At 44.7% G+C, this 121,888-nt stretch overlaps 3 protein-coding genes and 1 long non-coding RNA gene across 4 annotated transcripts; 3 read left to right on the forward strand and 1 right to left on the reverse strand.

The window, feature by feature from the left end:
- The first annotated feature begins 15,387 nt into the window (after window positions 1–15,387).
- LOC118691253 (uncharacterized) lies at window positions 15,388–40,467 on the forward strand. The gene is made up of 3 exons (XR_004980985.1): window positions 15,388–15,434; window positions 24,601–24,682; window positions 39,821–40,467. It is a non-coding gene; the product is annotated as an uncharacterized LOC118691253 (long non-coding RNA).
- COTL1 (coactosin like F-actin binding protein 1) lies at window positions 20,882–41,048 on the reverse strand. Its single transcript, XM_036390376.2, has 4 exons — window positions 40,869–41,048; window positions 40,461–40,543; window positions 30,100–30,257; window positions 20,882–22,200 (listed from the first exon to the last, which is right to left on the reverse strand). The coding sequence occupies exons 1-4, from the start codon at window positions 40,943–40,945 to the stop codon at window positions 22,090–22,092; spliced, it is 429 nt and encodes a 142-aa protein (XP_036246269.1). The 5' UTR covers window positions 40,946–41,048; the 3' UTR covers window positions 20,882–22,089.
- Window positions 41,049–41,082: 34 nt separating this feature from the next.
- KLHL36 (kelch like family member 36) lies at window positions 41,083–61,834 on the forward strand. The gene is made up of 5 exons (XM_036390320.2): window positions 41,083–41,423; window positions 45,946–46,027; window positions 49,595–50,668; window positions 52,319–52,476; window positions 59,812–61,834. The coding sequence occupies exons 2-5, from the start codon at window positions 45,968–45,970 to the stop codon at window positions 60,365–60,367; spliced, it is 1,848 nt and encodes a 615-aa protein (XP_036246213.1). The 5' UTR covers window positions 41,083–41,423; window positions 45,946–45,967; the 3' UTR covers window positions 60,368–61,834.
- A 5,424-nt stretch (window positions 61,835–67,258) lies between these two features.
- On the forward strand, window positions 67,259–114,908 carry USP10 (ubiquitin specific peptidase 10). Its single transcript, XM_036390337.2, has 14 exons — window positions 67,259–67,378; window positions 86,634–86,702; window positions 89,718–89,763; window positions 94,264–95,289; window positions 100,775–100,866; window positions 102,389–102,498; window positions 102,944–102,999; window positions 104,175–104,278; window positions 104,987–105,086; window positions 106,963–107,143; window positions 109,558–109,723; window positions 111,365–111,509; window positions 112,549–112,614; window positions 113,795–114,908. Exons 1-14 carry the CDS (start codon window positions 67,358–67,360, stop codon window positions 113,980–113,982), a joined length of 2,370 nt encoding a protein of 789 aa, XP_036246230.1. The 5' UTR covers window positions 67,259–67,357; the 3' UTR covers window positions 113,983–114,908.
- Window positions 114,909–121,888: the final 6,980 nt, after the last annotated feature.

Below are 121,888 nucleotides of genomic sequence, written 5' to 3' on the forward strand. Positions count from 1 at the left end.
ACAGGCACAGTTGCTTTTTTAAGCAGTCAAACAAATTGAGATGCACAGAATGAGCCTGATTATTTCCCAATGCATTAAACATGGATGAACTTGACCTAGAATCTTTTAAAATTGCATTAACTTCCCTCTGTTGCTAGCAATAACGTGAGTTATAAATGCTAGAGCCAGCTGAGGCCACCAATTCCTCGAGAAAAGGACATTATACATGTAAAACTCTTTGTGATAAGCACAAGAATAATTGCAGTCTTCAGCTCAGGATCTTGAATAAAGCATTCCTGGGATTTCAGGGAGGACTTGGTGTTGCTGTGCTGTGTTGCTGCAGCCACTCTGTGTGTGCCTGAACTCAGGGCAGAGCCCACTGTGATACTTTCCAGAGATGTTACAAGAATTAAAAAGGGACTACAGCATCACTTTCAACTGGCTTCCCAAATGGTTTTATTAATGGTTTCAGGATGTGAGTAAATGAAGCAGATTAACTGGGTTTTTTTTATTTCCTTGTATTTCAATGGAAAGAAAAGTAGGAAGCCCCCTTGCAAATGAATCTGCCATGAACTCAGTGCTTTTTAGCCTAATCATTTTTTGCTCCTTTTCACCCTTGTTTTTGGGCTACTTTCATGTTTCAGTCTTGGGAAGTTATTAGAGCTGGAACACCCCTGACCTCCCAGGATTCTTGTTGGGCTGAGCTCCTTTTTCTGTGTAAGCAGAGAGTGGAAATGACTGGGGCAGCCTGGGATAGGAGCAGTTTCTGAGAGGAACTGGGAAAGAGGAGAGGCTCTGTCTCCAAGGGGAAGTGCAAACTGAAGCAAGTAACCAAAGCATGGTCAAAAGGGCAGTGTTGCAGCCACTGCTGAGTGTGGGATAGAAATTTTGTCCATCTGTGTTCACTGCTTTTAAGCTGTGATTTTGCCATCACCCTCTCCTTCCACCTCTGCACTGTGAAATGCATGTGAAATACCACTCTTGTGTCAGGAAAAAGAGCTGAAGTGCTGAGGAGCTGAAATATCTGCAGATCCAAAACTTTTCCTTGGGGCCAAATTTACAGAAGTCCAGATGAGTCCCACAAATTCCAAATAGATCCAGTGAAAACTCAAACATTAGTATGACCAGCTAGAGGCAAAGGCACTCTGGCTTTGGGTAATGCCCAGAAGAAATCATCATTCAGAGAAACAAAGTCTACACCTTCTCCTTAAACCCTTGCTTGAGACACAGTGGGCACAGGAAAGAGAAAGGAGACACAGCTCTAGTACATATTACCAAAAAAAAAAATCTTCCCCTGCCCACAAAAGACCTTTTCACTGGAGGGAATTTTTTTCTCCCATTCATTGTTTCCCCACTGATAAAAACCTGGTTAATTTTTAGGGGTTTTGGCAGTCTAGCTCCAAAACTGAAATCTGAAAGAAGACAATTCCCATTTTTATTATTTTTTTTTTGCACATCTTCTGCCCAGAAGTCAGTAAAGTCCACAGATGCTGGAGTTGACACAGCAGGTACAGATATTTATTTCCTGTGCAGTGCAAAAAGCAGTGAGCAGGTCCATGCAGTGAGAGCCCTGTTGCACAGTTACCATAGAGACAGGACACTCACAGAGCTGCTTTCCTTATTCCTACCAGTGCTGGAGAATTAGGCACAACACCTTTCCTGCTCTTTTCCCTTTTGGTGCACACAGACAAGGTGCTGAATTGCTGGTTCTGTCCTGGTGTTTGGCATCAATGAAAAGCCCCCTGTGTGCATTTTTCTCTGAGCTGTTGCAATGCAGACTCAGTGCCATCACCTCTGGGGTTTAGCAGAGTTCACACCTCAGCTCTCCCCACTTTGTTCCTCAAACCATGCTCACAATTTCCTGTTTAGAAGCAAAAAGGGGGCTAAAGAGCTCTTGGTGCTTCCTCTTGTAGCTCAGTGCAGTGGTTTCTTCCCAGAAGCAGCTGACAGTCAGGATATTTCTCTGATGGGCACTTGAGCTATTTTTTCCCATTCTCATCAGTTCAGATGGCTCTTTGTAAGAGCAGTTTCAAACCCTAATTCCAAGTGGCTGAAAAATAATGAGATAAAATAAGTTCTTGGAGTTGTAAAAGCATTAGCTGAGCAGGCTTGGCTCAGTGTCAGAGAAGCACAAAGCACAAGGGACAGAATTAATAGCCAAGAAAAGTTCTGTGGGCTCTGTAAAGAAGGTACAAGAAATCTGAATCACAGCTCTGCAGACATTGCTGTTCCTTTGCTGTATTCTCTGCACTTCTCTAAGATCTCAAAAAGGCTTCTGGTACTTATTAACTCCTTCCGTTTAAATTATGGAGTTCAGAGGTGGAAGCTTTGCAGATGAAACCCTTTGGTTTTTTGTTCCTCCTTTCTCTTTGGGGAAATTGAAGTGTCATGGTGACCAGGGTTAACAGATGCACCAAAAGGTCAGCAAGGCACGTCACATGTGAGCAATGAAAACCAAATCTGCCTCTGATGGGCTTGACTGAAGCCTTTCCAAGATGGCAAGACTGAAGAGAAGCTCTGGAGAAGCAGAGAGGGAGACTTCTGAGAAGAAAACAAGTTTTTAAAATACACAGGGAGGTCAGGTGCAGATGCAGGTGGTGGAGGATTCATATCACAGGAGCCCTCAAAGGCCTTGCTGCAAAAACTGCTGAGTGAAGGCAAAACCCCCATTTCAGAGTTCATTCCTTTCCCAGGATTGATTCTGTCCAGCAGATAAAGGGACCCAAACCAAGTGACATCGTGGTGCCACCTTCAATATCCCCTCCCTGACGTTAACATCTACCTGAACCCATTTCCTGCTCTGTATTATTTTGCCACTAATTGCACAATAATTCTTCAATTACTGTGGACTGCAGAACAGGGAAATCCATCTCTCAGTGCTCTGTGTCCTTAGGACTCTTCCTGCCCTGAATTTGGAAGGGCTGCACTTTGCACCTCCTTTCCATTCCCTCGGGGCATCCCCTGCCAGGCACTAAGAGATTAAATTGAAGCTCCAAGCCCTGCCCTGCCGAACTCCCAGCAATTCCTGGCCTGGCAGAAGGCACAGATGAGCCACATATGAGGCAGCCTCTGAATCAGGCTGTAATTTGTAGCCCAGGATGTTCAAGTTGTGAAACCAGAGCTGTCTGCCTACGTACACAAGGCCAGAAACTGGTGATGTAAAATTCCCTTTCTGCTCAGAGAAAAGCTTTGGATCCCAGGGGATTTCTTTAGGATGAAACTGGGAATTTAAATTAGATTCTGCTCCTTTTTTTTCCCTCACCTGGGCACTCAGTGGGATTTGGACAGTGGGATAAAGAGCAGCACATGATCCAGGGTCAGAAGGACTCAGCACCCAGCTGTGTTGATGAGTCAGGAGTGGTGTCTGGGATTTATTCCTTTTTAATATATATTTTTACCCTGTAAAATATGGGTATGATTTATGATTCTGTTGACTTTTCAAATACAGTAATAAGCACTTTAACATCTTCAAAGTGCTTACAGATACTATCTCACTTAATCTCCAAGGGAAGGAACATAAGAAAATAATTAGTAACAGATAAGAAAATGTTTTAATTTTGTAAAAGAACTTAAAGGTTATGACAAATGAAAGACCTGATGTTGAACTAAATCAAAGCAATGGAAATGAGCTGGAACTTGTATCCATCCAAGGTTTCTGGTATCCACTCTGTGGGTTTGGTCTGGGTGTGGAGTCCCTTGTCTGGTGAAGGGGCAGAAGAAAGAAAGACAGAGTTACACAAAGAGCTGAGCTGTTATCCCTGGGGGAAAGGGCTCAGGCTGCATTGCCAGCAGGATGCTGGCCTTGCAGGAGCAGAGAACTCCTCTCTCTCCAGCCCCTTGCAGTGGCCATTTGAGCCCTTCCAGCAGGGCAGGAGCTCGTGGCTCTCTTGGCACGTGCCCACGTTGCCCTGGCCAGAGCCTGCTGCAGCCCTTGCCAGTGTCACTGTGCTGGGAATAAATGTCACATGAAGGAAGAAATTACAGCTGGGAGTGCCCAAATCCCAGAGAACTGCCCAGTTTGCAAATTAACACAAAGATTCTGGCCTTATTTTGTTACAGGGGAAGCCAGCTGGATGAAAATACTTCTTTTTGGATAGTAGTTGTAGAAGAATGGGAGGACTGGGGTCATAGAAAGCCAAAATCTTTGCAAGTTCCAAGTGCTGGTTTGAATGCACCTCTTTTCTTTCAAGACCTTCAGCTGTTCCCTGCATGCTGAGAAACACTTTCTGAAGGGCCATTTTGAAGTAGTACAGCACAAAAAAAGCATTCCTCCTTCAGAGAGCACGGAATACTAATTTAGGGTTGGTAAGCTGTGGGGGAAAAAGGCTCCTCATGGTCCCCTTTCACCAGGATGTTTTTTCCCCATCCTTTTTGAATTTAATAATGTGTCAAATTAGGGTTAAAGTGCTCTGTTTCCTGTGCTCTGCTCTGACTTTGATGCTGTACAAGACCTCCCCAGTTCTGCTTTTCTCTGGCACTGCTCAGACATGAGAAAGTCCCAAAGGCATTGTGTGAAGCTGCTGGTTGAGCAAAGGAGAGCAGTGAGGGGAGCATGTAAACAAGGCAGGCAGCAGATCCACCCCAGCACCCTGCACTGCTCTGAGCACTGGCACCAGTTTGGCACCTGCTGGCTTTGGCTCTGCCTGGCCAGCACATCCCAGTTTGACACAGACTGGCATGGAAAACCCTTTTTGTCACCTGCTTTTGAATGGATTTTTAGTGAGTCCACTCTCTGAGATAAAACATCTGTTTGGGTGAGGGATGTCCCTGCTTTAGGTTACAGTGTTCAGAATTCTGCTCATGTTCAGAATTCCTTTGGAACAAGATGGATTTAAAAAAAAAAAATTAAAAAATAACAAATTTGCTGCACGGCTCCTCAAGCTTTCCACATCTAAAGTTCCCTCTGTCCTTGGGGACTGGTCAGGGTCCTTTTGAAAGCCTCAGTACCACTGCACCTGAGGCCCATAAAAACCCCCCTGGTGCAGAGCTCAGTCCTGCCCTTCCCCACAGAAATTTCCCCATATTGCCCCAAACCCATACCACATTACCTTGCCAATACAGACCCCTGGAAAGTCTAGACTCAAATTGGGAATATTTCTAAGCCAGGCTGGGTTTTATCTTGTAATGGTGGTTCACTAAATTACGCCCTTAATGACATCTATGAATCAGTTCATTCTGTCCAAAGAATTCATTATGAAGACATTCTTGATTTGTGGAGCTTAAGTAGGAAAGTGCATCTACAGGTGTCATCCAAAACCTGGGTTATAGGATTATATATTATCTTTTAGAGCCATGAAAACGTGGAAATTAGTGTTCAGGTTTTCTCCCTACCACATACAGGACAATCCAAATGTGTGAAATGCTTTGGAAGGGCTTTAACAGTGCTGTGTCTGTGATTGGGCCATAAACCACGTCCTGATTCACTGTATAAAACACATCCACTGCACTCCTGCACCTCCCTAAATCCCCAGATATTTACAGGAACAGTTTCCTTTCCTTACCTATGATCAAACAGTGCTTTAGAGCAGGGCTGGCTGCTCCCTGCCCTGTGCAAACCTTTCACACAGACAATAAAACTGATGTACTGTGAGAAGCAGGGTCTTAAATCCCTTTTTATGAGATACTGAAATGACTCTAAAGGGCTGTCATTGCCACAGTTGGTGTGACCCAGGGCTGAAGGTATATTCAAAAATCAATCAAACTAAACAAAGCTTTTGGAGGGAGATCAAATGTGAACTGGTGTTTGGTTCATGTGCTGTGCATTTTCCAGGTATGGGATAAAGAAAAGGTTGAATGAGGAATGATCAATAAGAGAGTCAATTGCAGATACCCAGCTAACTCACTAAATCCAAGGCTTTTGGTAACATCATTGTAACTCTGATGTTACAATCTTCTATCCTGCACAAGCAATGTCAGGAATGACAACCTGGTATTCATTATATTGATCTGAATTCATGCACCAAACATTTCAGATCCTGTAGGTTTGTGGAGATGGGTTGTACACTGAGATTAAAGAGAATGACCCTCAAAATTACTGGGCTCTTTGCAAGCCTGCACTGCACACATGGCTGGGGAAAAGTTACGTTGCATTTTTCATCTTTTCTTCTCTGGGGGAGTTCCATTTTCACACCTGGAAGTGTGTCAAGCCTGGAAATCAAGCCTGGAAGTCAATCCTGAAAATGTTTCCCAGTTCTGGATGGTCTCACACTGGAACATGCAGCTCTAATGTGCACCAAGACTTCCCTGATCTTATCAGAGAGCCTGAAGTGGGACCTGAAGGTCTTGTTCTGAAATTCAGCACAGCCTCTCCCTGGCCTTTGGCATGAGTCCCATGTTTATATTCATCACCATATGGAGTTATTACATGAATGATAAATTTATTTACATCATAATATCCACATATATAATCTGGAAGGAGTCACAGAGAGCAGAATTGTATCATTCCAGTGTTTAAAGCTGCCTTTTGAAATGACATGTTGTGCATGGAGATATCCTGAGCTGACAGCAAGGCTCAGCCTGGTGGGTCAGGCTGTGGCCTTGGCTTTGTCCTGCTCCCAAGGACAATTACAGGGAGTCTGTGCTCCATGGGGAGGAATTGTTTGGGTTAAGAACTTGCTTTTCTTGGTGAAAATCAGAGCCCTGCCCTGACGTAGTTACAGCAACTGCAGCAGAAATTCCCTTAACCCAGCAGAGTGCGGGTTCAGTCCTGCTCTCTTCCATCTTGCATCTCCCAGTGTTACCTCAGTTCCTTTGGGATCTTTTGAAAAAACAGAAAAAAACCCTCACTCTCTCCTTCAGCTTTTTTTTAGGTGTTTTTTCTTCTTTTTCTCCTAATGCTTTCTCAAACTCATTTTCTCTTTTCCTTCCTCATTTCATCTAGACTCTGTTTCATGTTGAATAAAGTACATCCCCTGTAACAGGCAATTTAATTCAAAAAGAGATAACACCTATTTCGTTTTTCCTTTTTGTAGCAGTCTCCTTCAAGTAGGCAAAGGTTCTCTGCACTATGTTCTGTAATTAACTTGTCTTTGAGTCAACCCATATGCTCAACTAATGCAAATTATTTTCTGGCTAAGATCATTCATTGCTCAAAAGAAAATTAATATTTTAATCAAAGTAACATTAAAAAGTAATTCAGCTGGTTGAGTGATTCTGAAAATTTGGTGAAAAAAATGAAAATTTTCAAAGGATGTCAATATTCAGGGAAGCTTTGATTGTGTCTGAATGGGGTTGTGTTCTGCATCCTGCAGTTTTATATAAGCCACATTATATTTCATCTTCCAAAATATTCCATACTGCAGTAGAAAGGATCTTGAGCTTTTCAAAATGTCTTGGAAAGGAATCTGGGGGAGAGATGGGAGAAGTGGCTTTTATCCAGCTCTGACTACTTAGTCACTGGCTGGAAGGACACCAATGGCAGCCACAGGAGGATTAAAGATCCCTTTCCAAAACAAGGATCATTTCAGTGTTTCCTGCCTCGTGCTTGAACCAGGGTGGACGTGGGAGCATCAGCTGCAGCTGTGGAGCAGAAACCCTGCAGAGTGGCTTTGGCAGAGAAGGGAGGAGGGAAAGCTGAGGATGCTCAGGGTCCTGCTGTGAGCCTGCTCCAGCCCCCGTCCCACAGAAGGTGGGATGGCCTCTCCATCATTCTGAGAGAAGGAATATCCTCTCCTTGAAGCCTCAGGCCAGAAATTCAAGCCACACCAAACCTGGTCCATATGTTCTCACAGAAAGTTCACCTTTCAGAGATCAAGTGGGTTTGTTCCAAAAAAGAATACAGAGATTTGCTGTTGACTTCAGCCTGACCCAGGTTCCACTTGTAAACTGCCTTAAAATCTCCAGCACTTGGCTGCAGTTCATTTCTCTCACAAATCCCTGAGGTCATGATTCAACAAAACAATAAATCCAGCTTAAGGGCTCCTTGTGCCAGCTCAGAAAAGTCATGACACAGAATCACATCACACTGATCCAGAGCAAGCAAACTTGCCTATTTGAATGTATTAAACAGTAATGAGAAGTCTCTGTCCTGATGAGGCATCTCCTGCAGCTACTGCTCCAGCATTTTTCCTCTATCAGAAATGGTCTGTCCTCTTCTAGGCAGGAAAAGTGAGAGTGAATTCTGTGTCCTGGACTCAGCATTTCACCAGAAGCACAATCCCAATGGCTGATCCTCATCCACTGGGTATTGCTGGCTCTGATTATTTCAGAGCTTGGCTATCAGTGATCCCAGAACCAGGGCCTTGCCCCAGCAGCCTGGAAAATGCTTGGGAAAAGCAGCAGTGCTTCATAGAGACACTCAGAGAACATCAGGGCACTCATTTCTCCTGCTCCTTCCAGCAGGGAAGTCAGCAAAGCTGCCAAGGGCAAATCACTGCAAAGAACTCTTCCTGAAGCTCAGAGAGACTCAGGAGCCCAGTGAGATATCACCAAAAGGGAGAGCAGCTGTGAAACATTCCAGCTGTGGTGGAGCAGGGAGCTTCCCTGAAGGTTCCCTCAGCTGGCCCTGCCAAACACACCCTGGCAGTCAATGCCTGAAGTCAGGCCTGAAATAGTTTGAATTCTTTGTCCCAGCAAGGAGAAGCTCAGCAAATCCTGGAGATTCATTGTTAGGAGTTCCAGACTGAGCTCCTTTTGGGAAACAGGATTGATCCCTGATAGCAGATTTGCTTGAGTTTTTGGATTTTTTTTTTTTTTTTTTTTGTGGCCTGAAGCCATCATACATTTGCCTTAACTATTCCAACACTTTTTCTCTGTGAGTTGTGTTCTTGTGTCATGAATTTTATTATCCATTTCCATCTGGGCACTGTGACTGATACAGGCACCAGGTGAACATTTCACACTAACTGGGAACATTCTTTGTTGGCCCCTGAACCGTGCTGCTAAATCCTCCCAGCTAGAGAAAGAACAACTGAGACATCTGAGGTCACATTCACAGAACAATCCCAGAAAACAAGGAATTGCAATAAACAAGGGAGAGGCTTCCCAGAAAGTCATTTCACAGTGAGCTCAGTCCATCCTGAGCCCAGGGAGCTGCAGCAGTTTGTGGCAGCCCTGGCAGCCATCCTGAGGGGGAGTGAGCAGGGAGCTTTGCAGATCTGAGCAGGGAGCTTTGCAGATCTGAAGGCTTTCAGTGACATTTTTAGGGCCAGAGTCCATTCTGAGCTCTGCTGTTATTCACCTACAGCTGTTTTGGCTTTATAGCTGTTAAATATAATCTGTGCTGAAAGGGAAAAAATGGAGATGAATTCATTAGTGCTAATGCTCATTGTTTTCTTGCACAGTTTGTGTGCACAGCACACAGCTCAGTGCAACCCCAAGACTTTGCCCACTGGAGAGGAGCTCCAGAGAGGAGCTTTCCCATGCCACAACACTGACCCCCTGCAGCACACAGGGGGTTTTGTTCTGCTCAAGCCAAGGTCAGCAGGCAGATTATCCTAAAACCTTTCCAAAAGCAAACAGAATTAAATTGTGTAATGAAAGACAGTAGTTTAATTTCTTAGAGTCAATCAAAACAGCAGAACTCCTGGAGTGGATGGATTCCTGGTAATAAAGCAAAATCAGAGAGGCAGAAAAAAAAAGAGAGAGAGTGACACTTGAGTATGTAAAATAATCACAATAAATATTTATTGGGAAGGGAAGGGGAAAGGGAATTACAGAAACATTGGGGTGGTCCAGATCTCATTGCAGTCTTCAGCTTCCTCCCAAAGGGAAGGGCAGACACTGATCTCTTCTCTCTGGACCTGTGCCAGGGCAGGTTTAGGGTGCATATCAGGAAAGGTTTTTCCCCCAGAGGGTGCTGGCACTGCCCAGGCTCCCCAGGGAATGGGAACATCCCCAAGGCTGCCAGAGCTCCAGGAGAGTTTGGACAGCACTCCAGGGATGCCCAGGGGGGATTTTGGGGGTGTCTGTGCAGGGCCAGGAGCTGCACTGGGTGATCCCTGTGGGTCCCTTCCAACTCAGGATATTCTGTGAATCTCTGAAATTTGCACCCAAGCTAATTGTGCTTCCTTTGGAACCCCTAGGTTACCCATATTAACCCCAAATTTTGGGGTGTGGAATGAATCTCTGATCAATAGTGCAAACATTAACCAGGGATAGGTATTTTAGAAATCTCCATGGAGATATTGTCATGGCAAATCAACAATGCCTAGTGTGTGACACACATTCATATTAATACCTCTAATTCATCCACAATGCCCTTTCTCCATTCTTGCAGCCTGCTAGAAAGAGCTGTCACATGTTGGATGGGATTCTAATTGCTAGCAGAATACTCAGCTGTTGACAGACACGGCTTCCTGTTGGAAATAAATGTAAACCAGAATAGGAAAGCTGACCTGATCCAACTGAGGACTTTTGGAGGTGAAAAACAGAACAATTACCGGATGCAGGTAGATAAAATTTTTCCCTATGGAACAAAAATTCTGTGGGATGTGCTGATTTTGCAGAACTAAAACCTTTCCTGGGAATACATCAATTCAGTTTATCAGGGAAGAAAAAAAAGATAAATTGAATAGTTTACATTTTTTAGAATACTTGTTATTATTAATCCTTGAAGAATTAGCAATGAAAGAAATGTCAGTGGTAAGACAAAATTTCTTATACATATTCAAGCAGTGTATCAAAATCAACACAAAATGGTTTGGTTGTGTAAAAAAATATTTTGCTTTGTTGTAAGCACCACGACTTCTTGTGGTTTTTTATTTTTCCTCTAACCAATGAGTATTTTCTAAAGTTTTGGATGTGTTTAAAAACTTTCATCATTGTAAATACTATCAAGATAGAATAGTCAATATAGAATGTATAGTCAGTATAGAATATATAGTCAATATAGAATATATAGTCAATATAGAATATATAGTCAATATAGAATATATAGTCAATATAGAATATATGTCTGTTGTCCTTTTATCTTGTGGGTGTATGGGGCAGAGAGAGCAGGACTGATGAATAAACTGAAAACATTTCCAGTTCCTGTTTCCTGGTACTTTGGGCTGCTGGACAGTACATGAGACCTTGAGCATTTTTCTCTTTGTTGATTTTCCTGCCCCTGAAGGGCCATGAAAGGCTGAAGATTTCCTGTCTGACCCAGGTTGCTCCTCTGATGGGGGCTGAGGTTTGAGCCCAGCTGGAGGGAGAGGAGCAGCAGAAGCAGCTCTCAGGGGAGCCCAGCAGCTCTGCTTTCCAGGAGCTGAGTGCTCAAAGCCCTCAAAGGACAGAAATAAACACCTGCTGAGGGAAAATGTCAAAATGTTCCTTCATGGCTCTTAAGAAAACAAATTCTGAAAGCTGGAGAGAACATGCCCAAAATCAACATGACAAATAAATTAACAGCTGAATTACCCAAGTGCCTTACATGAACAAGGACAGCTCTCCATGGCACAGAATGAAATGAAAGCCCCTACCAGAATGGGATTTTATGTTGCATTCAGGCCCACTCAAGAGAGGAGAATATTGAGACCCCAAGAGAGGATTTTCTGTTAAACTGGAGCAGACAAAGCAGGTTCCTCTGTTCCTTACCCTGTCAGTGCCTTCGAGAGGTGCAGGAGGGCAAGCAGAGGAGCTGTAGCGCAGGTTCCAGCTCTTGTTCAGGTCCTTTAGCAACCAAATTAAGTTGACAGCACCCTCAGACAGGTCAGAGCAGGTACAAGGACACTGCAGGGTCAGTGGGAATGGTGTGGAACAGAATAATGAAATTCAGGGGTCTCCAGATGAGCCTCAGTGATTGCCATAATCATAAATCACATAGGGATTGTGATTTATGGGATCATAGGGATCACACATCACAGATCTGTCACTGCTGTGTCCTGCAGGAAAGAGACAGGCACTGCAATGATCAAAAAGGGGTTTTCCACTGCAAAATTCTCTTGTTCTGCTTCCTTTGAAAAGGACTGTAGGTATAGCATTATTTCCACCTTTGCAGAAATATTTTATCTTAAAAAGAGTCTTATTAAATAGTCTCCAGCTGGGATTGGCTTACAGAGGGGCGTTATCTGAGCACTCCAGAGGGCTCTGAAAATAGAAGAAGGAAAATGCTTCAATGAGAGAGAAAATATATGTGTGCTCATAAAGGGTAATGTGAAATATCCCAGTGTGCTGGAGACACAGAGAATTGTGGCCATTGAATTCATTTTCTCACTAAAAATATTCCAGTCAACTCCAAATAATCTCCTCTCCTCACCTGTGTTTCCAAAAGCCTTCTAAAGATTTTATCTTTGAAACCAACTTTCTTTTCATCTTCTGCTTTATCATCTTTGCTTTTGGGGTCAGTTTTTCTTTCTTAGTTTCTTTCTTTGTCAGGCTGCCTGGAACCATTGCTGTGTGTTCCACTAAAACACACATTGCTTGTGGAGGCATCTCCAAGTATGAACCAGCTCCTGAATGAGGGGTTCATTTTGAGGAACTGTGTTGAGAACTTTTATTTTCATGTGTTTTTAGGCTTGGGGATCCCTAACTGATCCCTGATGATACCAGTGTCCAAAGAGACAAGCACAAGCACCCAGAGAAAAGTTAAATGCTAATTTAGAGGCTCTGATTGTGTCCTCTGAGTTCAGCTGCCTCTCCCCACTGCTCCAAGTGCGAGCCAAAGGGAATAAAAGCTGGGCAGGAAGGTGATCCAGCCTGTGCCATCATGTCCAGGTGTACAGAAAGTACAGGAACTCTGGATGTCCTTCCCTTTATCACTGGGCAGCCAGCAAATATAGAAAATACTGATTTCTTTAAAGCCTTTCTCAGGCAGAGATTGATGACTGAAGAAAACAAAACCCATCATCATTCTACATTCTTCAGTTAACCTCAAAAACCACTTCTGATGTAGGATTCTGCTCCAGGAGCTGCATCAAAGAGGAGATTGCAGCTACAGAGCAATCCCACCAGTGGGGCTGGCCCTTTGGCAGCCTGAGCCTGGAGTTCATCTACAACTGTCCCACAGAAAAGAGGGTGAAAAACGCAACCACACTGCAGTGATGAAGCTGCCAATGCCAGAGCAGCATACATCCCTTCTAGGGATCATTTTTAGGGATCATTTCTTCCCTTTTAGGGGTCATTTCTTCCCTTCTAGGGATCATTTCTTCCTGAGCTCACCACCTTGGACATCCTGGCCTGGTGCCCTCGCAGAGAAACACCATTTCCACTGAACAGATCCTCACATTCTGCACTCACTGCTTGAAAACCTGTTCAGGACCCCTGACCTGTGCTCCACATTAACCAGAGCCTGTTTTTAGCCAGAGTATCAGGGGAGCTCCATGGCACTGCCATGGATCTTTGATGCTCTGGGCTTTTATTAATGCTGGTGACACCAAAATGCACCTTCTGGTGTGAGGGGAGCTGCAGGAAAGATAATGTTATTTCTGAATCAAATTATCCTTCCTCTTTATACTTAATTAAGAACACAATCTTGCTGGAGGCTGAAAAGCTTTGGCTTCAGTTTGCACAGACACATCATATGTGTCTGCCTGTCCAAATATTTTACCCTTACATTTTACAGCAATATCAGGGCCTATAAAAATGATGGCAAAAAGCCTATTGATTTCATCTGAACAGGAGCCAGCAGAAGCTGATTTTACCTGGATAGTGTTCTCTAACAGATGTAGCTCAGTAATAATTCATGTTCTTGAATCCAACATAAAGCTATGAATGCACAATAAAAAAAAAAAATCACAGTTCTGAGTCTGTTACTTTCCTCTCTGCTTAATCAACAGGAACAGAGAGAAGGAGCAGATGACCTGTAATAAAAGATTTTTACCATTTCTTCTGCACCTCTTTGCTGAAAGGAAGTAATCTTTCACTCTGGATGAGTGAGAGGGTAACACAGCACCCTGTTACTATTTATGAGACATTTTCTTTGGTGATGCTTTCACCACACCACATTTGTAACTGCTGAAAAATAACCTGGACAGGAAAGCCTGGAGAAGTAAAAAGGTTCTTGTTCTGTAGGAAAGGAGAGTGAGGTACAATTTCAGAGCTTATCTCAGATGATGCCAGCAGAGGAGATGTGGCTGTAATTTCCTTGCATGAGGTAATTTGCAGAGGCACATTAATTAGTGTGTCCCTGTGAGTGTCTGAGGAGACAGACAAGAGCTCTCCAGTTCTGCCCTGGAAAACACCAGAGGTCCCTGGGAGGATCTGGAGGAGAATTTTCAGGGTTCCATGGAAGTTTACCCCAAATCCATCTCAGGCCCCAATCAGCACCACACTGGGAGCTCTCTGTCCCCTCAGTGTTCAGTGAACACAAACTGGGGATGTTTTCTCCTCCTTTCCCCTGGAACAGAGTGGAAGGGCAGATCTGCCTGGGGGTTTCAAATCCTGAATTTCAGTATTTGATTTGTATGATTTGTCTGTCTATAATTTGTATTGGTCTGTCATGCTTAGAACATGAAAAGTGCTCTGTTTAATGAGAGAGTGGACTCTCTATTCCAGCTCCCAAAGCCCTGATTCCATCTAGACCCCATTTCCCTCACAAAGAACCTTTCAAAGGCAAAGAATTTCAAAAATCACTGCTATGAGTGGTTCAAGAATCTACACAGTAACGAAGTCCCAAAATGATCTGTCCTCATTGCAGATTTTTTGTTCGCTTGAATTTCTTGCTCCAGAAATGGGTCAATATTCACACACATACAAAAAGATCTTTTGTTTTCCCAAGTATGTGTGAATTTTGTGGAATTCTTTTAGGATACAGAAAAGCTTATCTTTATTTTCAACATCTAACATGCCAGAACCAGTTGCTTTGAAAACATCCTCTCCTCTAACGTGGTTTTCATTAGGAGAATGCACTCCCAAACTGAAACCAGTGCCAGTTTTCAGAAAGCAATCCAGTGTGTTCTTGCCTTGACATCTGTTGGTATAAATAATGTAGTAAAATGGGAATTTGGAAGAATTATTTGTGTATATTTGAGAAGATTTGTAACTGGGGGGTGATTCTGACAACCTGCTCGTACAAGCAGAGCTGCACTCAGTTCAGATATTGAAGCCAGCAAAAAGGAACACTGTGATTATTGCTGGATCACTCTTGCAGCTCAGATTTACAAGTTGCAAGCAAATAAAAAAAAGAAATGTCAGACTAGCATGGAAGTGTCACCAGGAGCAACCTTGGGAACAGCTAAGCCTGGAAGGGAAGTTTACAGTGAAAGCTCTGTTGTTTCTTGTTGGGATTTACATTTCCAATCAAAAATCCAGGAGGATTTTGGCCTGTGTGGGGTGTTTGCAAGCTGGTGAAAGCAGAATGGGGACTTACTCCTCTAAGCAGATTTTAAATTCACCAAAAAATATCCTTGTGGAATGGAAAGCTGAGAGCTGTGCACTGGTATTAGGGATATTTGCATTACCAGGGCAATATTTAATTGGCAGTTGCCCTAACTGGACCCTTCTGAGCTTAGTTTGACATTTATTCATTTTCATTTTGTACAGGATTTGCCATGCAGAGTAACCAGTGAGCACCTGCTGTGCTGCCCAGGGGATGGGTAAGTAACTCTCATTCTTTCTGCACATTTCAGCTTCCTGGGAGCACTTAAAAGCCTTGAATGGAAAAGTCAGAAAATTTAGCAAACATTTCACTGCTTTTACTCAGTTTTTGAGCACTGTGCCCTCCTGCCTTGTCCTGGTTGTGCTGTCTGCAGCAGGAGTGTAGCAAGAACCCCTCACCAGCTCTACAGACCCTGGAGTGGCTGCTCTGCTTTGTGCCTCTGTTAAATGAAGGATTTGTTCTTTCTTGCTGTTTATCCTGTTCAGAGACTCTCAGTTTCTATTCCTGTGCTGAGAGGAGCACTCAGTGATGTTCAGGCAGGTTCTGAGCTGTTTGTCTGGGCTGCCAGGAGGGCAGAGCTGGGGCCACTGACCAGTTTCCTGCCTTGTTTTAATCTGTCACAGCTCTTTCCCAGCACATCTTGCAGACTCTTTTCTACATTTTGGTCCAACATGCACTAAAATCAAACTTTCTTGGTTTACATTTAAGGGGATGAGCTTGTGCTGGTTTACTTTAATACAACATCAGTTCTAAAATACTTTTTCCACTGGAAGACTCCAGCTTTTCTGGCTGTGCTGAAAGTAGCATTTGGTATAAGCCATAAACCCTGCTGCAAACAACTTAATCTATTCAAAATGAGGCTGGAAAGGAAAAAGAGCACTACAGCAAACAAAGGCTTGTGTGTCCTTGTTTAAGGCTGAGAATCCCATGGCTCTGAGAGATGAGTTTTGCCCTTGGAGCCCTCTAACAATTTAAGACATTTTTATTCCAGCTGTTTGCCCAGTCTGGAGCAGAGCTGCCTCACTTTTGCCTTGCTACTGAAAATTCATCTGAGCTCTGTGAAAATGCACTTTGAGTCATCTCTTGTGTTATTGTACCTGAGACAGGGAAGATGCTTAAAGTTCATAAGGGAGCTGAGATCAAATTTAATCATCTGTGCACTGCAGATAATTGTATTTCCCATTTGCTAAATCCAATTGTTGGTGTTTCATTCAAGCATCCACTGAAGAGAGTTCTTGCTTTGCCTTGCAGTGAAAAGGTGAATCAGTCAATTGTTTTGTTTCTTCCAGAGGTTAATCACCTTTCTTTATAAAATGTTTGTGTCCAGTTTGATGTTTCAGTCAATCTGTCTTCAGCCTTTTGCCACTGGTTCTTGGTTTGTCCTGCTGTGCTCAGCTGCAGGACACCGGTTCAGCCCCCAGTAAAATTCATCTTCTCTCCTCTCCCCCAGCCTGGGTCCCAGTTACAGCCTGGTGTCCCACCCCAGCAGGGTTCAATTGGGTAAAATTGTAAGTTGAATCTCCTCTACGTCCCAGGTCAGTGATTCTCAGAATATTCCACCCCATTCACTGCAATTAAATCAGCAGCCAGGGCAAAAAGTGCTCAATTTATGCCTGACTCCTCTGTGCACCCGTGTGATAATCCTCAGCTAAACTGATCATGAGATTGTGCTGCTTAAAGCCAGTGTTTATCTTTCCAAGCACTTAAGGCATTAAGTGTCAGTATGAGAGGAAAATGAAACATTGGCAGAGAGTTTTTAGAAACAAACATCAACTGGAATATTAAGAGGCTTGATGCAAAGAGCAGATTTATGGTTTCATCTGACAGGTTTGAGCTCTTAAATAAGGGAGATAAAGATAATAAATGTTGTAGCATATTTGATTTACAGCTCTGATGTGAGATAAGTTGGCTGCTCTGTACAGATCACAACTGAGATTCCCTATCAAATCACTCCATAGCTATATCCACATTAACAAATAGAATATTCTCACATTAAGTGAAAATCCAGAAGTGGGATTGTCCAGAAACTTTGTGTTTTAGAAGGGAGATACAGCCAGATGCAAGATGCTTCCTGGAAAACAGCTTAAAAGAGGAGGAAAGTGCTGATTTCTGATTTAAAAACTAGTTTTGTGATTCAGCCCAAAAGCTTTTCATCAACCCTGTCATTCCAACTGAATTAAAAGTGTTAGGGGGAAAAAAAGGCAAATAATTCTCCAACAGAATATGGTATCTGGTGACAGCCAGCACATGGATATGGAAAACAGCTGCTTGTCTGGGTAGTGCAGGGAATATTGTACATAGATATGGGCTCTGCAAAACAGACAAGAGTCACTTTGCATCTAGCAAAGGGAACAGTGCTTCTCTTACTCTTACCAGGTGTTCCTAATAGCACACAGAATAATTTGTGACTTTGTAATAAGAATCTGTTTTAGGACCAAGAGTTATGGTTCTTGTCTGAAAAAATACTGGGAATTTTTGCATGAAACTTTAGGGACTTTTGCAGGATTCTTGCTCTCAAGAATTGTAACAGCTTTTAGTTTTATCTTGGTTTGGAGCTCAGCAAAATTGAAACGCTGACATTTGAGGTTAAATACACTTCTGATGCTCTTTGTTATGGTAACACCCCTTTCACTGCTACGTTCAAGAAGAGAGCTGAAAATTCACACTTTGCCACAGCACATTTTCAATCTTGTGTGAGCCCCGTATTCTGTAGCCAGATTTCATTGAGCTTTCCTCACATGGAACTTTTCTTGGCTCGTAGTAACGCAGAAATCCCGGTGAGGAGTTCACACCTTTGCTCAGGGCTGATCTCACCACAGCTCCTTTGCTCTCACAGTCTCACCCTGCTGAGGACACCCCTGAGAGCTCCTGGAGTCCTGATTTTGGCAAAACACTTCTTCCCACGAAAACCGACATCATTCTCCAGTGGGACAAGATTCAACTCTTATTATTTTTAAATCATGTCACTAATCTACTTATTGGAGCCTTGCCCTGGTGTAATAAAAACAAGTTTAAATTGCTGAAGGGCTCAGCTGCTGCCTCCAACAGCTGCCTGGCTGTAATTTGCCAATAGGATGTATTACATCCTGATTACAGTTTCTTTTGAGTGATAGGCCAAAATTACAAGGCCGAAATGTGGCTAATCATGATAAAGGAGATAAGTCTATTCATCTCCTGCCTGCATTTAATATTTGCACAGCAGATGCTGTTTGTTCCCTTCAGCTTCATTTTCATAGAAATTTGCTCTCATTCTGAAGAAGTCGTAAGGTTAATGAAAAACTTTATTGGACATTTTGATGGTGGAGAGAGGGAGGAAGGTGGAATATCTTGGAAGGTTTCTCTTTGTTTCCCAGCCCAGATCAACTTACACAAATCAACCAGCCCTTGAAAGACAAGCAAAGTGAGCTGCTCCAGGCCAGAAACGATTTTTTCACTGAAAGGATTGTCAGGCATTGGAAGTGGTGGAGTCACCATGCCTGGGATTGTTCAGTAAACAACTGGAGATGGCTCTCAGTGCTCTGGTTTAGGTGACATGGTATTGTTGGGCCAAAGGATGGACCTGATGATCTTGGAAGTCTTTTCCAACCTTAATGATTCTGTGATTCCAATCTTCCTAAAACACTCTGGGAACTCCTGATGAGCAGCGTTGCAGCAAAAATAGGCATTATTAATTCCTTCTCTGTCTCCACCACTGTGGGTGAAAATACAACCCACAGCAGAGTCCCTGATGCATCAGATCAGAGCAGCCACTCACAGACACTCAGCTCCCCTGGGGTCTCAGAACAGAGACAAATTCCAATTTATTTTGTGTTCTTGTGATATGCCAGGCATGAGACCCCAAACACAGCACAAATAATTGATCTCAAGCTTTTGCTCTTCACGTCCCAGCCTTTCTGCTGCTCCAGTTTTGCCAATTGTTCCTTGCATTATTGACTGTAAGCACAGAAGGAGAATGCCTGCAAGCACTGTGGGGTAAATACTTTTCCAGCCAAGTGGGTGCAGACCCCAGAGATGTGTTTTAGGCTGCAGGACAGATTGTGAGTTAGGCCAGGCTTGTGCAGCCCCTGGACCAGCTGAGCGGCTCCTATCACTAGTGTAAGGGTTTGACATAACACCAGTTAAGTCACTCTCCTGAGGGAAATGAAAACCATTCCTACACTGAAATATAATCAACATTCTAGAAACAAAGCCATTTAATGGCTAATTCAGATTACTCCTCAGGAATGAGAAGTAAAGAGAAAATGAAACATTTAATTCTGGAAACACATTTTGCTCCAGACTCTCCCAGGCATCCCCCTGGGATGTGCATTCATCAGCTTGGGCTGGGTGTGTTTCCAGGACATCCTTTGTGACCAAGACAATCTCCTGTTCCACTGAGGCTTTGACAGGCAGGGACTTTAGTGACTTGGCTGTTGCAGTGCTGCCAGAGGGACAGGACTGTACAAACAGGAGCTCCCTGGTGGTTTGCAGCGCTGGCCCAGCGAGGCCAGGGGCAGAGCAGCAGCAATGCTCCCCTGCACTCACCCCAGCTTCTCCCCACTGAGTTCTTCATAACATCACCAGCGTGGTATCCCTACACAGCCTGCTCTAAAAGATGAAACTGAGGTTGGAAAAAACCCAACCCCACTGGTTCTCTGCTATTACTCTCATTCATTAAGCTACTTTTTTCCTTTTTCTTCCCATAAGGATTTATCCTCATATTACAAATCAGTAATTCCTTCTCATTTTTCTCATGTGTTACCATGCAATGCCTGCAAACTTGATATTCCTATGCTCAGCAGCAGAGTCCATGTGCCAGTACACCACAGAAGTTATTCAAAGAGGGAATGTGGGATTTTCCATGCACTGAGGACTGGATTAAGGATAGCAAAGCAACCACAGCCAGGGTGATGCCTCCTCTGCCTCCATCCCTGGACCCAGCTTGTCAAAGGCACCACAAGTGCTCCATTTGTCTTGCTGAGATGCCTCTGAAGGCTCAAAAAGCTAATTTGCCCCTTTTTTGAGCCCCCACCACAGCTGGTGCTGATGAATTTCTTGTGATGGTGCTGCCAGGCTTCACAAGCAGGCAGAGATTTGTGCCACAGGCTATCAAATTCAAGTTTATCATGGCCACTGAACCAGTAAGGCAAAGCCTCGGAGCATCACAAGCTCTCTGCAAAGCTCCTTCCCATTAGTGATGCCTGTCCCTGCTGTCAGTCCTGTAAAAAACAACCATTTTCCTTCTTTCAGGGCAAGGTTTAGGAAGTCCTATCCAGAACTGTAATGCCCCATGTAACCCTGTGCAGGAAGCTGCAAAACTTGTCTGAAAGTGTTGTTCTTGTTCCCAAATCTATTGCTGACCTCTCTACATTTATTTTCCGTGGCTGTGAAATTCTCTTTGACCTAATTACAATTCCCACTTGGTGTTTTGGCACTGGAAATGGAGAAGCAGAGCTGCTGAACAAAAAGTGTGTCAGGTGCACTGTGGTCACCTCTGCCTTTTGGGGCAGAGAGGAGCAGACAAGGGCTGCAGGCACTGGGATCATTTTACACCTAAGCCAGTGTTTAATTCTCCTAATAGCCCCAAGATTGCAGGAGCTCAAAGCTTCCCACCAAGGATTAAGAAACCTCCTAAACATGGGTTTGTTGCAGGGATGGTAAAAGAACAACAGAGTCACTGAGAACTGTTCTTGAAAAACATTTATTCTGTCATGGATTTACAGCGCTGACTCCCAAGCCCCACGGCCTCTCCCAACAGGTCATTCTGGGCACAGTTACCTTGGATGGAAAAACAAAAGCCATACAAAGGAGCCCCCCCCCAAACAAACAGTTTGGTACCAAAGTGAGCCCAGGTTTTCTCTGGGCCTCTGCTGTTGGATATTTAACCCCAGCTGGGATGGAGCTGCCCTGCCCCATCCCTTGGTTCCCTGCCAAAGGCCCCAAGGAACTGAAGATGTTGTGTTTAACTGCAGAATAACCAGGGGGGACAGGGGTAGGGAAGGATTCAGCAGCTGCTATTTTTTTCAGACATCATTGAAAAAGGACATCTATGCATTTCAGTTTCACCTCCTGAGCCCCAGCATTAGCAAAGTCAGATACAAACCCAGAGACCAACGTACACAAAATAGTGACCGAGATCCAGACATTTCTAAGCCCCTCAGTTTACTGTGCTGTGACACCTCCAAAAAAGCAAAAAAACCCACTTGAGGATTGTGGTGGATCTTATTTTTAAGAGGGAGGGACAGAGATGCAGCACAGAGCATAGCAACTGTCAAGCAATGTTTAAGGCAAATTTATTCCCATTTATCAGGAGTCAAAGAAATGGTTTTGTTTGTTGGCTTTGTTGTTTAAGCTGTTAGATAACATCTCAGCTGGACATTTCTGCTTAGATGATTTAATCAAAGTTTGAGGGAAGTCATCTCAAGCTGATCTGAGCCTAGAACAGCAAATAATGTTATTCCCAAGAATATCAGTCAGAACAAATTTTTCAAAAATTAAAGTAATTGATGTTCAGAACTCCCCCAAAACTTTCTTCCCTCAGAGACCAGGTTGAGCCCAAGTAAAACACACAGACATGAAGAAGGACACAGTGGCAAGCCTCTACAAACACAGGGCTGAGTAGGACCAAAGCAGAGCCAAACCTAAATTCCACAGGTGTGAAACAGAGTTATGAGTAAAAAAAGGGGGAAAAAAGAAAAACAGAGCCCCAGAGAGGAATGTTTCATGAGAGAGAATGGAAAATAAAAGTCCTCTGAATGCAAAAAAAAGGGAGTTCTTAGGTGCAGCCACAGAAAGCTGGGGAGTTCAGTTGCCTCATCTCTCAGGTGTGTTAGTTTGTTGTGCCTTTGCCCTCCCTTGCAGATGCAGGTGATGGTGCCAGGAGGTTCCTGCCTTTACTCAGTCTGTGCATCATAATTAGCCCCCCCTGCTTTCTTCAGCTCATTCTTGATGTAATCCTCATCCAGCTCTTTGTGGTCACTGATCACAAATTCTTTGGCAAAGTTCTGCAAGAGACAAAGAAAAGGCCTGTTAACAAAGGGGGATATTTTTCATTAGCTGATTGAAGGTGGGTCATCCAGCTTCCCTGGGTGTCTGAGCTGCGTACCCTGATCTCCCATGGCTGGGATGACAAATAGCAAGCTGTGGATGAGACAGAGGGCTGGTGAAGGCAAAACCCAACACTTCACCTGGAAAAATGTTATGTATTCCACAGTCACTGGCTGCAGACCCAATGCAGGGGTGCAGCAGCTCTTCCTGGAGATGCACAGGCCAGGTTAGGTCAAGTTCCTTAAGCAGTATGTGAACTGAAACACTCCAAATTATTGACCTCCTGACCAGCACTGACCCTCAGCATAATCTTGGCCAAGTCACTAATCCTCTCTGTGCCCTTTTTAGGGCCCCTTCTCCTAAAAAAAGAACAGCACCACACCAGAGTCCACTACAGTGTCACAGCTGTGAAGGACTGAGCAGCACAGGGATGCTCCCAGGGGCAAACACAGCTCCCTCAGTGGATTTAGTGCCTCCTCCCCTCATCTCCACACTGTGGCCAAAGCCAGACACTGCCCCAGACAGGCTGTGCACAGGCTCTGCCCTGTGCCTTGTGTCCCAGGTGAGCTCCTGGATGGATGCACTCGTGTGCTGCAGGGCAGCTTCCTCCCTCTGGAGAGCTCTGCAGCTCCTGGAGCTGGGCAGAGCTGGGATGTGAGGCTGGGACACAGAAAAGCTGGCTGGGAGCACAGTGGGATCCACAGCGCCTTCAGGGCTCCTGTCAGAGCAGTGGCAGCTCAGGGATTTTTTCCCTTGCTGGGGCCTGTCCTTCCTGCCTCCCAGCAGGGCTGGCATGGCATCCATGTGTGTGCACAGCCATCTCAGCAAACAGCCTGCTTGCTGCTTGCTCTAGCATTTTCCTCCCCTTCCTAACCACAACTGAGAGCACTGCATGAGCCTCCCTTCCCCCACGCCACAGACATGACAAACACAAGCATCCACTGCACTCCACCAAAAAACATGAGTTAAAATCCCAACAGCTTTGCTGAGACATCTCAGGGAATCTGCAATGCCCCAATCCCTGGGCAGTGAGTTCCCCAAAAGGTGATGGAGAAGGAGGGAACGCTTTGGGAGGGCAGCAGGAATCTTGTGTGGGTCTCCCTGGCACTGGCACAGCCCTGGCACAACAGGAAGGGGGGCTTCTAATTGGTTTCAGCCTCTAAGCCATGGGAGAGCTCTTGATTTGGCAGCATCCCAAGGGTCTCCGTTTGGGATCAGAGTCGGATAAAAGGGGGGGTGGAGGAGGATGCAGCTTGAAAGAGCCTCAGCACCTCTTTCATGCGGTGGGAGAGATGGAAAGGAGAGGAGAACAGCTCCCTCCTCCCCGCTCTGGGCTGTGCCTGATCCTGTTTCACACCGCAGGAAATCCTCGGAGCAGCTCGGGAGCCTTGGCTGCTCTGCTGTGCCTGGGGGCAGCTACAGAGTGCCCAGCAATGACAGCCCTGCTTTCCTGGCCGTGGGGACAGCACAGGCACTCATCCACGGCTTGGCAGAGGCCAGGGAAAATGGGAAAGACGTTGCTTTTTAGAGGAAAACAAAGCCTTTTCTTTTTCTTTTTTTCCTAAGATAGAAATAAAGAGGCAAACTGCCCAAACCATCAGATTTAGTCATGCTCACAAGTGTCCTACTTCCAGGTCTCCAGGGTGACATCTCTGCAAAGCTCAGCCCTTGCTAAGACCCACCCCAGGATTTTCAGCTGTTTGATGCTCCTATGTGAGTTTGGAGCTGAGCCTTTTCAATTCCTTTTCTATGGTACCAGGTTTAACACATTTTCTTCACCTTGGGAGCAGATTATCGAAGACTACATGATTCCAGGGTGAGTCTTTGCCCTGCTTTAGTGAGAACTGAGGCAGTTCAATAAAACCATTACTGAGAGGGATTCCACGAAAAGTGTATTTTATAAGTGTGAGGAGGATTTTCTTCAATGCAAAAGTGTATTTTATAATGAAAAGTGTATTTTGTAAGTGTGGGGAGGGTTTTCTTCAATGCCCACTCTGCAGAATCCAGCTGATTCTGAAATTGAAACTGCAAGTGCCCTCATGCCCAAACAGAGGAGAATTCATCACATGTGCCACAAAGTAAATATAATTACTCAGATGCCTTCTCAAGTAGACACTTATCCAGATGACTCCTGGGTGATGATCTGTGGGCATCAGCCACCATTTCACATCAGCACCACCAAAACACTTTGCAAGGAATGAACAGGGTCCCCCTAGCAGTGGCCAGATGGGTTCTGCTCCCAGCCACTCTTAAATATCCTCTTAGCTGACTGGGCCACCTCTTGTGCCAGATTTGTACCCTCAGAGTGCAATCTGGGTCACTGCTATTAATAACTCTGCTTTATTCCATTCTCTCAGGGTGCTCCTTGGTTCCTCACACCAGCTCTGACCCACCACGGTGTCTCCTCCAGCCTGGTCCCAAGGAGGGAAGATGCTTTTGGTGAGTTTGGTGCCTGGAATTTCTGATTTTAACACCCTGCTTGACCTTCTCCAGCCACAGCCTCCCTCATCACCCTGAATTTACTGTCTGAGCTCTCTGGGGCTGAGCTTTAGTTCAGGCTGCAAATCCTAAGGTACAGGGCATAACTCTGATGCTTGGGCCCCTGATTTGCTGACATGTGTCTTCATCTTACATCCTCCACTTCCTTTTCCCTTCTCCTCCCCCAACCCCAGGCTTTCTACAACCACAGCAAGCCCTGCCAGTGAATTCTGGCCTTTGTCTTCACCCCAGTCAGCAGCAGCCTCCAGATAACAAAAACAATGCTGCCATTTATCTTTATCACTCTCACAACACAACAGTGGCCACAGCCTCTTTGCTTTGCCTCTCAAATCAGTGAACAGCACACAGAAATACTGAGGTTCACTCCTGGTTCTCCAGTGCTCCTGTCTGGCTCCAGCTCCTCTTTGTGCCTGGGGGTCACAATTTTGGAATCTCATCCCCTGTGCCAGCCACACCAGGCACAGACTGAGAGGGCTCCAACCATGCAGGAGCAAAAAAGGTGCCTGCAACCTCCCTGGGAAACATGAAATTTGTGCAGAAAGCCCAACCCTTCTCTTCCAGCCAACTTAAAGGGGGAAAAAAAAGGTGGAGTAGATTTTCTTCCTCTCTTCCAAGCCCTGAATGTTTAGCATATGGGCCATAAAATTTCCTTAAATTGCCCAAGGGAAAATCCGTATGGTGCAGATATTGTACCAAACCAGGTCTGCAGAGGTCCTTATAAATCCCAGCCTGGGAAGCCTGAAACCAGGAGTAAAATCCTTGTATAGTCCACAGACACTTCCCAGCACCTACAGATGGGTGCCAGGTAGCTGAGCAGCTTCTTGCCATTTTTTATTTATTTTATTTTTACTGGGGCTTCCAGCAGCTTCTGCTGATGTTCAGAACTCTCAGTTCTACTGTGCTTATTGTCACCATTCCCATGTACTGGTCACCTCATCCTCAGTGCAGAGGAGGTGACATCTCCCAGGTTTCATTTCCAGCATGGTCCGAGTCCCAGTCCCACAGCAAACCTGCTCCTGCACTCAGCTGTCAGACTCCAAGCTCAGCAAAAACCCTCTCTTCAAATCTACTCCCTGCCAATTTTACATGGACCAGTTCCAGACTCTGAGAGAAGCCAGTCCAAACCTCTGGCAAACACTTGTCTCAGCAATGGGAGCTGCATTTCAGCTGCTCTGCAAATTCTCCCTGCTGTGCTTCATCCCACTGGAAGAGTCACAAGTCTGTGTGTCAGACACAGGGAGATGAGAAGCTGCTGATTCTGACCCTCTTCTCTAGACTTGGAGTTCTTGTAAATCCATATCCATTTGGTATGGCCATTGCAGTAAACCAGAAGAGGAAAAACAACCAAAAAGGAGAATAATTTAGTTTGCCTTCCCAGCAGGATCTCACTCACCCTCATGAGTAACTCTCAAAGCCACTGTGACATGGTTGTTCCCTGTGAGTTTGATTTCCTGCCTCCAACAAAGCGATTAAACCTTCTGCTTTAATTCAGCTATTTCATCTTCTGCTCAGGACTCTGTACTGATAAGAGAAAACCAAAGCACATACAGGGAATTCTGTGTGATCCCAAGATCAGGGACAGGGCCCCCATCAGTGGCAGCTCCCTCATGGGACACATCATCAGTGCAGTGAGAAATCCAGAGGGAAAGGTGAGCAAAAAAAATATCTGGGTGTGAGCTGCAAAACAGGAACCCAGCAGAGCTGTTGACATCATGAAAGCCAGATGAATTCCTCACCAAAAATAATGATGAATAAAATGCCTTGAATATTTGCTCTCAGAAACAGAGCTGTTTTACCCTGAATATGAATTAGGGAAATAACAGAGCACATGACTATGTGGGGGAAGGAGTGCTGATGAAAACAGAGTCAAAATCCATGGAAAATCTGACAAACTGGCAAAGATCGGGCAGTTCCTTTGCTGGGAGAGTCCTGCAGGACATGAATTCATCCCTGTCAGGAAAAAGACCCCAGTGCTGCCTAAGGAAGAGTTCAAATCCCCTGGTAGGAAATGCAGTCATGAAGGGACAGAGTTCACAGAGAGGAAGGAGCACTCAGAGGGAAACCAAGCCCTGGCTCCATTTCTTTGGTGTTTGCATCAGAACCACCCCATTGCAGCAGCACCAGGTGCCTCTCCCAGTGCCTGGGCTGGTCCTTGCTGTGGGCTCTGGTGACCAAAGTGCAGCTTGCAGGGGACACCAGTGCTGTGGGGTGGCTCTCTGAACACATCTGCCAGCTCACCCTGGCCACAGGGTGACACATGGCTCTGCCAAACAGATGCAGAAGTCACTGCTCCATGAAATTCCCAGTTGTTTACATTGTTCTAGGGGCAGGTTTTGACTCTGCCCCAGAAATTATCTCCCCAACATCTTAAGCAGCCACCTGCAGTGGGAAATTCTGTGCCATTCTTCCCCCATTAGATCTGTCCTTGGCATGGAGAGGAGCCCAGTGGGTAGGAGGTGGGATTGTGCATCTCCCTGTCTCCATTTCACAGCAGTCTCACACTGTAGGAGTTAGCTAGACCCATTTTTACAGATAAATACTTGTTCCCCATCCTGGCCTTACTTCCAATCTGCTCCCAGCTGAACTGCTTGGACCAGGCTGCAGGCTGGAGCCAACATTTCCAGCTGAGTTAAGGAGGAAAGGATGGAAAAATAAATGGCTGTGGGGGGAAAAAATAGCTCCTGATAGTTCCTTAAATGGATTTGTCTACAATCCAAAAGAAATACAATAAACTCAAAACTCATTTTCCAACAACATTAAAGAGCTAATGAGCATAGGTCCAAGTAGGGCCAGAAGACCTGGCTCTCATCTAGTACAGATCAGAAGAACTACAGCTATTTGTAGCAGATGAGATCCATCCCTGTCATTTTACAGTTATTACAGCTAAAAATCAATTGTTCTTTCTTCCTGAGAGGTTTTCTGGCAACCTCCTGCACTCACTATCAGCACTCCAGAGCCACCTCCCCATGGATTTCACAGCACCTGCTCCTCCTTCCCAGGGAGGAACACAAAAGCCAGGGCAGCCCAGTTCCTCCCTCTGCTCTGTAATGGTTCATCCCTTTGTTCACAGCCCATAACCCACTCCTCACCAGTTCATGTCCTTGTGGTTTCCTTTTTTCCACCTTGGCAGGTGCTTCTGGGAGCCCAATAACCATCCCTGGTGGGATCCTCTTTGTCCCAGGGCTGGGCTGTGCTGGCAGGAGGTGCCTGAGCTGACTGGCTTTCCCTTGGTCTCACAAGAACAGCAACATTTATTGGTGTTTGCTGAGCCCAGCTCACCCATCCAGCACAGGATATAAAACAGGAATCTCCTCGCACTTGGGTCTTAAATAAAGACCCACAGGAGCTTTGGCAAACAGTACAAGATTGTGAGAGCCCTTCAGGTTTTGCTGAGGGATTCTCAGACTGAAGAGCTGCTCTTCTGGAATCCCAAGCTGTCCCTTGTGCACATCAAAGCTGTACAAAATCCTCCTTGTGCCACCCTTCCACAGGGTGGGCCCAACTGCACCTGTTCAGGGTTTGCAGACCAAAAATCACCTACCTTAGGGTACTGGTTATTCCAAATGGTGAACCAACACTGGCTCAGATTTGGAGTTTATCATTACAGAAAAAAAAAAAAAAAAGTGTATTTTTCTATGTATAACTCACATCTCAAATAACCTCTGTAAAAAACAGAACACTGAGAATGTACCTGAAGGTCAAGGGAGCTGCTAAGAGTGAAATAGCTCTGGGATAAACACCCTCCATTACATTTCAGCTGGACTTTCTTATTTATTCTGACAGATTACCTGCAAGGTCACAGGCATAAAAAGCAGAAAATGGTTCTGCTTTATCTCACTGCACTCAGAGGGATTCAGTTGCATATCAAGAACTATTCAAAATACTTGTCAAGATAATTTCTTCTGGACAGGAGATCACCATTGCTCTGACATTCAGAAATGCTTTGCAAGCATTTATAGACAAGGTTGCTCAGTAAAAGTGTACCAAGCACCAGTTGTATTGTTTTTATATTTTAGTACAGACTAATTGGAATATGAAAGCTTTTAAGTAACAGCTAAGAATGGTTAATGCTCCACCAGATTATTAACTTGTACAGACTACTAATCAAAGATGAAACAAGTGAAATTGCAAATTATATGTAACAGACCTAGGGACAGCTCTGAGCACAGTGCTCAGGAATGCTATTCAACTCAACAGGAATACATTGTCTAAACAGATTTTAAAGAAAATCTTGGGCTTAGTGACTCATATAAGAGTCATTCATTAGTACTCTATAATTTCAACTTCAGCTACAATTACACAGTTTCAGCTGCTTCCCATGAGCAGAAACTTGCTTTCCTGTCTCAGGTGTCATTCTGGAAGTTTCTTTGGAGAACAGGCCCCTCTGAGTTGTCATTCTGAAACATTCAGCACCAGAGGTTATCATCTGGAAGGACAGGAATGTGTTATCTTCATTCTTCTTATCTAAATGTAATCTTCTGTATCATATAAACTACCAAAGAGTTGAGGGGGCTTCATTCTCACCCTTCCAGTGTCCTGCTGGGAGGTTTCTTTACACTGGCAAGAGCCCAGTTATTGAGGGGAGATTAATTTACTCATCAGCCCATTCTCCAAGAGCATAAACAAAACCATTTCTCATGCTCTGGTGAGCTGGTTCTATGTCTCAATGGAAGAGCTAATCTTGCTTTAGATTCTCCCCCAGAAGAAACATTCCAAACATCAGCATCCTCTCCATCACAGCCAGGTCTCAGCTGTGCCTCCCACAGTCACTTCTCTCCTGGCTGTTGTTTCTTCTCACTTGGACTGAGCACATTTCTCTTTCCCCTGCTACGCCCAAGGCCAAACAAAGCCTGTTCACATCTAGTTAGCCATTAAGAGCTGTTAGTTAATTGGTGCCACAGGGACTTCAGACTTTGGGTGATTAGCTCCACAAATCCACCCTGCAAAGGCAAAAGGCCTCTGGAGAAGTTTAAACAAGGGTGTGGGTTTTCCTGTTTAATTTTACCTGCTTAACTGAATACTGCTGATGATCATTCAATAGGGAATTATTTCCATAGCAAGGAAGGGGATGGGACACATCTCAGCGGTGACAAGGAGGGGAGTGCAGAAATTCCCTCCTCATGAAATAGCTAAGGCAGCCTTAAGCTCAAAAGATGCTTCTTTATGCCTGAGTGCTCAAAGGGCAGATGTTAAGCCTTGCTAGGAGGAAGACAGGCAATAGGAAACTGTCTTCTTTTTAAAGGATTAACTCCTAAGTTGGAGGATGAGCCAACCCTTCCCTCTCTCTCCCTCCTGCTGCAGTTGGTACAGAGAGCAGCGATGGGAGCTGGTGGTTAGGAGGAAAAGGAAGAGGTTACCTGTACTACTTCCTTGACCAGAGTCTTGTCAGTCCCAGTTTTGGCTCTCTGCAGGCCACTGACATCCTCTCCAATCCAGGTGATGAGGGCAAACTTGACTCTCTTGCTCATGGCATCGCCGGTGGTGAATCGGACAAAGCCGAACAATCGCACATCGTCTGCGGAGGCAAAAAAGGGACAAAAGGATTAAAACCAGCAACATCCCTGCCTTCCCCTCTCCAGGGTGAGCCTACTGCTCTCAAAAACCAAGGCAAGACACTGATCCTGTGTTCAGTGCCAGCATTTGGGAATCGGGGGGCAGGACAGGGCTCTGCTCATACGCCCTGTGCTTGCCCGTGTGGGCTCTGCCCCTTCTGGGTTCTCTGAGTTACTGGGAGGAAACTGGCTGTGCTGAACACCCCACACCACAGTGGAAATGGCTAAAATACAGTCAGCAGGCAGGTCAAGAGCACAGGGCTAACCCCAGTTACACATTCAGCCAAGTGATTCATCTGCAGGTCTGGTGAAGAAGGGAAGACAGCGATATCCTCATGTCTCTTTCTTACAGAATAGCAGGATTAGGTTCACACTTTATAACATTACCAGAAACCACTACCATATCCTCATGTCTCTTTCTTACAGAATAGCAGGATTAGGGTCACATTTTATAACATTACCAGAAACTGGCCATTGTGCAAGTCTGATCTCTCTCCCTCCTTCCATCCATTTCTGGCTCACTTGTAGTATAAGTTTACAAGAAGGAGGAGAGAGGAAGGAGGAAAAGAAAAATCTGCAATGACTTGCCCAGGTGTGTTTTTCTATTCTTTCCAAAGCCCTGGAGGGAAAAGTCCTGGACTTCAGAGCTGTGCTGATCCTTGTTTCACAACTGACTTGTGCTACATCACACCAGACTAATTTAGCCTGGCCATATGTGTGACAACCTTGCAGACTCTTATCTCAAAGAGCTCCTTCCTCCATCTCCTGTGACTCATGGAGCAGTTGGAAGCTTCCTGATCAGGAGCAAGCACCATCCCCCTGCATCCCCAGGCTCCAAGGGATGCTGGAACCTTCCACCAGGAGGGCAGAAAGCAGAGCAGATGGACACTTGTGCAATTGTGGAATATTTCTAATAATCAATATTTCAATCGTCATCTCTCAGAGGTCACTCGAGGCCTTTTAAAGGAGGTGACTCAAAGCAGAAGAACAAACCTGCTGTTAGAGAAGACTCCTGGTAATCCTGGCACACTTGTTGTGACCAGTTCAATGTGCCTTAGAGGGATTTGCTGGGTTGACTAATTGCCAGGTGAAAATGTAGGCTCCAGGTGTAGGAATGACTGCCAACATCCCCAGCAGACTCTGTGAGCAGCCAGGACAGCCCCAGGAGCTCTGGAGACAGGGGAGAAGCAGCTCTAAATTGCTCATCCCCTGAAAATAAGCTGCTAGAAATCAATGTTAAAAAAAAATTTGGGATATTCTCTGCAAGCTAACAGATCTCAGAGCTTCTTTAACACTTTGATTTGCCAAAGTGTGGACAAAGACAAATTCTCCTTGATAAAAGAGAAGACTTTTTTAAGTCTGAAAAAAAATCCACCTCTGCTCTCCCTGTTTTATTCTCTTTGTTCTTTTTTATTTTTTTGTTACTGACTGAGTAATACTGGGCAAACTGGAAAATGGATGTAGGGGGGTGTGTGAGCCAGTACAATGTTCAAAACAAACTCCTCTGAAGATTTCAAAATAGAAACAAAAAGAAAGATCTTATTCAGAGGAAAAATCCAGATGGATCTTTGGAAGGAGAGAAAGAGTCGTGTATCAACAATGCAGGCAAACAAAACTTCTCTCTCAGTTGCCCTGCTACTGGTGAGTGTAGGAAATGCACGTGGGGGCTGCTGGTTCTGACAGCAAATCCTATTCCCAAGATTGATTAGAGCCATAAATGAAGCGACAGCCAGGAAATACCCAAGGTGAAGAGAGACAGTAAATCCCCTAATGTTACAATTAACAGATCCAGGAGCCAGCCTTGCTTCCCCAGCTCTGACAGCAAAGGAGGCCACACTGCCCAGAACTGTTCTGTGGCCCCTCTGGGAACAGATCTGGAAGTCCCAGAGTGCTGGGAGCTCCTGCACTGCAATGGTGTCACTGCCCTTCCCATGGAGCCCTCAGTCCCCACCTTGAGCCTGGGGGTTTTCATCCCTGTCCCTTCTAACAGAGGCTGTCACAGAGCTTGAGCACTGCAATGTGCCCCTTTCTGATAAAGATAGTAGACAAAAGATAATGAGTGTGAAAACCCAGTGCTTTTTCATAGCAGCACAGAGAGGAAGCTCCAGGGATGCCCCATCCAAGTGTCCAAGGCCAGGCTGGATGGGGCTTGGAGCAACCTGGGATAGTGGAAAGTGTCCCTGCTTATGATGGGGCTGGAATGAAATGATCTTTAAGGCCCCTTCCAGCACTGGGATTCTATGAATTTGTCTGTCAGAATAACTTCCCTTTGACATTAACCCAAGCTCACTGGCAGCAGGATTTGCTTCTCAGCAGAACTTCCAGTGCTTGCCCATCCTGTTTGAAAGCAGCTCCGTGACACTGAAGAGAGCCAAATGCAGCAATTCCAGCTTTCATCCATGAGATCACCTGAGCATGAACAACCCTTACTTCACCATGTCCTGTAAGTTTCGTGAGCACCCTGAGGTTGGACTGGGGCTCTGAGTCACCTCTTGGGCAGATTTTCCTGGGGCTGCTTCACTTGTGGGGGCTTGAAGGGGGTCACACCCAAGTGGGTCCTGTCTCCTCCTGTCTCCCCATGGAGTTTAAACCCCACTGGAGGCAGAGCAGGCTCTTCAGCTGCCACAGGATATTTAGCACAAACGTGATGCCTTAGCTGCTGTGCTGGGTGTGAATCACGCTGCACACAAAGCCAGAGGGAATGTGAATTGGAGCCCTGAGCAATTAACATGTCTCAGTTCCTAAAAGGGCATCAGGGACGGATGGAGAGGTTTTTAGCACTAGCTCAGCCTGGCTATAAGCCTCTCCAAGCGCAGGTCAAAATCCCCGAGCAGAAGTGGCTGAGTTTCACAATTAGGCTGAAGCGTGTTCGGCGTGATAAGGGGATCAAAACGCGAGTCCGTCCCTACTCCCAGATTTCCTCTTTCACAGTTCATCAGTTCTACCCTGCCACATCAACTCCCCACGCTGGAAGTCATCAATGCCATCAGTGCCAATTCCCGGAGAAATCTCAAGGCATTAACATCCACCAGCCCCTGCTCACACAAAAGCACTCACGGTGGTTGTAGGAATTTGCTGGGAATGAGGGGAGCAGAACAAATCAGACAGAGACAGCACAGATTGCCCCTGAAGGAGGAAATCCTGCCCAGAGCTGTGCCACCCCCCCTTCCCAGCCACTGAGACATGAATTTCAGGGCAGAGAGAAGTGAATAACTGGTCTGGGGAGAACGGAAATAGCAGCTTTATTTGAGATCACGCAGGATCCAAACAGCAGAAATTAACAATGTTTATTCAATTAATAGCACGGCTCCCTTCACAATGGCTGGACAAACAATGAGCAGCACAATGAATGCCTTAACGAGCATCACTTGGTATTTCTCTCCAAACTCTTTATTTATCACTAAGACAGGATTTTCCAAATATTCTGATTAAGCCGCCCTTGGTTGTCAACAAAGCTTGATGCCAAACTACAGAGGTTTCCTTCATGGTATCCTTCCCTTTTTCTACATCCACTCAAGTGCTTTGGTTCAGCTGTACTGAAAAATTCCCCATTAGATTGAAATGCAGTGAGTCACCAGTAAAAGATAATAGCTGCAGGAAAGAAATGCACTGCCAAACCATCAGGGTTCTGAGGGCTCTGAGTGGCCAGGCCAGAGATGTGCCATGATAAAATCCCTGCTCCCAGCTTCACCTGCCTCCTGAATCAAGGTCACAGGCAGCCAGGCAGGTGATGGACTGACCTGCTTTTGTCTTCTGTCCAACATGAATTACTACAGCACATGACAGGTTCCATGAAGATTTAATTTGTTTGCTTCAATTGGATTAATTTTGGATTAATTTGTCAATTTTCCACCTCTTCAGTCAGCCTCATGGTCACGTGGCTGCAAGTGCAGACAGAAATGTTCCTTCCCTCTTCCTACACTGTTTTTTCCTCTTAAACCCTGCACTAAGCCCACAGCTCTTGTGCAGGGCTGCCTTGCTCCACCCCAAAGTGTTCATTTAATCATCTCAGACCCCACCACAGGGCTTTGCTGGGGCACCAAACCTTCTCCAGGTGACTCAGGGTGGCCCATGTGAGTGCAGGGACACAAATGCAGGGACAGTGACCCCACAGTGGCTTCTCTGCTCCAGGGGGGTGCTGCTACCCCAGTGACACTCATGGCTCCTCTCCTGACCTGGGTGATTACTGAAGGCACAGTGGGAGCAAAAGGGGACCCAGCTGTTCCCTGAAGGAAGGAATGGTTGGCCAGAAGGGCCAGGCAGGCCCCAAAACAAAGGGCAGGCAAAAGGTACAAAGCTCTTCTTTCCCTGCTCCTGAGCCCACCATGGGATGGCAAAAGCAGACCCACAGCCATTTTAATTGAATATCACAAAACCAAGAGCTACCATCAGTTACTATCAGAAAACCCAGAGTTACCATCAGTTACCATCACAAAACCAGAGTTACCAAGAGTTACCAAAAAAAAAACAAGAGTTACCATCACAAAACCAAAGAGTTACCAAGAGTTACCACAAAACCAAAGAATTACCATCAGTTACCATCACAAAACCAAAGAGAACCATCAGTTACCATCACAAAACCAAGAGTTACCATCAGTTACCACAAAACCAAGAGCTACCATCAGTTACCATCACAAAACCAAAGAGAACCATCAGTTACCATCACAAAACCAAAGTTACCAAGAGTAACCATCACAAAACCAAGAGTTACCAAGAGTTACCACAAAACCAAAGAATTACCAGCAGTTACCATCACAAAACCAAGAGTTACCAAGAGTTAATGCAAAACCAAGAGTTACCATCACTGCAGGCCCTGACCCAATAAGTTACTCCCACAAAAATCAGTGAGAATATTCCCTAAAGCCACACCCTGTCCACAGCAGGGCCAGGCTAAGCAGATCTCCAGCTGGCAGCCAGGAGATCTCTGTGGCCCTGCCAAGAGCACGTCCACACAGGCAGGGAGGGCACAGGGGCAGGGTGACAAACTCCATAAGCCACCCATGGCCCCAGGTCTTCCCTGAAATAGCCAGGAAGGGAAAGCAGGAGAGATGAACGGCTGAAGAGGAAAAACAAAAGCAGTAGGAGATTGATTTACAAGGCCCATTTTAGCAACTTAAGATGCAGCCAAATGCAGATAAGCACCTATCTCATTATATGTCCTCGTGTGTTTTTACAAATCTTTCCTACAACCTCAGGTGCCAACGTTACCTTGGTGATCTCTCAACTCACAGCTCCTACTTTTTAATGTGCAGCCCAGGCTTTCTGGGACAATTGATCTAAACCCCAAAAAACTTGTATTTTTATTAGGAGCCAATTCTATTTCTATTTTCTAATATTTTATGTCAACCCTAAATGATTTTATAGGGTATTTATTTTCTGTTCTTCTAAAGATTTTCTGTTCTTCCTGCTGCTGAATGCCCAGTGTGGTTTTGGGCTGATCTTTTCAGACACATGAATAACTATCCCATTTCATGCTGTCATTGCAATTATTTATCTGCACTGAGGCTTTCCAAATAAAAGGCTCATTATTTCTTTTGTCAGAGATGCATTGAAAACAGCTGTTCACATATGGCATGGGGAGGAGGTGGGGGGAAATCCAGCCTTCTGACCACTCCATTTTTTTCATGGCAAAATACACACTAAAAAAAATGAAATTAAACCACAGACAGAGCCAATGTGATGCTGTGCTGCTTCATAATAGAGACATTAAGGCAATGTCCAGGGCAGTCAGGTACAACAGACACACACAAAAGTTCCACAGGATGTCATTTCAGCAGTAACTCATTCTGCTCTTCTCAGCAACAGCATCACCAGCCCAGTTATAAGACTTTGAATTAAAAACATCAAAAAAAAAATCCTAAGAGCTGTCACATCCTTCCATACAATAACCTTCAACTCTTATCTCTTTCTGGCCTCAAATGCACCAGCTCAGCTGTTTTTGGTTTTTTTCAAAGCGAGCTGATGGCACGTAGTACTAACCACCAAATTAATGCTTCCTCTGGAGCCAGGCCATCTGCAGAGCAAGAGCTGGAGCTGGGAAGTAAAATGGATCAGAAGCCTTGAATCAAGTCCTTGTTTAATGCAGAGGGGGTAATCTGTGCTGCTAAACCCAACCGAAACAGTCTCAGCCAGAAGACACAGGGGGTGTCCACAGGGAGTGGTCAGTGACCCTGACACAGTGAATGCCCTCAGCTTTGGTCTCCAGACTCTGTGGGTCAGACCAGGGCCAGCACAGGCATTAGACAGGACACTGGCCATTAGGCAGGACACTGGCCATTAGACAGGACACTGGCCATTAGGCAGGACACTGGCCATTAGACAGGACTGCAAGAGGAAGAGCCCCCAGCAGCCACCAAGGATGTCCAGTGGCTTCAACCAACCTCCTTGGCCTAAACCAGCCTCCATGGCCTAAACTAACCTCCTTGGCCTAAACCAGCCTCCATGGCCTAAACCAACTTCCTTGGCTTAAACCAACCTCCATGGCTTAAACCAACTTCCTTGGCCCAAACCAACCTCCATGGCTCAATCCAACCTCCATGGCCTAAACCAGCCTCCATGGCTTAAACCAACCTCCATGGCCTAAACCAACCTCCGTGGCTTTGCTTTGGGATAGGCTGGAGGAGAGGTGTCACACACAGATGGATGCCAGGCTCTAAAGCAGGGTCTGCTGCCTCCCAGGCAGTGCTGGAGTTGTCTGAGACAAACAGACCTTGACAGCAGGAGTTCAGGGTCAGGCTGTATTTGCAGTATCACCCCAGGACCCTGAACAAGAGGGCACTGAAGGAGCTCTTTTTTTCCACATTTCCTTCCTCTAGGAGTGGCAGCTGCTGTCCCCATACGGGGATGGGGAAAATGTGATAATTTAATGATTCTGTTTGTTCAACCTTTCTGTTCCTACACAAAGCATAGTGAAGATGGAAGGAAGAAAAGGCCCCCATGCCAGGATCTGTAAGATGCAGGTCTGATGTGGGAGGTGTGTCTGAGAGCACAGCAGAGGACAGAACCCAGAGCAGGGCCAGCAGCAGCTCCTGGCTCAGGGCTTGGGCCTCCCTGCCCCAGCCCAGCACCTGTGGCACATGTGCTCCCCCAGCAGCCTCAGAGCAGGGCTGGAGGTGTGCAGAGCTGGTTTCTGACACGGCCTCCCTCAACTGCTACTTCCTCTCAAAGAAGCAATTTCAGTTTCTCTCCTTTCCCTTTGTCCCCAGCCACGCTGGTTCCCCAAAGGAGGTTTGCAGAGCCAGTGATGGGCATGGAAAGGGTGATGGATAGGGGGGAAAAAAAGCAAAAATAGGGGCTGTTACCAACAGCCCACTGACCTCTGTCACTGCACAAGGCAGGACATCCACCACAGGCAAGGAGATTCCAAACTGGCACAAGAGCCCCTCCTGGTCCCAGAGCCACAGGAGCCAGCACACAGCGACCCCGCCCAGCGCCTGACAAGGGGAGCTGTGAGTACCAAGGTGCTTTTCATAAGAATGGCTCTTAAAGACAGCGGGGACACTGGTGCTTGCAGCTCAGAACAGCTGCTGCAGAAAGTGGAGCTCCGACAGGTGACTCTTTGCACGCTGAGATTTGCAATCCCAGCTCCTGCTCTCACCTCCGACCACCAAGTGATGCTCAGCTTCTACCAGAGGCAGCTGCTGCACTTTGTGGCTTTCAGGGCAGTGTTTCTCACACAACAGGAATTCAAAACAAAGAAGTTTGTTCTGATACCAAGATTTTTTAGATTTTTAATCGCACTTTTTGAAGCTAGTTGCATTGATAGCAGCTCATCTCCGCTCTGATGGAATATAAAAGGAGATGGAAGAGACCAGGATGAGAGAGATGGAGCAACAAGAATAAATAATATTCAACAGCTTTTCCCATCCCTTGCTACTCTTTTTACTGACTTTGTTTCAGTAGAAATATTCCAACCAACTCTACTTCCACTTTCTTCCAGATGGGAAGGAAAGCTCCAACTTCACTGCTGGCACAAGGTTTGATCCCTGACTGTGTCTAGCAGGCCAGGTGAAGGTTTGCTGCACAGATGGAGGCTCCAAAACTTGCATCTCTTCCTTCCCCAACTGCAGCACCGAAATTCGTGGGTGGAGGAAGATCTTTTTCAGCTCTCAGCCAAGGACCAGGCACCTCAATTTGCCCTTTTTTAAAGCCTCCAACAGCTGTGCTCCAGAGGTGCCTTTGAGGACAACTTCTTGGCCCTGGTCTGCCAGGGAACAGCCCTCAGCAGGTGCATGCCAAGGGAAAGGGAAGGGAGGAACAGGGAGCAATGGAGCAGCTCTAAGGGATTTAGCTCCCCATTAAAGGCTAACAATACCCCACAAGTGCCCTATATTTAACTCTTTCCTTCCTGAGCTTATTTCTAAAATATGGAAAATTTCCTTTTTTTGTATCTTGGGGCCAGCTTGCTTTGAGCACCCTGTTTATAAGCCCTGTTAAGAACACAGATGTGGCCACACTCCAGAGAGCAGTGTGTGCCTCCACTATTTGTCATCCTCATCCTCCCCAACCCAACCCCTGCCTGTGCTCTGCCAAAGCCCCTCTGCCTGCTCAGCCACTCCAGAAAAGGACTTTGCCAAGTTCTCAAGGGGCTCCCTTCCAGAAAAAGCATTAAACATCAGCTCAGACAAAAAGGAAGACAGGAACTGTAAAAAGGCAAGGAGAGAAAATAAATGGGGAAGGTTCCCCTGCAAGCCTCAGGTGTCTGGAGACAGCAGAGATGCTCAGTTAAGTTGTTCAGGAGAGGAGACAGAGAACTCAGATCCTGAAGTCATTGACCTCCCAAGGGAACAATTAACCACTGCCATGAACTTCCACAGTGCTGAGCCCTGGGATTCCCTGGGTTCCAGGTAATTGCTTTTCCCTTCTGTTGCCCACTAAAAAAGAGTTGAGTGGGAAGGAGTTCCTGCAGTGCAGGATCAGCTCTTCTGACACCAACTACAACAGGACCTTTCCTAGTTCTGAGAATTTTCCCTGCAGGTTCTCAGGAACAGCTGGAAACAAGTGGCTGCATTGATCTCAGTGAGACCCCACTGCCAACATCGTAGCAGAGCAGCCTAAACCATCATCATTTCATGGCTCCTTTCCAAGGACTAAAATACACTTTTCTCCTGTCAGATCAGAGCTGTCCTGCCCTCAGTTACTTTGCTGGGAGTTCTCCCCTTGCACTCCCTAAAGCCCATCCAAGCCCTGGGACTCCCAGCCCCACGGTGTCCCCATGAACTGCCCCACCTTGGGAGGACAGAGACTGCTCAACACAATTCCTCCACAGTTCAGACCCAGAATTCTGAAAATGCAGGGGATTGATTGTACAGTAACTGGCTGAGTGAGTAAGTCTTTGTTATAATCCAGTATTAGTAAAAAATACTCCGTATCTCACCGCACTTGGTGACATTGTTAACTAGCAGCCAAGATAGGAGAAAAACTGATAAAAACTGAGATAAAAATCAAAACCCCCCTTTGTGAAACTCATCAAAAATCACGATCAGAGGCAGTTAAACACTCCTGAATTTATCTTCGTTTTCCCCAGGCTTTGTTCCTGCCCTGAACGTTCCACAGCCGGCAGCTCCACAATCCAGTGCCACGTTTGAACCTGGAGCCGCAACAGTTGCGCTTGTGCAACGCCACATCTGCGATTGTTCGATTGTTTGCAGGGCTGTATTGTTCCAGCCCCGCTTTGCAACCACCACCCTCCAGTCAGGTTTTGTGTTCTCAAAAAGCCCCAGCAAGCCTTCCAACGGCAGTCACTTTAGTGCTATGATTTTCAGAAGGATTTTTTAAAGTATTTCATTCCCAACGATCTGCACGACCACATCTTTCTGGCCACAACCGAGTCGGGTTTGCCCTGAAATTGCATTGCCAAACAAGGCGGCCGTTGCTTATCAGGCGTTTTATCTGGTTTATAACCGAGGAGCAGTGAAAGATTGTGCAAAGAGGGGAGGAAGAGCCCAAAGGACGTGAAGTCTAAGGGTGAGACAAAGGACCCGCTGGACTCTGGACTTGGGGGAGTTGCACTCGGTGGGGCTGGAAAGGCGATCCCTCAGGACAGGGGCGGGCAGGGAAGCAGCAGCGCTAATCCCAGTCCCCCCAAGTTTCCTCCCGTCCTTTGCCCCTGGCCGCGGGCAGCGGGAAGGGCGGAAAGGGGCCAAGGCAGCGGAGACGGAGCTTACCTGTGCACTTCCTTTTGAAGGTTTCATAGTCTACCCCTTGGTCTCCAGGGACGATCGTAGAGCCATTGTACTTAAACGTCACCCTTCGGGAGGGAAAAGACAAGGGGAATAATACAGTTAAAAGTCACCTTTCCGGATGGGGGGAAGGAAAGGGGAACAACACGTTTAAAAGTCACCCTCTGGAATGGGGGAAGGGAGGGCGAAGAATACATCGAACAGTCACAGTCTTTAGGAAGGGAAAGGAGGAGATGGGGAAGAATAGGCGGTGGAAAACGCATCCTTTAGGAATAGAGGAAGAGGAGAAGGGGGTGAGATCTGCACAATTCACCCTTTGGGGAGCGGGGGGAGAGGCCGGCGAGCCCCAGCGCCCCGCTGCCCGTCCGGGGGGGATGCCGGGGGGGCACCTACCAGTTCACCTCGGTGGCATCGTCCCTGACGAGGTTGTACGCCTCCCTGCACGCCTCCTTGTCGATTTTGGTGGCCATGGGGGCGAAGGGGAGGGGGCGCAGCGCGGAGCGGCGCGGAGCTGGGGGGGCCGCGGCCGCCGCTGCTGCCGCACCGCGCTGAGCGAGCCGAGCCGAGCCGAGCCGAGCCGAGCCTGGCCCCGCGCAGCGCGGCCGTCCCGCCCCCGCCGCCGCCGCCGCCAATGGCTCCGCGGGGCCTGGCCCGGCCCCTCCCGGCCCGCCGGGGGGACCGCGGTGATGCAATAGCCCGGGCACGGGGGCGCGGGGGCCGCGGGGCTCGGCCCGGCCCGGCACGGCACCGACCCGCCCCGGGGATGCTTTTCCCGGCCGTGGGGTGGCTTTTCCCGGCCGCCGCCGTGCTGGCAGCCCCCCGATGCTGTGGCGGCCGCTGAGGGCCGGGAGGAGGAAGGAGGCAGAGCCCGGGATGGAGCGGCCGGCGGCGGCGCGGCGGGGCCGGGGAACGGGCCGGGAGCACGGGAGGTAGCGCGGAGAGGAGCAGGTGAGCGGGGATGGGGGCTCGGGGATGGAGATGGGGCCTGGGGATGGAGATGGGGGCTCGGGGATGGAAATGGGGGCTCGGGGATGGAGATGGGGGCTCGGGGCCGGGGATAGGGGCTCGGGGATGGAGATGGGGGCTCGGGGATGGGGGCTCGGGGCCGAGGATGGGGGCTCGGGCCGGGGCCGGGGATGGGGCTCGGGGCTGTGCGGAGCAGCGGGGGCTGAGCATCATCCGCATCCCGGCCCCAGCGCTCAGGGCGGCCCCGGCCTCGAACGGCGGCTCCGGGGTGACTTTGGGTGGTGACAGCCGCTGCTGGGCCAGGCGTGTGCGGGGAGCTGTGTGTGTGTCCGTGTGTCTGTCCGTGTGTGTGTCCCTGTCCGTGTGCGAGCGGCTCGCCCCGTTCCAATGCAGCGATCTCCCCCTGCCGGGCTGCCGGCGCTGCCAGGAGCGATCCCGCATCCCTGCGAGTCCCCGCGCTCCGGGAGATGCGGGTGAGAGGCTGGGGCTGCCTGTGAGACCGAGCTTCAGCCCCACAGAAACAGAGACAGCTCTGTGCTTTGCAGAACCCGTGGGAATAAACAGCGCCCGGTGATGTCGTGCCCAAGGACTGGAGTGGTACAAACCAGCCCTTCGGCATTTTAGTGGGTTTCTACCCAAAACCCGTAGGGCTGGATTCGGAATTTAATAAAAAACCGTATTCCTCGATAAAAAGTATCACATTTTGTTTCTTTTAAAGTTTGCAGGGGATGACCATTGCTTGTTTCACCTCAGCGTTGTCCCTGTGAAGGCTGAGCAGTAGGAGCCCCATTACCACCCTGTCACTGAGTGCTGTCAGACGTGAGGGACAAGAGCTCCAGAGCGAGCCCTGAGTGCCAGGGACCCTTTGGTGCCACCAGTGCTGCCCCAGCTCCTTCCAGCTGCATCCCCGTCCCTGGATGACGTGAGGCTCTGGGGCACTGCTGCAGTGCATCTCTGGCTCGATGAGGTCATAGGGAACAGGGAAATATTTCTGAAGTCAGTACAAGTGGAGGACACCGGGTGAATCACACTCGGTATCTGCAGGCTGCAGGCTCTAGATGATAATATAATCACACATTAATACTTCTGGATTTATATTGATCTTCTTTGCTTTTAGGAACTCTTTTATTTTTTCTAAAGCCTTTGTGCTGAGCATTGTCTGCTCATAAATGTATTTTTTGTAGTCTGTGTTTATCATCCATTGGCACTTGCTGCTGTTTATACCTGTAACACTGCTGCTTGTCCTTGCCCTTGTCCCTTCAATCCCTGACCCTCAGCTCCTGATGTTTCCTAGGGCAGAGGTGGGTGACTCCAATGTCATCCCCTTAGGAGGAGGGAACCTCATCCTTGTGCAGGTCCCTGTGACCCAGTGGCTGAAGAATTCATTCTCTTCATTAGGGACTTCATGCCTCACACTTTTCAGTGCCAGATCTAACATCAGAAATGCACATCTTCCTTGTGGGACCAAACCTTTTCTCTTTGCTTCTTTTCCTTGTCTTTCCTCACTTTTTCATGGATATTTTTTTTTTTAATGCATGGAGGGACAAGTATTGTGCTCAGTTTCATCAGGCTGTAACTGGAGTGAAAAAATTACCTACTTTTTTGACTTCAGTGAGCTCTGATTTGCTTTTCATATGGCAATTCTGAGACCTCCAGAACATGGGGCTTTTCATCCTGTGAGGAAGATGTCACAGGCCTGGCAGAAATACCTGTCCATGTCACAGGAGTCCCTGGAGAGGAAGCACAAGAGAAAGTGAGGACTTAGGGATCTCCTCAAAAAACCATCTCCAGCAGGCATGGAGTCCTGGGAGTCTGGAGTGACCTTCAGCTCTCTAGAATGCAGGAAGGGCCTCAGAATATTTGAGCAAACAGGATGGCCCTGCACAGCCATGGACCCCCAGGAACATCATCTTTATCTTAAATTACACCCTGCAAGTGCCTTGTCCCCGTGTCGCTTTGCCATCTCCCCCACGTTTTGCTTCTTCTCCAATCTTTCTATGTGCCTGTCCCCAATCCTGCTTCTCCATCCCTGACTTTTCTGTGCAGAAGCAGAGAAAGGAATAGAAACTACAGAGAAAGGAATGGATAGAACAAGAACAATGCTCTCCTTCAGGAAGAGGCTGCCCTGAATTTTCAGATGGCGGTTAGCATTGGGGCTGTCAATTTTCAGGTCAGAGAGAGTATTGGGGTTGTCAATTTTCAGGTCAGAGAGAGTATTGGGGTTGTCAATTTGTAGGTCAGAGTAGCATTGGGGTTGTCAGTTTTCAGGTCACAGCATTGGGGTTTTCAATTTTCAGGTCACAGTTGGCATTGGGGTTGTCAGTTTTCAGGTCACGGCATTGGGGTTTTCAATTTTCAGGTCACAGTTAGCATTGGGGTTGTCAGTTTTCAGGTCACAGCATTGGGGTTGTCAGTTTTCAGGTCACAGCCCACACTGGGGCTGGCAGCAGAGTGGGATTTCACTCAGACAGCCGAGGGTCTTTACCCAGGTCCTCATGGTCACACGATGAGAGACCAAAGCTGGCAAAAACACTTTCATCTCCAGACTCAGAAATCAATAGATGAGTACAAAGCCATCATCATCCCCTCTGGTTTCTGGAGTGTCCTTGGGGCTGGCTGGGTGCTGCTGCCCCAGCACTGGAGGGTGGCAGAGGCCAGGGCAGGTAGAGGTGCTGGCACAGGCAGCTGTGGCACACTCCCCTGGTGTCCCCATCACCCTCTGCAGCCACACAGCCCTGTCACCACCTGGGACACGCGTCCAAGCTGGGCTGTCCTTGGTGGGAGCAGATGGAGCCTGGACACTCAGCCAGCCTTCTGCTGTCCCCGTGATCACCTCTGGAGGGTACCCGGGGTGCTGGGTGAGCAAAGGGCTTTTCCCCTTGCACCACTGCCCTGAAACTGGACCCGGTGGGTCTGTGAAGGGTCTTTGCTTCTGAGTTCCCCCCTGAGGCAGGGAATTTTCAGCCTGCTGCTCACCAAGGGGAGGTTCTTAATTTTGAGCCTCCTGGGCCATAATGAATGAGGGAAAGTCCCACGGAAGCAGGGAAAGCCCCACTGGGGAGGTGAATTTCTGAGGTCAGGCAGGGTAAGCAGGAGATGGTGATGGAGCTTCAGGCTGCATTTCTCAGAGCCACTGCACAGTTTATCACCGCTGGACAAACAAAACACAAAAACCCCAAATTCCCTGCAGCCAATGCCCCTGGCACGGCTACCCGTGTCTGCCTTGCCTCAGGCCCTGCCAGCGCCATCCCTGACCCGGCAGGAACAGCCCCGAGCTCCCGGGTGTGTCCGAGCATCCCAAGGCAGGGAACAGCCCTGATCCCCCAGATGTGTCCGAGCATCCCAAGGCAGGGAACAGCCCTGATCTCCGGGATGTGTCCGAGCATCCTGGAGCAGGGAACAGCCCTGAGCTCCCGGGTGTGTCCGAGCATCCCAAGGCAGGGAACAGCCCTAATCTCCGGGATGTGTCCGAGCATCCCGGGACAGGGAACAGCCCTGGTCTCCGGGATGTGTCCGAGCATCCCGGGACAGGGAACAGCCCCGAGCTCCCGGGTGTGTCCGAGCATCCCGGGACAGGGAACAGCCCCGATCTCCCGGGTGTGTCCGAGCATCCTGGAGCAGGGAACAGTCCTGATCTCCCGGGTGTGTCCGAGCATCCTGGAGCAGGGAACAGCCCCGAGCTCCCGGGTGTGTCCGAGCATCCTGGAGCAGGGAACAGTCCTGATCTCCCGGGTGTGTCCGAGCATCCCAAGGCAGGGAACAGCCCTGATCTCTGGGATGTGTCCGAGCATCCCGGGACAGGGAACAGCCCTGATCTCCGGGATGTGTCCGAGCATCCCGGGACAGGGAACAGCCCCGAGCTCCCGGGTGTGTCCAAGCATCCCGGGACAAGGAACAGCCCCGAGCTCCCGGGTGTGTCCGAGCATCCTGGAGCAGGGAACAGTCCCGATCTCCGGGATGTGTCCGAGCATCCCGGCCTGTCTCTCGGTCTCTCCCGCGGGGATCCCCGCCCCAGCCCGCCCCTCCCGGCGCCTCCCCCGCCGTTCCCGGCCCCGCTCCGGTCCCGCCCCGCTCGGTCCCGCCCCGCCGGCGTTTCCTGCCCCGGCCGCGGGGCGAGGGGCGGCTGCAGCCTCCAGGAATTTGTCACCGCTTTGTTTTCCCGGCTGTTTTCCGCCCGGATTTTGTCCCCTCGGCCGATGTAGCGGGGCCGGGGCCGGTCGGGCAGCGCGGCCGGGGGGCTCCGGCCGGCCCCGGGCAGCGCTCGGCGCCCGGGGCTGGGCTGGGCTGGGCTGGGCTGAGCCCAACTTGTTGACACCACCGACCTTTGACAGCAGCGGGGAACAGCAGCGAGGAGAGAAAATTAATATTTTTTTTTTTTAAGCCGGGCATTTCCAGCACGTGCCGGGCCGGGAATTGCATTCCCTGCTGGGCTGAAGATGCGAGTGAGCGCTCAGGAGGGGCTGGCGAGCTGCTGAACATCCCCCTCCCTGTGCCTTTGTTGCAGAAGTGCTGCGGATCGGGCGGTCATGGAGGGAACCCGGCAGAGCAGGATCTGCCGCCCGCACAAGATCAGCGAATCCTCCAAGGTTCGTGCGATTTGTGTCACCTACCAAAAAAATCCCGCTGGGGGTGGAGGGTCTCCTTTGGGCGGGCTGGCTGCGGGGAATGTGGGAATTCAGAGCTTTGAAAAGAGGGATGGGAATTGTGGTTTACCTGCTCGAGTGTTTTTGGTAGAAGTTGTGCTGCCTAGTGATTAAGGGGGGAAAAAAAGGAAAAGCAGCAGCAAATGGGCATCTGCTCATCATGACTCATAACTTAGAAACCCACATCATTGCAGCACAGCAGTTTCTCTATACTAAAAATTCAGTTATGAAATGTGGTGTGTTTGTTTTTTAAACTGATCCATCTCGTAAAATCCAAGCTCGTTACAAAAGCAAAGCTGGGATTGCTCTTTAGATTCAGTCTTGGTTTTGTACAAGATGGGAGCCTCGATCCTGCAAACTGTGCTTAGCCCAGTGAACTCACAAGAACCTGGGCTGCTTTCTTGAGTTTGTGGGGTTCATTTTCTTTGTATTAAAGCTCTGTCTGCACAAATACATTGTTTTTGTTTGTGAATTCACGGAAATCCATCTCAGGCAGCTGTTTATGCAGGTCCTCAGGGTGAGTTATAAAATGTTAATAACAGCTGTAATTATTATGTTCACTTTGTTTCGTGCCAGTGCAAGCTGCTTTTGTGCTGTAGTTACAGGAACTGCAGAACAGGTACCTTGTAACTCCAGGAAAAAAAGCTGGAAAAGAGAAACTTTGCAGTGCCTCCTTACCAAAGCTGAATGAGCCAGATCTCATTTTCTTTTGCACCATTGATGAGCAGCAGAGCTGCATTAACAGTCTGAGAGAAATTAGATCTTTGAATCCAAGAGAAGCCGAAATTCTGCTCTAACACAATTGATGAAAGATAAATAGGACTAATTTTTAAATGCATCCCTACCAATATAATCTTTCCCTCATCCTGTCTGCCACTTAAATGGTTTAGTCTGAATGTAACGATAATTCATCACATTAAAAATTAATTAACTTGACAGCATTGTTTTATTTGCTTGCTTAGACAGCAGCTGTCACTATCTGTTAAACTTAGAATCACTGATAATGTAAGGCTGCTCTCCAGAATATAAATAGCTTGAGGAAGATGTTCAAGTTGAGTATGAAATTAGTCTTGGTTCTGAAATGTGCAGCTCTCAGCTCCATTTCTCGCTCCCAACAAATGAACTCAGCAAGGGGCTGAGATCCTGAGCTGCTGTGCTGTGAGTGCCTCTGCGCAGGGTGGGATGGGTTTGTGCCTGGCTCCTGGAGCAGCAGCAGTCCCACATGGCAACAGGGATTCCAGGAGATGCAGGCGGATCCGAGGGCAGGATTATGCTGCTGCCTCAGCATCCAGCTCAGCACAGAGGGATCTCTGGCAAATCTGATATTCTGCTGTAATCTCGTTATGCATGATGGCGGAATTAGGGAATATTAGAGAGAAATGATCAGCCAGCTCCCAGGGATCAGAGGCAGGAAGGGTTTGGTTCAATCCAAGGGTTTGGATCCATCCTATCCCCTGTCAGTCAGATTTGGGAGAGGGTGCTGCAAGTTGTCATTTCTTGCTGTTCATCTGCCACCATCAGCTGCCCCTGATTACAGCTGCCACACAAGTGTGGTTTATCCTTTGCCACGTTTATTCTTCTCCCCCTCCTCTCCACCCCCTGGTTTCTGCTTGGGCTCCTGTACAATATCAGCTTTTCCCAGCCTCAGGAAAACACAGATAAAAAGCTTTACAGTCCTTAAACACCATTTTTTTTTTCTATTCCTCAGTGGAAGCCACTTTGTTGTCTATGCCATAGTTCCCTTTTTAAATGCAGAGGTGTGTTCATGAGTAGAAGGCAAATTAAAGAGTTTTGATGCAGAAACCTTTTAATTATCAAAGCCTCTTCCCTTAGACTGGTTTAACTCTGCGCACTTGAGTGTTCAGAGCCATTCCAGCAGCAGGATTTTTGGCAGCTTGGGCTCCATTGTTTAGAAGAGAACATAAGGAAATAAAGAGAATCTGCTGGGATGTCACAGTAAGAGCAGCACATTGAGTTGTTCATTTGGGTCTCAAGAAGCCCTCTTGGCTTTAGAATCAAACCTTTTCCAGCCAGGTGGGTAGAGAGGGTCCCACTGTGGTTTAATCTACCCAGCAATGGCTTTTCCAGACTGCTGTGGCTGTGTGCTCTCTGCCTGGGCAGCCAGGAGGGCCACAGGGCATTAGGATTCCAGGGAGAAACAGCAGCTTGGTGGGCAAGAGAAGGGGGAGAGCCTGGGAGGCTCAGGTCACCTGTGGGACCTTTTCAGGTGTCACCTCTGGCAATGCAGCCTGGGGAATTAGGACTGGGCAAGATTCAGACAGCCAGGGCTGCTCAGAGCTGCCTTAGGTAGGACACAGGGATGTGCTTCCATTCCACCCCTTCACTGCTCTTACAAGTCCTTACAGGCTCTGCCTGGTTTGGATTTGGTAATTAAAGTATTTGCTATTTGCATTTACCTTAACCTGGCTTTTATTAAGAGGCCTCACAAGGTACCTGACTGTGCCATCACACATTTAATTCCTCCAGAGGGTGGTCCTAAAACTTCACTTGGCATTCTGGGCTGACCAGCAGTGTTCAGTTCATGTTCTGAGGTGATTGAGGGGTACATTGGGGTACATTTGAGGGGTAACAAAATGTTTCCAGCTTGGTTCATCCTAAGGCTGGTGATGTGTGTGGGGAAAAAAAGCAAAGGCTGGTGGCCTCACAAGCTCAGTGACACGTCCAGAGCTGGTGGTCAGAATGTGAGGAGCAGAGGGATCCCAGAAGGGCACTTAATGGATGTGTCCTGAGGGCATTTTCCCTTTCCTTTAAAAGAAAAATATCTGCTCCTATTCATTTAAACAAAACCTACCTCAGCTTCTGGAAGCGAGGAGAAGCCTTGTGGGAATCAGCTCTCCATGTGTGGCTTTGCACATAAATAAACAGCTATTCCTTCTGAGTGCAGTGTGTGTGCCTGGAATAATGTGGGAAGAAAGAGAGGGATTTTACCCTAACAGGCTTAGAAATGCAGAGTTCTGGAAAGATTTAAGAGGGGGTAGCTGTCAAGCAAGCAGTAACCCAAACAATACATGGGCTGAATGAAAATTCAGAGTACTGCTGCGTGTGTGCTTCCCACTCTGAATGCTCTGTGAGCAGCTGAGCTGGGAGAACTCTGCAAGGAGTCATTTGGGGGACAAGGAAGAAAGAAATGTCAGCAAGATGTCTTTGAGACAATGAGTGGAAGAGTTTCAGAAAATTGTGCCTGTATAACTCATCAGGGAGGAGGTTTCAATGCAGCACTGTGGGGGAAGGAAGAGTAAATTTTATTTAAAAAAAGGGGAGGAGTAGGAAGCAGTAAAAGTCTCCATAGGCCTTTCAAAGTGAAGGTGAGGAGCTCAGGCTCATACTGTGTCACTTGCCAACTACTTCATGTCAGAATTTATTATGAATGTGAATGTGCAGCACAAAAAAGCTGTCTCTGACTCATGAGTGCCTGCACTTAGTGGGAAAACGTTTCACTCTGGCTCGTGGTGGAGGTGCCACCTGCCTGATGCTGTTTGTGTTTCCCAGGTGTACAGGTGGGACGACCACTCCAGTCTGGTTCTGCAGAGCCTGAACGAGCAGAGGCACCGAGGCCTCTTCTGTGACATCGTGCTGGTGGTGGACGAGCAGAGAGTCCCGGCCCACAGGAACCTCCTGGCCGTGTGCAGCGACTACTTCAACTCCATGTTCACCATCGGCATGAGGGAGGCCCACCAGAAGGAGGTGGAGCTCTTTGGGGCCTCCTACATCGGCCTCAAGGCCGTGGTGGATTTCCTGTACGGCAGCGAGCTGTCCCTGGATGGAGGCAACATCGACTACGTGCTGGAGACGGCTCACCTGCTGCAGATCTGGAAGGTGGTGGACTTCTGCTGCGAGTACCTGGAGAACGAAGTCAGCGAGGAGAATTACCTGTACCTGCAGGAGCTGGCCTCCATCTACAACCTGAAACGCCTCGACTCCTACATCGACTCCTTCATCCTGCAGAACTTCGGCACTCTGTCCTTCACCCCGGACTTCCTGCAGAACATCTCCCTGCAGAAGCTGTGCCAGTACCTGGACAGCAGCGACGTGCAGCAGGAGTGCGAGCACGACCTGCTGCAGGCGGCCCTGCAGTGGCTCACGCAGTACCCGGAGCGGGAGAACGAGGCTTACCAAGTGCTGGACAACATCCACTTCCCCTTAATCCCCAAGAGCGACCTGCTGCACAGGGTGAAGCCTGCCGTGTGCTCGCTGCTGCCCAAGGAAGCCAACTGCGAGGGCTTCATCGAGGAGGCCGTGAGCTACCACAACAGCGTGGCGGCGCAGCCCGTGCTGCAGAGCAAGCGCACGGCGCTGCGCACCTGCGAGGAGCGCCTGCTCTTCGTGGGAGGGGAGGTGTCGGAGCGCTGCCTGGAGCTCTGCGATGACACCTGCTTCCTGGACACCAGGAAGGGACAGTGGGTGGCAGAGACGCCTCTGCCCGCCCGGCGGAGTCACCACTGCGTGGCGGTCTTGGGAGGATTCATCTTCATAGCCGGGGGCAGCTTTTCCCGGGACAATGGAGGGGATGCGGCGTCAAATCTCCTATATAGGTATGACCCCCGCTGTAACCAGTGGATAAAGGTGAGGCTTGAGCTGTATTTCTTCTCTTGATGTTTAGAGTGTTTTCTCCTTGCTGGTGGAAGGGCAGGGCTTGTGGGAATAGTGAACATGGCAGCACTCCCAAATGGAACTAACAAGTTACATTGAAACAGCTCCTTGAGTCCTTTGTGGGAATGCTTAAATGACACAAAGAGCAATATTCAGATATCTGATATTCAATGACACAAAATGCAATATTAAATGACACAAAAACCAATATTCAGATATTCAGATATCTGATATTCAATGACAAAAAATGCAATATTAAATGACACAAAAACCAATATTCAGATATTCAGATATCTGATATTCAATATTCAGATATTCAGATATCTTCATTTGGGATTTGGGGGGAACGCGGGACAATGGAGGGAATGCAGCATCAAATCTCCTATATAGGTATGACCCCCGCTGTAACCAGTGAATAAAGGTGAGGCTTGAGCTGTATTATTTCTCTGTTCAAAGTCCTTGATGTTTACAGTGTTTTGCTGGTGGAAGAGCAGGGCTTGTTGGAATAGTCAATATGGCAGCACTTGCAAATGAAAAGTCAGGTTAGTTACGTTGAAGCAGCTGCTTGAGTCCTTTGTGAGAATTCTTAATGACACAATATTCAGATATTCAGACATTCAGATATTCAGCTTCATTTGGGATTTGGGGGGGATGCAGGACAATGGAGGGGATGCTGCGTCAAATCTCCTATATAGGTATGATCCCAGCTGTAACCAGTGGATAAAGGTGAGGCTTGAGCTGTATTATTTCTCTGTTCAAAGTCCTTGATGTTTACAGTGTTTTGCTGGTGGAAGGGCAGGGCTTGTTGGAATAGTCAACATTGGCAGCACTTGCAAATGAAAAGTCAGGTTAGTTACATTGAAGCAGCTGCTTGAGTCCTTTGTGGGAATGCTTAAATTATACAAACAGCAAAAGAGTTTGGGGCAGATATTCAGCTCCATTTAGGATTTGGGCATCTCATCTGAGAAATTCCTGATCAGCATTCACCCACAATTCTTTAGATTACTTCTGGGAATAATTCTGGAATGGACTTAGAGGTGATTGCTTGGTTCACCTTCCTCAAGCAGTAGTACATATAAATCAGAAATGGGTGTGATGTCAAAAGGAAATGTCTATGACAATTTTCAACTGTCTCTGTGCTAAATGTCCCTTAGAACGAGCTCTTTGCTCCCAGTGCTGCCACAAAACCCCTCATGTGTGTGGGTTACTGTATCAGCCACTCCTTGTTCCCATATGGACCAGTCATGGTTCCTGTATGGAGCAGTCGTGGTTTCCACATGAACCAGTCATGATTCCTCTATGGATCAGCCATCCTGGATGGCTCACTTGTGGTTTTCAGTGATTCCAACGCCTGTTTCTTGCAGAGTTGGGAAGGAGTTCCTATAAACACAAATGTTTCTAGAGTAACCTCTCTCTTAGATGTTTTCCTGTTTTCCCCTTGTTTGAAATGGATGCTACTGCAGAAAAACAGAAGCGTTTTATGAATATAATAGTCAAAACCAGAATCTCTCCTTACCAAATACAGGGGAAGAAGCAACTTCCCCATCCTCAGGCATGAATAGCCCTTAAATCCCTTGCTTGCCAGACCCTGGAAGATGCCAGCAGGTCATTTTTCTTTTCCAGGTTGCCTCCATGAGACAGCGACGAGTGGATTTCTACCTGGGAGCCATCACTGACATGCTGGTGGCTGTTGGTGGCAGGAATGAGAACGGGGCCCTGTCCTCAGTTGAGACCTACAGCCCTCAGAAGGACTCCTGGACCTACATAGCAGGACTGCCCAGGTAACTGAGCTGTCTGGAAGCTCCCCTGTGTTTGCAGGGTGGTAGTAAAGGGAGCTTGTGTGGCTTTAGCTGATGAAGGGAACCCTGGGAGGGAGGGAAGGGGATTTAAAACCAATGTGGCATCAGCCATGCCAACCACAGCACAGCTGGAGCTGAGCAGGCAGTGCCTTGTGTCAGCAGGGTTTGAATTTTCATCCCAAGGTGCATCTGGAGGATGGGAGGGAGAGCTCTGATTTCATTCCACAATTCTTACGAAGCTTTTCCTGAGGCCACTTGGGGTTGAATATTTTCAGAAGCACTTTTCACATCTTGGTCAAAGGGGTTTGTCATTTCTTTGGCCTTACTTTGTCACCTTGGTGTGATGATTTTCCTTCTAGGGTGTTTGTGTTGGGCTGCTCAGACTGGCTGTCACAGCTAAACACATTTATCTGTGTTGGAAATACAGAACCCTGGCAAATGTGAGCTCTCTCTGTCTGAGTTGAAACGTGGCTGTTCTCTTGTGAGAGGTTTAAGCCCTGCAGCTCTTGTTGCAGCAGACAGAACATTGCTGTGCCTTGAATCACCGTCAGAGCAGTGACTTTGTAAGGCCAGCAGGACAGCATTTCATTTGCTGTGATCAGATTTGGTGATGTTTGACATTTGTGGGAATCACAGGCTGCATGGATGCTGTTTCCATGATGCCTGAAAGCTCAGCAGCAGTGCTGGCTCTCCTGGTGCCATCACAGAGCAGGTTCCTGCAGTTTGGGGTGAGAGGTCAGGGATTTTCCCTGCTCCCTGAGCTGCAGAGCTGCAGAGCCAGAGGCAGCCAGTGAAGGCACAGAATCCTGTTGCCCAATTCTATTTTGGGCAGGTGCTGCAATGCAAGGCTGATCCAGGCTAACAGCTGGGCTCGAGTGCTCTTCACAAGCAGGATGCTTTTTATTTCTGCTCACTTAGGCAGATCCAGCAGTTTGGGCTAAACACCACAGCCCTGCCTAGGAAGCTGTGCAGGAAGGGTCCTAAATCCTTTTGTTAACTGGGGTCACCTGTGAGGTGTATCCTGTGTGGATATTTTTACTCATAAATGATCCTGGGGAAGTTCACACAGTTGGCTTAATCCACTCAGACTCCCTAAAAAGGAGCAGTTTGTCTGCATATTCCAACTGCTGCCTGTGTGCTGGCTTTGGGAATTCTGCAGCTGCAGCATTTAAAGTGAACTTTGACTTGTGGGTGTTAATTTTTTATTAGATTGCCTGGCTGGTCTGCTTGGATGAGGCAAAAGTCCCCCCATTAGGGGACAGACCCCTTTTAGGATGAATTATTCCTGCACCCAAATAAATGATTCTGCATCCTCTCTTCCTGTGGCTCTGTCCTTGTGTCAGCTCAGCTGTGTGGTGACAGCTCCCCACTTTGCCATGCAGCTGCAGTTTTGCACATTCAAGTGCCTTTAGTTAGATCTTAGTCGACTCTTGGCCCGTTAGGATTTTTTGTCTTCTCAGCCCTTTTTTTCCATTTGCTGCTGGGCAGCGAATTGTTTGAGTTTGAATTGTTTCTGCACAGAAGGAATAAGGCAAAAAGAACTTTATTATGCAGGTTGCAAAAGGCCAGACTCAGAGGTGAGCAACAGGAACCTTTCTGACTCACATCCTCTGCTCGAGCTGGGTGGCTCTGGCAGATTTTGGGGCTGCAGAAAAGGCTCTGGGCAGCCCCTCCTTGGGGAACTTGAGGTGGAGCTGTTGGAGCAAGTCCAGAGGAGGCACCAGGATGATCAGAGGGATGGAACAGCTCTCCTAAGAGGAAAGGCTGAGAGAACTGGGATTGTTCAGCCTGGAGAAGAGAGCTTCAGGGTGACCTAACTGTGGCACTCCAGTGCCTGAAGGAGCCCACAGGAACCATGGAGAGAGGCTTCACAAGGGCCTGGAGTGCCAGGACAAGGAGGAATGGCTTCCCGCGGGCAGAGGGCAGGGTTAGATCAGATATTAGGAAAAAATTCTTAGCTGTGAGATGGTGAGGCCCGTCTCTGGTTGCCCAGAGAAGCTGTGGCTGCCCCATCCCTGTGAGTCTGTGGTTTACAGTAGGCAGGGGAGGAAGGATGAAAGAGGATTCTGTGATCCATTCAAGACTAAAAGCATTCCAGCTACAGTTCCTCCTGCCTGCTCCACTCTTCCCTTCAATGCACTCCTCATCTGATCTCCTTGTTCCTCAAACAGATTTAAGTTCCTGTTTCACTCAACATCTCCCCCAGCCCTCTTCCAGCAGCAAGGCCTCTCACGTAGAGGAAACCAGAAGCTCCAGTCCTCTGCTTCCTGACTTCCTGCTCCGGCATTGTATCCCAACAAAACCTCCTCTTTTCCTGTGTTTTTCTGTCTTCTTCCCTCTGAAGAGAACGTGTGCAGGTGTTTTGGTCCTCCTGGGAGCATGACCACCAGCAGCAGGATTTTTGGTGCCATTCCTGACTGCCCCAAGCCAGCAACTGCCTGGAATCCTGTTCCCTGGAGTGACAGGCTCGTGTTGAGGTCATCCTGGGGTGTGGGCTCGTGTTGTTTGACTCGAGCTGTGTGGGGTGGGACTCTCAGAGGTTGTTTGTTAAAACTTCTATGCTGAACATCCAGAAAATGGGTTTGTTTTGTTGCTTCCCAAGGGTCAGAGCTTGCCACGTTGTTACTGTTAGGTCAGATGTGGCATCCACACATGTGATCAGGGTCTAAGAAGAAAAAAGTTTTTTATTCTGCACGTTCTCCAGCTTATATACTCTTAACAGAGTGTGATCTTAAGTCATTAACTACATCACAATAACTTATTATATTCATTGGTGCAAAGCAATTAGCATCAATATAATTGGTAAAAGATTTACAGAAATTTAATAAGGCATGCATACACATTTACTTATGCACTTAGTCTAGTTTAGAAAAATTTTCATGTATCTTTTCTAATCTGTTTCCATGCTGACAGCCTTGTCTTCTTCTTTGCTATGGCTACACTCAAAAATCATCAATTGATGTTTCTTGTATTAACTCAGCTTGGCTTGCAGGCCAGCTGTCCAGCCCCTCCATGCCACATGTGTGGGGATCTGCAGGCAAGGCAGTGGTTGTGTCCTTGAGCCCAGGTGCCAGCACCCACCCCGTGTCCGTGCTGCTGCTGTTCACAGTCCTGCTCCTCTAAGGAAGAGCTTTAAGGCTCGTTATCTCCTCTCACCCCCTCTCCTTCCCACCCTATATGGTCAAAACAACATCTTGTTTTCCCTAAGCACTCTCTTGGAAGGAGCTGAGCTGTTTTGACTGAACTTGGGCTGTCTTGCTGGAGAAGCAAACAGCCTCTCGGGGCAGATGCTTTGCAGGGAAAACTTCAGCCAAGTTGTCTAAAGGGTGGACCTGCTCCAAGCCCGCTCCAAGGGAATTCAATTTGCCTGATGCTCACTGGGGTCCTTGCTTGTGGCATACCTTTCCCTTTCTTCAGAGAGGTCTGTATTTTTTGCCCCTTTTCCCAGAAACTGGGAGCAGTTTCTCTCATAGTTTCTAGCCTGGCAGGGAGCAGTGGTGGCTGAGGAGCTGGCAGAGCAGGAGGTGGGGCAGTGATGATGACACTTAGATGACAGAGATAGCTGAATAGTTTTTGTTAATTTTGTTAGTGATTGTAAATATTACTCTGTGTCTCCCTTATCTGCTTGGATTCTTGCATCGAACCCTGCAAAAATCCTTCTCAGCTGTGTTTGTCTCTCAAATACAAAAAGGGGGAAGTGTGGAGGGGCTGGATGGCTGGCCTGCAAGCAAAGCTGAGTTAATAGAAGAAATATCAATTGATGATTTTCGAGAGTATCCATAGCAAGGAAGAAGACAAGGCTGTCAGCATGGAAACAGATTACAAAAGATACATGAAAATTTCTGTAAGCTAGACTACATGCATAAGTAAATGTGAATATGTGCCTTATTAAATTTCTGTAAAACTTTTGCCAATTATATTAATGTTAATTGCTTTGCACCAATGAATATAATAAGTTATTGTGATGTAGTTAATGACTTAAGATCACACTCTGTTAAGAGTATATAAGCTGGAGAACACGCAGAATAAAAAACTTTTTTCTTCTTAGACCCTGATCACGTGTGTGTGGGTCACGTCCAGCCTAACAGTAACAATTAGGGTCCTTGCTTGTGGCATACCTTTCTCTTTCTTCAGAGAGGTGCTGTATTTTTGCCCCTTTTCCCAGAAACTGGGAGCAGTTTCTGTCAGAGTTTCTGGCCCGGCAGGGAGCAGCGGTGGCTGAGGAGTGGCAGAGCAGGAGGTGGGGCAGTGTGTTCTCATCCTGAGCACACCATGAAAAGGCCTGCTGCAGACAGCAGGGAAATTAATTGAGTGGCCCTAGGTTAAAGTTTGGCAGAACAACTGAAAGCTGCTGTGTGAGGAGCTGTGCTGGAACAGGCTGGGGAGTGATGGTATCTGCTCTGCCAGTTGGGTCATGAACGATCTCTCAGGGCTACGACAGGTGGACAGCAAGATTCAGAGCAACCACAGCTCACCTGGACTTTGGTTGGAGTAGGGGATTCCCAAAGCTTGATTGAGTTATGTGCTCTTCTGTCTTGGGCAGTACATGGTAGGTTTTCTGGCATTTGAATGGTGTTACTGGGTCAGGAACTAATTTTTCAGCACTGTATCTGGGTTAAGGCATTCAAAATTGGTGCCAGGCTCCAGCGGATGTTAAAATCAAATCTCCTTTCTCTTAATGCCTCTGCTTTTTTTCTGGCCACTCTTGCAGATAATGCTGCCAAAATGCTCAATGCTCTCTGTTGGAGGATGTCTAGACCCACTCTATTGATGTGCCTGTTCTGCTGCCCATTTAGAAATGCCCCTCTCTCCATCACAGGGCTTGTAGAAAGGATCTGCATTGATTGGTTTCAATTTATGCATCTATTTCCTGCAGTTCCTAGCAAAGTGATGCTATTTTGGATGAGCTTTCAGAAGTGAAAGTTTCAAAGTGAAACACCTCTGGTGCCTTTTAGTGGGTAATTGTCCTGTCCCTGGACAATAACAAATTGATGGTCGATTTGGTGCTTCAGATCTGATGGTTTCTGTCAAAGCACTCTCTGGCTGCTGCTGTTCCCTGGACACAGCCATGGACTGAGGCAAAAGAACAAGAAAATCAGTGCTTTTTATGCAGCTGCCTGTGCTGGGCTGCATGCCTGTGCTTGAGACACAATGGCTATTGCTTGCTTACCTGTACAGAGCTCCAGAGCAGGAGAATATTTAACCTGCTTCTCCAAAGGCCATGCAGGTTTTTATTAACTTAGGGTCATTTTTTCCCTGAATGGTGAATGCAGTGTGATTGCCACCAGCAGTGCAGGGCTCTGGGGTGCATTCCATGTCCTCACATTGTCCTCCTCCTGACTCCTCCAAACTCCCTGGTACAGCACAGCCTCCAGGCAGCCTGGCTTCATGTGGGCTTAAAGTCTGCTGCAGTTTGAAATGAACTGAGCTCAAGCTGTTCATCCCATCCCCAGACTGAGCATTTTTAACCCCATTCCTGTGTATGCAGAGAAACACAGGCTCTGACAAAGCAGCCCAGGAGCCACTGGAGAGGGACAGTCCCTGTTTTGTCTGGAAGAGACCTCAGCCAAGGAGCAGCATCTCTGGGCACTTCACCTGCCTGGTACTTCTGTCAGGGCGAAGGCCAGGGGTCCATGTGCTCAGGGTACAATATGTTCACCAGAAGCACTGAGCTTGAATGAACTGCTTCCATCATGAGGCACATTGAGAGCTGTGGAAATCCTGAGTTGCCTTTTTGGATAGAGTCCATAACTGTACCAAAGCTCTCTCCTTTTTTCTTCCTCTCTTTTCCCTGAGAGGCCAAGAAGGAGAACAGCAGTGAAGTCACCTCTGCAAGATCTCCAGCCCCTGTAGCTGAACAGACTGTCCTGGTCATTCAGCTCTGTCAGCCCAAGCGTGTCAGGGATTTTTCTGCTTCTTGTAGCAGGAACCTATTAAAATATCTGATTCAGACAGGGATCAGAGGTTTTGGTAGGCATCTAGGATAATAACCACCTTTTAGCTCATCTCAGAAGCCTTGTGCTTTCAGGGTAAATGTGGGGTTTCTTTCCTAGGCCATCTTCTCCCTTGGCACACAAGTGCTGGCACTCAGCTGCATGGAAGATGTTCCGATAGCATTTGTGTGGCTCAGAGAAACCATTAGCCTGTGAAATAAAAACAGCTCAAGGTTCTCTCCACACAGAGCTCCAGCGTGTTCAGGCATGGTTCAAAGGCTACAGCAATGCTAACAGAGCTGTCTGCCGTGGAGGCTGCGTGGTCTCCAGTGCCTGACTACAAAGGATGGTGGTAGAGGCTGGTGAGTGCAGCCTGATGAGAACATTGCTCTGTGCCCTGTGGGGATTGAATTGCCTGGGTTCCTTGACAGAGCCAATTTGCTGTGGCTGGTGCTGCATCTTTTGACGCCCCAACTCCCCCAAAAGAGGGAAAAGGACATATAGAAATTATGTGTTCAAAGCAGCTGATGCTGTTCATCACCTTGGCTGTGCACTGCTGAGAGCTCAGAGGGGTTTGGTTAGGAATAGCCCAGTGTGAAGTTAAGCCTAGATCTCCAGGCTGTTCTTATAGTGGGTTTATTACAGATGATCCAAGGGAGTTTCTCTCTGCCCTGTGCATGCAGCATGCATGGTGCTGCCTCTACCATCTCATTTTCTCTTATTTCACCGTGATCTGTGGTGGGCTGGGGTCTGCTGCCTTGTCCTGGGGTGACCAAAGGAGTTCCTAGCTGTAGGGCAGCAGTGGTAGAGCAGACAGATGGCTCATGAAAAGGACCCTGTCTGTGTTGGGACTGCAGGTGAACCGAGCAGAGAGTGCCCGTGAGTAAGAAATGTGTCCAGTGATCCTGAAGCTGTGCAAGGGCAAGGCAGCAGCAGTTTTCTTCTTGGTTTCTCTTGGTTTATCCCTACTGGTATGTCTGAGAGGTCCCTTTCTTAGATGTGGATTTCTTCCCTCTCTGGCCCTCTCAGACTGATGCAAGCCAAGCACTGGAGCAGAAATACGGGAGTGAAGGTCATGCCAGTAGAGCAGGATGGGCTATTTCTGTTGTGTGACACACTCTAGAGGATGCATTAAGAAGTGATTGTCATGCCTTGGTGCTCTGTAGCGACCAGCTATGGAAAGGGTGATTTAAAAGTGGTTGTCAGGCTGTGCACTCTGCAGTGCAGGGTGAGGCCCTGGGAATGAGAGGAGTTACTGGGTAACTGCCAGACCAGGGATTCTGCTGCCTTTAGTTACTGTTTATTTGCCTCTTTAGCACAGTCCCTCTGCATGCTGGTGTGTGTTGATAAAACCCATAAGGACTGCTCCTGTTTGCTGCCCCAGGTTTACCTACGGCCACGCCGGCACCGTCTACAAGGAATTCGTGTACATTTCGGGAGGCCACGATTACCAGATCGGCCCCTACAGAAAGAACCTGCTGTGCTACGACTACCGCACGGACGTGTGGGAGGAGAAGAGGCCCATGATCACTGCCAGGGGCTGGCACAGCATGTGCACCCTGCAGGACAACATCTACTCCATCGGCGGCAGCGACGACAACATCGAGACCATGGCTCGGTTCGACATCCTCAGCGTGGAGTCCTACAGCCCCCAGTGCAACCAGTGGACCAGAGTGGCCCCTCTGCTGCAAGCCAACAGTGAATCGGGGGTGGCCGTTTGGGAAGGCAAGATTTACATCCTTGGAGGTTACAGCTGGGAGGAGGCTGTCTTCTCCAAAACAGTCCAGGTGTATGATAAGGAGAAAAATAAGTGGTGCAAAGGGACGGACTTGCCCAAAGCGATTGCTGGAGTGTCCGCGTGCGTCTGCGCCCTGAAACCCAAAACAGAGGACAAAAAGAAAAAGATAAAAACAAAAAAACATCAAGATCGAGGAAGATGACCACTCCTGGATAGCCACCCTTGGATGGTGGGCTCCTTGTATTTAGACATTTCTATCTAACCTTTATTCTTTTTCTTTTTAAACAGGGTGGGGAGGGCATCTTCTGAGGCCTCAGAAAATGTACACTTGAATGTGGTTTTTGGATTAAACTCATGTTTAAGGTAAAAACAACAAAAGAAACCAAAAACTCCCCCTCTTGCTATACAAAGGGTGATGTGGACAGAGAGGTTCTGCTGCTCTCCTGAATGTTAAGGCTTAGGCTTCTCCTTCTGTGGTTCATGGCATTTCCACATACATCGTATTATATCGACGTTTTAAGGAGGTTTTTAAAAACAACTTTTATACTTTTTTATACCACATTTTGCTAACTCAGTCTCTCGTTTGCCATCTATTACGTTGTTGACTGTAGAAGCTGCAGCTCTGCGCTCGTGACCCCGTAGCTGGCGTCAGGAGCTCCTGGTGTGATGATCTTGGGTGTCTGTGTGCCTTGGCCAGGCCGTGGTGCAGCTGCTGGAGCAGCGCTGGCATTCCCAGCATTGTCAGGCACTCAGCTGGGACCGGGACTATTGTCACAATCCCAGCTCCCCCAGAGCCCAGCCCGCCAGCCATGCCCATAAACACCCTTTATTTCAGTCACTGCTGATCTGCTGAGTGGATTTCAAGGGCTTTGGTTTAAAGTTCAGCTGTTGATCATTGCTGTTATTTTTTCCTCAGTCCTCCTCTCCCACCTCCCTTTCCATGTATTTCAGATTTCTTCCATCTGGTGTATGTGCAGGTGATATCCTGCTACCCTCATTCTTTTGTCTTTTTTTCCCCCCCCTCAAACTATTTACCTCAATAATTGGAAAACACTAAGAAAACATTTTTGCACTTAATTTCATTTGAAACTCTGGTAAGAGTTTCTACTAAAGAAACCTACTTTAAGACCTACTACAAGCACATGTGTAAGGAAAGTGGTAACAATAAATTTCTGGAGTGCAAGGAGGTTATAGGTTGTTTCTTCAGTGCTAAGAAAACTGGTTGGAATTAATTTTCTGAAACTCTTTGAGGTTTTTTTTGGTGTCTTTTTTGTTAATTTAAAAAAAGCCTCAGGAGTCAGGCTTTCATTTGCATTAATGGATTTATTTTAAAGCTTTTGTGTACTGCATGAGGTAATGGTTATTCTTTTTTAGCCTAAAAATAAATTTAAAACCAAAAAAACCCAAATGAAACATTTTGGTTATGACAAACTCATTGACAAGTTTTTGGGGTTATTTTTTTAATATCTGAAATCCTTGCTATGTTGACTGACAACTACTTAACTTTTTGGGGACATTTTCACGTGTAAGTATAGAACAAAAATTTCAAAGACTTGCTTTTTTTCTGTTACTGGGTTGCTTGTTGCTATATCCCCTCTTTTATTGTGTTTATGTATTACATTAATGTCTGGGAACAATAAATCCAGTTTAGAATATTCTATTCATCACAGTCTGATGTCTTGTGTATTGATTTCACTGAGGTTTTCCTTTTTGATTAATTGAAAAAAAAATAATCCTGTCATCATTATTCAGTGGAAATTATAATGGTAGAAACATTTTAGTAGGAAGATAAATTTAACAATATTAAGTAGAAATAGAACTTTTATTTAGATAATCAATTTTTTTCTGTATTTTTCTGCTCTCTCAGAAGAGACAAGGGGGAATGGCTCCCCACTGCCAGAGGGCAGGGTTAGATGGGACACTGGGAAGAAATTCTCCCCTGTGAGGGTGGGGAGGTGCTGGCACAGGTGCCCAGAGCAGCTGGGGCTGCCCCTGGATCCCTGGCAGTGCCCAGGCCAGGCTGGACATTGGGGCTTGGAGCACCCTGGGACAGTGGGAGGTGTCCCTGCCATGGCAGGGGGTGAAACAAGGTGAGTTTTGAGGTCCCCTCAAGCCAAACCATTCTGTGATTCTATGAAATTCCTTTTCACATTTTTGCAGGTCTGACAAAAAATCCAATCCAGTTTGTAGGGTGGTTTCAAAGACAGTATTTAATGGGGTGTAGATAAACAACTTACAATTGCTTAATGTTAAACATGAACAAAAGACAGCCTCAGTGCTCATCAAAAAGGGTTTGTTGGGGAAAACACCAAAGCCAGAGACTGTGAGTGAAGGTGGATTAAAGGACATGTCATGAGAGGTCACTGGGGGATCCTACCTGCTGTTGCCAGAAGCATTTTTCCATTACTAAAGGAACAAGTGATCCCTCTTTGCACCTCCAAGCCCATCCAGGGAGCACTCCTAAAGGCAAGGTCAGGCAGAGTGCCCTTGGATTTGGGATGCTGTGGGTCCAGATGTGGCTGATCACCCCTCAGGAAGTGTCAGCAGCCAGCACAGTGAGCCTGGAGCTCACCCTCACTCCCCAGCGCTGCTCAGCTGTGGGGAATTGGTGTGCTGGAATTTCTGAAAAATGAAAGGGAGAATTTGAGTGACACCAGTGGATTTCTGCTCTGGTTTTTGAGGTCTGAACAGTCCTCTTGGTGAGGAATTAGGGATGGCAGAGGAAAGGTGCATTCTCTTGCTTCAGCCTGGCTTCTGAACCTGCAGGTCCCACTGCCTTCATCGCTAAGCTCTGTGAAGCATTTTACTCTTGCCAGGAAGCACAGCTCTTTCTTCCTTCCTGCCCCAGGGAAAAATAACTACTGCTCTACTTCATTTCTAAAAAGGCTTCCATTGCCAAATTCTGAGGAAAGCTCGTTTTACCTGAAACAAAGCAGCTACCAGAACACTCAGGTTTGTTCTTCCCACACTTCCATGCCTGTATCGTGGCATTGGCGTGTCAAGGAGCTGCTGCTGGAACCCTGACGTTGGATAACAAATCCCTTGAGGTGCCCTGAGGAAAAAATCCCAGCCTGGTGTGAGATGCAGTTGTTTTGAAGGCTTGAGAAAGAAGATGGAAATATTTTTGTTCTCAAGTCGAAATTTTAAATTGAGAAAAATGTGCTGGTGTCTTTGTGTGTAAGAGATCTGACTGCTTTCAGTGGTTTCTTTCAAAAACTGCTGATTTTCTGGGCGCTGTTTAGGATTCTGGATTCTTGCGTGACAGCAAAAAAAGGGGTTGTGTGTCTAGGGAATGTAAAGAAATAATTTAACCTTCAGTGCTCTTTCTGAGAGCAATTTAACTTGCAGAAAACAAGCCCAGATTTGAATTGTGATTCTTCCCTTGCTGGTATGTCTTAGCAAAGCTCTGACCAGTAAGACAAAAAAAAAAAATGCTGGCATGACAGGCTTTAAATATTATTTTATTTCAGCTTCTTGAGCTATTTCAGTTCTCATGAATGTAATAATGAGAGAGATGCTAATTATTCCTTCATGAACTTATGGCTTTGGGGTGTCTCAGGGATCAGGTCAGGGCAGATGGAGAGGTTCTGTCACCACGCTGTGAGAGCCAGAGCACAGCTCAGGTACTCACAGCTCCCTCCTCCTTCCTGGTGACTCCACACAGGGGACACAGCCCAGGCACGGCGTTCTTGGTGCTGCACACATTTTTTAGTTCCTCCTGGAATTCAGAGTAGCTTTGGGAAAAAATGTACCTTTGTTTTATGATGATGGATTTGGTGACAGAGCACGAGGGGAAGGTGAGATGGAGACTTGCTGGTTCTTTTGATGCTCCAGAACTGACAGAGATGATTGAATGAGAAGAGGGAAGACTTATATTTAAGATAAGGATGAATAAGTCACAATTAATTAGCCAGAAGTTCTGCATAGATAATTGAAACACTGAGTCAAGCATCCACATGATCTACTCAAGGCTTGTCCACACTTCAAATGTGTTTCTGCTTGACCTAGTCCATGCTTAAGCTTTTTACATCAACAAATCTTTTTAGAAATGTCCAGAAAATTTAGGAATTCCCCCTTTCTGTGAACAGCCAATGGAATTTGAAGTCAGGCTTGCATTAACCCATTTTTGGAATTAACTAGCTGCTGTTTGCCCATGTTACCTGTCTAAACTCTTGCACCCGCAGAACCATTCCTGCCCTTCTGCTCTCAGGTTCCCTTTGCCCACTCCCAGTGCCTGCTGCTGACCTGGGACATTTAGGGCCCAGAAAGTTAAAAAAATATCACCCAGGTTGATAATTGCACAATCTCTGATGCTAACCTAGAGCTGGCTGGTTCTCTGCTGAAAACGTAAATATCCTATTTTTAATATGAGCCAACTGACTCTCTGTGAGATCCAGCCAGGGCTTGCAAATACTTTATGTAGCCAAAAGCCCTTATTGGACCTAGAAACTGTTGGGATAAAGGTTCTGCATCTCTGAAGAAAAAGTCCTGGGAGCTCCTGAAGCTCTTGGCAGCAGGATAAAGCTCTACAAGGACAGCACTAAACCTCCTGAAGTGCTACAGCATTCCCTCTGTCCCTGAAAAGGTGAGTGTGAGGGTCCTGAGTGCTTCAACTCCCCGAAAGCCATCTTCAGAGGCCGTGTGTACACATCTTCTCCTGGCACTGTCACATGAGCACAGATCCCATGACCTTGTGAAGTCCCACGGAGTCCCCAGCACTTTGCATTTCCAGCAGGATGGGAGCAATTACAGCAGCACCTGGAGCCAGATACCCTGGGAGTGGTTTATCCAGCTCCCGGGCTGCTGTCAGACAATCCTTTATTTCCACAGCCATGGGACTCATTTGGTTTTGATAAATCCACGTGCTGTCGGGAACACTGTTCCATGAATTTTAAGAATGTGCATATGCAGAAAGAAAAATACAACACTGGTTGTTTTTTTTAATTTGGAAAAGCAACTTGTTGATTTGGAGGGATAATTCACAGCCACTGGCATAAAGAATGTAAGAAAGTACAACTGGTTTGTGCAATGAAAGCAGTAATGAAATAACAGGCCAAAACCTGGCAAAAATTAATAGAACAGAACCGAGGTTGAAACATTGCAGCAGGTAAGTTTCATCAAAAAAAAACCCCTTAGAATATTAGGAAATATTATGGTAAAATATTAACAAACTTTATAATTAAACTATACTAAGATGGGATAAAATTGAACGTGTTTAAAATGTTACTGAATTAAACAGTGACATCCTTTCTCAGTTTTCACCCTCAGCTCTGGTTTTTAGCAGTTTTGGTATTTGAATTTCTGCTTTCCAGGCTGAAGACACTGTGCTCATTTGTATTTTGGAACAGTCAGTTTACTAAGGCAGCATTGTGGGCAGAAGGGAATTTTGCCTTCAACCAGACGAGCTACATAAGGGTTTTCACTCCATTATTTACCTTGTAAATTAGACTCCCGAGGGGAGAGGGGCTTTCAGACGTTTGAAATGCTGTATGCAAAAAGCCTGAACATTTGTCTCCCTTTTTTGTTTCTCCCCTTTAATATTAACCAGCCATTTTCACTGCTGGTTCTGTGCCTCAGGACAGCACAGCAACACTGGGGAGAGACAAAAGCGAGGGAGCGGCAGCTGGGTGTGTCAGCTGGAAGGGTAAAGGCTGATAGAGAAAATCATTTACTGTCATTAGCACACGGGAAGTGTTGCTCTTCACAAACAGGAGGGACGTGTCCTTGTCGTGGAGACGAGGAGGAATCTTCTCCCCATTTTCCCAAAGACACAGAGCTCCTGTGTGCTCTTCCTTTTCTTCTATTCCACTTTCTCACTGATATAAAGTTGTCTCCATCACCCGCTCTGGATCCAGAGCCGAATTAGACTTTTGCAGGAGTTGGTAGTTTGTTTCAGGAAAAAGAAATATGGAGTAAATTAGCGATTAATTTGATGGATTCTTGCCTGGGGGTTTCAGTATTGTTATGACTCAATCCTCTCAAAATCATGGGATTGGCTTAGTCATTCCTTTTATTATTTTTTTTTCCTAGATACAAACCTTGAAGCCTTTCCCACCCTGGTTATTTGGGACAGAGGTGGGACAGCTTCACTCTGGCATCATCTGGGCACACAGCCTTACCTGTCACCTGCCAGAGTGACAAATAAGGAGATTTGTGCATGTGCCCTTTTACAGATGAAAATTGGACATTAGGAGGAATTTTTTCACAGAAAGGGAGATTAAACGTTGGAACAGGCTGTCCAGGGAGGTGGTGGAATCACCATCCCTGGAGGCGTCCAAGGAATTCCTGGATGTGGCACTCAGTGCTTCGGGCTGGCTGACCAAGCAGGGATTTGCCACAGATTGGACTCAATGGTCTTTGAAGGCTTTTCCAACTTAATCAAGGAATCACAGAATTATTTGGGTTGGAAAGGATCTTTGGAGATCACCCAGCCCAACGACCTTGCCAAGGTAGGGACATCTGGAGCAGGCGACACAGGAACGTGGCCAGGTGGGGTCAGAATGTCTCCCTCAGAAAAGACCCCACACCCTCCTTGGGCAGCTATTCCAGAGCTCTGCCACCTTACACGGACAGAAATTCCTTTTCACGTTGAGCTGAAACTTCTCATGGTTTAGTTTATGGCCACTGCTGCTTGTCCTGTTGTTGAGCACCATGGAAAAAGGTCTGGCACCAGGCTGGCACAGGGTGCCCCTGGATCCCTGGCAGTGCTCAAGGCCAGGCCGGACAGGGCTTGGAGCAACCTGGGACAGTGAAGGTGTCTCTGATCGTGGCAGGGGATGGAAGTGGATGATCTTTAAGCTCCGTCCATGATTCTTTCAGCACCCACCCTGGCGATATTTTACATGTATTAACCACATTCCCTCTCAGCCTCCTCTTCCCTAGGCTAAACCCTCTCCTCTCTCCTCAGCCTCCCACAGGCGGATGCCCGCTGGGGTGTTCCAGGGAAGCCCTCGGGGCTCCTCGCCCGCCTCGCTCCCCTCAGGGAGGCGGAGCCGCCTCCCGCCCTTTTCCCTGGGCGCCCTCAGCTCCCGCCCCGTGCGCGCGCAGCGGGTGGGCGGGGACGGCGCATGCGCGGTGCGGTGCGCGCCCGCCCGCCCGGCCCGGCTGGTGCGTGCGAGGGAGAAGATGGCGGCGGCGGGGGCGGCGGCGTGAGGGGCCGGGACCGCCGAGCTCCCCGGGGACGCGGGGCGCCATGGCCCTGCACGGCGCGCAGGTACCGTCCGGGACCGCGGGCACCCTTGCGGCACCGCGCCCGGACCACGCCGAGCTCCCGGCGGCGGGCGGGCCCCGGGATGGGGGGGAGCGTGGTGGCCGGGAGTAGGCCCAGGGTGATTGTGCACGTTCATTGAATGTGCTGAGGGCGGTGGGGCGGCCTCGCTGCCCGCGGGAACGGCGGATCCGGCGCTCCCGGGGCGGAATTCCCATCCCGGAGGGGTCCGGAGCGCGGGGGGTCGGCCCCGCGCCGGTGTCGGTGTCACCACGTCGGGGCCCGGGGCGGGGGGTGCCGGTGCTGAGCCCCCGGCCGAGCGTGGCTCGGACAGAGCCCATCGCTCCGGCTGCTCTTTTGAATTTTTTTGGAGGGGGTGAGAGGCAGAAACGATTCTATAACGAGAAGGGAATAAGGAGATTTGTAAACTAATCCTCCCCCCTCCCCCCCGCACAAACACTCGCTAAACCCCGGCGCATCGGGGTGCAAAGGGCTGAGTGTTGCAAGATCGCCGTGCACGGGGATGCGTGTGCGGATTCCCTGGATCCCACTGGCTGAACCAGCCCCGGAGATTTGTGCACCGAGTGGAAAAAAAACTGCAGTCGTGGTGGTTTTTCGCTGGAAGTTTACAGCTCGCTTCCTGGGCTAATCCAGTGTGTGTGTGCTTAGAGCGAATGATTGAATGGGTTCGCTTCGCTGTTTCTTTCCCTTAAGGTTTTTCTCCCAAAGAGTTTGAAAGCAGAATGTCAGGAAACGCGTGTGGGGCTTTGGAGTGTTTTATTTGCAAGACTTAGAGCAGCTTTGTTGTTTAGCAAAGAATAAAGTTTAGAAAACTGTGGTAGCGTTAAAAGTAATTTTGTTAAGGATCCGTGTCTTCTGTCATAGAAAGCACGTTTCATACAATGTAAGTCATTTTGAACAGGGGGATGCTTTACTATAAGTTCTGTATATTTTGTCTTTTTTTTTTTCTCAATTAAGTTACACATCAAATGAGGACGTGCACTGATGGCACTAGTATTTCTATTTTCAGAAGTTTGTAATTGGTAAAAACTATACCGACATTTCTTGTGCAGTTTGATTTATTTATGTTTGAGAGAAAAACGTGAGTGCTTTTGTTAATGTGGGTGTTCTTAAGGCAGCTGCAGTGTCTGGAGTTTGTTTCAAATTTACAACTAATTTTAAAATTTTGTGTCCCTCAAGTTTTATTTCAAAGTGAAGGAAACTCACTCACTTCTCGATCTTTTTTTACTATCCCAGTGAATGATTTTTGGAATGCAGATGCATCAGAAGGATTCAGTGCCCAGCTCAAGAGTTGTTTCAATCCCTGCTTTCTCCCCCCTCAGCGTGCATGTGGTCAGTTTGACGAGTTTGGTGTTTAAAAAGCAGCTTTTTTCGTGATTTGGAGGAGTTAAGGATTTGTTTTGAACAGTACATAATTACATTGGCGGACTTTAAAACAAAAAAAAAAGTTAGGCTGATGATTTAGTTTATGGTGAAGTGCTCCATTGCTGAAATTAAAGCTGGGTTGTAAATTCATCTTCAGTAGCAATTTGAGCACAGAATATTTTAAATCATCTCCCTCTGTAGGTAAAGGTGGATTTTAGGTCTCCTGAGGTTGCTGCTGAAGTTGTAATATATTATTTGTATTAGATAGTTTGTATAGAATGTGGTACATATATTTTTTGGAAGCACATTTATAAAATACTGTTCAGCTAATGCTTTGTTCATGTTACTAAACACAACCTGTTTCTGGGTTTTTTTCAAATGTAACCAGTTTATTGAGATGCTGTCTGGGATCTATGTGAGCACATCTTCCAGAACAGTGCTGTGATGCTGAATTAAGGTAACAATGTTTTGGAGCCTTTGGGATGAAATCCTGAAGATAAGCTCAGGGATGCAGTTTTACATGTGTAAGGTGTTTCCTTTTTGTTTTAGGATGATAGTAGAAAAATAAGAAAGTTTTGATAAAAGTTGCCTGTTCTGAGTAGAAGATAAATAAGATTATTGAGTTATTATGTCCATGTCATGATGCAGAAGTAGACAGAAGTGTGTTCTCCTTCCATATCTCTAATTTGGGTGTACCATCATTGAGGCATTTTTTGTCACACAGGGGAAAAACATCTTCAAGAAAATCCTGCTGCTCCTCCAGCTGAAACGCAGAGTCAGATTTCTGCCATGGACGGATTCATGGAATAGTGGGCAGAAATATTTCATCAGTCAGTTTGCACATTGTGACAAATGACTCCTGAAACCCCATCATATCGAATATTTCCATTGATTTTGGGTGCCAGCTCAGCGAGCACAGAAGTGTTTGGTAGCACAGTTCAGCTCTTGCTGGTGTTTGTACCTCTGTTCCATGGCACCATTTCACAACCACCTCATGAGAGGTTTAAGTGTTGTGTGGGTCTGTTGGGTGTGTGCTGACTCTATTCACAATCTGTCCCTTTTTTAAGGTGAGCTACAAGTGAACCTGCTGTATTGCTCCATGACACTAAAGATGTTAAGCTGATCTAGTTAAAACCACTTGTCATCAAGGGCATCTAAAAATCTCTTTAAAAAAAAAAAAGACAGCTTAAAAACTATTTCCCTGTTTGGAAAGACTAAAACTCTGTAGGAACTGTATAAACAGTTGGTTTAGCCACTTTTTCTATTGTTTTTCATAGAAAGAATTAATACAGAGGCATCATTTGTAAATCCTTTGAAAACAAGTTAAGCAGAAGAAAGGATACCATAGCAGAATGAATCATTTATGCTTGTTTTGTTCTTCCACCATTACTGTGGTGTCAGATGAACTCGGTGCCATTTCAAACCTACCACGTTGGCCCCAAACCCAGCTGAAGTGAAAACCAGGCAGGTTTGAGCTGAGAAAGAAAAAAAAGCTGAACAAGCTCCTAAGCTGCTCATCCTCACCCAGCTTGTGTCTAGCCTGGCAACCAGAAGAACTGGAACTCGAACATGGCATGCAACCTGACTCCCTGCAACACTGCATTGCAAACTGCCTCTTTTATGGCCAGCTTGGAGGGCTGCTCCCTGGCAGGGTGTAGCTTGATGTTTCCTTAAGCCAGGACTCTTTCTAGAAGACAAAAAAAAAAGAAAAAAAAGGCAGCAGCCTGCAGGCATTTGTACTGTGCTGCCTTTGCAGTGTCTTGCCTGATGTTTGTGGTGATTAGGAAATCGATGTCTCGAAAATAATGTCCAAAAAATGGTTGTTATGCAGCTGGATGAGTTTCTTGTGCACATGTGTGTAACGTTGGAGTGTCTTCATGGGCAGAAAGAAACGTCTGGGGATGGGGCAGTTGGATTCTGTCAGGTTTGTGAAATCCACTGAAGATACACAAAATAAAAGGTGATGTGGGAAAGGGCTGCTGGGGAGTGGCATTGGAGGGAGGTGTGTGAGTGCCCCATCTTGCTGCTGCTGCTGCTCAGTTGCTGTCCTGTGTTTAAAGGGCTGAAGAAGCTGGATTTGTCTCTCCCCACTCGTTTTTCATTGCTCAGAAGGGTCTGGGCTCATCTTTTGCCCGTGGAGTGAGCAGTTATTCCAGGCTCCCGTGATCTTGGGAATTCAGGCTGCAGCTGGAGCTGGGAGTTTCGGTAGCCAGAAGGGATCATTTGCCTTTCTAAAATGTGAATTGAATGGTGAATCCACACTGAGTAAAGTGGGTGAATGTGGGTTGGTTGACTTAAAAAAAGGAAGTCTGGGAAAACTGACATAGAACTTAAATTTGGAACTATATAGCAGCATGCAAATAGGCTAAAACCCACAGGTTTTGTGAATCACTGCTATTTATTCTGTGCATTCTAGACTATAGCACTGATCTGGAGACTTCTTAGAATGGATCCAGCCATTTACCTATTAATAAATCCAGTTTCTGTGGGCAGTTGCTCAGACATACTGGTCCTTGCATTTCATGTAGCTGTTAAAATACTTGTAAAGTTAAGTGGGGTTTTGTTTGTAGGTAAACTGAGCAGTCTCATTTCTGTTTAGTGATCGACACACAGCATGCTGTGCTGTACAAAACTGCCAAATCTGTTAGAATAGAAGTTGCTGGCCTTGGGCCATTGGATTATAGTCATTTGTCACTCTAATGCCATTTCAGCAATGTAGATGTTCATTTCCAAAGAATTAAACATGCTGGAACTGCGGTTTTTCTTTTTGATGGAAGTGTTTTATGTGTGATCATTAAACATACAACTGGGGATTAGGGAACAAAGGGTTGTGCTTCGTGGTGAAAAAGTGTGTGTGTGTACATGTGTGTGTTTGTATATTCAGACATTCCACAATAGAATAGTCTGATACTTTAAAATTGGGGTTCTGAACCCTATTTTTGTTTGATGAAATTGTGCCATAGGTATTTAAGACTGTGTTTCAAGTATTTCCAATAATGGGGCTGTGTTGGTTATTTTTAAAACACTTTGAAGGATTCTGTTTTGTTAGTGCTCATGTTCATATATTCATTAATGCTTTAATAGAGTAAAACTTTGATGTACATTAGTCTTTTCATTTTGTAGTTCATTTCATTCTAATACCTAATTTATTCCAGATATTCCTGATATTTTAAATACGTGTAAGAACTTTTCCTCCTTGTTTGACAGCATACGATTTATTGATCTTCAGTGTGTGCTACAAGGTCTGTTTTTCTTCACCTGTATTTAGGCAGGAGGAAGATTAAATCACAGTAGCCCTAACAAAGTGTTTGTGTAAGGCTTCTTTGAATCATACACCTTGTGGAAAAACATCTGTTCTTCAAATCAAGAAAGGCTTGTTGAGATTCTGTGCTAGCCACCAATGTCAGTGCTGTAGGAGAGAAATGTGCAGGAGCACTTTGGGGAATCTGCTGCTGGTAGCATTGTGTGTGAATTCATACCATGGATGGAAGCTTTAAGAGAAGCACTGTGTGTTATTTGCATTGGAATTATAGTAGGAAAAAAAGAGATACAGATGAGCTGCCATCGAGGGTAATGTTAACACAAACTGGAAAACCACTTAAGGGATCTGAAATTATTTTACTTTGTTAAAAAAGTAAATACCCCAAGTGAGGCTCAGCTTTGAGGTGGAAGAGAAAAATGCACGATCTGTAAGAAGCTGTAAAGAAGAGCATGTCTCTAAAGGTTGTGTGAAAAGATGCATTTCAAAAAAACATGCAGGAAAGTAGGTTTTCTTCAAAGAAATCTGTGTATGAAAGACTTCTTATTTTGTTTGAACTCCTCTGAGCAGACCAGCAGAAATAGCTGAGTTATTCCCCCAGTGCACTGGGCATGTTTTTTCATACATTTAGAGCCTGCTGTAGTGATTCACAGATCTCCTGCCTCATTTTCCCCCATGAATGTTGCAGGCTGGCAATGGATTTGCCACTGTAACTCAAAATACAGAAGTCCTGTATCATTCATACAGAGAAGTGGAGGCTTCTGCTCTGAAAATGTTTTGTCTTGCTGGAGTGGGGTGTCTTTGTAGGTACTGTAGCAACCTGTTACAATAGGTAAAATACTGATAATCCCTTGAATTCTTGGTGCAAGCTTTAGGCTGGATGGAGAGGGAAGTGGAAAAAGTTCAGTTAATTTTTTTAGTGATAGAGGCAGGCAGTTAGATTAGTTGTATTCATGTTATGGACCATGTTACTTACAGAGGGTATTCAGTTCAAAATGAGACTGGCACATAGTGTGAGATGGCCTTGTCATTTTAAATATGAGTAGATAGGGTAAAAAGGAGAGGGAAGTCAAGCAGAAAGGAAAAGAGTCATTGTCAGCACAGGTAACAGCTGAATTGCAAAAAGAATCAAGTTCTCTTGACTTCCAGTGTACTTAGTCCATCCATTAAATCTTATGGGTTCTAAGAATAGCTAGCTGACCAAAGAAAGGAAGAAATAGCACTCTGGTGTCCTTACAGCATGGAAAACCTCACTTGCTGTTCTGCTGCTGCCTTTGGGATACAAAACCAAAGCCACAACTGTTTGAAAATGTCTGTGCAGCACTGTGTTTAATTGATACAAAGTTGAAAAAAAGGCAAAGACAACTTCTTGAGGCAATTTCCACTTGCTTAGGCAGTACTCACTTTCTTCTCAGTTAAGGGCTGTGACCATAGACCATTGCCCCTAACAAGAGGCTTAGGCTTCCACATTTCATCACACATGGTGAGACCTCCCTAACAGAACTGGGAACAACAACAATTGAAAAAGAATTTATGCAGTTGGTGTGCCTTCAGAGCAAGCAGGCAAGAATGAAATCTATAAAATTGTCATCCTGGCCTTGCAAGCAACAGAAAATGTAAGTGCAGCAGAGTCAGAAGTGTGAAAGAGGAGCAGTCAGCTTTCAGAGCAGAAGAAATGAAGCTGTTGGATTTGTTCCTGTCAACAGGCTCATGGGCTCAGTCTCTTGAACTTCACTGTGGTCCAGACATAGTGCTGAGGTGTGGTGGCCAGTGAGGGAGGTGTGGTGGCCAGTGAGGAGGTGTGGTGGCCAGTGAGGTGTGGTGTCCAGTGAGGAGGTGTGGTGTCAGTGAGTTGTGGTGTTCAGTGAGTTGTGGTGGCCAGTGAGGTGTGGTGGCCAGTGAGGTGTGGTGTCCAGTGAGTTGTGGTGTCCAGTGAGGAGGTGTGGTGTCAGTGAGTTGTGGTGTCAGTGAGTTGTGGTGGCCAGTGAGGTGTGGTGGTCACTCTTGTTGCTGAGTGCAGGTGGCAGATGCTGCCATGGTGTTCCAGGTGTTTCCAGAGCTGAGTTTCCTCAGTGGGAGAGGATAGAGGCAGTGGATGTGTATTACACTTGGCACTAATGATTGTCACATTTAGGCTGATAGATTTTCTGATTTGATGTGCTCACATCCTTGGAATAGAGATGTCCCCAAGCTCTGATCAGTGTTGAGCCTGCAGTGGTGTGGGAGGGCAGCTGTGCTCCTTTTTCCCCTTGGCTTTGTGCTGCTGGCAGTGGTGGGTACCAGGGGGTCCCTCCTGCAGCAGTGCTCCAGTGGGGCTGAGCTGTGCAGCCTCTGTGCTTTCATGGAAGTGTGACTTTATAATTGGTCTGAATTCCTCATGGTTTTTTATAGTTAGGAAAGAGATAAGCTAAGAGCTAAGGTGTTTCTTAGCCATTTGGTATGCAAACCAATTTTGTGTGTGCTCTAAATTTATTTATTTTGTGACAGCTTGAAGTAAGAAACACTTAGAGTTAGTGAACAACTGCTTATTGGCAGGTCTGAGTGTCCAGCACATCCAGTGTGTTTACTGAGTAGCCAGCAGGATTTGATAATGGCAGACATCACTAATGTGAAACTTAAATCAGTTTATATGTTCTAGTTCAGTTTGTGTTTTCTGCCTTATTTGCAAAATAACCATTTTGAAGAATTGTGTGAGTAATTCATTGCTTTACCAAATGTCATTATGATTTGCAAGATCTCTTAATTAGATTTGGGACCAAAGGAGGCAATGAGCAGACCCATGAGATGCATGTTCTTCCAAAAACTGCCTGAATTGGTGTTGTTTGAAAGAGGAAAGTCTCACAGGTTCAGAGTGTGCAGAAGTGTGAGGGTTCAGGGTGTGGTTTCATCATCCTTGTCTGCACTGTGGGCCTGATGACAATTGGGTGGCACTTCTGTGGGGTCTCCAAAGCCATGGATGGATGAGGGACAGGAGAGCAGGAGGTGCTGGAGCTGTGGGTGAGAGCAGGGACCCTGCAGACAGAGCTGCTCCTGCCTCTGTCGCTGCTCTGAGGCGGCTGAAGGCCAGAGCAGAGCTGCCTGTGCTGCTGCTGCTGTCGATATTCCTGTTCTGAGCCTGTTCTGAGCCCTCTGGATGAGCAGCCAAGGAAGTGGTGACTCAACTGCTGCCTGCAAGGAGGGTACCCAGGGAGCTGTGAGTGTGCTCTGCTCTCTGAGCATTGGGGCTTTATCAGTTTGTCAGGATATTCTGGTTTAATTCCTTCTTTACCTTCAGAAAGCGAAAGAATTTCAGTGTCTTTGAGACTAAATGTGTTGGGAAGTATCTGGAGTGCTGTTTTGTGCATTCTGTTCATTCACATGTGCAAAAGAATTCTGGATGCTGACAGAAGATGTACAAGGAAAGACAAAAAGTAGCAGCATTATCAGTGATAGTCTTTTGAATTGAGCTACTTAACTTTGACCATTTAAGAATTTTTTTTCTTGCAGTATACCTACTGCCATCCTCATACCCAATTTCTAATGCTGTCACTTAAAAATATGAGTGTTTAGTATGCTTACTGTTTGGGGTTTGGTGGCAGCAGTGTATTAATCTGTGCATTTCTTTGAACAGCTCTGTTGCATCTACATAAAATTGTTTTGCAGATACTTAAGCTCTAAAACTGTCTCGGGAGGCGGTGGCATATGTGTGGTGTCCCAATTTCCATTTTAACTTGCAAACCCCTTGGAAATACAAAGTTGCTGTCGCAGGCTTTGCCAGATCCTTGCAGGTTTCCACCTGCCACGTGTTGGGCTGATAGAGGAGGTGGATGGCTGAGAATGCCCTGGGAATCAGAACATGGGATGGTGTCCTCGTGGGACATCCCACATCCATGTGTGTCACCTGGTGGAGTCCTGAAGGGGCTGGAGTTCCTGAGGAAACACAGCAAGAACCTCTGCAGAACTACTACTGAAACTTCAGCTGATAAAGAACATAAAATATTGGAGCCTTTATTCTGTTGTGGTAGTTGGGTTTCATTTCTGTGATCCCCATGAGTCATTTACCAATCATTGTGTTTTTCACATATTCTCTGGTTTATTTTTGGCTGTTTCTCTATGAGATAACCCATTTTTGGCAGGTCACAACTCGCAGAGGGGAAAGTCTCATTCTTCCTTGTTCCTGGCCACTTGTGTATTCTGCTTGACACTGGTTCCTCAGTTCCTTAACACTCCTTCCACCAGTGGAAAAAATAAATTAGAAATAAATTAAAAATCATTTGGATCATTTTTCCTCAATTTGACAGTAATCACCTTGCTGATCATCCAGCCTGTGGAGAAGAGATGAGATTGTCAACCCAGCAAATTTTCTAAGCATTCACCTTTCAAAAATCTAGGGTTGAGAAGTGAAGTTGGGCCATCAAAAGAGGTGGGCTTAGGTGCTTTCCAAAAGTGCTAATCTGTGTTCCTTGTCAGGATGGAGTCCAGATAGCTAATTTTTGCCTCACCTAATCTTAGCCACCCTAAATCCTGCCCTGAGTAATTGCTTGTGAAAAGCATTGTGTGGGTGACTCGTTTGCTGAGGTGCTGTTAGAGGGGGATTTTAGTTTTCCACAGTGTTTAGCTGCAGTAATTCAGAGGCTATGCATTCTTTCCTCACTTTTCTTTATATTCCACTGTATTTTCCATCTTCCTTGACAAATAGGGAACAGCAATCTCCTCACTGCCCAGGGTGGAATGGTTCTCTTGGATGGGTCTGTATGGATCCTTTGAGGTATTTGTCCTCTGTGAAGATGAGAGTAGTGGAAATAAGCAAAGAAAATATCAAACATACCCAAACGAGTGGGAATCTAATGAAGATACAAGCAATCTGAATTTTTGATCGCTGTATTTTAGAAGCATATTTTTTAGTATAATTTCCATATTTAAAATAATAGGATGCCATCCTGAATATTGGCTGCTGTATCTGCAAGGTTGGAACCTTCACCTGCATGGAGAGGACACTCCCTGTCCAGGCACATGGAGCAGCTCACAGGAGAGGGAGTGTGAGATACAAATGCTGGAACTGAGTTAGAGATTGCTCCCAGCAGTAGAAGGATTCCAGACTCCAGAATCTGGGCTGATAGTTCAGCTTTTAGAAGGGAGAGGGGTCTGGGAGGCACAAAACCCATTCTCAATTTCTTTTTTTCTCCTTTGCTGTCTTTACCAATAACTTCAGCTCCTCTGTCAGCTCTTGATCTAACTCTTGTTCCTCATCTTTGGTCTCATCAAGCCAATTGTAATATTTTTGAACTACTTACTACGTGTCTCTATTTAATCTGTTTCTTGCACTTTTTTACTCCTAGAGCTCTACTTCTGATTTTTTCTTTATAATAACCTCATCCAAGTCCAGATCTGTTGGTTTTATTTCTTTCAACCACGGATTTGAAGGATAAAAGCAGCCTGTGAGGTGAATTCAGCCACAGCAAGAAGAGAAGAAAGGCTTTGCAGTGGCAGGGCAGTGCCAAGCAGCGCTGCAGTTTCTGAGCTGGAAGCCATTCCAGGAAAGCCAGCCTTTGTTCCTGCCTGGCCTGGGGAGGAATGTGCTGCCTCCTGGATACTGCAGGCTCTGGGGATGGCAGGGAAGATGCATGTGCTGCTTTTCCACCTTGAGAGAAGCTTGTGGAAAACAATCCTTCAGGATGGTAGCTGCTAAATAAAGATTTTGTAAACCGCAGAAAAAGGTGGATTTATGGAACGTGCCTGGAACTTGGGTGCACAGCTGGGAGGTGTTCCAAGAAAATTTGCTATTTAATGTGGCCCAAGCAGTGTTCTCCAGATGCAGAACTGATTTTACCACCGTGTTCTTAGAATTTCATCCCACTGAAGGTTGCAGCTCTAATGATTTTAGCTTGGTAGAGAAAAAAACCAAAGAGGGGCCAGCACTAAGGGTTTTCTGCTGGGAAGTATTAGATAAAATTACTGAGGGATTGTTTTGCCTGCTCCACCTGTAATAAAGAGTAGTTAAACTGGCTGTGTTCTTGAGGAACTTCATGTTCCAGCTTCTCTCTCCTCAGAGCTTATCATGCACTGGTAAATCAGAATAATGCAAGTCTTAATTATTTTTGCTCTTCATTACAGGGAGAGTTTCCAATTTGCACATAGACTCAATAGCTAGTTCAGTGCAAGAGGAGCCTGCAGAGCTTGAATAAATGTGTTTGCTGAGTTATGAGCAGCCAGCCTGGAGCTGGTGTTTCCAAACTTTTAGAGGGTGTGAGGAGATAGAGCCTTGGCCAGAGATTTTTGTTACCAAGCACTGTGCTCGAATTCAGAACTGAGGAAGGACCAGTCTCCCCGTTTGGGAAGTATTTCTTTTTCATTTGATATTTGTGAGGGCTGCCAGCTGGGAGATTATGATAGGAAAGTATTTTTGTTTGGCTTGTGTTTAGTTTTAACATAGCAAGAAAAACAGATAGGAAAATGTTACTACTTCTCTTTATCACGGGCAGATGTTCTGTGGGTTTGTAGTGGTGGTGGAAAGGTGTCAGAAATTCCTTCTTTTGCTCTCCAAAGAGCCAAGAGTTGATGTAATCACCTCTCACAATTCAGTTACCTCCCTCTCCCTGTTGCCTGGAATGCACTTTGCAGGTATTCCTGCTCTAGTCCCCAAATGCCTGCTCTCCATGTGTGTTCCTGCCTTGGGTGCCAGGGAAGGTGCAGGGAAGGATTTTCTCATCAAGAACACTCAATGCTGTACCACAGAATACAAATTCAGAGTAGTTTATAAATTGTGGGTACAGTTCTCCTGTCAGGGGCCATTGCTTTATGATCTTGTACAAGTGCTACAGGTGCAGTGCTCTCCTTATGCTGTGATTATTTACAAAATAAAATCGTCCCTGTTTTGGTGGGCTCTCTCTCTGTTGTTCTGTGGAACAGAAAATATCAGCTGGAGCAAATCTGAAATGTGAAGCAGCAGAGGTGTTCTGCTGGTGCAGTCCTGGGCATGGGAAGATAAGGAGTCTTCGTGGAACAGCTCACTCAGAAATGCAGTTCTGTCTGTGTGACATGGGTTGGTTTTTATTCTTGCCCTCCCTTTTTCTCTCCCCTGCTCACTACACTGACCATTTTATAGAAAACTTCCTTGGGCTGCATGCACTTTGTGGCAGCTGCTGTTTGAACTAGAGGAGTGCCAACAGGCACCTCATTATTTGAACTAGAATGAGGAGCATACATAAACAGAACTTGTTTGGGTGTAAGAAATTGGCTTGTCTTTTGGCAGGATTTTCTATGGTTGTTGTTCAGTTTGTTGCTTTGATTTGAAGTATGTTATATAATTGATAAAAAAACAACCTGCTTTGCTTTTGTGAGTATTTGAGTTACAATATTCAGGATAAACTGCTGAGATCTACATTGTGCTGCCTTAGTTACATCAGGCTGCAAGGAGTCATTTGGTCCTGAAACCTGTCCTTCCACTAATGTGACAGCCACAACTGTGCTTCCCTGCTAGCCAGAGGGCTGCCTTTCCTCTGACAAGAAAAGGACTTCTTGAGGATGAGAATTATTTTTTTTTTTTATGAAGGAATAAAACCTGTCAGATTAATTTATGTGAAACAGATAGAAAATCTGTAACTTTCTTCAGCTGTAAGAATTCTATAATAACACCCAAAAAACTCCTGAATTAGGGGGGAATAAAAGGAAAGGTTTGGTCCTGCACTTTATTTTTGAGCCTTTGATAGCTTAAATGGTGGGCAGGCAGAGTTGCACTGACTCATGGGCTTAGGTGACCTACATTTACCTAGCTCTGATCTTTCTCCAGGCACTATGGAGACGTGTTAATGTTCTAGTTTGGAGCTGCAGGCTAATGATAAAAGGACTGGCAGCTTCACTCAGAGTTTGCTTGGGATTTGTTGCATTTTCAGCTGTTAAAAGTTTTACTATGCAACTGCTCCACCTTCAAGTGCGACTTCATTTGCATATGTTTGTGTTTAGAAAAGTCAACTTTATATTTTGGTCAAGAGATATATTGACATATGCTTTGCCTGAAATATTATTTAGGTTGTGGTACAGCTGTAAATACATGGCCAGTGGTTTTCATAGCTCCTGGTTATGGGATGCTGGGTGCAAATTCAAAATCTATAAAAAGCCCAAACAGTTTCTTGAGATTTGTTAGTTTGTAAAACCTTGTCTCCAGTTCAGTAATCATCTGTGTAGTAAGACTGGATGAATTTCAGCTCAGAGGAAAGGACAACCTGTGGGAAAACTGCTTTTTCCTACATTTTCCATAAAAAAATCCTTGAGAAATTGGGAGAGAAGTAAGGGTGAGGAAGCAATGCCTTGTTTGCTGCAGGATGACTAATGCAAGAGTGTTTTCTCTGCTAATAAAACCCAAGTGCACTCATATGCATGTGCCTTTTTTCCTTGCCAGAAAACACACTTGTGTCTGAATGCTTCCTTTTCCTGCTCTGCTGCAGCCTCTCCCAGAGCTGTAAGAGTAAATCCACTTTGTAGGAGTAACTTGGTGGCCAAGATTATATATATAATACATATATATAAATATAGCTTAGGGTATCCATCAGCTATTTCATCATTTCAGTTCAAATGTGAACTAGTTTGACTTGTTTGGCCTTCTGCTGAGACATTTAGCGGTGGCAAGGAATAATCCAGCTGTAAAAGCTGTATTTTTAACTACTTTATGGAAAAGCACTTGAAGTGGGACTATTTGCAGCTTAAACTAATTGGACCGAAGCTCTGAAGCTGTTGGGTGGCAGATGAAAGCCACGTTAATGCTTTCTGAAAGCCCAAGTTGACACTTCATTTTCCTGGCTTTCTTGCAGCCCGGGTGATGCCAGGGTGATGATGCAGCACTGTCAGTGCTATTTCTACCTGTTTTTCTAGGACAGGCAGCTGTGGAACACGGACTCCCCTCCCTGCATTCCTCCAGGACAGCCCTGGTGCTGCTGGGCAGGGGCACCAGTGGAGATTTCATGGCAGGATTTCATGCCACATTAGCATTCCTTTTCCAGGGGGTTTGGGGGACCACAGCACAAACCAGTCAGCATGGGCAGAGCTTGCAGGTCAGGTTAATTTTAATTTATTTTAACCCTTTGGGGTCTTCCCCTCCCCCCTTGGAATTAGTTTTGTTGCTGCTGCTTTTATCTGCATAGTTAAGATGCTGCCCAGTGATCAGAGTTATTACACAAATATTTAAGTACTTTTACTTTCATTCCTGAGTGGTAGAAAACAAAGCTTCTTGGATATATTTGGTTAATTCATTTTATGTAATTTATGTTAAAATCTAGCTGCAGATAATACGCTGAAGATGTAAAGGAGATGTTATTGATGAAATTATTTGTTCCAAGTGCTGTAGAATCTCCTTACATTGCTGTAATCACACTGGAGAGATGAAGGTAGAAACTGATTCCAGTTTTGTTGTGACTGGAAACACCAGTGGCTGACAATCAGCAGGATTTGGGATTTGCTCTAAGGAAGGTGTTGAACATGAGCATTTTTCTGAAGAGAGTTAATGTTGGGAGGCAGGGATTCAATACAGGGAATTTAATTCCTTGCAGCATGTCAGACTGAACGTGGAAATTGGTGCCAGAGGCTCAGGAGTGAGCTGGAAACACTGTTCAGCTTTAATAGTCTCATCCATTCAATGTTCCTAACTTGTATCTTAGAAAAAATACATTTCAAAAGTGCTACACTTTTAAGAATATTCTCATCTGCAGAGTATATTTGTAATATTCTAGTCTTAAAATTTTAACTTGGAGAAGAGAGTCAAGATGCACCTCTTCTTATATTCTCTCTTCAGTTGTACAGGAAGCATTTCAGAACTACAGTTTTAACTGATTCTTTGGTTATTTTTAAGAATTTAGTTGTGTGGGATTTTTAATAGTCCCAAGAATATGACAATATTTTGCATTCAATGCCCAAACATTATTGCAAAATCTTGATAGGTGCAGATAAGGCAAATAAATGAAATATGGAGTACTAGAACACCCATGTCACCAGCAGCTTCATGAGAAAAGATGCCATTTTAGAATTGCAGAAAGTGTGTTTAATTTTGCAGTTTTTTCTTTAATTAATGTGCCTGTTGTTGTTAGTGTATCTGAAGGGAAAGATTTTTGGTATATCCTTTCTAAAATGACCTCATTTTCAGGTTTATTCAGGCATTGTTAGTTTTATTTTCATCCTTGGTCTCATACATGTGACATCTGCAAGAAGACATTCACATTTGAAAATTCCCAGAACTTGAGTGATTGATTATGGAACCTCAGTATGGAAGATACTGGGTGGAAAATACATAAATACTTGATTGTGCAGTGTAAGCAAGGCATTTTATTAAGTTGGTGTATGTTTGCTCTCATGAGTTGAATCATGGGAGTTTAGTGTGTTTTTTAACACTGTACATCTCTGGTGAATGGTCAGATTGGGTTACTGCTGAGAATTGCAGAATGGAATAGATCCATCAGTATGTTTGGGGTTTAGAGGTGTTGATCCATGCAGAGGAGAGGTTTGGTGGCCTTGCTGAGGAATTGGAGAGGCAGCAGGGCCAGAGCTGGGCTGTGTTTCATCCCCTCTCTGCAGGAATTCCACAGAGCCCCGTTGTTCCCACACAGCCCCAGAGGAGGTTTGCAGTTCCCATCTGGTTTTTTACACAGTTGCAAGTGGAAGGTCACTGGGGTGTGTTTGATACTGTTCTGATCTGCTTTTAATCTGTGACAGAAATGAGGCTCCCTGGGCTGGGGGACCTTGAGCACACTCAGTGCAGGGTCAGTGGTGGCTCTGCAGAGTTCAGTGAAACACCTGCTCCCAAAGCCACCAGGATTCCTTCCCAGGAGCCAGGACAGACAGACAGCTCTGGGAGAGCTGTGGAGAGGGTTTGCAGGAGAGGGAGGGCAGATGGGACTGAATTAAGCCTTTTAGGGATTAGGTATCTTTAAAAGCAAGTCTGGGGATATCGTTACAGTTGGAAATTTTCAGAACTTTCTCCCAGTGTTCTCCATAGATTTTCTTCCACATTCAGTCTTGGTGTGAGACTGGATCTCCCAAGCTTCATCCATGTGCTCCTGTGAGTGAACACTGACACCATTGACTGCTGTGTAATGTGATTTTCAAGCAGCTGCATTTTTGTCTGAGGCTATAAATCAAAATCAGTTTTTGAAATCGGCAATTGAATGTTAAACAGTGTTAGAGGAATACATATACATATATTTTGTCTGAAAATTTGTGTAGAGCTCTTAATGAAAGCCCAGGATTTCACAGGTAATATTTATGAATATTTTGGGTTTGTAAGTTGCCAGATTTTGTGTTGGGAATTGGTGTTGCTGCCTGGGCCAGGTGAGCTCTGTGCTCACGTGCAGTGCCCGAGCCTCAGCCAGGGCTGTGCAGTTGTGGGTGCAGGTGAGAGGCTGGTGCTGCCTTGGCCCAGCAGTGATGGAGCAGCACAAGCAGCTTATCTGCAGCCCAGCACAATCTCTCACCTGCTCCAGGGCTGACCCTGAGCTGTCTGTGTCTGACTCCCACTGCTCTTGGAGCTTGTGCAGTCTGTCTGTCATCCCTGACTGGGGCCTTGAGGTGCTGGGACATACAGGACCAGAGACTGGGGCAGCATGGGGCAGCTTAGCTGGGCATTAAAGGCATCACTCTGATGCAGTTGTAATGGCTGTGTGTTTCTTACACACTTGAAAATACTAAAATTGGAGTTGAAAGCATCAGAAATTATTATGGCCAAGCTTTTAACACGTGCTGGTGTATCTCTGGCATGTGTTAAAATGTTATTTATAGAGTGGGGGAGAAATTAATGCTGACTGTGAGTAGCTCGTGTAAGTAATTTAATTAAATGTTTCATGTTCCAAGCATTAACATTTATTTGTCAGTTTGGAAAGAAGGCAAAGAGAATTTTGAGGTTAGGGGAGTAATTTTGAGGGTGCAAACAAGGTAGGACCCCAAAATTCATGCTGATAATAAGGATATATCCTGTACTACTTTTAATAAGATCTTAGTCTGTTCTTGCTTAAAATTTCTTATTACTTGGGCATTTAAGATGCTGTAAAACCTTCAAAATTTGAATTAATGGTACAGGGTAAGTTCTGCAGCAGTGCTGATGCTGTGTTAGAACTAAACAAGTATTTTCTTACATAGGTAACTTGTAGAGTGCCAGGTACACTGATTGCTTGGGAGGGATGGATGGACAGCAGGCAGGGAGTTACAGTATCTTTCCAATTGCTTAAAATACATTTTTTCCCCTCTGAATCCTGTCTTTTTTTGGTAGGGGTTGTTATACTTGCCAAGGGATGTGCTATCACAGTTCTCTTTCACTCGAGTGCACAGTTGTGTCTGGAAAAGGGTAGAAAATTCTGTCCAGCTTGCAGAAGTTATTTCTGGAGAGATGAGGATGACTGGAGGCAGAGGAGGTTGGTTAAACTGGGCAGGTTTAATGGCATCAGTCCTTAAGTGTAAGGACTGATATCATGAAGTTTATTTTGAAACATTATTTCTCTCAGTTATCATGCAGGGATCTTTCAACTGGTGACTTAATGCTGGTGTAAATGTGCATTGGTAAATCAAACCAAATCAGATCAAATTCTGTTTATTTCAAGGCCAAATGGGATGGGTTTTCTGAGCTTTAGTCTCACTAGGATGAGATGTTGGTAAATATTTAAAGTCCTGTTTTAAATTCCACAGGAAGAGTTGCACAGACACAAATTTCTCTATATCAATACACCATTAAAACAGTTAATTAATATAGTGATATATTGATATAATGATCACTTTGTTCCATTTTTTGTCTTGTTTCCTCATTAAAACAGAAGCTCAGAAAGATGTCCCAGGCCTGTGATACTTTGCTTAAAATGCTGGGTAATGAAATGACTGTATTATATTATTAGATGGAGAAATTGGGGTTGGATTTATATCACTTTTAATAGACTCCACTTGAGATGATTGCTTTGTTCTGTGGCATGACAGCATCAAAAATACCTCCTAAAACATAATTTTAGTGATGAGTCAGCAAGTGATTTTCTTCAGTTTGTTTTTGGAATATGATGAATTCTACTTCATGTGTTGCTGAATAAAAAAGCCTTGGTTATACAGAAAGTATAAACCAAGCCTGAGTCCTGTGCCAGGAGCTGTGAAGCCACTTGGGTACAATTTAGGGATCTGTTGGGTTTGGGTGTTGGATTCTCCCTTGGTGGGCAGCAGTTGGCTGAGGGAAGAGTTTTTGAAGCATTAAATGTTTAACTGTTCTTCACTCTTTGAATCCCACATGTTCCAGTTTGTTTTGACTGTTTGAGTGGTTTGTAGTCTAAACCAGATTACTGTAGTAGTTGTTTAAAAAACTTGAAGGCCATTGAAATGGGCACACTCAGCCACACGTGGAAGTGGTGTGTGTATAAATCACTTTTTGTGTAAGAAAACCATGGTTTGTAATTGCTGTGGAATTTGGCTTTCAGTTCAGCTTTGAGATTTATGAATGTAGATGGCTGTGAGTCATGTAAACAGCAAGTTCCATTGGAATAAACCACCTCAAGTCTGGAAAACCCCCCTGGGACTGGGTTATTGTGTGTGCAGTGTGTGGCAGCAGCCTGCAGATGATTTCCCAGATTTTAGGAATTCTTTCCTCTGCCTCAGCTCCCACTCTGGTTTGTTGTGTCTCAATAAATCCAAGCTAAAGATTTACCACGAGCAAGACTCAAAACTGCTGGGAAAGCTTTGCTGGTGGGAGGGTGGAGGAGAGCAGAGAACTGTCCAGAATTCTGGGAGAACATGGAGATAAATGGGAGGGAGTGGGGGCTGTGATGTGCTGGCCAGACTGACCTGCTTGTGCCAAGAGTGGTTTTCAGTCCTCTTTGTTTTGGCAGTTTATTCAGCCTTGTTTAACTGCTTTCTGTCCTAATATCTCTGTCCTGAATGCTTGGGTGTTATTCAATTACTGCTAGAGTGGAAGTTTCTGTAAACTTCCAGGTGCTGTAAAATGCCAACAGGTCAGGCCTTTTTATTGGGAATCTTTTGTTTTCTGTAAATTAAATTGCTCATTTTAGTGTAATTTTCTTTGCCATCTTGGTAGGTACTTTTTTTCAGAGAGTATCTAGATGCAAAATACCTGAAAAGCTGCAGGAGAATAATGTTGGGGAAAGATGTTTTATTTTAGGTTTATTTTGGAGAGTTTCAGGCACAGGAATAACAGAATTGATGATTTTTTGTGTGTTCTCCTAGACCTGAGCAGTTTCAGTTCTTTGTGCCCTCAGGTACACTCAGTCATGTGGAACTCCTCATTTAGGAGAACTCTGGAGAAATAATTCTTGGTTTTTTTCTCATTTGGTGAGGGGTGGGTTTAGAAGGCAAACCAGCCTTTGCCTGGGGCTTGTCTGAACTGATGCAGCTGCATCCAAAACATGGATTTAAACTGGTCACAGGATCAGGAGCAGTTTGTGATCACTCCAATGGGAATTGGAAGAAAATGCTTTGCTTACCCTTTCAGAGCCTAAAGTTCTTTGCTAAATATGTAGGAAGGAACCAAGAGGGAGCTGGGATGCAAGGTAGAGTTTCTGACTCCCAGCACATGGGTCTTTTTGAATTCTAGTAATGGATTTTAATGTGAATTTATTGATTGTATTGAATAGAAATAGCTCTTTAACAAAGATCCTTCTCTTTTATTTTTAGTATATTTTTGGGGAGTTCAGCCCTGATGAATTTAATCAGTTCTTTGTGACTCCACGATGCTCTGTTGAGGTAAGATCTACTTTAAACTTGTTTTAGAAATAACATTTGAAAGCTCCATCTCTTTGTGTGAATTTAAAATACAACAATACAAATATTTGTCATTCACTTGGCTTGCTAATTTACAAACTGAAAATTTTATTCAGTAGCCTTCTTTCCATGTATGTGGACATTAAGTCAATTTTTAGACATAAATTAATGATTCCACTTTCTGCTTGTCATCTTTCAGAGCTGGACTAGCTGACAGCAGTGGTGGGATGTTGATGCTGAATTTTCCAGCCCTGTACCTCAGTTTTGATGGTTTTTTTTTAAGGGGTGGATACTGAGAACTTTCCCAGCAGAGTTCTTGGTTGTAAGGTGGGCTTCTAAGTCTTGGGAGCCTTTTGAAACACAAGAATTGTGAATATTTTTGGCCAGGTGGAGCACTGCTGACCCTCAGAGCTGTGCTCACAGAGAAAGCTGTGTGTGAGGTCTGAGAAATGCATTAATAATGAACTAATTAGTGACAGAGAGAGCCACAGAGTGGGAACAGTTGTCTTTGTGTTGGAGTTCATTACATCCTCACATAGTATTGCAGCCTCTTATTCTCTGTAGCTCTTGGTAGACAATCATGAAACCATTTTCCTTTATAGGGAGGAGTTTTATCCCATTGTCCTCATCTCCAGACTTGAAAAATAATTTTCCTCTGGGTCCATTTCCATGCATTTCCTCCAGACATTTCCATTCAGCCATTTCAGTCATGCTTCCATCCTGCCCTCTCAACATAAAGGAAACCAACACTCAAGCTGTAGATGGGGAAATCCTTTTGTCACAGTTTACAAACCATTGTTAATGTGCCTTACTTTCCTGTAGCTTAATTTTCCAAGGGTAATTAGTGTAATAAACTGCTGAACAATCAAAGGGCATGAAGGGAATGGGGTGGGGTGGGGAGTAAGGGAAATTCAGAAAGGAAAAACAGCATTTCTTTTTGGGGGGAGAGCTGTGTACAGCAGAGATCTTTGGGTAATTCCTGTTAGCTGTGATGATCCTGCTGCTCTCCCACTGTAATTGCAGTCACAGCAGTGGGACATTGTGTAGTGTCACCTGAAGTGCCCCCATCAGCTTTTTCAACACTTACTTAGGGGATGATGAAAATGTCATATCTTGAGCTGTTCTCAAAGTATGAACCTGCAGCACCAGCACCAGTGTGACTTCATTTTCTCAGTGTACCACTTACTGGTTAGCTGTCAAAATAAAGAGCTGTTGAACAATGTTCCTTAAGTTTGTCCTTGATCTGGTTCACTTCAATGTTTTAATTACCTGGATGATGAAATAAAAATGATACTTATTAGCTTTACACTAATTGGTGTAAAAAATTGGTCTGAAAAAGGCAGGGTGAAACTCAAGAAGGACAAGTCAGAGATGATAATGCTGCAGTGGTGTTTGACACACATTGTGCTGGGGACAGTCCCCACATGTGCTGCTGTCCCTCTGAGGTCCCTTAAGCACAGACCCAAGGGGGACTCTGGCAAAGGAGTAGTTAAAGCTAAAGGGAAATATAGGTTGGAATCAGGAAATCAGGAAAAAGTTTTTTAATGGAAAAGTGATAAAGTCCTGGAGTTGTCTGCCAGGGGAGGTGGTGGAGTCCCCATCCCTGGTGTGTTTAACAAAGCCTGGATGTGGCACTGGGTGCCAGGGTTTGGTTGAGGGGTTGGGGCTGGGTTGGACTCCATCTTGAAGGTCTCTTCCAATCAGTGATTCTGTTGTCTAAAATGTCCCTTTTACATGTGACATTTTTGACACTTGGGATGGTTCACACGACCCTGGTGTATGGAGCAAGTCAGCTTTGCAAAAGTGCTCTTGATTATTCTGATATGTTTGGGACCAAGAGGCTGAATACCTTTTAAAAATCTTCTTATTCTCTGAAGGTCTTTGCTTTGGATAAAAACAAAAATTGCAAGGTGTGTCATAAACTGTTTGTTATAGACATTTAGACATTTAGAGTAATTTTTTTACCTCTAAGTAAAATGATATTGAATCTGTGTTCAAAATTAATATGGAGCTTGACCCATTGATCCTCATTTTTGGCTTGAAAAGATGATATGTTAAGATGGATTGAGGTTCAGAAATGGATTTTTACAGCATGTGTTTTTTTTTAATACTTTTGCAGTGGAATTTCAGGAATATTTTTGCTGTTTCTGATGCACTGGTGTCTGCAGTGCATTAAAAAGGTGATATGTGAGTATGTGTAGCTTAGGGAATTGAAAACTTCAATAAAGAAATCTTTTATTTGTTCCAGCATTGGAGTTACTATTCAGAGCAGCATTGTAAAGCTGCTCTGTCCCCTCAGTGCTGTGTCTCCCACTGCAGAACCAGTTCCACGTTGCCCAGGAGCTGCTGGAATGCAGTGTGGCAATGGCTGCCAGTTCTGCAGGCACTTTCAGCTGCTCAGGAGGTTTAGGGGCAGGTGGGGGGCTCAGGAATTGCCCCCCTGTGGTTACACCATGGCAAAGGTTCTGGCAGGCCTGAGTCCCTAAAATGATGGCAGGGTTTGTACAGGAGTGATCCACACTCTGTGCTGTGGGTGCTTCATGCTTGGGCTGATCAATGTGTTCAAGAGCCCACCTGAGCTGAAACATTGCAAGGGCCACCCTGGAGCAGGTTAGAGTCAAAAGGAGGTTTAGGTGTGATTGTTGGCTGTGCAAAGGGTTGTTTCATCCTTTCCCAGCTTTTATCTAAAAAGAGGATTCATGTTCCTCATGCTAAAATGAGTCGGTGAAGAAAGATGCTGGAAGTTGAATTGCTTGAGAGGTTGGTGAGCCTGTGGTGTGTAACCAAGATAATCTTTATCTCTCAGGACTTGTGGTAATCTGCAAGGACACCTGAAGCTGCAGTGTGGGATTTGATAAATATAGAAGCATGAGTTCAAGGCGTCCTCTCCAAAAATCAAATCTCAATTATGATGTTTGGATGTTTCATATGAAACTGATATGAAATGTTCATAGATTTGCTTTGCCTTTAAATGAGTTTCATTTCTTTTTTGTACAGCTCCCCCCATACAATGAAACAGTTTCATGTGGTATTAAATCCACAGGTAAGTTTCATGATGGTAAGAAATCAAGATTTTTTTTTTTTAAACTTCAAGGTTGTGACACTTTCTTGAAATTTACTGTAACCTCTCTTTAAATACAATTGTTACAACTTGCTCAGCACCTACACAGGCATAATTAGACAGGTTGGATTTTTAAACTTTACTGAATGATACCTCTGAGAGGTTTTGAAAATCCTGCGTTGAACTTCAGCTGATTACAATGGGCATCTTATTCCTCCTGCACTGTGCTGCCACAGTCCTGTGGAAACTCTGCAGGGTGTGGCTGTGAAAATGAGGGGGGCTGAAGAGCCGCAGCATGAGTATTTTCTAACAGTTACAGCAAGACTGCTCTGCAGGCAGTGCTCTGCTCTGTGCTCCCTTTGACTCTTGTTTCTGCCTGGCTTTGCTGTTTCCTGGAGAATCCTGGTTTGGTTTTTTTTTTTTAATCTCTTGATGAAGGTGTGACTTGATTTAAAAATAAATTACAGGGTTCCCCTTTTAAAACTGGAGCACTCACAGGTCTCCTCTGCCTCAAGCCTTACCTCTTAAAACCTGACCTTACCTCAGGGTTGCAAGAAGTGGACAGGTAGGTGGGAGCTGCCCTGTGATCCTCACTCTGAATAGTTTTAACCAAACTTCCACAGAATTTTAAGCAGCAAGTAAATCAGGTTTTGGTTTGTTCCCTGAAGCAGAGAGCAAGGAAGCTGAGATTTAGACAGATATATATGAAAATGACTCCAGGTCTCCTTGGAAAATCGTGGGAGTATCTGACTGAGCATTTCTCCTAAGTGCTCAGAAGAGGACCAAACTGCACCCTGATCATTGTGCTTAGAGACCTTGGCCTTCCTTTAAAGCTAAACGAGATAGGCAGTCAGAAAGAAGGACCACAGGGCTCATTTGAGAGCAGATCAGCAGCACTTCTGACAATTCAGGAGTTTTATTTAGTACAGACCAGTTTTAGGACCCTGAGTAGTCCAAAATTGGAGTTGGAAAGGTTCTTTAAAAAGACCATATGGTGTGAATTGTCTGTTGGTGACATGGCATCCAGTCATATATTTCTTTGTCTAACTAGATTTAAGTTTTGTTCTTTCAGACTGAGATTTTAATGTTCACAAGCCATACAGAAAGATGGTTTGTACAAATGTCTTTCAGATCATTCCTAGACCTTGAGAGAACCCCTCCCAGCCCTGAGATTAGGTAATGACAGCAAATTAGGTTTTGCTTGAAAAATGTCTTTAACAATCTTGCACTGTACTGTGCATGCACATTCTCACTGTGATGGCTGCATAGGAAGCTGTGCAAACTAAACTGGAATGCTTGGTTATGCAGAATATTTGTATTTATATATGATGACACACACATACCATGTTACCATTCCCCATAGTCTTCATTTCTTTCTGTACTTCTCTTCAGTGTTTAACTCTATTACAGAATCAGAATACCTGTTAACACCTACTAGGAGCAATCAAACCATGGTTTAAGCTCTAATATGCAGAATTCTGTTCACACTAATTAGTACTGTGCATTCACAGATTTTGGGGTTGTACATAGACTGGCCTTGGAGCATCTGGTGGTGCTTGTTTCAATATGTGTGCCATGTTGTTCATGGCACAGAGATCTGTTTCAGTCCATTCAGAAATAGAGCTGTGAACTAGATTGAAACAAAGATGCCCTGAAGCAAAGTGGAAAGTCAAAACAAATAAGAAAAAAAATTACCTCTTATTTTTCTCAAATGCACTTGACACAATCTTACAGTAAATGAGCTTCTGCCAGTCATTCCACAGACTAACTGTACATAGCTACTGGTATTTATTATTCTAATCCTGCTGTAAGGTACAAAGATTAATTGCTCAGCTGGAACTCCCTAATTTGTTTATTAAATGCTACAGCATCAGTTCTGCTCTTGGCAAGGTTTCAGCCTATCATGTTCTATAAGGGATGTGTTCTGTTTTCTGCTCCCCACTAGCCCTGAGTGGGCTCTTGTGATTCCTTAGTGTACAATAAACTGATAAATTCACCAAAACTGGTAAAAATGCTCCCTTAGATGATATTTTTTGCCAGGTTAGCTCTGGGTCACACAAGTGCTGGGAGCTTGCTGGGGGCAGAGGAGCAGGGCAGGGGTACAGAGGTGACAGCTTTTACCTTGGCCTCTGACAGACCTGACTCTCCCATGGAGGGAATCCACATTCTTTGCTTTGAAGCAATTGCTATTTTCTTGAACTTGGATTTTGAAAAAGAAGTAGTCATGAATTATTTGAGCTGCTAGGGATTTGAAATGTGCCCAGTAATTAATTTGTATCAAGGTTGGAGGAATTCTGGGTGTTACCAGTTGTTGCCTGTGCTTTGTGCTGCTGTAGCAAAGGGTGGAAAGAACCACAGACAGATGAACTAATGAGGAATGGTTTTGTTGTGGATTTATATCCCTTAAAGCCCCCAAAACTTTGCATTTGCACTCAGATGCAGCAGTTTGGAGCTGTGTGTGCACAGCCAGCCCAGGCTCTGAGGCACTGCCCCCCTTAGGGCTCACTCAGGAGGTGCTGCCTGAGCTCTCCCAGTGCACACCAGGCACAGCTCCCCCCTCCCTGGCTCCAGGCTGCTGATTTTTTTCAAAAAGGAACTTCAGCCCTCTCTGCTGGGTGCTGATGGCTCCTCAGTGATTGCAGAAGTGGTTGGTGAATGGCAGACAGGGTGTTAAAAATGTTTTCTCACAGGGAGAGGGGGAAAAAAATTAGAAATTTAGAAATTAGAAATTTGAAATTCACTCTCTTCCTAAGATGATTTAGAGAAGAGAAACCAGATGTGTGTGGAATTTTTACCCTTTTTTTTATTTTTAAAAAGTCTCCTTTAGTCTGACTGGCAGCAAGATTGAAGTTGATAGGTGACCTGTTTGCTTCTCATTTAGTCAGATTAATAGATCAATGCAGAAAGGCAATTAACATCTTTATAATTTGTTCATTAAATCATAATATGTTGGTATTGCATGGATAAGTCAGACCTCAACACACATTGTATGTTTGTTACTCTTCATTTGATATTAAAAAATGCAGATTCTTGTTCCCTTCACATTTTTTAAAGCTAAAATATTTGTTAGCAGATTTTTCTAGAAAACATCCAGAACTGCAAAACTTTTATATTGACAGTCATATATCAAAATATTCCCTACAAGATTGTTTTCCCAGAGGATTATTTCCTTAGGTGAATAACTTAGGTGTGAATAACTTCTTTTCTGGGAACTGTTGGTTGCTTTTTGTTGTGTTTAAAAAAAAATCCACCTCATTTTTAATGAGTCTGTGATGTGTACTTGCAAATATGTATTTGTTGATGTCATGTATAATGTAAGTGGTACAAAATCTTTAAGGTTTAATGCTGTATCCACTTAATTCCTTTGGAATTAATACCTAGTGTTGTTTGGTTCTGTAGTAAGGCTTAAAAATTGGAAATGTGTGTTTGAGCCGCCATCGTTGAGGAAACACAAAATATTAAAATGTGATGTCCTTGAAACAGTAACATGCATATCATAAAGACCTGCAGAGCTTTAAAATGTCAGCTTACCTTCAAAATTCCGGAAACTGTTTCATTAATTTTATATCTTTACCCAGTAGTTACAGAAATAGTTGTAGCTGAAGTATTCAGTGTTACCACTTAGCACACATACATTAGAGCAATAAATAAATTCCAGGAAATTGCAGAACTTGGTGGCTGAAAATATTTCCTGATACTGCAGCCTGCCATGAGAATATTTCTTTAGTGCCAGGGTAAATAAATCAATCAATAAAACAAAAAAACCTGTTCATAAGTTTTAGTACAATTCCTATGTACAAGTTGAATGCTGATTTATGTTGAGGAATGTGTTGTATTTTGTGTCACGAAATCCTGGATATCATTACTCTCACATGGTAATACATTTAATTGTGATAAAATTAAAGAAGTTGTAAATGAGCTCGGAGGCTCAAAAGCTTTAATTGCAGTGTTCCATGCAATTAATAAATATATTTTTCAGTTATGTTTGGTTGTGATAAATCCCACCAGAAAAACCAAACCCAGCCCCTCAAAAAGCAAACCTCACATATGGAAAAGTTAAAAAGGGAAAGGCTTGGATTTTGGAATTGTCAGTTGAACAGACTGGCTTGAAAAAAGCATGGAATTAAGTGTTACACCATATTGCATAGGCAATTATCCAGTAATTAATTTAATACAGATTACTCCTATAGACCTTGGACTTTAATAGTTTTTCTTATGAGGAGAATTTAGTTGGGATTATGTGCAGGATTGTGTAGTGATTTGGAAATTACATAACTCTGGTTAAGAAAACCTGAATCACGCTCTGCTATCTTTAAGAAAATGATCTTTAGAAAGTTGTCATGGTTGAGAATGAGAATTCCTTTTGTTTGGGGTGCATACTTTGTTTTCTCATTACAGGAAAATAGGAGAGTGTTTTTCTTGCTTTTGCAGCTTTTTGATTCAATGGGATTCTCTAACTGAGATTTGCTTTCTCTTGTCCAGGGGAAGAGTATCAGAGAATAGAATTTGGTGTCAATGAAGTTATCGAGACTCAGTCATCTGTCCTGAATAACACCGACTACAGCATCTCGAGTACTCTGAATCCTCAGGCTCCAGAATTCATTCTCAGCTGTGCACCCGCTCAGAAAAGCCCAGACGATGCTCTCGGCGACACAAACTACAACTCCATTGACTGCCAGTTCAGTGACCCCACCCTGGCTCTGGACAGCGGCTCCAACGCCGAAAACGACGCCTTGGCTGGGGGCCTGGGGCAGAGGGAGCGGAAAAAGAAGAAAAAAAGACCCCCTGGATACTACAGTTACTTGGAAGATGTCCCTGACGGCATGGCTGCCCCGGAGGCGCTGGTGAACGGCCACGCCTCGGCCGCGGGACTCAACAGCCTGAGCGCGGAGGACGCGGAGCTCGCAGGAGACCTCCCCTCGCTGGCCACGCCGAGGACTTGCAGCAGCCCCGGCAGCTCCGTGGATTTCCTGGCCGGAGCTGCGTGTGCCGAGCCCGGCCCCGGAGCCGCAGCCCCCGGCAGGACTGGCGGGCAGGCCGAGGTTTGCCGCCTCGCTCATTCGGAACAGTTCTGCCTCCCCCCGGAGGCCGTCAGAGAGAGCCCCCTAAGGACAGCTGTTGTACAGGCTTATGCTGGTACTGATACTACTGAAACTCTTGGCGTTACTAATGGACAAACACTTGAATCCTCTGGTGAGGACACAGCTGCCAATGGGGTAGAATTGCACACTGTGGAAAGCACTGACTCAGACCAAGCTAAGCCTGAGGAAGCTTCACCTACTACTGAGGCAACAGTCCCGCTTGCAGGATCAGTCCCTGTTAATCAGCCTGCAAAGTCGTGGGCTAGTCTTTTTCACAATTCCAAGCCCTCTGCTTCCACATCTGTGGTCTATGTTGAGACTAAGTATACCCCTCCTGCCACATCTCCTCTGGTCCCTGAAAAACAGGTTGAAGTCAAAGAGGGACCTGTTCCAGTTTCAGAGGATCCCGTAGCCATAAAGATTGCAGGTATAGTTATACACACGAGTGGATGTTACACTGCAAGGGTATTAGCTCTGCTTGTAAGCAGGAGTGTGCACTATTGATAGAGAACATTCCTCTGCTAATGAGCTGGCTGTTCAAACACTGCATGGAGGATGTCATTTGAATTAACCAGATTGTATCCCCCTGAGTAAACATTCCAAGCAGGCATTGCCGTGTCATTATCCCAGGTACAGGGAAACTATTGCTGCTTGTCAAACAACTTGTCAAACAGTCTGTGGAAGTGATCTGTGCTTTCAAATGGGCTGTGTGCTGTTACAAAAAGGAGAATATGTTAGGTTTGTTCAGAAAATGGTGTGTTACATTATCCAGTGTTTACAATTTTGTAGTATTCCATTAGAAGAACAGTGTTACTGTATTTATACCAAAGCAGCTGAAATTCCTGGGCACTAAACAGCAGTTGAAGTGTAATGGCTACATAGGTCTTGCTTCAGAAATTTCAATTCAGGAAATCCCATATTTACTAATATGCTTCTTGAGTGGTCTGTCCTTCCAATTTAGCCATTATAATCAGTATTGCTTTATCCATAACCAATGCTAGCTGTTCCCAGTTCAAGAATAACCCAAAGGAGCTGTCCAGAGGGGACATCAGGGAATGAGTGATACAAAAGCTTTGACTCTTGGTCCTGTCATATTTGTGCTCTTGATGGGAAATGCTAGAAACTGCAGGAGGCTGGTTGTGCAGACTCAGCCAGAAATGGTGAAGTTCTCCCAGCTTGGTGCGTTTTGTGTCACTGACTCACCACTGTTGGAACCAAAGTAATTATTTTAAATCTGTGAAGTGGTCAGTGTGTGAGATGGCTTTGTGCAGAGTCCTGCTGTTTATGCTACAAGCTAATTTACAGGTACAATGCTGTTTTGAAAGTGGCAGCTTCAAGTCAGGTTTCCACTCTGAACAGAAGCTGACCTGGAGATGATGTTCAGAGTGCCCAGAATTGAATGCTGCCTCTCCTGCCCTCCTTACTCAGCAATGGTTTCATTACTCAGGGTTGTCTGTTGAGAGAAAAGCTGTCAGAATAATTTATATTTCAGTGTATTTTCCACTTAGGTGTCAAAAACACTGTATTAAAACTATATATATATATATATATATATATATATATAAAAGCAGGTGATTACAGTCTGTATGAACCGTATGGAGAATGTTGTCTTAAAATTTCAAGCTATCAATTGGTAAAGATTTTTATCTTCAAACTCTTTTGTGACCATCATAAAGCTAGGATTGCTTGCCATAAATGGAAAAGGTTTTTTCTCTTGTCCAAGTTGTTCCAGCTGTAAGTTAACTTTTAGACTTTCACTGTTTCTGTACTATTTTTTGCCACCAGGTGGGAGCAGAGCTTTTTATTCTGTCTTCACTGTAGTAAAACACAAGTGTAACTTTTACCCAGTTTTCTTCTGCACCTTCACTATTTGCTTGCTCTTTGGGCAGAGGAATAATCTGAATATAGATAAATGGAATTCATCTGCTCATTGTAGCTGATTTAGGTAGGAGTTACTGCTGCAATTCCTGTAATTCAGATACTGTTGATTTTGGTGTAAAATGTTTACTTGGAGATCTGAATGCCATGTGATCAGTGCTTTGCTCTGTGGAAAAAGGTGGTTTTCTTTATTTTCTTTCTATGTACTTGAATGTTCTCTGTCCTATTTGGAAAACAGGTACCTGAGTGCTTTGTTCATCCTCCCACACTCAAAAATGTGTTACAAGAACTTCAGTTCATGCTTTCCAGACACATCATTTGCCCTCTTCTGTAGATATTTGATTTTAAATCTCCTGCCTCAGTGATCTCCACTGTGTGAGGCTCTGTGTGTTTATCAGGTGTATTCCTTGTTTCCCTGTTGGGTTTTTTGGGCATTCAGCAGCTTCAGCTCGTGCCAATGGGAATGAATTTTTGCCCACGAGTTCCATGGGGTGCTGGACACAGGTAAACTCTACACCTGAAGTATCTTGAGTTAGCAGGCAAAATTAACAAACCAACCCAGTGCTGGAGTGCCAAGGTCCTTCTGCACAGGTTTTATTTAGAACAGGTGCTCAGCACACAAGAAAAGAAGTTGTTTTTCCAGAGACAAATTGTTGGTTTGTACTTCAATTTCAGCAGTTATTACAAGGGAGGTTAATGATTCACAGGCACCCTGAAGATAATTTCATGCTGCTTAATTCAGCCTGCAGAGATCTGTGGTTCCTTTAGTCTCAAAGACAGAAGCTGCATAAGGTAAGGAGATGATCAGGACTAGAAAATAAATAGAACAGACAAATGTCATGTTAATGTTGGTGGCAAACAAATACAGAAGAGGCAATTTTAGCAAGTGTCCAAGATGTATCTGCTGTGCAGGTGCTGCACTCGTATGTGTACAAAGGGACCAGTGTAGTAATTATGCACCACAGCCTAATTAAGATGCTAGGACAAACATTTTAATAATTAATATCTAAGGGATAGTAAGGTCATAAATCATATGGGTAAAAATATGACTCTTCAGGGCTTTGCTTGCCACACTTCACAGCTGGTCCCCTACAATTATAACCTGATAATTAATAAAGCCCTATATAGTGTTGAAAACAAGCTAAGGAAATAAGTGATTGGAAAAAATATCAATTCTCTGAGTAGTCTTACAACTCTTCTTTGGTGATCTTAGGAAAAATTGCAGTGAGAGAATCTAAAACAATTTTCTGAATTGTGTTTTCTTGCAGTGTTTTCACTGTGGGTGATGGAGTGCCATAAAATCAGTTTACAGCAGGCAGGATTTCAGCTGAATGAAAGAACAGAAACTTTTAAGATCTGACTAAATCTGGAATGATTTTAAATTAGGAGGAAGGGAATCCAATAAATGCAAGTATGGAAGGTACCAGAACAGAAACCAAATGAGAGTACAATGTGAAGAACTAATGGGAGATGTATTGGAGAAAAGGATCTGGAGGGTTAGGGAATTGATGAGTGTCTTTAGTACAGCTGAAGAAGACAAAGCTTCTTTTCCCCAGTGTGTGTTAATACCAATTCCCATGGAAAACCTGGAAAATAACTAATTCTGCTGTGGAGGACTTGGTGCAATGGAGTCTTTGGACATTACTTCTTGGTAATTCAGGAGAATTTCATGGTGCAGCAGCAAAATTGGAAATAAGATTTAAAAACCATGTGGGCAAACATGAAATATTCAGAGTTAATTTGACTCAGATGATATTGTTGGCACGACCGTGGTTGTAAATCTAAATTTACAAAACAAATTCATAAAGAAGATGATGATTCCTAAAGAAGTGAAGAAATTAAATTAAAGAAGTAAAGAAGTGATAAAATTAAATTAATTCAGATTGCAAGAAAGGTGTTCCAATATATACTAGAAGATTTCTTTCTCATTGTAAAGGTAGGTACATGCTAGAGCAAGAAGTTGTGGAGGCATCCAGGATCTGGGGGTTTTATAATCTCAGAAATGCAGCCTTTTGTACATTCAAACTGCATTCTTACAGAAATGTTTTTGTTTAGGGTCATCCAGCAATGTTGTCCTGGGATCTTTTAGGCCTTGTCCAGATTTGAGGAAAGGTCAGAGTGACAGAGACAATATTCTCTAAATCAGGGCCTGAAGCCAAGAGTTCAGTTCCTGACTTGTAACCACCTTTGTCTCTTCAGCGTGGACACCATATCCATGGGGCTCCTCTTGCCTTAAACTCTGGACTTGGCTTGTTTAGAAAATTACCTTGTTAAAAACAAATTGAGAGGTAATTGTAATAACAAAACCCAGTGAAATATCGAAACATTTCCTCATTTCACAAATCAGTACCCTCTAAAAGAAATAAGTTTCCTGGGTGGTGACCTGAGCTTTCCAACAGGTTTTGAAATTTTAAATTTTTCTCACGGTCGTAAGTCTGTTTTTCTTCTGGTACACTTGTAAAAGTTCTTTGGTTACTGTGTGTTAGATGTGAGCTGGAAATGTGCTGTTGGATGTAATTCTGTACACAAACCCAGGTCTTTGTTAAGAGAAGCAAAACTCCCAGGAATTGCACTGGAGCCTGTTCACAGAGCAGCTTTGTGACCACAAGAGGATGCTAAAGGTCCTCTTAATATCTGTATTGAGCATGATGCAAAAATGGGGAACAGTTAATGTAAAAAGTTATTGATAGACACAAAAGTGAGAAAGTTTTTCTGTTACTTTTATCCTTATTTTCAACAATGATTCATTATGTTAACAGAAGTATTGTGTGTGAGCACAGTTCAAATGTTGCTGCTCTGACAATACATGCTGAAGTTCTTCAGCAGTAATTTAATAACATATTTTAGCCTTCACTAGAAAAGAATCTTGCTCTGCATCTGTGCTACCTCATCTTCCATTTTACATTTCTTTGCTGTCTGCTCTTTCAGGTGGCACGTTCTTTATGTAATAGACAACTGAATTAAACATTCTTCTCGTTTTTTGTCAATTTTGATTGCTTAGAACTGATATTATCTGCAGGAAATATGATCTTATAGATAGGGAGATAGCTTGGCAGTAGAAGGATGTGGATTTTGTTTGTAGTTCTGCCATCTCTGCTTGCTTTCAGCTTTGTACCTCTGCTTTTGTACCTACATCATGTTATTTTATCTTTTTAGTCCTATAGTGAACAGCTCAAAATCTTGCAGTTTATAGCTTGTAAGAGCTTTAGAGCCCCTCACATTTATTATAAAAAAAAAATAACCCCACTGGTACACAATTGCTATATTTACTTGCAGTTTGTATTTTGTCTTGTATACACCTTATTTTGCAAGTTGAAAGTATATGAGCTCCAATATTTTCTTTGAACAGTTCTTATTTAGGTTTCTAAATAACAGGTCAGGATTCCTGGAAAAGCTCCTTTTGTTGTTCTTGGTTTCATAACTGGGACAGACTAATGTGCAGTGGTTTCTAAGTTTTCAACTTGGGTTTTGAAAGCAGGAAAGAGTAGGAATTACATTATGTAAGGCTGTTATCTCTTAGGTTTGGAAGTGTTAAATAAAACTGTCTGTTCTGAAGAGCAGAGCACGTCAGTCTGTGTGTTTGCACCGAGATGATTTTGTTGTGAGATAGTGGATGGTGAAACTTCTGAACTGAGACTGCTTCAAAGCAGAAAAATGTGGGAAATACTTCATAAAACTGGTGACAAGTGATTCCAGCTATGGCATTTTATATCTGTGTATGTATCTATGTAGCAATATAAATAAAATATCTGGATTTAGGAAAACAAACACCCAAATCAATAGGTCTTGCTTTGGAATGACAGTGATCAGTTTTGTATCAGCATCTCCTGCTCTCAATCCCAGCATCTTTGGTGGAAGAAAAACCTGGTCTGGTTTGGAGTGTGACAAGTGGGTAAATGGAGTGGAAATCATCTGCTGGAGGTTCTGGGAATCTCCTTCATTGATTTGAATTACTGTGTAATGCTGCAGCAGATATTTGTTTGATGGCCACGAGAGTTTTGCTGATGCTCAATTTACTGTTTCTCATTCTGCAGAAATACTGGAAAATGTAAGACTAATACATAAACCAGTGTCTTTGCAACCCCGAGGGCTGATCAACAAAGGAAACTGGTGCTACATCAATGCTGTATCCTTCCCTGGGAAAAATTAATGCTCTTAAGTTGATATTTTTATATTATATCTGTCAGAGTTTTTTTTGGATTGTTCTGGTAAGTATTTTATAAAAGTGGGCTTTTTTTCCCAGATCCTGCTCCTGTGGTTAAAATGTTGAAGTGTAGCAGCCAGAAATCCAGAGGGATTTTGGATCATTGAACCTGGTGTGCAGGGTTCCCCTGCAATCCTGTTTGCAGTTTGTTACCTGTTTCACAATATCTCAGAAGTGTAACTTCTCCTGACTGAAACCCTTGTGATTTCTAGCAGTGTTTCTCCTTGATTCTGGGCATCCATTTAAATGGTTATTTCTCTTTTGCACTTGAAGTAACTATTCTTACACTTGGGCTTTGTTTTGCAGTTTTAAGTGGATCATTTGGGTTTGTGCTGAGCAGGTTGTCACTGTTGTCTCATCTGTGTAAAGCAGCATTTAATTTAAATTAATTCCACTACAGTCTTCCATATGGAAGATGAGCTTGTTCTTAATGAATTGGAGTTGGATTCCCCTGCAAAAATAACTTCTACCCTGAGGAACAGAAAGCACCTTCCCTCTATGGTATATTATGATATTAATAAAAATATTAATCATTAAGAAAAATTGTCTCCCATGACTGCAAGAGAGATAGTTCCAGTGTTGGTACTGCTAGTGAAAAATGTTAACACCAATTTCATGGCTGATCATGGCAGATCCTAATAAACTATTTCTAGGCCAACAACTGTGCCTTAAATAAAGCTTTTATCTTCCATAGCCAGTTCTGCACTCATCTGGTTATATACACTATATATCTTAGCTCCCATTTTTTCAATCTAGAAATTTTGCACTGGAATTTGTTACTCAGTTTTTGCACATTGTAGGGGATCAGATTAATCTCTCTTCAGCTGTTGAGATGGATGCCTTATTTTGTCATTTCCCTTTCCCTCCAGTTTTTTAGTGCATTTCTTCTGTTCACTGCTGTCACCAAATTATGATGTTTTTTAGAGTATTATTCTTCCAGCTTATCTGGAGTTTTCCAGGTTGCTCCTGACCCTTTGCAGTGCAGAATGTCTCACATCTCAGCAGGTTTTGCTTTGGTTGCAGGGGTGACTCAGCACCTTTAAGTTTCAGCTGGTTTCTTCCATTCTTCTCAGCAAATGTGTTCCAGGTTATCTCCTGCCAATTTTCAAATGGTTAATTCTCTGAAGTCTTTCCTATGAAAGTTCTTTTCCTCTCCTGCTTCTGGATGAAATGTTTCCTTACCCATGAATTAAAGTTTTTTTCATGATTAAAATGTCACTGAAATCACTGCATGTTACAAGATGCTGGGGTTTTTCTCTTACAACTTCAGTACATTATTGGTTAATGTTGTGATAAAGCTTCATCCTCTTTTCCAGTTAAATTCTTGGACTGATCTACTTCATAGTGAAAACAGAGCTGCATTTTTATTGTTTTGCATATAACTGAATATTTGGTTAATGCACAGATGTAATTTTCTGCATATTTCCTTAATGCCACTGCATAGACCCTGCAAGCCTTGGTTGCTTGCCCTCCAATGTATCATTTAATGAAGTCCATTCCAATGTATTCCAAATCGCAGAGGCCGTGCACCTCCACACCAATGCTAGACAGTTTGTAAGTAGCTTGGGAAAAAAGGAATCAAACTCTGGGATCTGGCTGAACTCATTCAGAACCACCTAACAATGGCTGTTGATAGAAGCTTATATGTGGCCAGAAGTTTTTCATGTGTTTTTGGGTGACATTCTTTTATAATGAACTTGGTGTTTGACAAGTGCTTGGATTGTCAAGGAAGATAATTACTGTTGCTTTGGGAATATTAGTTTTGTGTAGTGTTTAATGTGCCAAAAATGAACTGTGGGAGGTACAAGGACCAGCCCAAAACCTGGGTTTCACTGCAATGCTCAGGTGGATTTTTATGTCTGAACTTCACCCAAATTTCTGTGATATTCTTTGATTTTGTTTTGTTCTGGCAGTCAGAGTGACAATGTTCTAATTTTATTATTTGTTCTTCTAAGTGTTAAATTGCTGCTCATGTCCAGTTGCTTCCCTTCTGTTTCAGTGTTCGTTTAATGAATGAGTTCACTAATATGCCTGTACCTCCTAAAGCAAAGCAAGGTGAGTGGGAGCAGGGGCACAAAGCAGAAAGTGATGGGGAGAAGCCTTTGGGGTAAAGATCTGCATGGGAGGAGGTGTTGCACCTTGGATTTTTTCCTTCTATTTGGTGGACCAAGTGTAGAAGTGCAATAAGAGCAGTTTTTGTTGAAGGTTCACTTAATTGTGAAGATGCCTTCTAAGAAAATTAATTGATATTCCCTATATTTTCCTCCACTTCCTTCCTTCCATAGTTCCAACTGTTGGTTTATCAGATTGCTCAGTTCTGCTCCTTAAATCCTGAACACTCACTGATTTGGAGCAAAATGGGCCCATAACAGGTCCCTTAAGCACTTGGAGATTGCCTGCAGGAATATTATCCTGGCTTCTGATTCCAGTGGGAAAACTTCAGACATATCTGATTTCTCCTAATACATATTTATTTATACATATTTAGGCTCAGTGGTGATTATGGAGTGAGGAATAGCATATTTTTGGATGCAAATAAATGATCTTAAAGGTTTCAGTTGTTTAATCTTCATTTTAAGCCAAGTCTGTTGTATTGCAAACTTGTAGAAACAAGCACATTCCTGAAACTATTCTTTATGTAACAGGATAAGGAAATATCAGGAGGAGCTGGTTGTTCCAGTGATTTCCAAACAGTTCAGACATTTCTGTGGTTTCTTTCTGTGAAACAAATCTTACTGGCTTATGCAACTCTTTTTACTTGTAGGTCATTTTCTTGTGTAGTTTTCAAGTACAGTTCTGAGGCCTTGTATTGCCATTAGTGGAACATTTTGTCAGGCTGCTCTTGGGGTTTTTATTCTGCAGTGAGCAAAAGTGATCTGTTAGAAATGCAGACACACAGAGGGTTTAAGGTTGTGTTCTTCGAGTACAAAAGAAATGCAAAAATGCAAATAGCACTAAAAGTGTTCTTTTTATGGTGGCTGTTGATATTCTTGTTAGTCTTCTTAGAACTTTTCCTGACTAGCTGTGAGTTTATGCAGGGTGATTTGTTTTAAAGCAATAAGAGTTGTGTCTTATAACTTCTGGGCTCAAAACCCCAAATTACAATTAAACCATTAGTAAAAAAAGTGCTGGACTCCAAAACCAGTGATTTATGAAGAGACTCTTAAGGTATAATGTAAAAAATCCCTTTTATTTATTATTACTTCCATGAATTCTCTTTCACCTTGCAGCTTTAGGTGATAAAATCGTGAGAGACATCCGACCAGGAGCTGCCTTTGAACCAACCTACATTTACAGGCTCTTGACAGTTATAAAGTCAAGTCTGTCAGAAAAGGTGAGACTTCAAATCCTTGACTTGTGCCACTGCATTGCAGGGCAGTCCCAGTCCTTAAAACTCTGCAAAAAACCTCAGGCTCTGCTCAAATGCCACTAAAATCAGCTCATTGAGACTTCATGGTAATGAGGCTCAGCTGTCTTGGGAGCTGAATTATAGGAAAATCTTAATTACAGGTTTGGCAGTTTGATATGTCAGAATAATGGAAAAATTACTGTTGGAATGGAACATCTCTTTGTTATAATGGAGCTACCAATGATTTACATTTAAGAAATGAGCAGTTGTTCATTTTTATGTGGAATTCAGCTAAGACTGATTAAGGTCAGGTTTAATTTCAATATAAAGAAAAGATAATAATTCAAACCATCCTTTGATTTGGCCTTGGCTTGACAGTAACTTTTAATAGTGGTTGTAAAAGAAATGGGGAGAAAAAAATTCCAACTCACAGATTAAATGGAATTTGTATTGAGAAAAATGCAGAATTCTTGTAGCCATTGTGGAGCTGATGCTGCTTAGCACAGTTTGGGCTTAACTGGTTAAAAAAGAGTTTGTCTTATAATAAAATTTAAGCTTTATTTGACATAACTTGAGTCTGAGTATCTGCTAAGTTAATAGGAGAATGCTGCATTTATTCAGTGTCATGAACCTTCTGTTAAAAGGAAACCATGATGATATCATAGGATTAATTGGAAAAAATATTTTGTTCAGGGCAGGCAAGAGGATGCTGAAGAATACTTGGGATTTATCCTCAATGGACTACATGAAGAAATGCTGACCCTCAAGAAACTTCTCTCTCCACATAATGAAAGTTAGTGGATTTTTTTTTAATAGCAAACAATTCATTTCAAATACTGGTTCTGTGTGATGATTCCATAATACAGAGTAATGCTTGAAGTGGAGGTTGAGGTGGGGACAGAATGCCATGTTTTAGAGGACTGGGACATAAGCAAATAATGCTTTGGTCAAATCTGGACACAGTGAGTCCATTCTGCCCAGTTTCTGAATGATCTGAAGAGTTACTGGCTTTCTGGAAAGGCATCATGGTTCTGGCAATACTCTGAATTGTAAGTCACATCCCTGTTCTTCTAAACAACAAAACTTCTTATTACACGTTTTTCTGAGCCCAGCTGAGCATTACTTGGGGCTAACTCTAGTTATCAGTCTTGTTTGTCATTTATTACACATGCAGTGTCACTGGTCTTTGACTCCATGGGAGTTCAACAGTGCATCAGTGTCTTTTTCACTGAGCTATAAACCAACTGTTAATATCTCTCTTTTTCTATCTAATACAAACCAACATAGTAAATGATATGAAAATTCTTCCTGACAAAGTTGGAGGACAATTTACTTTGAAAGAATTACTAGAATTTGTATGCAGAGTAAAATGTCATTTTAGTTTATAGAGGCTTTAGCTTGACCCCCTTTACAAATAAAATCCTGCAAGCCATAGCCAAGTAAGAATTCAGATCACCAGTTACCCAGCTTCTCTTTAGCAGGGTAAATTTTTTAGGATATAAAGTCTACCATATTTTGTTCCTCAGCTGTGTGCAGTTTATAACCTGAATTTGGTACAGGCTGGGAAAATATTTGCTAAGCCTTGGGTTCCCTGTAAAATACCTGTGCAGAAAAGGAGTTGTATTTAATAATGGCATAATTCTGTTGCCAGAATAACACTTGACTTTCTAATTTTCTACCCCATGAATTTACTACTAAAAATATGTCAAACTTTGCTATTTACATACAGTCATCAGTGAGCTGCCTTCTGTTAACACGTGGATGTGTCATGCAGGGAGCAAACCCGGAATGTGCTTGTTCTTTTTTAAATTAAAAAAATAATGTTTTTAAAATTAAAATGATTATGTGATTTTTGGAGTTTTGTATGGGATTTACTGAGAATCATTTAGGGATTTTTTGTGGATTTTGGGGGGAATTTTTAGAGGATTTTTTGCGAACTTTTGGGGATTTTTTTTATGATGTTTTTTAGGAATTTTTGGGAGAATTTTTGGTAATTAAAAATTTTTAGGGGTTTTTTTTAGGGATTTTTGGGATTTTTTATGGGATTTATTGAGATTTTTTATGGGATTTATTGGGGATTTTTGGGGATTTATTGGGAGTTTTTTGGGAATTTTTAGGGGATTTTTTGGGAACTTGGGATTTTTTAGTGATTTTTTTTAGCAATTTTTTTGGGAGATTTTTTGGTAATTATAAATTTTTAGGGGATTTTTAATGGGATTTTTGGAATTTTTTATGGGATTTATTGAGATTTTTTATGGGATTTATTGGGAGTTTTTAGGGAATTTTAAAGGGATTTTTTGGGAACTTCTTGGGATTTTTTAGTGATTTTTTTAGCAATTTTTGGGAGATTTTTTGGTAATTAAAAAAAATTTCAGGTGATTTTTTTAGGGATTTTTGGGCATTTTTTAAATTTTAATGGGATTTATTGAGATTTTTTTAATGGGATTTTTGGGGGATTTTTAGGGAGTTTTTTGGGGATCTTTATAGTATTTGGAGGAGATTTTTATAGAATTTTTTGGGGGATTTTTTTTTTTTTTTTGATTTTTGAAAACATTTTCTCCTCAAAAAAAAAATTATTTCTATTGGCTTTTTGCCTTTCACGTCCTTGATGTGTCTGGATGTGTATTTGTCCCTGTGCGTGACTCTGTGTTCTCCCCATGTCATCGCAGAGGTGTCGGTGTCCAACGGCCCCGAGGCTCAGAGTGTCCCCAAGGAGGAGGAGCAGGAGGAGCAGGGGGAGGGCAGCGAGGATGAGTGGGAGCAGGTGGGACCCCGCAACAAATCCTCGGTCACTCGCCAGGCTGACTTTGTCCAGACTCCAATCACTGACATTTTTGGTGGTCACATAAGGTACTGTACTTATTCCTACAAGTTTTTTTGGACTTGCAGTGGTTGAATCTTTTAAATTGTCATAAATGAACTGACTGTTGTGAGATCCCAAGCCCTGAATTGCACGTGGAAAAGGAGTTTGGAATATCTTAAGAATTTCCAAAGCGTTTTAGAGCTGTCTAATTTTTATGACCTCTGAGGAGTCTCATCTCATGTTATAAATAAGGATACTGAGAGAGAATGAGATTGACAGGGTTGAATCTTTGACAGCAAAACAATGAACTAAAAGATAAAACTGTGAATTTTAGGTTATTTAGGCCCTTCATGTTTCTCAGAGAAAGCTGAGAATAGTAATAGTAAAGAAATGTCTGGAAAAATGTAAATTGCTACAAGATGTTACTGGAATGAAAAGAATGTGGCATATCACTTCTCTGCAGGTCTGATACCAGACAAAGGCAGAAAGGAGAATGTGAATATTTTTTGGAAAGGAAGTCTCCTGACTTGTTTGGAGAAATGTATAATTTAAAATGAAAGCAAACACTTGCTAAAAACATACAGCAAAACAAAACTGCTAGACTTGAAGAATTATTTTTAAATTGGAGACAGACACTTAATTGCTGGTGTTTGACTCTCTGTGTTGCCAGATATTGAGTTTAGAAGTGTGAATAATGTGGGCTAGTGCCTTCTGCCTTGGAAATACTCTGAAATTATTTATTCTTCTGGGTTTTGAGCCAGACAGCTGGTAAATAAAATGATATTTTCCATAGAATTTGGCAGACAGATGTTTGTAGGTATTGATGGAGTCCTGCATCAATGGTTCACATATCCAAGGTGCTGTTGATACCCCAGGTGTATTTACCAGAATTTGTCACAATTGTTTAGATATCTACATAATTCCATCAGTTTTTATATTAAAAACACTGACATGATGGCAGTTTTCTGTACAAGTCCACAAAAAAAAAATGAAATAAAGCAAAAGTAATGCTGGAAAAAGGGAAAACCTTGCACTGAGCAGCAGAACCACAGGATCCAATCCAACATCTGCTGGCACCACATCCACTTTATTTATCCTTCACACCAGGGCACAGCTCACCACAGAAGCAGCATCCCCTGGGATGTGGGAAAGCTTCATCCTCAGGGGTGGAGATAGGAAGGACTGAATATAAAACTGCCAGTAGAATTCCACTAAATGAAAGCTTCAGAAACTGGAAAAATCCAATGGGAAAAGCAGTGAGGAAAAGATGATTTAAATTGGCATCTTCTGTCTGGGGAAACTTCAGGCTTGGGAGTTTTTAGGCTGTCCTTGAGAGGCTTGAGTCTATTAAATGTCTGATTAGGCTTAATTACTTAAAAACCCCAGCCTATAAAGCCTTTCTAAGCAACATGAGGCTTAAGTGGGAAAGTACAAAGTTTTCCTGGGAATTCTTGCAGTGCTTGAGTAATTTTTCATTGAAAATGATGCATTTTCCCATGTCCAGCTGAGATTTGTAATTATTCTCATTAGGGGCATGGTTACAGAGAAATGATAGCCCAGTGAAGGTTTTGCTATCAAATCAATTTCTGCATTTCTTGTGAAGAAAATATCCTGAAGAGGTGTTACAATATCATTTCTGTTTTTTAAAACAAAGGTGCTGCTGTTCATGCATTCTCTCCCTCTAAAGGTTATATATTTGCCAATATTTAGCTGCACTAGCTTTGTGTTGGTGCTTCAGGGCTTTGCCTGAGTTAAAAGGGCTCTTTTGATTATCCTGAACATTAAAATTAACCTGAATATTAACATTTCCTTCCTGACTTGGAAATATTCCAGCACGCCCAAATGGGTCAGAGCTGTGTTAATTATAATTCTGCTTTCAATATATAACAACATAGTAATTTATATGCATGGACAAAGTCTGAATGCAGAAAATGATGGGAAGAAAATGAACTGCCAGTCCTCAGTGGAGCATAGTTTGTATTTCCTATGGCAAGATTTAAGCAAACACTTTAAAATCACTATAAAATTAGTCTTAGAGAAGTGACTGAAAAAATGGTGTATTTTTATTGGAGAATCTGGAATCAGCTGTGATTTCTACAGTACAACACAGATAAGCACTGGCACTTTGCACTTGTGAAGAGCTGTTGGAAAATTAAACTAACAAAAAGAGCTAGGAGGTGAATTTTTTTAAAATGCTTATCAAAATTTTCAGTCTTTTTCTTTAAACTCTGCATAAATAAAACAGTTCAGTCACAGTCCCATTCAGAATATTCTTAGTAGATGTTAAAATCATTTAAATCGGGGCGAGCTGTTAAAACTTGATGTTTAATCTTTATATTTTTATGTCTTGCCTGGAATTAAATATAAATTAAGTTACTTAAGTAACTCATTCTTTCTTGAAGGTTCTGTCTGGTTGAAAACCACTCTTTATTTCATTTTAATTCCTTTTTTTCCTCCACAGATCTGTAGTTTACCAGCAGAGTTCCAAGGAGTCTGCCACGCTGCAGCTTTTCTTCACCCTGCAGCTGGACATCCAGTCGGACAAGATCCGCACCGTGCAGGATGCCTTGGAAAGCCTGGTGGCAAGGGAGTCTGTGCAGGGCTACACCACCAAAACCAAGCAGGAGGTGGGTTCTGCTCACCCCTTCCTCCCAGCCAGCTGCTAAACTTTGTGTTTAAAAGGGGTTTTCATAGAGCTTTGGCTTTACAAAGAGTTGTTGGAGCATGATTTAATATAAGAGGTACAAACCTTTTCAGTATCCTGGAGCAGTGAGATGTCAACTCTAAAACAAAGCCAGGCCTGTAAATACTTGGAATTTGAGTTAATGTAATAATTTATTGGGGATTTTAATGGAGAATATACTATTCTCTATATCAATATTATAGTAATATTATTATTACTATTAATGTACTATTTTTACTATTAATAATATAAATATGAATAGGCTGAACTATGGTAAAGATACATAATATTATGTTCAATATCATAACTTACTGATTCCTGGGGATTGCCAGATGCTGTTAGTAAAGGAGCAGCTCTTCAGAGTAAATACTTTATATTTTGCATATAATACATGATAGTAATAACTGCAATAGAAAAGTACTTACAAGAAAGAAAAGCATGCCTTTGGCTTGGCACTTTGGAGGATAATAATTAAACTTCCCTCACTAAGGCCTTGCCTTGTTTCCTGTGGTGAGTGGGAATAAAGGCGTCTCTGGTGTGCAGGGATTGTCACCTGGGAATTCCATGTTCACTCTTGGTAACTCTGCAGTTGTAGGTGTTCCCTCTGACATTCTTGTCTGTACCTTTTCAAAATCCTTCAAGTGAGAACAAGACTAGATAAAGAAAGGTTCATTTCCCTTGGAAAGCTAAAGATGAATAGCAGAAATTTATTTACCTTGAATATTCAGAACATATATTTCTCCAGTTGTTTTCCATGTGAAGAAAACATTTTCAAGCTGATTATGATTTACTACAAAGATCTTGTTTTGCTTGCCTTCCTTTTTTTTTGGTTTTTTACTGCAAATGGTTTAAAGTTTTTGACTGGCAACCCAGTGCTGGGTTGGAAGAAATTAGTTAAGTGCTTTGTGATATTTCAGAGTTTGGATGGCAATACAGGCACCTACAGTGTCTTCCAGATCTTTTTTTTCAAAAGGAATTCAAATTGAAATAGTTGGGTTTTGTATTAAAATTGTAGTAAAAATACTGAACATATTTTTATTTCTGCATATCTGTAGAACCTTGGGAAGTGGCAATTCTTTTTCCCCAGGAGTTTCTATTCAATATGTAGATTCTAGCAGAATCAAGCCATGTATTGAAAAATAATATGCTCATAGTTACCAATAAGGAGATTTTTCTCAATGAAAAAATAGAGGAAAAACCTTAAGCAATTATTTTGAGAAATATTTACATGTCTTCATTTCTAGGAAGGGAAAACATTTTTGTTCTACAATTTTGAGCTTGGCTTCTGGTTTCCAGGCAGAAACTTTGTGGATTGTTTGGTTATAATTATATAAAAATCACTATTTGGTAGAGAAAAGTTTGGTCATAACCCACATTTTCTCTTTGAATATCCTGAGTTCTCCTTTGAAACAATGCTAGGATTGAAGATCCAGTGGGCTTTAAGTCACAAAGAAGCATTTATCATAAATTAACACTGCAATAATAACAAATGTGGAGTTTGTTTTGTTTGCTGCTAGTGTATTTAAAACTAAATGCTTCTATTTAAAATTCTATTAATTTTAATACTGAAATCAAATGCTCTCAGGTGGAGATCAGTCGGAGACTCACCTTGGAAAAGCTGCCCCCTGTTCTCGTTTTACACCTCAAACGCTTCGTGTATGAGAAGACTGGAGGATGCCAGAAGCTGATCAAGAATATTGAATATACTGTTGATCTGGAAATCAGCAAAGGTAAAAGATTTAGGAACAGAATTCCCCTCTCCTCATGGGAAAGAGAATGTTGTATTTCCTACAAGTGTCTGTGTTTTAATTTGCTCCCACACAAGATTTTGTTCTCATCGTTGTATGAAAATTTGGTCATTTGGGTGAATATTTTGTGGGGGTTTTTTATGATGAAAGATCTTAAAGCCTTTGGCACTTCCTAGGCAATGGGTTGGCCAAATGAGAGCTTCTTGTGGGTTTATAGAGTAGGGATATAGGCTGCTGAGGGCAAGCATGGGAAGTGATCCTCTTGGATCTGTGTCCCTGTCTGTGCAAGACTGTTGCCAATACTGGATATTTTTATCACAAATTTAATTCAGAGAAGTGTCAAATTATTTAATTAACGAGTGGCAGTTGGAAGGAAACTGGTGTTTTATTGAAAATGCAGCCTGAAGGTAGACAATGCATAGTGCAGAGGTTAAACAAGGATCCTTTGTTTAACAGGTATCCCAGGAGATACTGACTTTAAATAGTTCAAGATTGGAAATTGTCCAGCATCTGAAGCTTGCCAAAATAATGCCTTTTGTGTTGAGCTGACAAATGGACTATTAGCCAGCCAGTAGCTCAAATAGGAATAAATAAAATCAGTGTATACTCATATCTCAACTGAGATCTGGACCTTGTCAGGCAATTTTCTTTTAGGAATGTAAGCATGACTTGGAATCTGAAATTGATTCTGTCATTCATTGACTGATTCAAAATGACAATTGATGCTGTCATTCTGACAGCAGGAGTGAAAAGGGGAAAATTGAATAGTCTGATTTTTTTACTATGTCTTATTTTCCCTTCATTTTTGGTGGTATTTTTTAACCTTTCATAAACCACAGTATTGCAAAACTGCAAATTCACTCCCTTGATTACCAGTTATTAGAACCATGACCATTCTTTAAAGGCTGCAGAAGAAATTTCAATGAAATGTTCTCCTTTGTGATAGTGTTGATTTCTCTGAAAAATAATTGATCCTCTTGATAATGGAATTTCTAATGTGTGGCTGTTTTTCCTCCTCTAGAGCTGCTATCTCCTGGTGTGAAAAGTAAAATTTCCAAAGGCCAAAGAACCTACAGGCTCTTTGCAGGTATTTTATCTGTGTCTTTTATTTATTGTTTTATTTATCTGTGTGGTTTTATGTGTGTATTTTACCTCTATTGCAAGTGCAGATTCTGCATATGGAATTACAGAAACACTGGGTTACATTAAGTGTTTTCTTTTAAATTGTGGGTGTGAAATTCTTGTTTACCCCTGGTGGAGAAGCTTTAAGGCCATGGTGAAGGAAAGGAGTCGGTTCTGATGGAGGGTTTGGATCCAGAGCTTTATTCTGACCCAGAGGCCTCTGAGTCCAGCACCAGCTCCAACAGAATTCCCAAACCACGTGGTTGCTGCTCCTTTGGACCCCGGGGAGAGGGGCAGGGAAGGGGTAGGAATTCCACCAACCAGGTACAGGAGGGGAGGTCTCAAGGGACAAAGGACACATCTGAGAAAAATGCCAATCGCTTGTTTTTAAAATTTTAAAAGTTTAATAGTAATAAAATGGTTATGAAAATAGTAATACAATTAGAGTAATAATAATTTGGATTAGGACAGTATGAGACAATAGAAACAAAGAGTTACTGACGTCCGGGTCCCTTTTTCTGGGCAGCACAAGCCCAAAAAAGGCCCCACGTTAACAGAGGATTAACCCTTAAAAACAACAGCCTGTTGCATATTCATACACCTCATCCATGATGCATAAACTCCATTCAAACACAGGATTCTGTCTGGTCATCATCAACTTCTTCCTCATAATCCTAACAGTGTCATTCTTCCTGAGAGAGGTGGGAAAAAGTTTGTTTCTCCTGATAATGGAGCAATAAATTCTCTTTCTCTGAAAGATTTAGGTGTCCTGTGACTGCTGTGTCAGTGCGAGTCCTTTCTTTAGAAAAAAAGTATCCTACATAGCATAGTTTGTATTTTAACCTAAAATACCAACTAAAATAATCTTGTTATAACCTAAATCTATGTTTAACACACTATTTAAGAGAATTAATACAGCATTACTTTCTAACACAACTCATATAATACTGATTTTAATATTTGCAAAAAGCCAGTGATAAAATACAGATTTTTCACACGTAGATGGCCCAATGCCCTTCTGGAATTCCAGGAGTGACAGACAGCGCTTGGCAGAGGTCAGGGTGGGGAAAGAACAGGTGGAGGGAATTACCAGGGGGGGAACCCGAGGTAAATCACAGCACCCCCTCCCGTGTGTGCCCCCACAGTTGTGTACCACCACGGCAACAGCGCCACGGGCGGGCACTACACCACGGACGTGTTCCAGATCGGCCTCAACGGGTGGCTGCGCATCGACGACCAGGCCGTCAGGGTCATCCACCACTCGCAGGTGGTGAAGGCGGCCCTGGAGCGCACGGCCTACCTCCTGTACTACCGCCAGGTGGACCTGCTGTGAGCCCCGCTCCCCGCCCCGTAGAACGCCAACATCACTCACTTCTTCTCCTGTAAATGCTCTTCTGAGTGAATCTTTTTTTTTCTGTTTTTTTTTTTTCCCCCCCTTTTTATTCTTTTTTTTTTTTTTTTTTTTTTTTTTTTTTGTCCCCCTTGCAACTATGGGATAGAGTGCTAAAGGAAGCTGCCGTTTGTGCACAACATGGTTTGTGTTGACTTTTGACTTTGCAGAATGAAGTCGCTCGGTTGGATGCCTCGTGAATCACAAAAAATATGAAAAAAGAAAGAAATAAAGTTCATCCGAGTTAATGCTGAATCCTAAGATAATAAAAAAAAAGGGGGATTTGCATTGAATTCCCACTTTCTAATTGCGTAGTAGAAGAAAACCCTGCACCAGCAACAGAACTTGTAGATTTCTGTGAAAATGTTTTATCTTTACTTCAGTAAAAAAAGAAAAAAAAATTAAAAAAAAAAAATAAAAAGCTCTCTCTGCTTCCCCAATAGTTTTTTGATAAGTGGTAAAATATGAGCCGATGTGTATGAGATGGAAATGGTCCTTTGTGCTTCAAAACATGTACAAACTGCAGAGTTGCTGGTTCCTGATAGGAAGACACATTTTAATAATTGTGCGATGAGAAACTGCTTAAGTACACATTGCAGATCAAATATTTGGAGTTAAGATGTTAGTCTATATAGATGGGTGATTGTAACTTTATTGCTATTAAGAAATTTCAAACTGCATTTATGCTTCTGTGTACATGAAATTAAGAAAATGGGCAAAATAATTAAGATTGATATTTCTTTAAGTCTGCTTTGTTTAATTTTGCTGTCTGCTCTCCTATAATGTTGAGTTCCTAATTGTACACAGTTTAGTGATACCTAGAAGTATAAAGTTGTCGCCCATCAATAAAAGTCACAAAGTTGGTTTAAGGTGTGTGTGTGTGGGTTTTGTTTTTCCTCAGGTGTGAATCCTGCCCTTGGAAACTCCAAAGGTTTCTGTGTAGCACTTCTCAGGGTGTAGGGAGCCTTCCCCAAATGAAGTGAAGATGATTTTTCTTTGCTTTCACAGCTTTTTGAAACTTCAGAAGCGTTCCTGTTTTGCATTCAGGTGGAACTGAACTTGGAGGGGAGAGGGAAAAGGATGTGGTGGTCCCAGGGCTGAGCACTGAGCAGCCAGGAGAGGGGCTGGAATTCCTTCTGTGTCCTGGAAACTCCTGCACTGTTGTTTCTGAAGCAGATGATATTTTGTTTGTCTCTTCTTCAGCCAGCTGACATTGCCCTGGAGAACTTCTGGTAAAAATAATTCCTTGATCAGCTTCCTGTTGCTCTTTCTAAACAACTCCTATACATTATTTAATTCTTTGACAGTGGTGTTCTGTCCTTATTTCACCATGGGATGGTGGAGGCTCCCTGGCTTGTCCTGACTCCTCTGCCCTCTCGTGCTGTCCCACAGGAAGGAGTTTCCTGCCCAGAGCTCTGGCTGCAGGCAGGAGCATCCCAACCCCATGGCTCTTTGGGCTGCTCCTGCTCTGCTGAATTAAGGATTCTCTGGCATTGTTTTGGATGTCCTCATGTATTGTTATGTTTTTGCTGCTCATGCTTTATTAGGATTTTCTGATTTACAGGTGGTGACTGTTCGTGATTTTGGTGACATTCCACCAGTTTCAAAACAATTTTCTGTGCAAAGCTCACTTGGATTTTGGCTGTTTGCAGGGAAAACCTCAGCTCCTGGAGCTGAGCCTGCTGGAGAATTGGTGCTCCCATCCCTGTGATGGGACTTGCCCCAGAGCCTCACTGGTGAGAACTTGAAATCTCGGGGGATTGGGAGGTTGTTCCAAAAAAGAAAGAAACCAAGTTTTGAACTTACTGTTCTGTGCTGGTTATTATTCACATCCTGTTTCTGGGACCTCGTTGAAGTGGTTTTCTGTTCAGCAGAAATCCTGGTTTTAATTAGTCTTGTACCTGTGTTGGGTATTTAGCTCTATCTCCAGTGCATTGTGAAAAAGTGCATTTCTGATAGTGCAGGTTAACCTGATCAGTGCAGAGAAAACTGCAGGTGATCACTAATTAATGTATTACTTAATAAATGTTACATATGTTACCATTTTAAGAAATGGCAATGAGTCATTGCCAGTTTAAAAATCAAGTGTTGAAATTCTCTCAGTATGAATTGAAATTGTCTCACTATCACTAAAAAGTGATTTTTTGCATTTTTTACTGAGGATATTACAAATGTATTTGTCACTAAAGTCATTCTTCTGCAGTGTATTTAAAAGGGAAATAAAAGTATGTGGCAATAGTGATGTGGACACGCAGCCACAATTTTTATTTTCTGTAGTAACTCCTCCCATTGTTGCAAAACAAGAGCTTGCAGCTTTTGATCATTTGCTCTGAGTGTGATTATGTAAAACAAAAACCCCAACACCCTCTGATGCACCGTAAATCCGGTGGTTGTTTGCTGAAGTTCAAACCAGAGTTTGAGAAATGTTTGGGGTTTTTTTTCTTAATGCACAATAAGACCTGAAATTTCCAAAATGAGAATCTGGATGTGGAGCTCCACAGGGGTGTGGGGAACACCTTGTGCCATGAGGGAGATGTGCAGGGGAAGGGCTCTATGGGCTGGGGGAGGAGGGTTGTTAAAGCCACCAGGTGTTTGGGGCTGGGGAAAGGTGTTTTAAATAGGAAACTGGGGTTTTTTCCACAATATCCTCTGGAGATGATGTCCCTCAGGGCTGGGCTGGGCCAGGGCTGCTGCCGGGATGGATCCTGAGCTGTCAGCAGAGTTCATCTCTGTAAATGTGCTCTAATTCCTTTTTACTAGGAATGAAGAGGAAACCTTGAATGTGTAGGGGATGTTCCCAACATGCTGGAGATTTGTGCAGCTGGGGGTTGATTTCAGGCTGTCTTAATGACCCAGAGGATTTTTTGGAAATCATTTCTATATTAGTGAATAACCAGATGTGATGGCTGCAGAGCTTGTGGTAGCAGTTCACCTTCTGCTCTGGGGTGAAATCTCCAAAGGTGGGCGCTGGGTTAAGGGTCCTGCACTGTTCCAGATGTGACCAGGGAACCTGTGGGAACAAGGTGAGTGGTTTGCATGGAAGCCCAGACTGATTTGGGTTGGAAAGGACCTTAAAACTCATCTTGTCCCAGCCCCTGCCATGGGCAGGGTCACCTCCACCAGGCCAGTTTACCTTAAACCCCTCCAGGGCTGGGGCAGCCACAGCTGCTCTGGACAGCCTGTGCCTCACCACCTTCCTAGGGAAGAATTTGGTAGATTGCAGTTCACATTTCACTTGTACTTCGTGCAGTCAGTGGTGCCCCCTAAAAGTTCTGAAATTGCTGCAGCTCTTGTTCTTATTTTGTTGTTTTACATCAGCTTTTCACTGATGAAACAGGACATGTCTATGGGGAGTTGTTTTCTTGCTCAGCATCAGCTGCTGAAGCATTTGGGGGAATGTTCTTGAGTATGAGAAGGTGGAGAAGCTGCAGATGGACCTGTGTGATCAGTCCAGGCTACCGCAAAACGGGAGAGCAGCAAGAAAGAACAGGGGGGCTCACAGTTCCAGGTAATAATTGTGTTTGGGAACAAATCCATCAATGCCTGATTTCCCTCCTGTGATTTGGATCCCCACACTGTTAATTCATCTGCTGGAGTAGCCTCTGGGTTGCAGTGTGGTCAAGAGAGGGGCATCTCCCCTCTGCTGGGGTGGTGGATGTGGCAGAGATTCCTTGGCTCCCTCAGGAAAGGACAGCCCAGGCAGGAGGGGGATGTGAGCAGGCAGCAAAAGGGGGGTGATCCCCAAAACCTGAGCCTGGTGCCCTGCCCAGGGGTGATCCCCAAAACCTGAGCCTGGTGCCCAGCCCAGGGGGTGATCCCCCAAACCTGAGCCTGGTGCCCAGCCCAGGGGGTGATCCCCCCAAAGCTGAGCCTGGTGCCCAGCCCAGGAGTGATTCCCTCAAACCTGAGCCTGGTGCCCAGCCCAGGGGGTGATCCCCCAAACCTGAGCCTGGTGCCCTGCTCAGGGGGTGATTCCCCCAAACCTGAGCCTGGTGCCCAGCCCAGGGGTGATTCCCCCAAACCTGAGCCTGGTGCCCAGCCCAGGGGTGATTCCCCCAAACCTGAGCCTGGTGCCCAGCTCTGGGTGATCCCCCAAACCTGAGCCTGGTGCTCTGCCCAGGGGTGATTCCCCAAACCTGAGCCTGGTGCCCAGCCCAGGGGGTGATCCCCCAAACCTGAGCCTGGTGCCCTGCCCAGGGGATGGTTCCCCCAAACCTGAGCCTGGTGCCCAGCCCAGGGGGTGATCCCCCAAACCTGAGCCTGGTGCCCAGCCCAGCGGATGTTTCCCTAAAACCTGAGCCTGGTGCCCAGCCCAGGGGGTGATTCCCCAAAACCTGAGCCTGGTGCCCAGCCCAGGGGATGGTTCCCCCAAACCTGAGCCTGGTGCCCAGCCCAGGGGCTGCTGCTCCCCCTGTGCTCTCGCTGCTGGTGATCACAGACAAGCTCCTGCAGATCCCTTCTGCCACTGGCTTCTCTTCACCCTGTTCATCCCCCTGTGCTCTGGAGGAGTCCAGCCAGGGGATCCCCTGCAGCTCTGGGTCTCTCACCCTGCCCTGCTTCGGGGCCATTCCTGCCGAGCTGTGTGTGAGTGGGAAATAAAGGAGCATTAATTCCAGTGGAGATCAAGACTTTCTGTCTGCCTGGGCAATTAGGAGGGCATAGGGAAATCTGTGTCTCTTCCCATTCATTGGCTATTACATTAAAAGCCTCTCTGCTAATATATACTTATATATGCAGCCTGCTTTATGTGGCTTTTACCACATATGAAATGGAGACGTTATAATCAAGGCAGTAATAAGGAGGAATGATTAAAAGTAACCTCTGATTGTTTTGGCTTTGGTGGAGCATATGACCCCAAGCTGCTGACTCAAGACAAAATGAGGTGGGTAAAAATTCTTGTTCCAGGCTGTGCTCATCCCTGAGCACAACCAGGCCCTGTGTGTGTCTTGTACAGTCAAACCATCCTGGTGTATGTTAAAAAAAATAAATTAAAAAATCAAATCTTTGTAAAGCAGCCAGGTTGATGGAGCAAGACAGCCCAAACCATCCTACAGGGATTAATTTCCCATAGGGATATTTGTGGAGATTACAAAATACCAAATTCCTCTGAGGTCTGGAAATTATTTGTCCGTCTGTATGTGAGATTTAAAATGAGTTAATTCAGCTTTATGGTAATTGGAGTGAGCAGCACCTTCTGAGTCAGGGCTGGGGAGCTGCCTGGTTTCGGGGTGGCAGCCTGTGTGGGGGCACCAGGGTTCACTGTGTTGGGGTGAAATTCACTGTGTTTTGGGGAAATTAGGAACTGGGGGTGCTGCAGTTTCCTAATTTCAGCTAATTAAATAATCCTCCAGCAAACTCGCTGATCCAGAGGGAATCAGAAGAGCAAGGGGAAAAAAAGAAAAAATAAGAGGATACAGTGATTTTACAGTAAAGCAGTGCAGAACCTTCTGTCAGCCCAGTTCTGGGTGGTCTTTGAGTTGCCTGTGTCGGTGTCAAAGTCTGAGCTTTTTTTGGGAGCAAACTGCACTCAACAGCTCCTGGCAGGGCAGAAGTGCCAGGTCCAGCTGCTGGACCACGTGTTGTTGGTTCCCATACACAGTTTGTTTGGCAGTAAATAGAAACTCTTTGTAAATACAGCTGGGGGAGTGTGGGCAGTGGGAAGAGCAGCCAGAGGGGCTGGCGTGGCTGCACCAGGCTGTGGGACTGGGGCTGACTGGTGAGGACTGGCTGCCCATCTCAGCTTGGAAGGGGCTGGGAGATGCAACCCCAGTGATGACAATCTGTTCCTTCTTGAAAAATCCTCAGGAAAATGGTGTCAGAGACGGAATCAGCCCCAGTGCTGACTTCAGAGGGTTCTTTCTTTGCTCAGAGCTGTGCTGCTCGCTCCCAGCTGCCAATATTTGCTCCTCTGCTCCTGCTCTGTTGAACGAGTTTGATAAATGTCCCTCTGCTTTCTGAGCCTGGCTGGGTTTGAACAAACCTCTGGGAATATCTTGTAAACTCCCTCCTAGTAAACAGTAAATAAAAGTGGTTGGTGTTTTGCCTGAAGGAAGAAATAAATATTGACTGGTTAGAAGAATAGTAGAAAGACTTTTTTTTTTCCCCCAAAAAACTTTGTAAAGAGGACAAGGGCAGTGCTTTTGGAGAAATCAGAGCTGCTTTTCTTGGATGTGCCAGCTCCCAGGAGATGGGTGCTCCCCTGGCTCCGTGCTGGGTGTGGCTGGGGCCCCTCCTCAGGGGACATCCCGGGGGATGTGCTGCCCCTGCTGCGGGATGCGGATCCCAGGGGAATGCCGGGGATGCTGCTGCTGCCGTGACACACTCGCCTTGTTACTCACGACAGCGCTTTGGGTTTTCCCTGTTTGTTTACTTCGAGAAAAAGGAAGGAACTTTGAGCTTGTCTTTTGCTCAATCGCTTCCTTTCACAGTGGGTAAAACCACGGAGCTGGATGCCAAGGCTGGAGCTGTTGGGACATCGGCAGAGGTGAGTGCTGCCTGCGTGTTTCACCGACTTTTTTTTGCGTTCCCTATTCCCTGCGGCTCCCGCTCTTCCCCCGGAGGAATGTCAGCGCTGGGAGAGCTTTGGCAGCAAACTAGAGCGCGATTAATCTGTTCCCAGCAAAAATCCGGCTCTGGAAATAAAGGGGGATGCCATGGGGTTTACTGGAAGGGCTGGAGCTGGGTGGGATTTCCCTGCGAGGAGCGGGACTGGCGGCCGGGGGCAGAGAGCTGCCTTCAGTCCCTTCCAGGGAAAATTCCTCTCGGGAATTCCCCCTCCTGCCCGGTCACCGCAGCCCTCACGGCGGCGTCGCGGTCCCCCCTGTGCGGGGAGGATTCCCCGTGCCCTGGAATTCCCGGCTGCGAGTCCCAGAGCCGGCTGCTGGCACAGCCCGGCACAGCCCAGCCAGCGCTTTTATAGGGGCAGGGCTGCCCTCCTCCTCCTCCTCCTCCTCCTCCTCCTCCTCCTCCCGCCTTAGGGAGGATGGTCCCGCTCCTCTGAGCCCCAATGACCGCCCGGGAGCTCCTGCGATCCCAGCCCCTCTCCCTGTGGCTTTTCCCCCCTTTTCCCCTCCCTCTCCTTCTCGTTATTGCTCCACGCCCGTTGTCACAGGGATGATCCAGGGTTCTCCCCTCTGCCTGGAGAGCATAAATACCACCGGGAGACTGCACTGCTCCGAGTCTGAGCCCAGACCTTGCACATCTCGCACCTCCCGAGGCTTATTCCATCCTTTCCCCCCTTCCTCCTCCTTTAAATATTTCAAACACGTTAATTTATCTCCCACAAGCAGGCTTGGAGGAGCTGCAGTTACCTGGAGACTTGGAAGTACTCAGCAAGGTAAGTGTAAAGTTCAGTCCTGGCTGCTGAAATTTTGGTTTTGAGGGTGGTGGGAGTGCAAGAAATTACTCTGAAGAAGGCACAGTTTTAGTAACTTCTCCAAAAAGTTGCCTGGATGGTATAAAACAGCACAGTGCTGTCTGAGCTTCCCTCATGTGTGCCCTGCAGAATTTAATGCAAGATTAACAAGCATTAATCTGGAATGAATGGGAGGAGTTTGCAAGTACAGGAGTGGATTTCTATGCAAATAGAAAATATCCTAGGGATGCTGCTGCAGTCCAGAGCTGATCCCTGTGGGCACATTTGTGAGCTCCAGGCTGCCTGTGTTTGTGCAGCTCTGCCCTCAGGTCCTGTAGGAAAGGAATTTCAGCATCACCACGTGTGGTGTCTGTCACCAGTGGGTTCTCCATGTGGTTCTACATAGAAACTCACCCACTTGGCTTCTGTGGCAGAAATGGAAGATCCAGATATTTTAAGCCATGGCCTTGAAGATGCTGAATCTGTGGTGTGCCC

The sequence above is a fragment of the Molothrus ater genome, chromosome 12 (assembly GCF_012460135.2).
Source record: "Molothrus ater isolate BHLD 08-10-18 breed brown headed cowbird chromosome 12, BPBGC_Mater_1.1, whole genome shotgun sequence".
NCBI lineage: Eukaryota > Metazoa > Chordata > Aves > Passeriformes > Icteridae > Molothrus > Molothrus ater.

Excerpts from the sequence above, each read along its gene's own strand:
- USP10 (XM_036390337.2), top strand. The coding sequence starts at position 67,358 with ATGGCCCTGCACGGCGCGCAG. Across the intron at positions 95,290-100,774 it reads CGTAGCCATAAAGATTGCAG|AAATACTGGAAAATGTAAGA; the intron begins GTATAGTTATAC and ends CTCATTCTGCAG. Across the intron at positions 102,499-102,943 it reads ACACCAATGCTAGACAGTTT|TGTTCGTTTAATGAATGAGT; the intron begins GTAAGTAGCTTG and ends CTTCTGTTTCAG.
- COTL1 (XM_036390376.2), bottom strand. The coding sequence starts at position 40,945 with ATGGCCACCAAAATCGACAAGGAGGCGTGCAGGGAGGCGTACAACCTC. Across the intron at positions 40,544-40,868 it reads GATGCCACCGAGGTGAACTG|GGTGACGTTTAAGTACAATG; the intron begins GTAGGTGCCCCC and ends TCCCTCCCGAAG. Across the intron at positions 30,258-40,460 it reads CTTCAAAAGGAAGTGCACAG|ACGATGTGCGATTGTTCGGC; the intron begins GTAAGCTCCGTC and ends TTGCCTCCGCAG.
- KLHL36 (XM_036390320.2), top strand. The coding sequence starts at position 45,968 with ATGGAGGGAACCCGGCAGAGCAGGATCTGCCGCCCGCACAAGATCAGC. Across the intron at positions 46,028-49,594 it reads AGATCAGCGAATCCTCCAAG|GTGTACAGGTGGGACGACCA; the intron begins GTTCGTGCGATT and ends TGTGTTTCCCAG. Across the intron at positions 50,669-52,318 it reads GCTGTAACCAGTGGATAAAG|GTTGCCTCCATGAGACAGCG; the intron begins GTGAGGCTTGAG and ends TTTCTTTTCCAG.